The sequence below is a fragment of the Lissotriton helveticus genome, chromosome 4_1, assembly GCF_964261635.1.
Source record: "Lissotriton helveticus chromosome 4_1, aLisHel1.1, whole genome shotgun sequence".
Lineage (NCBI taxonomy): Eukaryota > Metazoa > Chordata > Amphibia > Caudata > Salamandridae > Lissotriton > Lissotriton helveticus.
The window spans coordinates 1,762,664,970-1,762,809,148 of record NC_136063.1 but is presented as its reverse complement, the minus strand read 5'-3'; the positions used below and the strand labels follow the sequence as shown (position 1 = coordinate 1,762,809,148).

Below are 144,179 nucleotides of genomic sequence, written 5' to 3'. Positions count from 1 at the left end.
TGCAGTGTACCTGATACATTCCACCTCTCTTATAGGCCCGCGTTCAAGAGGTGTCTGTACGGAAGTGCCTACTGTGTCAGATTTACAGTATGGACCAACAGGCCTTTAAAATGATTCAGAGATGTGATAGAATTAGGTGAGAGATCATTTCATTATGCAGGCCAATATTCTTTGGGGCTTATTTACAATCTAAGGAAATCAAGGGGGGGGAGTGAAGAGGTGATGCCGGTGGGCACCGAGGTGGGCACGTCCTCCTCTTGTCAGGGTTTAAGGTTAATCATAAAGAGCCACCTCAAAATGGGTGGATGTGTATCCAGATGTCATTGGAATACAACATCTTTGTTAAAATACCCCTCACACACCAAAAGGGCCCTTGGTGTCATGCTTCATCATCGGGGTCTTCCCGTCCCGCTGCGGGGCGGGGCAGTGCTGCGACAAGCGGATACGCCGGAGCACCTTTTAGATGGAGGTGCTATGTGTTGGGAGTGAGTGTCAGTGGGGTCAGGGGTGATGTCTGGTGTAAGTTAAAAAATACCTGGCCTAGTGGAAAAAAGAATTTTATTAAACACTGGCTGGTATTATTAAAAGAAAAAGTGAAGCGGAGAGATAGAGCAGGTTAATGGGCTCTCTCTCCTACGTGGGTCAACATGTTTCGAGGCACCGGGCCTCTTCGTCAGGACCTAGGGGAGATCCCCCTGTCACTCACTAATGTATTCTCCACAAAGGTAGAAAAATGTGTATGTACAAAAAAGTGAAAAAAACTATGTGAGTAACTACCAATTAATAATTACAACACATCTATACTATCACACTGATAATGTAGTATGCCTGCAAAATAAGAGTAAAAGATTAAAAAATGCGCCGATCCCAAAGTGCGCTTAACTCTAAATTACCTGTAAAGGAAAAAAGAGAAACACACACAACAATATTCTCAAAATAAGGGATCCAGTGTACACATTGAGGATTGTTGAAGGGTTCCTTCAGCACTCACACAGTCAGTCACACACCAAGTAGGTAAACTACATAGATTCTAAATAACCAGGGGTTGTAGATAAGGAAGTGCATACTTATCAAGAGAGGGATCAATGCCTCATGAGCCAGCATAAGACTGAAGGGTATGATGGGGTATCAACTGCAAAGAAAAAATGGATATACTGTGATCCTGCCTTAGAAGTGGTATAAGGTAACTCAACTAGGTTGAGTAGGAATAGAAATACAGGTATGGTCCTCCTCGAGACGGCTATGCCGTACTTACTGTGCCCCCAGCACGATTGTGCTTCCTCCTTCGTCCGCGGCTTCCGTGGATGTGAAGGGGGTTGTGGGCGGTGTGTTTATATACTCGATGGTAATTGGATAATTGATCTATTAACCTTGGCGGGAAGATCGCCAGGTAAGTATGGCCAGCAAGGGAGATGAGGGGGCGGCCATGTTAGGATGGTTAGGTGTAGCCACAAGATAATGGTTCCTTGGCTGTGGTGCTCGTAGAACACGGATCATGGGTACTTTCCTGGAGTTCGGATCTGATTCAGGGTGAGCAAATAGTCAGACTGAGAGAAAAACACCGCAGCGGCGCTCGGCGCTATGCGGGCTCTCTCTGCGCATGCGCCGGGGTTAGTGCAATAGCGCGCATGCGCGTGGGGCAGTCACTACACCCGGTGCGCATGCGCAGCCTGCTTGCCTGATAGGACAAATGATTTTCCCAGCGTTGGCTCAAATAGGACCACGAATGAAGGAAAAAACATGCTATTGTGAACACATATACTAATGGTTCTAATAACTATGTTTTAACAGTAAAAAGTGCGATGTATACGCAGCCTCAAGGGGTTGATTGAGGAGGACGTATCTAGGAAATGGAGGGGGGGATGTTGTCCAATAATTGTGACAGGGTCCCATATAAGTACACTATTTAACAACCTGGTTGGCTAGAAGGGGTTAGAATATATAAGGGGAGCATGTAATAAGTCAGTGTTGCAGTGGCCATTCTTTTGAACCAGGAGAAGTATTCATCTATATACACAGGACAGAACGGAGTCCATTACTTTGCTGATAGTAGTGTCTGCATTTACATAAGGCACAGCACGCCTTACGTGTGTAGTTGGGACCACGGGATATCATCGTTCAGGCCAGTGCGATGTGACCCCAAACGGAACACCCAACGTTGTTCTTTTGATAGAAGCTCTCTGTCATTGGGGAATTTTCACGGGTCTGCTGGTCATTCCTACATACTCCTTTTTACACGGACAGGTGATCAAATACACTACATTACGACTGTTGCAGTTCGTGAATGCACGTTGCTCCCATGTAGAGTGGTTAGAAAAGGTGATACTCCTACTCTTCTTCGTGTACTGGCAGGATACACAAGACCCACAGGGGTGGTGTCCACTAATTCCTGCCACTCTAGGGGGTTCAATTGCACCTGTTGATCTCGGTCTTGTGTGTACCAGAAGATCTTTTAAGTTCATTCCCCTCCTATGTGCAAACATCGGTTTAGGAAAGTTCAACTGGCCACACGAGGGTTTTATCGTGTGGCCAGACCGAACATCTAAAGTGGACTGTTATTGAGATCTTCCCCAATGACAGAGAGCTTCTATCAAAAGAACAACGTTGGGTGTTCCGTTTGGGGTCACATCGCACTGGCCTGAACGATGATATCCCGTGGTCCCAACTACACACGTAAGGCGTGCTGTGCCTTATGTAAATGCAGACACTACTATCAGCAAAGTAATGGACTCCGTTCTGTCCTGTGTATATAGATGAATACTTCTCCTGGTTCAAAAGAATGGCCACTGCAACACTGACTTATTACATGCTCCCCTTATATATTCTAACCCCTTCTAGCCAACCAGGTTGTTAAATAGTGTACTTATATGGGACCCTGTCACAATTATTGGACAACATCCCCCCCTCCATTTCCTAGATACGTCCTCCTCAATCAACCCCTTGAGGCTGCGTATACATCGCACTTTTTACTGTTAAAACATAGTTATTAGAACCATTAGTATATGTGTTCACAATAGCATGTTTTTTCCTTCATTCGTGGTCCTATTTGAGCCAACGCTGGGAAAATCATTTGTCCTATCAGGCAAGCACGCTGCGCATGCGCACCGGGTGTAGTGACTGCCCCACGCGCATGCGCGCTATTGCACTAACCCCGGCGCATGCGCAGAGAGAGCCCGCATAGCGCCGAGCGCCGCTGCGGTGTTTTTCTCTCAGTCTGACTATTTGCTCACCCTGAATCAGATCCGAACTCCAGGAAAGTACCCATGATCCGTGTTCTACGAGCACCACAGCCAAGGAACCATTATCTTGTGGCTACACCTAACCATCCTAACATGGCCGCCCCCTCATCTCCCTTGCTGGCCATACTTACCTGGCGATCTTCCCGCCAAGGTTAATAGATCAATTATCCAATTACCATCGAGTATATAAACACACCGCCCACAACCCCCTTCACATCCACGGAAGCCGCGGACGAAGGAGGAAGCACAATCGTGCTGGGGGCACAGTAAGTACGGCATAGCCGTCTCGAGGAGGACCATACCTGTATTTCTATTCCTACTCAACCTAGTTGAGTTACCTTATACCACTTCTAAGGCAGGATCACAGTATATCCATTTTTTCTTTGCAGTTGATACCCCATCATACCCTTCAGTCTTATGCTGGCTCATGAGGCATTGATCCCTCTCTTGATAAGTATGCACTTCCTTATCTACAACCCCTGGTTATTTAGAATCTATGTAGTTTACCTACTTGGTGTGTGACTGACTGTGTGAGTGCTGAAGGAACCCTTCAACAATCCTCAATGTGTACACTGGATCCCTTATTTTGAGAATATTGTTGTGTGTGTTTCTCTTTTTTCCTTTACAGGTAATTTAGAGTTAAGCGCACTTTGGGATCGGCGCATTTTTTAATCTTTTACTCTTATTTTGCAGGCATACTACATTATCAGTGTGATAGTATAGATGTGTTGTAATTATTAATTGGTAGTTACTCACATAGTTTTTTTCACTTTTTTGTACATACACATTTTTCTACCTTTGTGGAGAATACATTAGTGAGTGACAGGGGGATCTCCCCTAGGTCCTGACGAAGAGGCCCGGTGCCTCGAAACATGTTGACCCACGTAGGAGAGAGAGCCCATTAACCTGCTCTATCTCTCCGCTTCACTTTTTCTTTTAATAATACCAGCCAGTGTTTAATAAAATTCTTTTTTCCACTAGGCCAGGTATTTTTTAACTTACACCAGACATCACCCCTGACCCCACTGACACTCACTCCCAACACATAGCACCTCCATCTAAAAGGTGCTCCGGCGTATCCGCTTGTCGCAGCACTGCCCCGCCCCGCAGCGGGACGGGAAGACCCCGATGATGAAGCATGACACCAAGGGCCCTTTTGGTGTGTGAGGGGTATTTTAACAAAGATGTTGTATTCCAATGACATCTGGATACACATCCACCCATTTTGAGGTGGCTCTTTATGCTTATTTACAATCACCTTGCGGCACTTATACGTCACTTTTCCCATGTTAAAAGTGACACAAAAGTGGCGCAAGGGGCTTGTAAATAAGCCCCTTTATTTCTAATGCATTTAATCAGAGGCATTGTGTATCTAGGCCGCTCTGCTTGCCTTCTGTAAACACTATGGCGTACAGAGTTCACAACTTGAACTCAGCTTTGGTTGTACACTGCAGACTGTGTTACATTCAGCCTTGATTTATTTATCAGCAGAGTGGACAGCAGCGTCCATAACTTTAAAAGAGAAAGAGAAATGATGTGAGAGAAAGTGAGAGAGAGAAAGAGAGGAAAAACAACATTAAAACTGCGAGAGAAAGTTAAAGATGGAACAGTTAATACTGGAGAAAATCTTCGTTGCTCACCTTTTTGCCTCCGTTGTGTGTCCAAGCACGTGTCTGTTCATAGTGCACCCTCTAGTTTAGTGATCTGAAAAATAGTATAGAGTTAATAATAGCAGAGTATATACAATTGCAAAAGTATATTTTTACTTTATGTCTTTGTAAAGACAGGATACTGTATTTCATCAACTTTCACTATAAGGAGGTGTCTGTGTGCTGTTTTTCTTCCAACGTACTATGTCCCATGCACTCCCACTACATAGCGGTGAGTTCGCATTACTGCGTACCCAGACTGTGGCACCTCATTGACTCCCAGAGTCCGGAAGTGAGTGCTTTTTCTTGCGCACTCAGGGGCAGATTTACAAGCTCCTTGCACCACTTTCCCATGCTAAAAGTGACACAAAAGTGGTACAAGGGGCTTGTAAATCTGCTCCTCAGACTGTTGTAGCCTGTCTATTCTCACTGCTCCGAGGTAATTATACATTCCTACGCAGTGAAGCTGCTCCACACTACCTACTCTCTCCGTCCACAGATGATTTATTGTTGTTTTGGAAATAAGCTTCTTTGCTCACCTCGTGCCATTGGCGTGATTCAAAGAGGGTGCACCATGTGTCAAAGCAGCCTTCTTAGACGTTGTTGCTATGGCCACGCATCATCGCAGAATGCACGAACATTGAGCTTTGGATTTGTTTGGGGGGGACGTCAATTTGTGAAACACAACCTATAAGATAAAAAACAAGTTAACATTGTCTGTCATTTCTTTATCAAAGGAGAGAGGAAGTGAGAGAGTGACTGAAAAGAATATTTGCAGCTCACCTTTCTGTCACCGGTGTGTTTTTCACCACGTGCTGGGACATAATACACCCTGAAGCTCTACATCTACAAGATAGTAAAAGAAAGATGTTATGATTGGTAATTGTTACTTACTTAATGTGGAGTATAATTACATCGCCCTTTCACACACCTTCCCTCCCGCATTTAAAAACAACTATTTGTACATTTCCAACTTGTTTAATAGGCTTACATTTTTTAAAAATTACTGTAGTAGTAAAGTTTTTATCCAGTTGTGAAAGCAAGTGGTGCGAAGTGATACACGTGGTTTTGATCATCACGAGCATCGGACATTTGACGGATTTTAAAAACTTTCCTGCTATTGGAGAAAATATAAATCCAATAAGATACGGTATAAAGGACTGCGTACGCCTAAATCGCTGATGATAAGTGGTGCACAGAGTTAGGAGGAAAGGGTTTTTTCTGACAAACTTGTTCGGCTCAACGGGGCTGAAGTGCTTGTCGTGACAACAACTAGAGATGAAGCGCAGAGCCGTTGACGAGGGCTCTATTAATAGTCTTCCCTCGCGTGTCCCTGCGCAAGTAACATTCTAAACATACTCACGTGCAGAGTCAAGATCTCTGATTCATCCAACAAGCATTGTCAACAGCAATTAAATAATACTATAATACAGAGAACTGAATTGGCCCTTGGTTTACATATTTTCCAGTAAAGATCTTAAACTGTAAATTAACAATTTAGTTGATCATTGAGACCTACTGGAAACCTTAGCTGAGCCCTAGCACCACAGGACTACGTTGGGAGACCAATTGCGATGGAAACACCCCTAACAGGTAGGGTCACGTGTGTAGTGACGCATTTGCTGGATGGGTGCGGTGTGGGTGTATACCAGGCATGAGGGAGTGTGTGTGTGTGTGCCATTCTGACAACTAGACCTGGAACTAAGAAATCAGTACAAAAGAAATCTGGGCAATGTTGCATTTTTGTTTTTTCCTGGAAGCGTAAGCAGAGTGGGCTGGCCTGACGTATGCCAGGGCTGCGCAAGGCTCTGAGCCATGATTCCCGAGCTATGGCTGTGGTTCCGTCGTGAGCTATGTCAGAACTCAAGAGATTCGGGTGTCCATCTTGTAGTGCTGACGTCACCCGTGTCTTAAACGCAAATGTATCATTATATCTGTAAAGTTCCACAACATGGCCAACATGGAAGGTACTGGGTATCACTGACTCTATATTCATTCATAGTTGCATACGTAAAAGATGGTGGTCACCTCGCATTTCTGCGATTATGAATGTTTGTTGTACATTCAGTGGAGTGTTGTAGCTGTAGTAATACAGGGCTGTGAAAGGTTTAAGTTGCAGTTTTTGGCACATGAAAGGCAGATGACATATATTGTGTTCATTCAGGTATACTGTTAAATTTGGTGCTGGAAATCAGTGTTCGAGGCTCGGAGTTGCGTCCACATCCTGTCATTGTAGACATAATCTACGCGTACCTGAAAATGTACTGTAAATTATGTGCTCATGTAAATTGCTGATATAGTTTTGTGCTGATTTTGCGCTATATAAATATGGAAAAAAAAAAACGAGGAATAGCCACACTTACTGTCAGACGTATGATAATTGTATACCCTATTTATATCACAATATAATGTGGTAGGGCGGAGGAGCAGCATTTTACAAACATAATAAATACACATATACAAATAGATAGTTGAAGTGTGTACGGGCACGTGTGCTCGACTCCATTTTATTACATTGCTGTTGGTAACAAGTAGAATAATAATCATTATATCATACATAGATATTCAATTGTAAATGGTTTATGACTTCTGCTGTACAAAGGTAGGAGCACTACATGTGAAAAAATACATAGAAGAGTCTATCGTAAAGGGTTCATGAGTTGTGGTGCACTAAGGTAGGGTCGGTTTGTGTGACTGAAATGATGTGTGGTTCAGGCAGATCGCACTGCTAAGAATGTCTTTTGGCTACTGATTTTTGCCTTAATAAGGCTAACTGAGTTAGTGGTACGTCTGGTGCTCAGTGTGTTGCCTACTAGACTGCATAATCTGTAATCACGATTAAATATGAAAGATGAAACATGTATGAATACATTGTCGAAATATGTATGTTTCAGAGACATTATAGTTCAAGTTGTGACCTGTGGTGTGAGCAGTGTAGACTACGATTGAGTGTGCCTTTGCATTTGCAGCGTAAATTTTGTTTTTCAACTAAACCTAGAACTGATATAAAAGAAGTTTTTAAATGAAAGCTACTAAAGGGATATTGTGTATGTTTATGGGATGTTATACTTTGTTTGATACTGCGTTCTATAAATAATGAATGAAGAATCAGTTGAATTCTGCCTGAATATAGCCATGTGGCGATGAATTATGGTGCACTGAGTTGGTAGTATCTTTGGGACTGAGCGTGTACATAACTTGTGATAATGCGAGCTGCAGGCAGGCCACACTGGGGATGGGCAGGACATCTAACCTGGTCTTCTATTGGAATTCTATAACGCATATTAGCAAGCCCATTTTTGCCGTTTTAGCAGCAGTTTCCTGCCGCTAAAATGTCGATAATTTTAACAAGGTTCTTGCTAATATGCCCCAATGATTTTTGACTACTGAATTTTGCCGTAATAAAGCCTTCGTGGTGATTATTTATGGTGTACTGAGTTAGTGGTACATCTGGTGTTTAGTGTGTGCTCACCCTGCGATGATGGGTGGTCTGAACGGGCTGCACTCAAAGTATTAACTGTTGCATACTGGACTGCATGTACTTTGAGAGAAAAAAAAGTACCATGGATAGTTATCAATTCTTCAGCAACTAAATGATCGGAATCAGATGATTCTTCCAGTAGTGTAGCCATTTTAGTCTCCAAAAAAGAAATTCAGGTGAAGAAAAAGTGAGGTTCAAATTGTGACGTATGCTGTCTACAGTGCACACTGTCATTAAGTGTGCCTTAGCACTTGCAGCGTGAATTGTATTATTCAACGACATCTATAAGTGATATAAAAGAAGTTCTTTGAAGGAAGCATACTAAAGGGATATCGTATAGGGTTTGATAAATGTTATACTTAGTTTGGTATTGTACTCTGCAAGTAATTAATTAACAGTCTAATTAATTGTGAGCTCTGATGACCGCATTGTAGGCAGGAGGCAGCGGTTAGCAAGAGCCCACGGCCATGAGTAGAGCTGCACAGTAATGGTAATTTAGTGTGTGTGCAGCCAGCGATGATAAGTGGTGCACAGAGTTAGTGACACTTCAAGCAATGCGATGATGGAGCCTGCGAAGATGCGTGGTCCGAGCAGGACGCACTAGTAGCAAACTCTTTAAAATCAAGTTTTCTTATAACTACTGGTTGTCCTTTTACCGGAGTAAGTTGCAGTAGATCTCCAAATACTATGATATGTTTTTTTTAAAATAAGACATCTGACTCAATACAGTCACGTGGCGATGAATTATGGTGCATTGAGTTAGTAGTAGCTTTGGCACTGAGCGTGTACGTAACCTGCGATGACGCGTGGTCCGGGCAGGCTGCACTAGGAGCAATGTTTTTTGCTTAGTGAATTCTGCCTTAATAAGGTCAGCGGGAGATGACTTGTGGTGCAGTGAGTTAGTGGTACCTGAAGAACTAGGCGTGTGTGCACCCTGTGATGATTCATGGTTTGGGTGGGTCGCACTGGTACAATGTCTCTTGCCTACTGGAATGCGTCATGTGCAATCGCCATTCCTCCTGAATCATGAACCCTCACATTGTAGATCAAAGGCAGCAGTCATCACAAACATGAAGAAATTCTTTTTGTCATATCCTTTAACAAAATCTGAGGACATAAAGTACAATTATCTCTACCTTAAATACATCAAGGCTAAATTTCAAAGCTGAATTGAAGTTGTGAACCCTGCTGTCCGCACTGTAGATCGAAGGCAGTACTGAGCACAGATATGGATTAATGATTTTAGTCTCTGCTGAACACATACAGTACAATTGTCTCTGCATTAAATATATCAAGGGTGAATTCCCTACTGTTCGTAGTGTAGATGCAAAGTTGAATTCAAGTTGTGAACTCTGCTGTCCGCAGTGTAGATCGAAGGCAGTAATCGACACAAACATTGATGAATGCTTTTTGTCACAGTTAACAAAATCTGAGGACACAGTACAATAGTCTCTACCTTAAAGAAATCGAGAATGAATTTAATGTTTTCTGTAGTGCTGATGCGCTTCTGTTGTCAAGTAGTGATCGTAGTGTACATTTGAAAGCAGTACTCAGTACAGACATTGAGGAATGTTTTTTGTTGCATCATTTTACAAAATTGTCTCTGCCTTACATAAATCAATAACTTCAATGCTGTCCGTAGTGTAGATGCAAAGCTAATTCAAGTTGTGAACCCTGCTGTCCGCCATGTAGATCGAAGGCAGTTGTTGACACAGACATCAAGGAATGATTTTTTGTCACATACTTTAATAAAAACTGAGGACATACTATAATTGTCTGTACCTTAAATAAATCGAGACTGAATTCAATGTTGTCTGTAGAGCTTAATCGCAACTGGTATCAAGTTGTAAACTCTACTGACTGCACTGTAGATCAAAGGTAGTAGCACAGATATCAAGAAGAATTTTTGTCACTTAATTTAACAAAGTCTGAGGACATAGAGTACAATTATCTCTGCCTTACATAAATCAAGGCTAACTTCAATGCTGTCCATAGTGTAGATCCAAAGATTAATTTAAGTTGTGAACCCTGCTGCCGCACTGTAGATCGAATGCGGTAGTCGATACAAACATAAGTCTGTGGTGGTGTGGCGCTGAGTTCGCAATGGGCCTTTATCGAGGAGGCATGTGGTCCTGGCGGCAGCTCCGTGGCCGGGTGAGGACCTTCACTATGCTGGAGTCTCTTCTCTTTGCAGAATTGAACCATGCCCAAGGCGTAGCCTAATTGTTTATAGTCTGACGCTGACGTGGGCAGTTGTTGACACAGACATCAAGGAATGATTTTTTGTCACATACTTTAATAAAATCTGAGGACATACTATAATTGTCTGTACCTTAAATAAATCGAGACTGAATTCAATGTTGTCTGTAGAGCTTAATCGCAACTGGTATCAAGTTGTAAACTCTACTGACTGCACTGTAGATCAAAGGTAGTAGTTAGCACAGATATCAAGAAGAATTTCTGTCACTTAATTTAACAAAGTCTGAGGACATAGAGTACAATTATCTCTGCCTTACATAAATCAAGGCTAACTTCAATGCTGTCCGTAGTGTAGATCCAAAGATGAATTTAAGTTGTGAACCCTGCTGCCGCACTGTAGATCGAATGCGGTAGTCGATACAAACATAAGTCTGTGGTGGTGTGGCGCTGAGTTCGCAATTGGCCTTTATCGAGGAGGCATGTGGTCCTGGCGGCAGCTCCGTGGCCGGGTGAGGACCTTCACTATGCTGGAGTCTCTTCTCTTTGCAGAATTGAACCATGCCCAAGGCGTAGCCTAATTGTTTATAGTTTGACGCTGACGTTGCGTACATTGGACCAGCCCACTCCGCTTCTGCTTCAAAGGGAGGGGGAACACGGCTACATGACCAAAATATTCCCCAGTGTCCGGGATAATATGGTTGCGTCCACTATGCAGTACACTACACGTGTCAATGGTATATCTACACACGGAAACTTTTTTGGTCTGTATAGTGAATTGTTATAGCATTTCACCGGTAATCTTGGCGTTGTGTACATTATTGTTGATGTGCGAGTTCTTTCCCTTCTACACAGTTGGTTGCCACATCTCTGAACATTGAACTAGTGTGCTGATGAGGGGATATAATATTTTAGTAAGGTTTGTTGTCCTGTTTTGCGCTGGCTGTGAAGCAGTAGACGGGGAGGGGTTAGGAGGGGTGGTTGTAGTGGTGGTGGCGCTGGGTATTGTGATTTTGTTTGGTGTCGAAAGTGTATAATTAGAACCTCTATCACATATTGCTCTTTAAATATGGTTGTGAGTTGGATGTAATTCACACAGTACATAGTGGTCATCCTTACATTAGTTAAATGTTGAGGTTGATTTGTTAGTAGTAAATGGAACTGTTGCCTGTTTTTTTAGGTAGCATTGCAGATTTGGTTTCTTGTTGAAAATATGGGGAAGTGGTCAACATTATTATTAGGAATTGTCATTTAAAAAGACATTGACATTTACTGAAAAAAACATAGGTTTCAGGCAGTTTATAGTTAGGAATTATCTTATAAAAAACCTTTGAAATTCACTGAAAAAACCATAGGTTTCAGGTAGGTTATAGTTAGGAATTATCATTTAAAAAACCTTAGAAATTCATTGAAAAAAACACAGGTTTCAGGGGTGTTAAAGTTAGCTGGACATTTCACTCATACAAAACCATTGAACTTCTTCTGTTATATTTAGTTGTACTAACTGTAACTCCCGCGCCAGCAATCAACGGGTGATGATGTCACATATTACATCATTCATGACACGGTCAGTGGCATCACTGATAACATCACTGATGACATCTCAAATTGCATCACTGATGGCATCACTGATGACATCATCCAGTGAATGTGGTTTGGTTTGATATTTAAATATGTATTATTATATAAATAGCAATCTGCATTTAAGAATCAGTGAATATATTCCTATCTTGAGGGAGAATTTAGTAGCAGTGTGATTGGTCCAGAGCGCACTCTTTGGTTTAAATGGTGTACATTCGTTCAGTAGTTGCTGAGAAATTCATATATTAAAAAATATAGATATCTGATGACCGCGGTGGATCCGCAAACCCTCCTGATCAGGAGCGTGACTCTGATTGGCTGCCGACACTTCAAACCAGGAAGTGTCGGCAGCCATCTTGTGACTCGGTTCAACTGAGTAACTAGAAAACCATTAAAAAAACAAGAAATGGGGCAGAATAGAAACACCCCGACCCCCTGCTCTGGGGGTCCTACAGGGACACAGAGGGCCAAAAAAAAGCATTTTAAGAAAAAAACAAATTGCTGCCCCCTTGCATCCCTGGGCACTGTCACCTCTCGGGGGCTTCAGTTTTTTAATTGAATGCCCCCCCACACTTCCCCAGGGGCCACCTCCTCCCCAGGGCACTAATTATGTAAATGTGGGGTCTATTGCGGGCCACCGGCCCCGGGAACACCACCACCCCAGGCCTTTAAATTTGAAGCCCTCCTGTCATGTATTCCTATAGGTTCTGAATCGATCCCCCTATTCCTGACCCTATTCTAGTTAAACAAACCAACAAGTTAACTAGCAGTCAGCCCATGAGGCAGAAAACCCCCATGATGCAGATACCGTTATCTGACGCAGTCACACTACGGCACAGGAACGTGTTATCTGATTAAGTCATAACGCTTGCGATCTAATTAGACAAGCGATATTCCTCCAGCCCCTGATAAGGCATACGGAGTTCTCATAACAAATCAAACCTATGACAACCTGGGCAAAACCCTGCGGCCATTGTTTTGATTTCACCGAGAACTTCAGTAAAAGAATGTGCTAACGAGCAAGTCGTATGACATCTTTATTGACGTATCTATGTCCATCCTTACGTCAATCTCGGCACCTTAAAGGTATAAATATTACCGATCTTGCCCTATGCAAACACACGCGTGGTGACGAGACGGAGCAGCCATACTTGCCGAAGCCAAGAGCAGAGCAGACCCCGCTGGCAGCAGCCCCGCCTTCCTGACGCGCTGAGAGACGCGCTGCTTTCTCCTGCCGAGAATCCAGCACCGGCGTTTCTGGGTAGCCCTCGCAGGCAGCCTGGAATATCGAGACCAGAGAAAGAGATACCATTCCTCATTCATCCTAACTTCCAGGTACAGAACTGAATAACCCCTCACAGAGAATTCTTTAGTTATTCACTTGGCAAAAACAAACTTAACTTAAACTGTAACTTTCTATTCCCGCCCACCTATTAGGCTTAGGTCAGGTACAGGGGTAGGCGTATCTAGAAACACCAGTTGAGCAAGTTTAGTCAAATGTATATGTGTATGTAATATATTTTATTCATTTTAAAACATCTTATGGCTTAGAAACCATATCAATGTTTTTACAGTATTATTTTAAACTATTGCTTTTAATGTATGCACTTTACTTAGCTATAAGTATTGCAATAATATCGATCCATTTCTCTTGTATGAGAAAAGAGACTGATCAATAAATAACACCTTTTTATTGAACACGCCCGTCTCTTCCTTTTCTCTACATTCTGATGAGACTAAGAATGCACGTACTGACTGAGTAAAATAAATTGCCTTTTGTTCACACGACTCTCGAGATATACTCTTGATTAGGGGAGAGCAAAGTTGTCATGTTCTATGGTTGTCAGAAACTAAATCCCTTCTTGTCTAATCAGGGAAGTTAAGTCCTCCTTGAACATTCGAGAAAGTTTCTAGTGAACTCTGAGCTAAGCTGGCAAACCCAAAACTTTAAGTCTAGTATCGACAGTAGTAGACCTAGTTAACGTCTGGCCTAGGCCTTTACTGCTGTAGGTATTATTCCAATGCGCAGAGCCTATTGGGATGATAGGAGCTACACTACATGGCGCCCAACGCGTTTGGAAAGGGCGATAAAACTAACGTAAGACATTTAGAGTAACTCAGTCGTGCTTTCTCACTCAGACCCCTTTTCCCAAATACTCCAAAGACGTCTGGAGTGGGTGAAAGGTTATATCCGCCAGACCTCGCAGGAGGGAACTCCTATGTATGGTTCTTGGTATAGTCAACGTTGAAGGATACACTGTTCCAAAATATTGTGCATCTAATCTTTGTTTCCATAAGAAACCTGATCTGCAAACAAAAGAAATAAACTTCAGGACAGTAAAATGTCAGACAATGAAGAAGAAAGAGAGGCAGTTAGATTAGCAGCTGAACTCGCAGCGGCTGATGCTGCAGCACTAGATGCGACAGGGGATATAATACTCATCCCGGTCATCAAAAGGAGATCTATAACCCTGAAACTTATAGAAAATGGACTGACACCTAGAGGTGGCACAGTCATATTCGTAATTGAGGCACACGAATATCGGCAGACAGAGGTATACTATTCATGGATACATTTTCCAGCAGCAAATGCTGTAACAAAGTACTTCCACTATTACAAAATAGAGGAACCTCCTAATGAGTACACTCCTTTCGAGGAGGTGGAAGTACCACTCAAATTTCAAGAGCATTTGCTCTTATTTGATGGCGCCCTAAAAAATAATAATCACATCACCAGGCTCGGTCCTTTAGGTAGACCAGGAGAAACGTGGCCGGTCCTAGCCGGATACACACCACATCCAGACATCAATGGGATGTCTGCAGCAGAGCTGTTAACACAGCTAAAACAATTACTAAAAATTCATAGACAATTAGTTCAGTATGTGATGCGGACATCAACAATTCAGCCAGCGATTAAACTTCCACAGCTGACCCCTCACCAGGGGAACACAAATACAATTACACCACAGAACATCCAATCCTGCCTAGGTAAAGTACCGGCTAAACGGGAACAAATACCATTCTGGCTAGCGCAAAAAATCACCCAAATAGAGGCGGTGTTTCCTGACACCACCCCGCTAGAAAAGCACAGGATTCTGACTATCTGCCTTCCAATGGGAATCGCACCACACATTGAGGACTGTGACACTTGGGGTACAGTCTTTGCTTCCATCTACACAAAAACGCACGGTGTTCCATCCATTTCGGTAATACCAGATGTGCTAAAACAAATTCAAGATGAATATGGACCTGAACCCGCTTTAACTCTTGGTATGAAATTACTAAAAGACTTCAAGCAGGTCTCGGCTATATTATTAGCCAACATAAAGGGAGAAGCAGCAAACGTGGCGATCCGCCAGAGGTTAAAAGAGACAGATATAGCAGACCAACCAGCTGAAATTGCCAGAATCATAGAAAAATCCTATGAGGAACTAGGTAGAGATAGTTTAGGTGGAATACCAGTAAAACCACAACTGACTGAAAGTCCAGAAAAAATATTTTTTAATAATAATTCACCAAAAAAGAACTGGGATGGAAACAAACAATCCAATCCTAAAGAAAAGAAATTCCAGTCCAGAGGAAGGTCTCCTAGGCGAAGAGAAAAATCTCCGAACCAAAGACACAGGTCACCCCAGAGTGACCCCTCTGGGAAAAGATATAACCTTAGAAATAGGGATAATATAAAAAAGCCTGATAGATATCAAGACATTGATACACGTCCCTCTCAATCTTTTCAGACTTCCTCGCAGAAATCGGAAAGAAGAGGACGATCAGAACAAAGAGAAGAGCACACCAAGTCCAAAGACAAGGAACCTGCTCAGCTAAAAAAGAAATTACAATTTCCAAAAAAGAAGGTAGCCAGTATCAAGGTAGTTAACAATGCCGAGAATACTGAGGACACAACTGAAAAACGGAGAGTGGGCTCAGACAATGCTAGACAGCGCAGCAGAAGTGAGCATAGCTCGCAAAGTCCTTATGAATCATCTGGAGACAGTGGACACGAATGAATATCTTCAAGTGGAAACTGCTGACACCAGAGTTAGCAAACCTCACAAAATATACGAAATAACATTGCGTATAGAGGGAGATAAGACTAGGAAAATAAGGGGACTATTTTGGGATAATCTCTCCAAGGGCTATGATATCCTTCTAGCTGAAAAAGACTGGCCACCAGAGTTTGTAAGGGAGTGCCCTCATGGCGAAGAAGTAATTATGCCTGCCTTCTCGAATCATATCCCGATTCATAAAAAATACACACTTGCCAGAAAATGGGCAGTGGCTTTAGCTCCTGCCTTATATAAAAATCATGTAGGATGGGATGAGGACTCTCCTCCTCACAAAATCCAGTTAAAATCACAACCAACTGCACAAAGGCAGTACCCAATTAAGCAAGAAGCTAAAAAACAGGTAAATGAAATACTAGATCAGCTAGAATACCAGGGGGTGATTGAAACTTGCACCTCACAAATGAACAACCCTTTGTTTCCGGTCTCCAAACCAGACAATTCATATCGTCTAGTTTTGGATTACCGACACCTTAACACATGTTGCAAAACTTTTGCAGTGCAAAACTCACACAGTGCTGCACTAATGAATAACATAGTGCGCAAAAAATACAAAACAACATTAGACATCTCTAATGGATTCTTTTGTCAAAACATAGCACCAGAGAGCAGATATTTAACTGCATTCTCAATAAATGGCACTCAAAAACAATTCTGTCGGTTAGCCCAGGGGTACAAGAACAGCCCGGGGGTATTCTCAGCGAGAGTAACAGAATTACTACAACTATATGATGATGAAGCATTATCTTATGTCGATGACATTTACTTAACAGATGATGACTTGGAGACTCACTTGAAGAGAGTGAACACCATAATACTTGGGTTCGCAGCAGAGGGTTACAAATTCAACTTTAAAAAATCCAGAATTGCCCATCTGACAGTCCTATTCTTAGGATATGAGTTATCAAGTGAAGGCAAAAGCCTGGCTGACAATTTCCTAGAGAAATGTGCCGTAATCCAAGCACCTAGAACACTAAAAAACCTACAGTCGATTCTAGGCTTCCTAAATTTCGGAAGAACATACATTGCAAATTACGCAGAAAGGGTCAAACCCCTTTATGATCTGATAAAACCAGATTTTAAAAGATCCAATTGGACTCAAATACACACAGAAATTTTAAGATCCCTACAAACAGACATGCTAATTAAAACAAAATTAGAAACACGTGATAACACACGCAATCTTGTGATTCGAGTCATCCCAGGAAGATGCGGATTCACATACCTGACCTCTAATGAGGGAGAAAAGGTACCAATTGCATTCAAATCCCACTTGTACACAGAAGCTGAACAGAAATTCAGCAACAAAGAAAAAATTGTTCATGCAGTTCAAACCGCAATAGCTACAGAAAAAGATCAAGCTGACGGAAGACATATCACAGTCAGAACACCAGAATCAGCCTTTGAGGCACTAACAACACCGTGTAATTTACCAACAACAACATTGAATCCGGAATAGATACAATGGGTGAATTCAATCACAACGGACAAAGTGTACTACTACTTTGATCCAGAACTAGAAGAATTAAAAAATCTAGAATATGAAAAAACATACCCTCTGCCAATCGACATTCTGCCTTTACGACATTACACCTGTGTAATTTATACAGACGGACATGCTCAACCTCCCGTTTGGGGAGAACAAGCATACAACCCCACATGTGGGATTACAAAAGAAGTGTGGCGCGGAGGTAAACTAAAACCTCTATTAACAAAAACACACTCAGTAGAAACTAATTCTGAACAACAAACAGAAATAATAGCATTGAAAATGGCGCTAGATAATGCGGATCGCGAATTCCCGACACTTATAGTGTCAGATTCATATTACTGCGTCAAATCATATAACAAGGATTTGCAGACATGGATTCAAAACGGTTACAAAGATGACACAGATGCACCAATAAAGCAGAAACTGCTCTGGGAACAAATAGCTCTTTTACAAAAAGAACTACCAAAGACTCACGTGACACACTCACTGAGTCATCAGCGTGATGGCGTTCACGTTGCAGGGAATTCATTGGCTGAAACAGCCACAGCGGCAGCCACTAAAACGGCTCCCGTAGATCGAAAAAAGCGTACATTAAAATACATTGACGGTGAAACAGTGCTGGCAGTGAAAACGTCATCAAAAGGCGACTGCTCAGCGTTACCGATCAACTATCCACTCAATTATACATACATAATCGATGCAAACTCCGTCCCTTTTGCTCGAATCCCTGGAGTGGGGGATAGAGTGATCCGAAACATGGACAGGAGAAACTTGTTAATCGCAGACGCACATATGGGCGAGGGTCTCAGACACCTCAAACTAAAAGATTCTCTGGAAGAATTACAATCGCGGTACTGGTGGCCAGGCATGAGCCTGCGTCACACCATGTTTGTAAAATACTGCCCAAACTGCAACAGAGATCGCAGTGGGGAGAGAAACAGTTTAATACCTCGTCGGTTTACTCCAGGAAAAATCAGGAGTAAAAAGGAAGGGTTGCGATTAACTTATACAGGCTAGTTCCACTTATAATGTAGATCACCAGCACTCGGCTGACGTCCGGACTGTTATACAAAGATTTGCGAGTCTAAATGGCATATACGCTAAGAGCATGCTATGTTTGACCATTGTCTCCACTCTAGCCCTCAAGCATGGGGGGAAACATGGCCAAATGAGCATAGCCCAGCGGGAATCTTCTCACTTCCTTCCTGAGGGTACGGGATGGTGTAAAGAAAAAACCAAGGCATAAAGCAATCTATAACGGAAAGGATATTAGGTTCGGGAGCTGGGTGGGGCAAACATCTAATAAGTGTCCAACGTAGTCTCAATAACTTGCCAAGAAATTCTCTGAAGGGATTCAGTCCGTACGAATTATTATTCGGAACTAGGATGATTATCTCTGACCTTGACAGTCAGACTTCAGTGGTGAAAGAAAAAAGCTTTGATATCAAAGACCGTTTGGCTATTTTGCAGGACTTAAACAAAACAAGAAAAGACCTGAGCAACATAAAGTTGAAACAACAGCCAACAACCACTGAAGAACCACCACCTGTCCCAGCAAGACCTGTCTGGATTCCTAAAGTCGGGGATCTAGTCAGGGAGAAGATCGCGGTAAAGAAGGAATTTGGGCCTTCTTACAGAAAAGCAGTTCCTGTCTTGTCTGTCAACGGGACAAGATCAGTTGTACTACCGCCACTTGCTGGTAAAAAGGAGAACCGAGTTGTATCCATCGACCTGGTAAAACCACAACATGTACCCGATAACAAACAGTAGGCCAAGTGGACTCCCAATAAGTAGCAGAACACCAAGGTTTGCTACCAGTACAGAGGTCCTAACGAAGAGGCTCATCACATTCGAAACGCCTACAGAAGAACAACAAGGACTATGCAACAATGCAATAGAACTCAGACCTCTGAAAACCCAAATAAAAACATTTAGCAGAGACACACCAATCTATAATGAAGTACCAAACGAAAATGCAAGAAACAGAAATCCTGAAGCAATTGGAACAATTGACAGAACTGCATCCGGATACTTCATAAACTTCGATGATTCCTCTGAAGGCTTCAGTGAATCAAAGACACAGCCATCATCAAAAACCTTTAAAGATAAAGCTAAGGAACTTTTGAAACAACAGAAAGAAACATATCTGATTTCTCCATGGATTGAATTTTGGGTGGGTTTTGGTGCATTTATCCTCATACTTTGGCTCATCATGATACTAACATTGGGACGCTTTATTGAGGGAAAATATGCAAAAATGGACACAGCAAGTCAGAAAATCAACTTGATCCTCAAACCACACAAATCTTCACACGTCGAGAAAAGAGAACTTTCTTCAGCCAACTTCACAGCCAATCCGATACCTGGTGGGGTAGCCTGGGACAACACTGACTATGAAATTTATGGTCCGGTCGAGATCCTGAAATATCCACACCAAATTAAGATCTCCTTGAGTGACTTTGTAAAACCAAACTCATTTGCTGATGATTGGGACTTCGAAAGCATTAATAATATGATGTCTGATTTAGTAATGTCTGCTAAATTTACCAAACATGATTATTTGCAGGGTTCTTCAAATTATGATAGTATGTACTGTTATAACCACTATGGTAACCATTTTTTACATAGATCTGCACAAACTAGAAATGTTTTAAACTATAATCAATGGGAACATTGTGCAACACCTCCAAAAGGGAGCTCAAGAACCGTTTACGACAAATATTCATATTTTTCAGGTTTTAACACAAGTAACGCTGAAGCATTTTATTTTAAATTATCAAATAAGACAGGGACCAAGACCATGATAACCAACACAAAATTGATATATTCAGACTCATTCTTTGAACAAATGAATACTTTTGGTTTTGATTATTGGGACAAAAATGTTGAATTGAAAAGTGTTTGGGGTACAAAAGATTGGCAAGTACAGGGTATGGAAGCTTTGTTTAGAGCCTGCATGATCCCAGAACAAATGATATTTTTAAATGACACTGTTCAACAGACCACCTGTCTTGGCTTAGCCAAAATCAAAGATTTAAACAAACCGTCTATTCCAAAGCCAACAATGTTTAGCAATAACTCTGATACAGATGAAGAGATAGACGTAAACCATATATTAAACCAAAACAGAACACATCCTGATTGGAAACAGTGGTTGATCTGGCCCACAGATACTAATAACTGTCAAGACAGATTCCTGAACAAAACGCAGGGGTTAAAAATGACCAGGCCAGACCCTAGATATCCTCAAAGACATCACCCAGGGATAATAACCACCTACAGTGTGGGCAAATTATGCCTTCAATGGCTACAAACTTCCACACTGGCAGAAATTAAGCAACACCTAACTTTACTTACTGATGGTGCTGACTTGCGTGATTTCACTATGGGACCACGCAAACAGCGTCAAAAGCGTTTCATAGCAGCCTCTGTATATGCAGCATACAATGAGGCCTGGAAGGTTACTCAAATTGAAACAGCAGAGAGAATACGGGAAATTGACCGTATTAATTTGGAAAAATCACTTTCTGTAGTGGACAATGGGTTAATGACTCTGTCCTCCAGAATTTTTTCTTTGGACAGCATTGTGTCTTCAGCAATCGATATATTATCGCAAGACTTACTGTTATTACAACACGGTCAGTCACAATTGCGTTCTATTGTACAGCTTGGCTGGACGTTACAAAATCTGCGTTCAGGCTATGTGCCTTGGCGTCTAATCAACACAACGTCATTATTCCAAATCTTTAACCTTACTGATAGACAAATCAGTATGGCACAAAAGGGTGCTGATTATACAATCTTGAGCATTGAAAAACTCGAAAGATTACCAGTGACAATGTCAGAACGACCTGTCAGTGAATGGATAAAACATGGGATAATAAATATTCCAATCTCAACCTTCAGGTTTCAATACTGCCAAAAATATATACAGGCTGGCATGTACGAGAAATTGGGAAAGGGGTACCTTAAAACAACATGGAACCTGCCCTATTCACATGCATGTGTCAGTAATAAAGGACAGAAAGTGTTTCTTAGTGGCAACAATTGTGCGATGTCACTAAGTGGCACACTTCTGTGTAACGGAATTAGTTTGCATGGAGCCTGTGAAGGGAATTCATACAACCTTTCATGTCACCAGCAAGGCGCACCTGCAACAGAAATAGAACCATTCTTTCAAAGACTCTATAATGGGAGTTACATTCTTATTGTAGACCGCAGATGTTGTAGTCTTATGCCCGGGACTCCTTATCTAGTAACTACCACTGCGAAGGTCAAGTGCTGTGGACGCTCGTTGTTCCCCAGCTCATTCCCAGACAGGGAGGCAAGGGCATGGCCCGATTTGAAAATTACTTCTATTCGAATAGATACTTTAAGCAGAATGAAAACAGTGCTTCTTCAGACGCCTACCAGGCTCTCGTCATCAAAAGAGACGTATGATCTACAAGTCGCAAGGACGACTGCAGAGATACATACATTATTATCAACTAATTCCCCCGTACATTTCGCGGAAATCCTGAATGAAATCTTAAATATTTCTGATACCAATGGGGTCTCAAAGGTATTTAAGACAGTATTTTCGATGGCATTAACACCATTCAAAGCCATACTGGGTATTTTTCCAGATTTCGTCCATTCGATTTTTGGCGGACTTCCCCTGATCTTGGGACTAATTGCAGGAATCCTATTCTTAGTCCTTATTTTTCGTTATGGCAACCCATGTCACAGACAAAACTCTGGAGACAAGAGAAGAAACAATCCTAGCCATTGGATACCGGGACCGGATATCAAAAATCCTGGGACTCTCCCGGCTTAGAGACCTGAACATGACTTGGTTTCTATCATTTCGACCAATGTGGCAAAGATGTGTTTTACCTGTATTAAGGTGTCTGCTATGCGGAGAAGAATGCGTGTTAGACACATGTCTGACGCTACAATCGGATGCGCCGATGGATGCAGAAACATTGTTGAGCCCGATCAAGGTTCATGCTTTGTGCTGCCCTCAAAGGCTACCAATCCTGATGACGGCATTCGTGGAAGCTTCACCACTGCGATTGATGGGTAGTGAAGTTCAAGATGAAAGCAGCATCGAACAGGTACGACCTTCTGTCAGCAATGCGAATCAGAATGTCAATGGAGACAATCATGCACAAGAATGCATGATTACACCTATTTCCGAGTTAGTGGAACTTTCCCAGGAAGCTGTTGACAGTTTTTTCGAAAGCCTAAATGATATGATGTTCTCACCCAAACAGAAATAGAGACTTTTGAGCAAGCTCGCACACGGCGTTCCCTGAATTCGGCCTTCAAATTTAAATATTAAAGTCACATGAACTATTTTTCACTCCAGTTCACGGACAGCAACTCTTTCAGAAGCCCCAATTCATTTTTTCGGTTTTTCGGGACACTTATCTTCTGCTTAAAGTAAGAAACTATTCCTAAAGAACTAAGATTTCTATTTTTAGATACTTTATAGACTTTAGCTGCCCGCTGGTATGTTCACAAATATTTTATTCTGTGATGGAATGGTCTCGAAACTTTTTTCTGTATTTAAGAAACCATTTCATGTGTAATTCTCATATACCAAATAAGCAATAATGTATACAAATGCGTGATTACTTTAGCATTATTCCATAGCTTGAGTGCATACCATATATATGTCTGCAAATTTTCCGTATATTTGAAGAATTTCAAAATGCATTTATGTATTTTGGGGTGGTAAGGTATACACACTACTCTATAGTATGTTGTACTATGTTATACTATGCCTAGATTAGTAAATATGTCCATAGTTAGCGTGGAGTGGGTGTCATGTATTCCTATAGGTTCTGAATCGATCCCCCTATTCCTGACAATATTCTAGTTAAACAAACCAACAAGTTAACTAGCAGTCAGCCCATGAGGCAGAAAACCCCCATGATGCAGATACCGTTATCTGACGCAGTCACACTACGGCACAGGAACGTGTTATCTGATTAAGTCATAACGCTTGCGATCTAATTAGACAAGCGATATTCCTCCAGCCCCTGATAAGGCATTCGGAGTTCTCATAACAAATCAAACCTATGACAACCTGGGCAAAACCCTGCGGCCATTGTTTTGATTTCACCGAGAACTTCAGTAAAATAATGTGCTAACGAGCAAGTCGTATGACATCTTTATTGACGTATCTATGTCCATCCTTACGTCAATCTCGGCACCTTAAAGGTATAAATATTACCGATCTTGCCCTATGCAAACACACGCGTGGTGACGAGACGTAGCAGCCATACTTGCCGAAGCCAAGAGCAGAGCAGACCCCGCTGGCAGCAGCCCCGCCTTCCTGACGCGCTGAGATACGCACTGCTTTCTCCTGCCGAGAATCCAGCACCGGCGTTTCTGGGTAGCCCTCGCAGGCAGCCTGGAATATCGAGACCAGAGAAAGAGATACCATTCCTCATTCATCCTAACTTCCAGGTACAGAACTGAATAACCCCTCACAGAGAATTCTTTAGTTATTCACTTGGCAAAAACAAACTTAACTTAAACTGTAACTTTCTATTCCCGCCCACGTATTAGGCTTAGGTCAGGTACACGGGGTAGGCGTATCTAGAAACACCAGTTGAGCACGTTTAGTCAAATGTATATGTGTATGTAATATATTTTATTCATTTTAAAACATCTTATGGCTTAGAAACCATATCAATGTTTTTACAGTATTATTTTATACTATTGCTTTTAATGTATGCACTTTACTTAGCTATTAGTATTGCAATAATATCGATCCATTTCTCTTGTATGAGAAAAGAGACTGATCAATAAATAACACCTTTTTATTGAAAACGCCTGTCTCTTCCTTTTCTCTACATTCTGATGAGACTAAGAATGCACGTACTGACTGAGTAAAATAAATTGCCTTTTGTTCACACGACTCTCGAGATATACTCTTGATTAGGGGAGACCAAAGTTGTCATGTTCTATGGTTGTCAGAAACTAAATCCCTTCTTGTCTAATCAGGGAAGTTAAGTCCTCCTTGAACATTCGAGAAAGTTTCTAGTGAACTCTGAGCTAAGCTGGCAAACCCAAAACTTTAAGTCTAGTATCGACAGTAGTAGACCTAGTTAACGTCTGGCCTAGGCCTTTACTGCTGTAGGTATTATTCCAATGCGCAGAGCCTATTGGGATGATAGGAGCTACACTACACTCCATGGCTCTGGGGACCACCACCACCCAGGGCCAGCTCCAGCCTGCTATGGCAGAACGGGAGCACTGCTACAGCTCTGTCATAGCAAACATCTGCTGTACTTCAATGTAGTGAGAGCAGAATAACTGCTCTCACTTCCATGAAGCGAAGCAGTATTGCTTTTGAGTAAAGGGAGCTGCATGTCAGCATCTCCCTTTGCCCAAAAGTAATGCCGGTTCTCGCAGGAGGCTGGGAGCCAACAAGAACAGCAGGGGCATTGGGGCTCCCACCGCACTCCCCAGCAAATGGCCCCACTCCCTTTAAAAAAAAAAAAAATGTCTGGGTTCCGGGGAATGGGGTCCCTAGGGACGATATCGGATAATTTAACTAGGGGGCATTCTTTTTTTTTTTTTGTCATCATAGGAGTCGTGACCCAATTGCGGCTCTCAGCACGGCCTCCCAGTGCAAGGTTGCAGTGACTTCATGGTTGTACCTTAAATAAATAATGTAATAGTATATAATTTAGAAGGTAGTGTTGCATGTCTGAACTTTTTATAGAGTTAGTGAGATTGAAGTTAATAATCACATTAAAAATGATAGTGTTAGTAATAATATAAATAAAATTACAAGTTAAACTTGAATAGTGTATTGTGTTTTAGTACGTTGAATTTGTGCTTCTGTTTTGGAGATTAGCAAGGTATTTGTCAGTCCACAAAAAAGAGTATCTATGTTTAAAAATAAGAATCACTGTTGAGTTATATGTTGGATATAAAAAGAGCACTTTTTTCATTATGACTTTATTGGGGCTACATGTAATTGCGGACACTTAACTTAAGGTTGTTGTTGTGGAGAAATACTATGTTTCGTTCATCTGTGGCATAAATTAGAGTATACAAAAGCTAGTTTGAGGCAAAAGCAACATCAATTGTGCAAAGGTATTCTTCATTAGCATTTCCAGACCTACCCAATCACTGTTCTTAGGTCATTGCCACCACAGTGCACAATAATGAGGTCAGAGGGTAGGCAATGCAAAACGGTTATAACCAAAAGCATCAATTGGTGCCACTTTAATCCTCTCTGTGCAATCCAATTAATATCCACATTTTGCAAACCTATGTCTTTGTTAATACCTCTGTGTCCAGCATATTTTTTCCACCAGAAAACATAGCTGTGCCCTACAATCCATAATGTAAGCATCTTGTAGGGATGTCTGGAAGGTATGAAAAGATATCTGTACCTCAGGTAGTCAGTTGGTAGAATGAGAGGAATCTAAAATGGTAGAGAGGATATTGTTTTTGAAAAAGCCGATAAGTGATTGGCTGTTCATTAACATTGTGCACTCAAAAATAGAATGTATGTTTTTTTCTTGAAGAAGCATGTTTCTTATTGGTTATTAAAAAATGTTTGAACGGTACAGTAGATAGCATAAGGTAAGATTTTGCTAGAGTCAAACACACCTGCTACTTGCAATTGTAAGCTACTGTGCTGAACTTGAAAATATGGTGAACTTGTGACCTGCCAGTACAGTTGAATTTTGCAGAAGCTGTTACTATTGAAACCGGGATTAAGCAGAATCGAGGAAGGGTTGAAAGTTAACTGTGGATTTTAAAAATGAATTGGTAACATATATAAGTGATATGTTACTAAATTACGTTTTTCTGAGTCAGTAGTATGTGTGGAAGTAGTCTGTTGTTAAAAAAACAATACTAGTATTATTTGAAGTAGGTTTTTGAACTCCTGTATGGACTCGCAGCTCCATCGCGATGCTACACTGCAGCACAACGGGGCAGTTGCAGCTACAGAAAATTACAAAATCAGTTTGGGCTCTTTTAGAAGACAGTTAGAAAGGGTTAATCCATGCAACCAATAGAAATGGGTTTCACAATTTGAACTGATGTAGAAAGCAATTTGATTTATTATTTATAAATATTTCTGTGCAGAAAGAGATGGAGAGATTGCCATTACTGGTTTCACCTGGTTGAGAGTGGTGCATTACTTTTAATGTGTGTCAAAGAAAGTCTTTTAAGAGGTTCTGATATTTCATATTCTTTTATACTATTTGAAAGGTGAATTACAAATGTGTAAGTTGTGTTATATGTTATGAAGTAGTGCCTCACTCTTTGTAGTGATATTTTTAGATTTAAAGAGCGTTATTTTCAATGTTTTTAAATTATTTCAGAAGTGTGAGATTTGAAATATGTTACGAAATTTACAGATGTATATTGTACTTTGTTTTATTGTGCTAAAATGATGATTGAAATAGTTTGTGCATAGTAATATGTGTAAATTGGTAGATGGATTAGTGAGTATGGGAGTTTGTATGATTCTGCGGAAAGGTACAGTTGAAGTATGTCACATACATTTTGGTGCCTCTTTGAAATGGGAAGTGCAGTCTTTCAAATGTTTAGGTCTGCATGGACTTGTGACTGAGGTATGAATCTACTTGCACATATATAGTCGTATGTGTTATGCATCTGAAGATGCTGGATGTATAAAACACAGGAATATGGTGAGACGTACGACAGAGATATACAAAGGGATACTGCTTTATATTTGGCTAGGCCCAACACCTTGCTACTTGCAGAATAGTCAAGCTGAATTACAGAAGTGAGGTTTAAGACATGTTCAAAGAGGGATTAGTGATTAGGCTACTTTGTATGAGTCTGTGAAAAGGTACACTTGACATACGGCGCAACATTTTCGGTGTCTTGTTAAAATGGGAAGTGCAGTCTGTGACATTTTAAGGTCTGCATGGTCTTGTGAATGAGGTATTTATCTACTTGTACATATATTCTCATACGTGTTATGCATCTGAAGATGCTAGACGTATAAAATACAGGTATACGTCTATTTGTATATTTCTTTTATATATGATACCACTAGCAAAATGTACAAACTCTTGCATGTATGCTTACAGGAATATGGTGACATTTACAACAGAGACATGTGAAATATTGCTGCTTTATATTTGGCTAGGACCAACACCTTTAGTAGTAGTAGAATGTGAAGATGCAGCTCAAAAGTGAGTTTTAAGACATGTTGCCAGAGTGATTTGTGATGAGGTTACTTTGTATGAGTCTGTGGAAAGGTACACTTGAAATATGCTGCATAATTGTAGATGCCTGTTTGAAATGAGAAGTGCATTCTGTGAAGTTTGAAGGTTTGCATGGTCTTCTGACTGAGGTATGTCTCTACTTGCACATGTATTCTCATATGTATTATGCTTCTGAAGATGCTAGATGTATAAAACACAGGTATACGTATATTTGAATGTTTCTTTTATATATGATACCAATAGCAAAAGGTGGAGAAACATATATTTCAGGGATATGGTGATACTTAAAACAGACACGTGCAAAGGATTACTGATTTTTATTTGGCTAGTGCCAACACCACTAAGTAGTTGCAGAATGGTGATGCAGTCGCTCAAAACTGAGGTTTAAGACATGTTGGTAGAGGGATAACTGATTAGGCTACTTTGTATGAGTCTGTGGAAAGGGACACTTGAAATACGCTGCATAATTTCTATGTGTCTGCTTGAAATGGAAAGTGCAGTCTGTGAGGTTTTAAGGTCTGCATAGTCTTGTAACTGAGGTATGTCTGTACTTGCACATACATTCGCATACGAGTTGTGCATCTGAAGATGCTAGATGTGTGTAACACAGGTATAGAACTATTTATATGTTTCTCTTATGTGTGATGCCAGCAGCAAAAGGTAGAAATGCATGTATGCATATATTTAGGAACATGGTGAGACTAATACTAATATTGCGAAGATTGCTGTTTTGCATTTCTGGAGTTCTCTTGCTTCTTTCTGCACTTCTCTTGACTGTTTCTTCACCTCTGTTGCTTCTTTTTACATGTATATTGCATCTTTCTGCACCCGTCTTATCTTTGTTGCTTTTTTTCTGATCTTCTCTTGTTTTTTTCAGTACTTTAAAAAAATGTGTTATCACGAGTGTAGCAATGTAATTGTAATCAATTGTTTACTAGTTACTATTAATGTTGGCATGTAATTAATTAAAAATACCTAATTGATGTAAGAAAATATTGAAACTATTCTTTCTTTTTTTTTTAAATTATTTTGCTTGGATTAGAAATTGAAGATGGCAAGAAAACATGAAAAAAGAAGACAACAAAGAAAACAGAAGTACTTAAAACAAAGTAAAATGAGCGGACTGCAAAAAGACCAATATTTTACTCAGGATAAATTCTGTTCTGATAGGAGTACTAAACAATTTCTTAAAACAGTTGTAGAGCGATTAAAGAAAGATAATAGTATCAAAAAGAAAAATATTTTTTTTACAACAAAGCACAAGGAAACAAACAATTGTAATGGAAAAAACATTCATTCTTTGGAAAAACAACACATGTAACAAAAAGACAAAAAAAAATATTAAAGAGATACATGTACAAATGTTTCGAAATAAGGTGACTCAAAATGTATTCCAAGATTGTAAAAAGTATAAAAGAAGATCAGCCGCATATGAGAAGAAGCAACACATTGAAAGCGTAGTAGATATTGCTTTTGAATTGAAATGAAAATAATTTACATTAGTTTTGAAGAGAATGAAAAACATTAAAAAAAACAATGCGCTTTGTGAAAGAAAAATGAAAACGAAAAAGACTGGTTAATAGAAGCAACTTTTGTAAAACTTTTCCTGGTAAATAGAAGCACACTTCTAGTACTTAACCTTTCTTTAATGAAAAAGCTATTATCTAGGGTGGGTGGCAAATTCCACTTCGCTCACAAAATTTGCGAAATTGCAACAATTCTGCGTTCCGCGTGGAAAGTGTATTTGCCGAAAATTGTTATGTTATGTTATTTGTTATTATTTATTTATAGAGGGCACGTACACCCAAGGGTTTCTTGGCGCTGGTGTCTGGGTCCTTAGTCGATACCTAGTCATAGGCCTGTTTGAATAACAGGGTTTTCAGGGATTTTCTGAAGACCAGAAGACTGTCACATTTCCTGAGTGAGGTAGGCAGGGAGTTCCACAGTACAGCTGCTAGATGGGAGAAGCAGCTTCCTCCTTGATTCTTCCTTTTAAAGGAGGGGGTAGTCAGTAGGTTTAGGTGATCAGAACGTAAGTTACGTTGTGGTTTGTGAACCGTTAGTAACTGTCTGATGAATTTTGGGCCTTTACCCTGTAGAGCTTTAAAAACAGTGCACCCGGCTTTGAAAGTAATCCTTTGGGCCATTGGCAACCAATGGAATTTTCCAAAATTGGTCGGGCAGGCTGCCACTTGGGCTGTTTCCCTATCAGCCTCGCCGCCTGATTTTGGACCATCTGCAGCTGTTTCAGGGCGCCTGCTGGAAGCCCGAGATAAATGGTGTTTGAGAAGTCAAGACGCGAGAGCACCAAGGCGATTATTACCTGCACCAACACCGAGTGGGTGAGTAGATGTGCGATTTTCCTGATTTTCCGTTGATGGAAAAAACAGGATGAGACGGTGGCTCCCACTTGCCCTTTCCCTAATCAGTGGCATAGAGGAATGGTGAGCAGAGGTATTGCACAAAGCGGTGGCATCTTCTTGGATAAATATGCAGGACAGGATTCATTCTGGCATGATGCTCCTGTCAAAAAAATTAAACCTCAACAGAAAGCACTTACAGATATAAATAAAGCAGGTGCCTGGGTCGAATTGAAGCCTAAATTAAGTAATGCATTAATCAGCAAAAAAAAATTGTGAGCACGGTCGAGGCTAGGCAGGTGTGCTTTCTCCCCATATCTACCGTCAACAATTTTCTGTAATCCTTGATGGAGGTTCATGAGTTTCTCAAGCACAATCCTCGTGTAGTTCCTGTGACCAGGGGTTATTTCTCCACATCTGCTGCTCAGATAAGTCTCTGACCCTTTATAAACAAGAGGCATGTGAACTTGAATAGAAGCCCCACCCCACAAACACTAGTGGTATGCAACATCTTCCCGCCCTTTCCCCACTATGATGAACAGCTCACTCAAGAGACCCGGCATCTTTTGGTTCGGTGGCAAAGTTACAGACATACATGGCCACTGGACACAACTCTTCTGGCCCTTTACACAGCTGTAGTGTAGGAGAAGCACTATACATTTACCCAATGAGTTAGCATCTACTGCTTAGCCATTAGAAAGTACTACAGTAGAGTAGAGGTATTGCACACAACGGTGGCATCTTCTTAGATAAATATGCAGGGCAAGATTCATTCTGAACCGATGCTCCTCTCACAAAAATTAAACCTCAACACAAATCATTTACAGATATAAATAAAGAAGGTGACTGGCCGAGTTGAAGCTCAAATTCAATAACGCATTAATCAGCACAAAAATTGGTGAGCACAGTCGAGGCTAGGTAGATGTGCTTTCACCCCATATCTACCGTCAACATTTTGCTGTAATCCTTGATGGAGGTCTTTGCATCCATGAATTTCTTCATCGCAATTCCTGTGTAGTTCCTGTGACCACGAGGTTCTTTCTCCTCATCTGCTACTCTGATTGGTCTCTGACACTTTATAAACAAGATGCATGCAAACTCACATAGAAGCCCCACCCCACATACACTATCGCTATGCAACGTCTTACCACCCTTTTTTCCACTATGACGGACAGCTCACTCAAGGGACCCCGGCGCCTTTCGGCACAGTGGCAAAGTTACAGACACACATGGTCACTGGAGAAAACTGTTCTGGCCCGCATCTGTAGTGTGGGAAAGGCACTATACATTTACCCAACGAGGCAGCACTTACTGATAGTACTCCAGTTGAGTAGAGGTATTGCACAGAACGGTGGCATCTTCTTGGATAAATATATGCTGGGCAGGATTCTTCTGGCACGATGCTCCTGTCACAAAAATGTATTCCTCGTGGAATTCCGCGTGCTCGCTCAGTTTATTTTGCCATTTTGCTGAACTTTCGCGACTACGCAATTTCCACCCACTCCAACTATTTTCAATAGAACACATTAGTTCATGAAGTTGATAATAGTAGTCGATGCTATGAGATGATAGATGGTTGTCCCATTCCAAAAGAAAAAATGGTTGGTAGGAGTGTAGAAGAATTTATAGCTGAAAAAGTTCAGGGGAAGTGTACACAAGCTCCGGTATAGAAGTGGGAATGTCGTAGTATTTGCAGTATTCAACAGGAATCTATTGACATATTACACATTTATTTACAATGATATGTCAAAAAAAGTCTTAAACAGAACATTATGATGTTACAAGGATTAGATCAATGTAAAGTAAGAAAAAATACTAACTTGCAGGGTCATTCTCTGGCTTGTCTTTCAAGAAAAGTGTGTCAAACTACTTTTCATCATTTACGAATGTTAGCAGTACACCACTCAGAACTGAGGAAGTTAGTAATGAGACGCTACAATGTAAATAGTCTTGCATTTTGTGTAAGTGACATTAGCACAGCTCATTTGCACGGTTCAGTATCAGATGTACAAAAAGTTTGTGTAGCTATAGAGGTTTTTTTTTGGTTCACAAGAGGTTTGTAGAGAAAGTGAGAGCTTGATAAGTGTAGGTGTTGAAGAACAGGTAAACGAGATTAGTAATGATGATTTTACAGAAGAAATTGCAAAGTTTAAGACAGTTTCATTTGAAAAACCAAACTATGTTTGTATTGTTTTTATGTGCTCACTATACAAGTCAAACTAGGAATGCTATGTTTATATTTAAAAAGTGAAAAGGAAAACAGTGATAAGTGGCAGCAATTTGGTGCTTATTTGTTGATAGAAGGTCGGTTTAAGTTGGCTACTGATCAACGTATTTTTCAATATTGTTACAACAAATTTGAAGAGAACAAATTACCAGCTAGAGCAGTACATAACAACTTAGAGTTGTAGGTTTTCCTCCTGAACTGGCAGCTTTGAATACATACAAGTCCATTCTTATTCATTTGGTGCACCCATTTCAGGCTATAGTTCATATGGAGGCTAAAACAGGTAAGCTGCCCCAACAGATTTACAAAGAGGTCTGAAAGGAAGAGTTGTGTACTTACCTTTAGATTTTAAAAAAAATATTGAAACTGTTGGTGTAGACAGGGAGGAAAATGAGGCAGTAGCTATTCTAGTTAAGTGTGTGCCAAAGAGTCAAAAAATATGGCAAGTGTTTGTAGATGTTAATACACTTCAAAAGGCTACATTATATGTGGTACAGAATAATATTTACTAAAATATGTAAATGTTGATGGACAAGTAATATGCTTAGAAGATGAAAAAGAAATTTCAAGTGGCCCAATAGAACATGTGGAAAAGTCTAGTGACAGGAAACAACATTTGATTATTTCAAATAAGGAAGCCATGGGAACTTCCATGAGTGTATGGTAAACAAGTTTACAAGCTTGTTGTTTTCCACAGCTATCCCCACTTGATGAGTAAGCTGTACGGATTCCATTTTCAGAATACCGCTCAACAAGATTGTACTCTGAAGATCCGAGATTTTAGGTTTCAAGTTTCAAGTTTACTATTGGATGGAGCTAATATATATTATATATAATCATGTTTTTGGATATAAACCTAAATGATTGATTGTTTTATAACTTTTAACCTTGATGACATTTTAGCTATTTTTTGTACGATTTTAAATATTCAAACAAAAATAAATAAACTTGAAATTTGAAACTTGAAACGTTCATCCCTTCATTGCACTTGAAGCTTGAGATTTCGACAGTGCATTCCACAAATATTTCATCTTTTGTTTGTAATTGATTTTTCTGCACTTTAAGACGCAGTGAACCACATGCCAAAAACAGAAGTTCATCTTCCACATGTTTCTGCAAAAGAATTCATTGACATAGTTCAACACAAAGTTGAAAATTTAGAATCACAGTTAAATAATTTGATGGCATGTCCACGTGGTACCAATCAAAATTGGTTTCATCTTCACAGTGAACTTAAATGTATGTTAGAAACTTAGGTACAACTACACGGTTTGTAACACTTAGCTCAGCTGAATATTTGTTGAAATATTTACTTGAATTTCTACGAGAAGCAAATTAGGATATAAAAAATATTAAATTGAAGACAACTGGAGAACTGTGTTCCTTGGATTCTGTAAATGTCTGCAGGAATTTTAACCACATGTTTCAAAGTATGATGTCATTCATCTGTAATAAAAAATATTCCACCTCTTGGAGAAGTTACTGATTTCTTTTGGCAAAAAGAGTACCAAGCTGAGGTGCTAAAAAATTTGGAACTAATGCTAATGATACTTTTTTGTCTTTCATCGAACAGTATGTTGCCTGTGCCATCCCAAGAGAAGGAGGAGAAAAGAGCTTGAGACAACAAGTTTTTCAATTTCAAAGTCATCGATGTGGAAAAAACTGTCAACAAAAATACAAGTCTAAAGAGAAATGCTATACAAAATGTCGTTTTGGATTCCCATGACCAATAATTTCTAATGGAAGAGTACATAGTTTTTTGTCAACAGTAAGGCATACAATAACTCAAAAAAAAGATTGCCAATGTTCATCATTTAAACCTATTCTAACGTACATCAGTGGTCAAGATGGAACAGGAAAACGTTTCTTAATTAAAGTTTTGACCAGTTATCCATACAAAACTGCAGACTATCGTGTGTTGTAACAGCTTTAACTGGATTAGCAGCACACAACATTAAAGGGATCACTTTACATTGATTTCTTATGCTACCAGTTGAACCTGATAATACATTGGAATATCAGAAACTATCTCAAGAAGCTTGTTCAGAAGTTTAAATTGTTCTGAAGAAAATTGAACTTGTAATCATTAATGAGATGAGCATGGTCTCAAACTTAATCCTTGTCTTTGTACATTTAAGAATGAAACAGATTTCTAAAACAGATTACGATGTTCTATTTGGAGGAAAACATTTAATGGTATTCGTAGAGCTACTACAACTTATTCCTTTAAAAGGAGAACCTGTTTTGAAAACACTTGTCAAAGAAGCCACTAGGAAATCTTTGGGAAGCATTTAAAATGTGAACATGGTTTCATTTTGAATATAAAGAACTTGTTAAGAATATGTAACAACAAGTGATGAAGATTATAAAAATATTCTTCACGTCATAAGAATTGGTGTCTTAACAAAACATGGTAAACAAGCTTTCGAAAGTCGGCTATTAAGGAACTTGTTTACAGCTGAAAACACAGCACCTGAAGTCAAGTACAATATGCTTGGAGAAAAGCCGTCTGTAGTTTGCTTAATGCCTACACTGCTAGAGTGTTCTATATTTAATCAACAACTTCTCACGCTGGAAAAAGGAGAAATCATGGAAATAGTAGCTATTGATAAAATTGTACACCATGGAGTGATTATTCTTCTTACATAGAAAATACAGGTTGCTTTGTATTCTTTGGAAAAGTCTGTTTCTAAAACTGCAAGCTTAGAAAAGACTTTCCAAGTATGTATAAACTGTCGGATAATAGTATGGCTTAATTTTAATGTAGAAGAGGGTTTAGTAAATGGACAAATGGGAAAAGTTGATTGCGTAAAATTTCAGAACAGAGATGGGATAGAATGTTTGATTATAACATTTGATCAGATTAAAGAGGTAAGGCAGATTGAGCATTGTGTTGTCATTTTCTGCTTGTAAAAGATTTGCATGTTTGCAGAAAACAGTTACCTCTGTCTTTTTAAAATCACTTACCCTCTGACTCGAGTTCCCCGCGCAGCCGACTTAACGCTGCTGCGGTAGGACACCCTTCAATTTCACCTATTGACGCCATTACGGCGAGCGCCGAGGCCACGCCCCTTCACTGAGGCCACGCCCCCACCGCCGCGCATAAAAGGGCGCTGAATACAAGCCTCTGCCCAGACTACCTGACACCTCCTGAGGCGGAAGCCGGGAGCGCGTTTCTGCTGTTGTTTTTAATTTACTGATATTGTTCGTTTTCACTTGTATGCTCAGCCTATTTTAAAATTACTTACCCTCTGACTCGTGTTCCCCGCGCAGCCGACTTACCGCTGCTGCGGTAGGACACCCTTCAATTTCACCTATTGACGCCATTACGGCGGGCGCCGAGGCCACGCCCCTTCACTGAGGCCACGCCCCCACCGCCGCGCATAAAAGGGCGCTGAATACAAGCCTCTGCCCAGTGTACCTGACACCTCCTGAGGCGGAAGCCGGGAGCGCGTTTCTGCTGTTGTTTTTAATTTACTGATATTGTTCGTTTTCACTTGTATGCTCAGCCTATTTTAAAATCACTTACCCTCTGACTCGTGTTCCCCGCGCAGCCGACTTAACGCTGCTGCGGTAGGACACCCTTCAATTTCACCTTTTGACGCCATTACGGCGAGTGCTGAGGCCACGCCCCTTAACTGAGGCCACGCCCCCCACCGGCCTCTTGTCCACCATAAATCATGTGCCACTTCCGGTCGCGCAGCGGACGAGCGCAGCGGGCGCGACGATTGTGTGCCGAAGGCGCGCTTAAGGCAAGCCCGTCTGCGCCCGTCCGCGACCGACCGGGCCCGGGGCCACCCCACTATGCCCAGCTGCGACATTACTCATCGTCGCAACTGCACGGACTCCAAGGCCCCTGGCCGATTGATTCCTCCGTGACCAGTTATATTAATAGTTTGGGGCTGACCGCCTCAACCCCTTCCCCTTCTCCCCCCGCTCCCCTCCACCTTTCCCTTTCTACTCCTCGTTCCCATTCCCCTGCTGCACCCAAACCCACCTCTCTCTCCATTTATTATCTTAACACCGGTTCTGCAGTCAAGCATTATCATGCACTCTCTGTCCTTCTGGTACTACACAAACCTGATCTCTTATTCCTCACAGAGACCTGGTTCCGCGATTGCTCCCTTCCCTCTTTACTGGCATCCCTTCCTTCCAACTACTACGCTCTCCGCACAGACCGACCAGCCGGCAAATTAGGCGGGGGCCTCGCCCTGATCGCCCGCAAAGAACTTCCCTTCCAGCCTCTCAATTTCCCATCTATCGGTTCTTCAGACTTCCTAGTTGCCCGTTCACTTTCTTCTGCTATGCCTCTCACCTGTTTACTTATGTACCGTCCCCCGCAACCCTCTCAATCTTTCCTTGCTGGATTTCAAGAGCTCGTGGCCACCCTGGCGGTTAACAACTCCTCCACAATGGTGCTAGGTGACTTTAACTTCTGGCCCTTTGATCCAGCAGAATGCTCCACTTCTAAAGAATTCTCCGAATCCCTTCGATCCCTCAATTTCAATCCCATGTCACCACTCCCACTCACACTCATGGTCACATCCTCGACCAGATTTGGTCCCTCAATTGCCCCATTGGGTCCCTCTCCATTTCCCCCTGCTCCTGGTCTGATCACTCCCTGATTTCCTTTTCCCTACCACTCGGCCCTGCCACCAAGCCCTCGCTCCCCAAAAACATCTGGCCGCGCTCCTGGGGCCGGGTTGATGTGGCCTCACTGGCAACTTCTCTCTCTTCCTCCAGCCCAGTCCTTTTTGGTCTGTCTACCTTAAAACAATCAGATTCCATCAATTCCTGGCTTCTATCAGGTTGTGACTCTATTGCCCCTCTCAGGCGAGTTTCCTCCAGACGGACCAACGACTCCAACCGCTGGTTCAATGATGAACTGAAAGCTCTCAAACTCTCAGTCCGCCACGCCGAACGAGCCTGGCGACGACAGTACTGTCCCACTCTCAAAGCCCAGTTCACCTCTCTCCTGTCGTTTTATAAAAAAAACATTTTGACCACCAAAACGGACTATTTCTCCTTAAAAATCTTAGCGGCCGAGAACCAGTCCAGAGAAATTTTTTCTATTGCCCATAAGCTCGCTTACTCCGATAGAACCACCCTCAAACCCCTTCCGTCACAGTCCTTATGCGATTCCTTGAATACCTATTTCCTGGATAAAATCACAAACATTAAAGCCAACATCCCTCCCCCCTCTCCATCTTTCGTTAATCCCCCCTGTCCCCCCCATCGGCTCGGTTAGACTCACTCCCTCTCCTAACGGAAGAATCCTTCCTGCCACTTCTTCCTCTGGTCAAATCAGGGTCCCCGCTTGACCCATGTCCAGCTCACATCCTCAGGCACATTTTCATGACCTGTGCACTACCCCCGTTCACCTTTCTTAACAGCTCCCTCTCTCAGGGCGTTGTTACCCCTACTCTCAAAACAGCATTAATCCTTCCCATTCTTAAGAAACCTGGCGCCGACCCCTCAGCTCCCCTCAATTATCGCCCCATCTCTTTACTCCCCTTCCTAGGGAAAGTACTGGAGCGACACGTGGCCAGAGTATTAACCACCTTCGTGGAAAAAAAACGAGTATTAGCCCCTCGTCAGGCCGGCTTTCGCCCCTCTCACTCCACTGAGGCTGTTGTGTTGTCGGTCCTCGACAACCTCAGAGAAGGGTTGGACACCAACCTCCCCCAAGCCTTGGTCATCCTCGACCTCTCCGCCGCCTTTGACACGGTGGGCCATTCCATCTTACTTTCCCGTGTCGGGGCGGCTGGGGTCGGCGGTTCGGCCTTGGTCTGGTTGTCCTCCTTTCTAAGCGATCGCACCCAAGCGGTGCGCCTGGGCGACTTCTCGGCCGAACCACGGAAGGTCCTTTGCGGGGTCCCTCAGGGCTCTTCTCTTTCCCCACTACTTTTCAATCTGTATATAGCCCCCCTCATCTTTGCTCTGCATCAATTGGAGGTTTCCGTATATAATTATGCGGACGACCTCCAGCTCATCTTCCCCCTTTCACCATCTTCTGACTCTAAGTCCAATTTCCAATCCACCATGATCTTCATCCGGGACTGGATGAATTACAACCACCTGAAACTAAATCCAGACAAAACCAAACTGGTCTTGACAGGTGGTTGTACCAGTCCTTGGTCCCCCCTCTTTTGGCCCTCCTCCCTTGGTCCCCCCCTTACCCTCGTCCTCCGTTAAAACCCTTGGTATCAAGCTCAACGATCAACTCACTTTGCACTCCCAGGTGAGCTCAGTTGTGTCCTCATCCTTTCTCTCACTCCGCACTATCCGCAAGGTCTCCCGCTTCTTCTCCATCACTGCCCTAAAACTTATTGTATTAGCCATGGTCGTCTCCCACTTAGACTATGGAAATGCCCTATACTGTGGCATGCCTGCCTATAGCGTACGACGATTACAGCTGGTCCAGAACCAAGCTGCCCGCCTGGTTTTTAACTTAGCCAAATCACATCATGTCACCCCTCTTTTAAAATCATTGCATTGGCTCCCCATCCGTGAACGTTCCCAGTTCAAGATGGGCTGCATCACCTTCCAGGCCCAGCTAGGTTCCGCCCCTGCTTTTATCTCGTTGGAGATTAATGCCTACACCCTCGCTAGGGAACTGCGCTCTTCCTCTCAACACCTGTTGACAGTTCCCCGTTTTCGTCGCAAAAAATGGGGAGGCTCCAAATTTTCCACACTAGCCCCTACATTTTGGAACTCTCTTCCGGATCACCTCAGATCCTTAACCCAATATTCTCTCTTCAGAAAGGCACTAAAAACCTTCCTATTCCAACAAGCCTTCCCACAATAACTCCCCTCTGCCCCCCCTTCCCGCCCTCTGAGGTATCAGCAAACTGTAGCGCCATGAAACCGCCAGGTGTACGCGCGCTTTAGAAATAATTTAAAACTCAAATTCAAACTTTAGCATATGCAGTAATCATTCATAAATCTCAAGGTTTAATAATAGAAACAGTTTTTTTAAATATCAAAAGTACGGTGTTTAAAGAGGGAACAACATATGTTGTATTGTCTCGAGTAAGAACATTGTCTGGTTTGTATTTGATAGATTTCGATGACAAAAGGATTAGAGATGATGCCAGTTTTGTAGGAGAGTACAATCATTTAAGAAGACTTTATGCTCCTGATTTCAGTGAATATCACCTATATGAGAAATGTGTAGTGTGTCTAAAAAGAAAATATGTCATAGATGCAATTGCGGTTCAAAAAAAGAAAACAAATGAAGAGAAATTTGAAGGCGTAAAGGAAAAGAAAATAGAAACTGTTGATAACATTATAGGATACTAGTTGGAAAATATTTCAGGTATCAACTTTCTGCTAATGTGATTCTGAATGTTGTGTTTTATCTACAAGATCTTCATCATGAAATCATGAGAAATCATGAAAAAAGATTCTGTTCTTTAGTACATCATGTATTTCAACAGTTGGTAACTGACAGAAGTAAATTGCATTCTGCTCTGGCATTGGCATCTCTTCGATATCTGTACTGGTTCTTTGACATTTACTCTCAATATAGAACAAGATGCACAAGAATTTCGATGAAGTAATACTGATTAAAAACGTTTCTGGACTAAGTTACAGATGTGATCATAAATGTGAGGAGTATTCATTTACTTCTACCACTGAAATACAAACAGAACGATTCATATACTTGACAATACCCGACTGCAAATCAGTCCCTTTTAACACATTGATAAAAACAGATAATTAGGACACGAGATGTTCACATTGTAGATCAGATATGTTGTCCACATTACATATAGAAAGATTTGGAAAATATCTCATTTTAAAGCTACAATGTTGGAGGACAAATGGAAGAAAATTGTTAAATATCTATTTCAGGAAGAACTTTTACAGCAATGGCTAATATTTTCTTTGATGGACCTACTACAACATCTGGGGACTATACTGTCTATTTAAAGTGTAATAAAGGATGGACACACTTGGAATTCAAATGTAGATTACCTTATGTATTACCAAATTTATATTTCCTATTTTTGAAGCCAACGTTTTAAGTACATCATTCGGCCTATTGGGAAGAAGTGAAAAGAAAGTAGACAGGACTGCAAACTATTAGTATTTATAATTAGTGCTTGGAATATTATTTGCGCTAATTGATATTGCATTTAGAAAATTGTGTTTAAAAGGAAATATTTGATATATTTGTTGTCTATATTATACCAGATGTAAATAAGAGTCTACATTTCGGCAAATGTATTTGAAATAAATAATAGAGTTAATGTAGAGGAAGGAAGTAATTAACAAAGTGTAGATAAGAAAACACATAGCTACACATATGGTAAATGATGCTCTTTGCTGATTTGTTTTTTTCTACAATCAATTTTTTTTTCCCACTGTTCAATGATGATTCTACATTGAAATCACTTTGTATGGTGAAGTTAAGTGGAATCTGAGAACAGCAGAAAAGGGAATCTGAAAATGTTATGTCATTCTAAATTTATGTTGAGTTCTGACAAATATAATATTATCATTTCCGTAATATATTATCATTAAAAACCAGTATTGTTTTTTCTTCTTTATAGTATGTACTGTTGAAGTTTGAAAAGAATTGTAATGCTGTTTAGGAGAATACTACTTTAAAATACTTCTACGGAGTAATGTATCTAAATTACTTAAAAGGTAAGAACACATGATGTAATATGCATGATAACATGAAACAATGTTTAAAGTTTAATTATATGTTATTTGTTTCAAATATAAATAATGTTGATCCTTTAGACTACTTGAAAATGATCATTATGTTGCTCATGTAATCAGGCAGGCAGTCATCCTTTCTCATAGACACTATCCATGCACGTATCTATTCTCAGAATACAAGTCTTGTAATAATAGGAAAACACAGTCATTACCCTAGCATTCTTTCTTTTATACAGGCACTACCCATGCATTCATCCAATTACCTAAGTAGTACCCCTGCACCTATGCAATTACCCAGGCAGTGCCCATGCAGTCATCCAATCACCCAGGCCCTACTCTAAAATTCAAGCATTCACTCAGGCTCTACCCATGTACTCATACATTCACTCAGGTGCTACCTATGCCCTCATCCAATGACTTAGGCATTGCAATTTTTTTTCTTTTTTTAAGCGCGACAGCTACCCCAAACAGGGGCAGCAGGTAATTGCATCCAGAGAGGGTAACGGTATTAACAACCCCCATTAGTCTGCCCTAAAGTGACACATCTTCAAGGCCTTTCTAAAACAGGTTTCTGAATTGGCCTGCTGCAGGGGACCTGGTAGGGCATTCCACAGTACATTTGGACCCATTCTTCTACTTAAGTACTTCCCCTGCACTCTTCCAATCACCCATGCACTATTCCTGCACCCATGCATTCACCCAGGCACTACGCAAGGAGTTATTCAATCCCCTAGGCACTACTCATGCAATCAGGCCATCACTCAGGTACTACTTTTTTACTCAACCATTCACTCTGGTATTACCTCTTCACTCAGCCATTTATTCAGGCACTACTCCTGCACTCATGCGATCACCCAGGTACTACCCATGCATTTGTGCATTCATTTGGGCACTACCCATGCAGTTAAGCAATCACTTAGCCACTATTCTTGAAATCAACCATTCACTCAGGCACTACCTTTGCACTCAACCATTCACTCAGGCACAACCCATACATTCACCCGATAAGCCAGGTATTAACCTTGCACTCATACTTTCTCCCAGCTACTTCCCATGTACTAATACAATCACCAAGGCACTACCCCTGCACTCATTTAATGACCCAGGCACTAGCTTTGTACTTATGCAATAATTCAGGTACTACTCTCTCACTCAAGCATTCTCACAGGCACTACCTATGCAAGCATCCATTCCCTAAAGGACTACCAATCCACTCATCCAATGATGCAGGCATTGGCTTTGCATCCATACTTTCACGCAGGTACTTCCTATGCGCTCATCCAATCGGCCAGGCACTACCTCTGCAATCATGCAATCACTCTGGCATTTCCTATGCACTCATGCAATTACTTAAGAACTACTCTTGAACTCAACCATTTACTCAAGCACTACCCATGCACTCAACCATTCACTCAGGCACTACCTATGCACTCCTCCAATGACCCAGGCATTACCTTTGGACCGATGCTTCCACTCAAGTACTTCCTATGCACTCCAATCTGCCACACACTATTCCTGCACTCAACTATTTACTCAGGCACTTCCACTCAGCCATTCCATCAAGGACTGCCCATGCATTCATTCAATGACTCATGCACTACTCATGCACTCATCCAATGACCCAGGCATTAATTGTGCAGTCATCCGTTTACGCAAGCACTACCCACACACTAATCTAAGCACCCAGTTATTACTTTTGTACTCAGCCACTACCCATGTTCTTCTAATCACCCAGGCCGCACCCCTGCACTTATATAATCACCCAGGCACTGCCTATCCACTCACAAAATCACTCAGACACTACTCTTGCACCACTCAACCATTGACTCAGGCACTATTCATGCACTCACCCATTCACTCAGGCATTGCCTATGCACTCATCCAATGATTCAAGCAATACCCTTGCACGCACCCTTCCAGTCAGGCACTACAATACACTCATCAAATCTCAAAGGTACTACTTCTCCAGTTATATAATCACCCAGGCAGTACCCATGCAATGATGTCATCAGTGATGTCACTCACCATGTCATAAATGATGTAATATGGAACATCATCCGCAGTGTATTGTGGGGGCATGTGTTATAGTTAGCTAAACTAACTAAAATTGCCAAAATTCTCTGGTTTTGTATGAGTGAAATGTCCAACTAACTATAACATCCCTGAAACCTGCCTTTTTCAGTGAATTTCTAAGGTTTTTTAAATGCTAATTTCTAGCTGTAACGTCCCTGAAACCTATGGTTTGTTCAGTGAATTTCTAAGGTTTTTTAAATGCTAATTTCTAACTATGCCTACAGAGGTAGGACATGTGCAGAAATAGGAAGAAAGGTGCAGAGGAAGCAAAGGAGTAGCGGAAAATACCAACAGAGGTGCAGAAAGAGGCCTTGTTGCAAAGTTATCCTGTGCCCAGGGCACCCCCCAACTGTTTTCTGAGTGGTATGGGTGGTAATTGACTCTGACGGACCCAGGACTCTGCCTAACCAGGCCCGGAGCCAGTGCTATGCTGAAAGAATACAGTGAAAACACCGACATACACTAGAGTACACTATGGGTTGTGATACCCCTGTTTTCGCATGAACTCCCCACTAAGGCCCTAGTACATAATACAGCAGGGGGATTTAAAACTACTTGTAAGTCCCTAGCTTATAATAGGTCATGGCAGTTTAGAGGTCAGCAGCCCTTTTCGGCACAAGCATATGTGCACTGCTGAGTTTGAGGTCAGTTTAAAAGAAACTGTGTGTGCAAAAAGAGGCAAGAGGGGTGCAGAAAGAGGCACGAGAGTTGCAGAAAGAGGGAAGAAGGGTACAGAAAGAGGCAAGAGAGGTGCAGAAAGAAGCAAGAGAGGTGCAGAAAGAAGCAACAGAAGTGCTGAACGAAGCAACAGAGGTGTAGATAGACGGAAGAGAGGTGCAGAAAGAGGCAAGTGAAGTGCAGAAAGAAGCAACATAGGTACAGAAGGAGGCAAGAGAAGTTCATAAAGAGGCAGCAGAGGTGCAGAAACAGGTAAAAGAGGTGCAGAAAGAAGGAACAGGGGTGCAGAAAGATAGAAGAGGGGTGCCAAAAGAAGCAAGAAGGGTGTAGTTATTTGCAAGAGAGGTACAGAAAAAAGCAAGAGCAGTTCAGTAAGAAATAACAGAGGTGCTGAAGGAGGCAAGAGGGGTACATAAAGAGGCAAATGAAGAGCAGAAATAAGCAAAAGAGATGCAGAAAGAGGCCAGTCGGGTACAGAAAGAGGCAAGAGAGTTGTTATTGTTATTGTTATTGTTATTGTTATCTGGGTTTTATATAGCGCCAAATCACCGTCGGGTCTCTAGGCGCTTCTGACAGATATAGCAACAACGATTAATAAGTAAGCAAGGAATTCAGATTATATCAACCTAACTCACAGAGACCCAAAGGCGTCTCTGAATAAAAGTGTCTTCAAAGATTTCCTAAAAAGGAGGAGGTTGGTTTCTTTACGAAGGGCCTCAGGTAGTTTATTCCACATTTGTGGGGCTTGGATTGAAAAAGATCTCCCACCTTTGGTTGCCATTTTAAAGCGTGGGCATGACAGCAGTTGGGAATTGGAGGATCTTAAAGCTCGCTTGGGATTGTAAAGTTCAAGCCTCTCTTTTATATAGGCAGGTGCCTGCCCATAAATTGCCTTATGGGCAATGCACAGGCTCTTAAATTCCACCCTTTGCTTTATGGGGGGCCAATGTAGCCTGTGCAATAGTGGGGAAGCGTTGGTCTGTCTGGGTAATCAGAAGATTAACCGTGCTGCATCATTCAAGGTGACCTGCAGGCCGTTAGTCAGATTTTTTGGCAGACCTAAATATAGTGCATTCCCATAGTCGATCCTAGAGACTATAGTTGCCGAGACGATAGTTCGGAGCATGTTCAAGGAAAGTAGGGGGACTAACTTTCGCAACTGCCTAATCAAATTAGTGCAGGTTCCAACAACGGAGGATACTTGGCTGGTCATTGAGAGCTCCTGGACGATCTTAATACCAAGGCTCTTTACGCTAGGGCATGGCTTTGGGGTCGGTCGGAGCTCTTGGGGCCAAAACAGGTCATTCCAAGGGGAGGTGGCAGTTGAAACTACCAGGACCTCCATTTTATCTGGATTAATTTTTAGCAAATTCGTCGTCATCCAGCTCACCGTGAACCTTAATATATTCTGGGCCGTGGACTGAGCCGTTGTTGTATTCTCGATACTCAGCAACAGCTGAGTATCGTCGGCATAATTAAAAACTTTACAGCCCATGTTGGCCAGCGAGTCTATCAATGGCTGCAAATAGAGATTGAACAGGAGTGGTGAGAGTGCGGACCCTTGCGGGACTCCACACTCCAGGACACCCATCTCCGAGACACAGTCTGCTAGTTGAATCCTCTGAGTCCTCCCTAACAAAAAGGATTTTAACCATTGGAGGGCCCGATCTTTTATCCCAAACACAGCCAACCTGTCCAGGAGCAAGGCATGGCTGACAGTATCAAACGCCGCTGAAAGATCTAAAAGTATCAGGGCGCTTGGTTTTTTACTGTCAGCCATGCATCTAAGCTCATCCAGAACCGAGAGCATTACTAGCTCGGTGCTATGATGGGCACTAAACCCCGCTTGCCGCTCCTGGAGTAGATGATATGACTCCAGGGAAGATGACATCGATTTCAACACATGCTGTTCTAAAATCTTATTTACAACAAGGGGTGGTGATGGACAGAGTCTCTGAATTAAGCAGAGTACTCTCACCCAGTCAAGAGATCAGGGCTAGATCCAACACCGTTTTTTAGCTCATTACACCATCCCAGTTTCAGAAACTGGCTGTATGCAAATTAGTCTGTCCCTGGCCCAGTGCATCATGGGAACAGGGCAGACCAGACTACAAAAGCCAATTCTTACACTGGGAAGGAAACAAGCTTCCGGGGACCGGTTTCTGCCATTTCAGGCGTCTTCGGCCCGGCTTGCTTGAATCCTGATGGTGCAATGAGCAAGGGACTCACATCTGAGTATACCCTTCCACGCTTAGGGTGGACAAAATTATTTACAACAAGGGGTGGTGATGGACAGAGTCTCTGAATTAAGCAGAGTACTCTCACCCAGTCAAGAGATCAGGGCTAGATCCAACACCGTTTTTCGGCCAGGTCCGCCCCTGTTTTTTTTATCAAGGGTTTGACACAAGCCTCTTTAAAACTAGCTGGTAATAGGTCTGTGTCTAGTGAGTTGTTTAAGAGGCCTAAGATCTGGTCCTCCAGAACGGGGAGCGCCAACCGAAAGATTTCAGGGGGCAGGGGTCTGCGGGGGAGCCTGACTTAGTCGAAATGGCAAGCTGTCTTAAAGTTGTAGAGTCTATGCTTGGAAATCTAGAGATGGTGCAGTTCGGGGGAGTTTGGGGGGCCTGTGAAATAGTGGGCATATTAGGGATATCCTTCTTAATGTCTGACAGAATTGTTGCCACTTTCTCAAGGAAGTAGCCTTGAAAGGTGTTACAATCTATCACTGCATCTACCCTTTCATCCTTCTTACTTAGTTCTTTTAAAATTTTGAAAGTCTCTTTCTGGACATTAACTGCATTTTTTATGCAGGTTTCGTAATAATGCCCTTTAGTTGATGCAATAAGTTTTTTATATGCCTTCAAGGATGTTTTATAAAGTTCGCGGTCTGTATCGTTTTTTGCCTTCCTCCAGCATCTCTCAAGGTGGCGAAGCTTTCTTTTTTGATCCCTCAAAGTCGGGGTAAACCAAGGGGCCCCTTTTTCTGCGCCCTTTATTTTTTGTGTCTTTTCCGGGGCTATCTGGTTGATGGACTGTCTGAGACTCTCCACTATGTTGTTGTAATTTTGGTCTGGATCTAAATTGTCATGTGGGCTCGTTGTCTGTTGTAAATATTTAGAAAGGACATCAGTTAGGGTCTCCGAGTCAACTTTTTTCCATTGACGCACTTTTTTAGTTTTTAACGGGGGTTTGACCTGAGGACTATCCTGTGGAACATCATACAGGAGTAGATGGTGGTCAGACCAAATACATGGTACAATACTCGTGAGGGCCACCTCTGGGATGGAGGTCCAGATTAGATCGAGGGTGTGGCCCTTTATGTGAGTTGGGGCTTCCACTAGTTGTTCAAAGCCTAATGCGGTCATGGAGGTCTGTAACTGACGTGTTGGCAGATCTTTGTCTGCCCTGTCCCAATGGATGTTGAAATCACCTGTCACCAAAACTTTCTTGTATCGTGTACATATATCCGATACAATAGGGGAAAAGAGTTCATTGAGCACTGAAGTACATTGTGGTGGACAATAAACAGTAAGGACGATAAAGCAGGAATTATTGAGGGTGATTTTTACTCCAAGTAAGTCTACAGAGTTTATTGTTTCAGCTAGAATTTTGGCCACTGTTAACTGTTTTTTGAAAATGATTGCAACGCCTCCCCCTCGAACCTCACCGGGACGATTATGCCAGATCATATCGTATCCACTAGGGAGAGCAGCTATGATGTCGGGGGAGGAGTTTTCACCTAACCATGTTTCCGTAAGGGTCAGTATGTCGATGGTCTCATCCTGTAAGAGAGTGAATATTTCCAGGTGATGTTTCTGAAGTGATCTAGTATTTAGGCTGGCAAGCTTCAGAGGAGATAGTTGGAGAGTGTCCCTGCCACTAGGAAGACGTAGGATGTTAGATTCCGTTAGGGTGGACAGGGTTGTGGAATTTACAATGTGCCTGCCTGAGTCCAATAACAAAAGGTCACTTGCCGAGTAGGTCAAACGCCTATCAACGTGCCTGGTCCCTGATCCCGATCAAGCGCGGACGAGCGCAGACGGGCAGGACTCTGGCACGACTCCGGCGCAGGTCCGGCGCGTCCGCTGTACGCGTCCGCTGCACGGAGTCATCCCCGTCCGTTTTTGTAGTGCTGCCAGAGCGCGTCACCAGCCCAGACCAACCCAATATGGCCGCCAAAACCGGAGACCCTGCCCTCGGCGTCTACACTCGGCCGAGAGCCGGTCCGGAGGTAAAGGGAGGGGGGAGGAGGGACACAAAGCGCCAAGAAGCGCAGGGGAGTCTCTACACACTTTTTAAAATCAAGTGTGCAAAAACGCAATCAAGTATGCAACAGACGAATTTACACAATTAAAAATGCTAGTAGTTAAAAGTAAAGGTAGGAAACCTCCCGGCTTCCGCCTCAGGAGGGGAGAGTAGCTCTTGTCAGAAATCACTCGCTCCGGCAGCCAGAGCCCTTTTGTAGTGCTGCCAGAGCGCGTCACCAGCCCAGCCCAACCTAATATGGCCGCCGAAACCGGAGACCCTGCCCTCGGCGTCTACACTCGGCCGAGAGCCGGTCCGGAGGTAAAGGGAGGGGGGAGGAGGGACACAAATCACCAAGAAGCGCAGGGGAGTCTCTACACACTTTTTAAAATCAAGTGTGCAAAAACGCAATCAAGAATGCAACAGACGAATTTACACAATTAAAAATGCTAGTAGTTAAAAGTAAAAGTAGGAGACCTCCCGGCTTCCGCCTCAGGAGAGGAGAGTAGCTATTGTCAGAAATCACTCGCTCCGGCAGCCAGAGCCCTTTTGTAGTGCTGCCAGAGCGCGTCACCAGCCCAGCCCAACCCAATATGGCCGCCGAAACCGGAGACCCTGCCCTCGGCGTCTACACTCGGCCGAGAGCCGGTCTGGAGGTAAAGGGAGGGGGGAGGAGGGACACAAAGCGCCAAGAAGCACAGGGGAGTCTCTACACACTTTTTAAAATCAAGTGTGCAAAAACGCAATCAAGTATGCAACAGACGAATTTACACAATTAAAAATGCTAGTAGTTAAAAGTAAAGGTAGGAGACCTCCCGGCTTCCGCCTCAGGAGGGGAGAGTAGCTATTGTCAGAAATCACTCGCTCCGGCAGCCAGAGCCCTTTTGTAGTGCTGCCAGAGCGCGTCACCAGCCCAGCCCAACCCAATATGGCCGCCGAAACCGGAGACCCTGCCCTCGGCGTCTACACTCGGCCGAGAGCTGGTCCGGAGGTAAAGGGAGGGGGGAGGAGGGACACAAAGCGCCAAGAAGCGCAGGGGAGTCTCTACACACTTTTTAAAATCAAGTGTGCAAAAACGCAATCAAGTATGCAACAGACGAATTTACACAATTAAAAATGCTAGTAGTTAAAAGTAAAGGTAGGAGACCTCCCGGCTTCCGCCTCAGGAGGGGAGAGTAGATATTGTCAGAAATCACTTGCTCCGGCAGCCAGAGCCCTTTTGTAGTGCTGCCAGAGCGCGTCACCAGCCCAGCCCAACCCAATATGGCCGCCGAAACCGGAGACCCTGCCCTCGACGTCTACACTCGGCCGAGAGCCGGTCCGGAGGTAAAGGGATGGGGGAGGAGGGACACAAAGCGCCAAGAGGCGCAGGGGAGTCTCTACACACTTTTTAAAATCAAGTGTGCAAAAACGCAATCAAGTATGCAACAGACGAATTTACACAATTAAAAATGCTAGTAGTTAAAAGTAAAGGTAGGAGACCTCCCGGCTTCCGCCTCAGGAGGGGAGAGTAGCTATTGTCAGAAAAAAAAAGAAGAAATAAGGGTACAGAAAGAGGGAAGTGGGGTACATGAAGAAGCAAGAGAGGTATATGCAGAAGCCAGAGAAGTGCAGAAAGAAACTACAGATGTGCAGAAAGAAGCAAGAGCAGTGCAGAAAGAACCAACAGTGGTACAGAAAGAAGCAAAAGGGATGCACAAAGAGGTAAGAGAAGTACAGAGATATGAGGGGTGCAGAAAAAGCAAGAGAGGTGTAGAAAGAAACAAGAGAAGTGCAGAAAGAAGCAACAGAGGTGCAGAATGAGGCAAAATAGGTGCAGAAAGAGGCAATAGAAGTTCAGAAGGAAGCAACAGAGATGCAGAAAGAGGCAACAAAAGTGCCGAAACTGGCAAGAGAGTTACAGAAATAGGCAAAAGAGGTACAGAAAGAGGGAACAGAGGTACACACAGAGGCAAGAGGGGTAAAGAAAGGACCAACAGACGTGCAGAAAGAGGCAAGAGGTGTGCAGAAATGAGCAAGAGAGTAGCAGATAGTACCAAGAGCAGTGCAGAAAGAACCCACAGAGGTGCAGAAAGAGGAAAGAGAAGCATAGCAAAAAGCAAAAGAGATGCATAAAGAGGCAAGAGAGCAGCAGAGAGTTGCAGAAATAGGCAAAGCAGGTACAGAAAGAGGGAACAGGGGTATACACAGAGGCAAGAGGGGTAAAGAAAGAACCAACAGGAGTGCAGAAAGAGGCAAGAGGTGTGCAGAAATGAGGAAGAGAGTAGCAGATATAACCAAGAGCAGTGCAGAAAGAAGCAACAGAGGTACAAAAAGAGGCAAGAGAATTGCAGGAAGGGTGCAGAAAGAGGCACAAGGGGTACAGAGAGAAGTGAAGAAAGAAGCTAAAGAGGTGCTGAACAAGCCATTATGGGTGCAGAAAGATGCAAAAGAAGTGCATAAAGAAGCAACAGAGGTACAGAAAGAGCAAAGAGTGGTGCAGAAAGAGGGAAGAGAGGTGTAGACAGAGACAAGAGAGTTGTACAAAGATGGGAGAGGCATACAGAAAGAGGCAAAGCAAGAGAGTTGCTGAAAGAGGGAAGAAGGGTACAGAAAGAGGCAAGAGAGGTGCAGAAAGAAGCAAGAGAGGTACAGAAAGAAGCAACAGAAGTGCAGAACGAAGCAACAGAGGTGTACATAGAGGGAAGAGGGGTGCCGATAGAGGCAAGTGAAGTGCAGAAAGAAGCAACAGAGGTGCAGAAAGAGGCAGCAGAGGTGCAGAAACAGGCAGAAGAGGTGCAGAAAGAAGGAACAGGGGTGCAGAAAGAAAGAAGAGGGATGCCAAAAGAAGCAAGATCGGTGTAGTAATTTGCAAGAGCGGTGCAGAAAGAAGCAAGAGCAGTGCCGTAAGAAACAACAGAGGTGCAGAAGGAGGCACGAGGGGTACAGAAAGAGGCAAATGAAGAGCAGAAACAAGCAAAGGAGATGCAGAAAGAGGCTAGAGGGGCCCAGAAAGAGGCAAGAGAGGTGAAGAAATAGGCAAGAGAGGTGCACAAAGAAGAAAGAAGGGTGCAGAAAGAGCGAAGTGGGACACATAAAGAAGCAAGAGGGGTATATAAAGAAGCAAGAGAAGTGGAGAAAGAAACAACAGATGTGCAGACTGTCACTGGATGAAGAGTCTTAGTTTGAAGAGAATGTAAAAGAAACCGCACCAGAGTAGGAAAACCAAGGAGAATAGAACAAAGTTGTATTTTCAAAATACACCCCTGACTCACAGTAGTTTGTAGCATATGTATTGTGTATGTATGTTGAGATCAAGCACCTCCCTCTGACTCTGAAGCCCACTCCCTATCTATGTTAATTTTTCAGCCTGCCATGAGTGGCCTATCGGCTACATGTTTATTGTTTACACAATCAGTCAAAACAAAGTACCTCATGTCGTCCCATATATAAGCAATGATCATTTGGATCAGATATCATCTGCCTTTTTGTAGTAGTCAGGGCAGGGTGAAAGTGAAATTGAGCAGTTGATGTAACAGAATATGGCCAGTGCCACCCATAATAGAAATATATTATTTACTACTGTCTGCAGGTGGGAAAGCTGACTACACAATCATCGGATTGGTAGGTGAGTGTGAGTTATCTTTCTCTGTTTAGCACACCGTAAAGGCTGGCCTGTAAGTGTAGATTGAAAAACAAAAGTGATATTTAAAAATCAAGGAGAAAAAAAGGCTTAAATTATGGAGGAGTGCAAACACTTTCAGAGCGGCATAGCTAAATCATGTCTACACTGTTGTCTGCTTTCAGCATTGACCTACAACATCAACAGAACAGAGCAGGCCTTCAACGCCCCCCCCAACCTCCACTTAGCTTAGATTTTGACTGCCAGACAGAGCACACATGTCATATTTACAGAAACATAGCAGTTTCCAAAGTAAATAACTAAATCAATGGCATACACAGCTGTCACTCATACCACCACACTACACTACACTACACTCTTGACTCGATTTCACCACTACACAAACATGTAGGCCTGCTGTGGTTGTTGTTGACTTGTTTACCTTTTATGCCACTCATGAAATGCCCTGAGTTAATCCATCAATCATATTCTATCCTGCTGAATGACTGCGAAGACATTATGCCACTGTGGTCATCAGCATGGTGTTGTCTAACTTAGTCTGTAGCGTACCGAGTGTGTCCAGATTCCATATTCAAAAATGCAATGGATCAGCCTGCGGTAGAAGACCAATTTTGTTATTCAACAATAAGAACGAGGGAGACATTGACTTGAGTCTCTTTTAGTGTGTAGATTAAATATTAATATACAATGAATTCTTTTCATGCCCAACAAATAAGAACAATGCAAACACCAATCACTCAGAGTCAGCGTCCAATGCATGCCATCATTACCTGTTCCTTGTTCTCATTTAGGTTAAGGGTCAGTCTCTCTCAACTCGGAAAAGAGGATAGGTATAGTAGTCATCATGTTCTACTTCTTTTGGAGGGACTTGACAAAGCAACCTTTTCTTGTACTATTCTCCATCCAATCATCTTCTGGCTTGATGGAAATGGATTTAGGGCGAGTCAGGAGGATGGAGCAGGACTAGGAGGAGTGGTGATAGATTTGTTGTGATTTGAAGTTTTGAACCAGAAAGACAGAGACACACACAAATAAAAGTAAATAAGGAAGAAGAAAGTGAGAAGTTCAAAGCCTAGTTGTCATAGCTCATCCTCAAAATCTGGAGGTTCAACCAGATGTAGGTAATCATCTAACACACTACTTCCTTCACCTAAGTCGCTTTCCTCATCTTCCTGCGTTAATTCACGTATTTTGTAATTCAGTGGTATAAAGTGCTGATTCACTTTGATCATGGCTAACCTCTCCATATTTTTGGATGAGAGACTGGTGCTTTTCACTGTCACAATGGCACCAGCAGCACTGAAAACATGCTCGGAAGACACGCTTGCGACACGGCAAGCCAGATATTTTATTGCCACCCTGCTGAGCACTGGCCATTGGCTCTTTTTTCCGATACCAAAATAGCAATGAGTTGTGATCAATGTAAACCTCTGCTGGGTCATCCAGATAGGCCTGGATTATCCGCTCAAGTTCAGGGGTGCTCCACTTTGCTGTGCCTCCTTTGTCTTTGCATCAGCACTGGTTCTAGCAAGCCCTTGCTGGAAATAACAATCCCATGATAATTTTACTGGGGCTGATGATCCGGTTCTTAATGTTGTTGATAGTGTTGGTGACCGCTCTGAGCCAAACGCACTGCCCTCAGGCACTGAAGTTGAACTTGATGCCGGATGCCCTGCTGCAGTATTTGTGGGTTTGAGTAGTGGGCTTTAATTGCCAGGTGTTCATTTTCCAAGCCACTGGCTGCCTCAGCTGTTGATTGAAGTTTTGTACTAAGCAACATCCACTTCTGAAAAAGGAATTAATGTCTTAGTGTTCAGTACCGATTTGTACTGTGGATCTAGAATTGTGGCACATATGTAAAGTTTTTCTGAAACAATGCAAGCTTGCACCCTTGTATTTTCAGCTAAGCGACGGGATACGCTCTCCACCAACTCATATGCTTCATTTTCTTCCTCCACACCTGTGTACGTTTCAGACACCTTCTTCAGCTGTTGCTCTAGCATGTGCAATAATGGGATATCTTGGCCCATAGTACAGTCCTCCTTGCTGACTTCACGTGTGAAGTGCTCAAAAGGAAGTAGCATCTCTGTCAGGCATTTAACTAGGCCCCATTGGTCCATCTGTAGGGTCGCATCCCTTATTCTCTGCATGACATGGTCATTGATTGGTCTGTACTGATCAAACAGATGATCAAGCTTATAATAAGTGGAGTTCCAACGTGTTGACACCTCCTGGATGAGTGCTTTGACTGGCATTCTATGCTCACATTGAATGATCCCCAGCTTCTTCCGGGCTTTAAAAGAATGGCTGATATGTGTGTATATTCTTCTGCAGGTGGTCAGTAAGTTGCTGACTCCATCTTCTTTTTTCAGAAAGTCTTGAACAATAATGTTAATGCAGTGCGCCAAACACAGGACACTGAAATAGCCAACATGGCCCTAACTATATCATAAGGAGGAATTGTGTTCAGACCTGTGAGCTAATAATGTTAGAATAAATTGGAGATATTGCAATGTTTTTGTCTGTATAAAGCCAAGAAATAGATACGAGATAGATAAGAATGTGGTAAGCAAAACACAAGAATAGATCAAAAAGATTTTATGTTAGCTAAGCGATGGTTAATAGGTGTCAGCAACACATGTACTGAATAACAACACATGTATTCTTTACTGTCTAGAAAACTGTCCTGAAGAAGGTGAACTTTCGATCAAATATCACAGAAACGCTGCGTCGACTACTGTTTTCTGTAATGAAATGTATTTTAATTGTTCATGATTTTTATGTTTTTTAATTAGTAAATTGTTTTTTAATATGTATGTACAAATAAATGATCTGTAAATGTTGTTACATCAAACTTTTGGATACTTGTGTATTATTCAAGTGTTGGCTGACACAATGAATGTTTAGTTGTTCTCATTGTTAGTCTGTGGTTACATATACATGTCTTTTGCTAATATTATATTTACACATTTGTACGCGAAACATTGGGACATTCTTTTGCTTCCTAACTATATTACTGCCATTATTCGTGGCAAAAAAACTAATGTTAAGCCGTCTTGGGCTCAGCCATTAAAAGACCTTGCTGTTAAAATCTTCCAAAATGTTTGCAGAAGTATGAGATTTCTCCATGGCCAACATGGCTACAGTTGCATGATTCCGAGTAGCATTACAAGTCTCAGCAGTGTCAACAACATCTGCTTCAGATATCTTTTCTCTAACCCCCACAAAAGAGATCCAGTGTGCAGTGATGCACATGTAATCAGTGGCTTTGGAACTGGTCCGCATGACTGTTGTCAGGTGGATATTGTGAACAGCACCCTGCTGCAAAGCTTTTCCAAGCAATTCCAGCACATCATGATGTAGTGCTGAAATAGCAACTCTGGCAAAATAGGACTGGCTGGGAACCTTCCATTTTGGACAGATGGCTGGTACAAATTCAAGGAAAGCCACCCCTTCCACAAAAGAAAAAGGGAGAAGGTCCAACGCTTACATTTTAGCAAGCTTCTCAGTGTACAAACGTGCCATTGGGTAGTGGCATTCGTTCTGCCCCTCCAACCTAAGCATGCTGACATTGATAGGCTGGATTTTTTTTCCTTTCTGGTGCAGCTGATGCAGGTGACTTCTTGAACCCAGTTAGGCTCAACAATGCACTTTTCTTCATTTGCGATACTCTGTTGCCTTGGTGACTCTTACTACGGTGCCACTGAGATGTTGCTGAGGATATGGTTGGTATCACCACACTGCTGGGGACAGTGCAACTTCGTGTACCAGAGAAAATGTCTCCCTGTTGTTCACGTTCCACCACGATCATATCTTCTACTTCTTCATACCCACCAACAGCAACAGGTGCAGTTTTACTTTTTTTGTGCGCAATGTAGGTGCACCTCCGACTAGATCATGTGGTGTTTTTTCATATGGGTTGTTTGGCCTCCGGTTCCATATTTGTACCAAGTTTACCCCGACTATCACAGTGTCAACAAATTGAGCATATAGCAACGTTCTCCTCCTTACTGCTGGACGAAAAGAATCCCCAAACTGGGGAGGTGAACTTTCTTCTGCTGCTGGAGGTACCACCTGCAATGCCAAATGAACTGGAGGGTGTGCCTGGAATTTGACTCTGTGCAGTTACAGTGCCACTACCTACTGAGGTGGTGGTTGTGCTGGATGTAGGTCCCAGCCGGCCCTTTGCAAATGCACATATGGAAGCTGGAGCTTGTGTTGGTGTTACCTGTTTTGGTGGTATCCATGCCACATCCCTCACAGCAATTTGGGATTGGGTAATAATAATGTCGGTCTCCATCTCCACTGGGGCGGGAATGATCTTCATGATGACTGGCTCGTCATCATCCTCCTCTTCTACAACTTCCTCCATAACTCTAAGGCTTTCAGGAACCTTCCTTCTCCTTAGCCTTGTTGTGTGGCGTGCCTCAATCTCAGACTAAGCTGGTGGGTTCCAAGTGGTATCTAGAAGAACAGATGGGGGGCTTGAAGAAGAAGTTGATGGACTAACTCTATTTTTCCTTGCTGGGGATCTGGAAGACAATGGTTCTTCTGAAACAGTTGCTTGCTCTTCTTCCTCTGCAGGAAGATCGATTTCCTGCACTGCCTCTACTTCGGGAGGAAAAACTACTAATGTGGGCTGTTGTTCCGGCTGTTGTTGCAGCTGTTGTTGCTGCATTTGTTGCAGCTGTTGTTCCGGCTGTTGTTGTGGCGTTTGTTGCAGCTGTTGTTCCGGCTATTGTCGCCCACTTATCTGCTGAGTTTCACCTGCGTTGATTGGGTACTACTTTGTGATAATGACATTTCAACATCACTGCTAGTTGGTGTTTGCGCAAGTAAACTAGCTACATCTGCGACACTCATGGGCTCAAGGGAGGGGGGAGGAGGGACACAAATCACCAAGAAGCGCAGGGGAGTCTCTACACACTTTTTAAAATCAAGTGTGCAAAAACGCAATCAAGAATGCAACAGACGAATTTACACAATTAAAAATGCTAGTAGTTAAAAGTAAAGGTAGGAGACCTCCCGGCTTCCGCCTCAGGAGGGGAGAGTAGCTATTGTCAGAAATCACTCGCTCCGGCAGCCAGAGCCCTTTTGTAGTGCTGCCAGAGCGCGTCACCAGCCCAGCCCAACCCAATATGGCCGCCGAAACCGGAGACCCTGCCCTCGGCGTCTACACTCGGCCGAGAGCCGGTCTGGAGGTAAAGGGAGGGGGGAGGAGGGACACAAAGCGCCAAGAAGCGCAGGGGAGTCTCTACACACTTTTTAAAATCAAGTGTGCAAAAACGCAATCAAGTATGCAACAGACGAATTTACACAATTAAAAATGCTAGTAGTTAAAAGTAAAGGTAGGAGACCTCCCGGCTCCCGCCTCAGGAGGGGAGAGTAGCTATTGTCAGAAATCACTCGCTCCGGCAGCCAGAGCCCTTTTGTAGTGCTGCCAGAGCGCGTCACCAGCCCAGCCCAACCCAATATGGCCACCGAAACCGGAGACCCTGCCCTCGGCGTCTCCACTCGGCCGAGAGCCGGTCCGGAGGTAAAGGGAGGGGGGAGGAGGGACACAAAGCGCCAAGAAGCGCAGGGGAGTCTCTACACACTTTTTAAAATCAAGTGTGCAAAAACGCAATCAAGTATGCAACAGACGAATTTACACAATTAAAAATGCTAGTAGTTAAAAGTAAAGGTAGGAGACCTCCCGGCTTCCGCCTCAGGAGGGGAGAGTAGCTATTGTCAGAAATCACTCGCTCCGGCAGCCAGAGCCCTTTTGTAGTGCTGCCAGAGCGCGTCACCAGCCCAGCCCAACCCAATATGGCCGCCGAAACCGGAGACCCTGCCCTCGACGTCTACACTCGGCCGAGAGCCGGTCCGGAGGTAAAGGGAGGAGGGAGGAGGGACACAAAGCGTTAAGAGGCGCAGGGGAGTCTCTACACACTTTTTAAAATCAACTGTGCAAAAACGCAATCAAGTATGCAACAGACGAATTTACACAATTAAAAATGCTAGTAGTTAAAAGTAAAAGTAGGAGACCTCCCGGCTTCCGCCTCAGGAGGGGAGAGTAGCTATTGTCAGAAAACAAAAAAAAAGAAGAAATAAGGGTACAGAAAGAGGGAAGTGGGGTACATGAAGAAGCAAGAGAGGTATATGAAGAAGCCAGAGAAGTGCAGAAAGAACTACAGATGTGCAGAAAGAAGCAAGAGCAGTGCAGAAAGAACCAACAGTGGTACAGAAAGAAGCAAAAGGGATGCACAAAGAGGTAAGAGAAGTACAGAGATATGAGGGGTGCAGAAAAAGCAAGAGAGGTGTAGAAAGAAACAAGAGAAGTACAGAAAGAAGCAACAGAGGTGCAGAATGAGGCAAAATAGGTGCAGAAAGAGGCAATAGAAGTTCAGAAGGAAGCAACAGAGATGCAGAAAGAGGCAACAAAAGTGCCGAAACTGGCAAGAGAGTTACAGAAATAGGCAAAAGAGGTACAGAAAGAGGGAACAGGGGTACACACAGAGGCAAGAGGGGTAAAGAAAGGACCAACAGACGTGCAGAAAGAGGCAAGAGGTGTGCAGAAATGAGCAAGAGAGTAGCAGATAGTACCAAGAGCAGTGCAGAAAGAACCCACAGAGGTGCAGAAAGAGGCAAGAGAAGCATAGCAAAAAGCAAAAGAGATGCATAAAGAGGCAAGAGAGCAGCAGAGAGTTGCAGAAATAGGCAAAGCAGGTACAGAAAGAAGGAACAGGGGTATACACAGAGGCAAGAGGGGTAAAGAAAGAACCAACAGAAGTGCAGAAAGAGGCAAGAGGTGTGCAGAAATGAGGAAGAGAGTAGCAGATATAACCAAGAGCAGTGCAGAAAGAAGCAACAGAGGTACAGAAAGAGGCAAGAGAATTGCAGGAAGGGTGCAGAAAGAGGCACAAGGGGTGCAGAGAGAAGTGAAGAAAGAAGCTAAAGAGGTGCTGAAAAAGCCATTATGGGTGCAGAAAGATGCAAAAGAAGTGCATAAAGAAGCAACAGAGGTACAGAAAGAGCAAAGAGTGGTGCAGAAAGAGGGAAGAGAGGTATAGACAGAGACAAGAGAGTTGTACAAAGATGGGAGAGGCATACAGAAAGAGGCAAGGCAAGAGAGTTGCTGAAAGAGGGAAGAAGGGTACAGAAAGAGGCAAGAGAGGTGCAGAAAGAAGCAAGAGAGGTACAGAAAGAAGCAACAGAAGTGCAGAACGAAGCAACAGAGGTGTACATAGAGGGAAGAGGGGTGCAGATAGAGGCAAGTGAAGTGCAGAAAGAAGCAACAGAGGTGCAGAAAGAGGCAGCAGAGGTGCAGAAACAGGCAGAAGAGGTGCAGAAAGAAGGAACAGGGGTGCAGAAAGAAAGAAGAGGGATGCCAAAAGAAGCAAGAGCGGTGTAGTAATTTGCAAGAGCGGTGCAGAAAGAAGCAAGAGCAGTGCCGTAAGAAACAACAGAGGTGCAGAAGGAGGCATGAGGGGTACAGAAAGAGGCAAATGAAGAGCAGAAACAAGCAAAGGAGATGCAGAAAGAGGCTAGAGGGGCCCAGAAAGAGGCAAGAGAGGTGAAGAAATAGGCAAGAGAGGTGCACAAAGAAGAAAGAAGGGTGCAGAAAGAGCGAAGTGGGACACATAAAGAAGCAAGAGAGGTATATAAAGAAGCAAGAGAAGTGGAGAAAGAAACAACAGATGTGCAGACTGTCACTGGATGAAGAGTCTTAGTTTGAAGAGAATGTAAAAGAAACCGCACCAGAGTAGCAAAACCAAGGAGAATAGAACAAAGTTGTATTTTCAAAATACACCCCTGACTCACAGTAGTTTGTAGCATATGTATTGTGTATGTATGTTGAGATCAAGCGCCTCCCTCTGACTCTGAGGCCCACTCCCTATCTATGTTAATTTTTCAGCCTGCCATGAGTGGCCTATCGGCTACATGTTTATTGTTTACACAATCAGTCAAAACAAAGTACCTCATGTCGTCCCATATATAAGCAATGATCATTTGGATCAGATATCATCTGCCTTTTTGTAGTAGTCAGGGCAGGGTGAAAGTGAAATTGAGCAGTTGATGTAACAGAATATGGCCAGTGCCACCCATAATAGAAATATATTATTTATAGGCTTTCCTGTTTTCAGTTTCTATTTTGGGTAAATTCTGGTGGTGTTTTGTCAGTGTTTTCCAGTGATTTCAATACCTGAAAAAAACAGTGCTTTTCAGTGATTTCTAATTTTCGCGCCATAAAAAACAACTGAAACGGTGTTTTTCCGGTGTTTATGAAACGCTTTGCTTTTATTATTGCTGGCTTTCTTCATTGATGCATGGCATATAGACAGTGCATGTACGTGTATATGAAGTCCAAATACATTTTCACAAGTCAAATTTATTGTAGTACACCATACAATATTTCTTCAGAGATTCTTTAGTCATTCGTGCTCTCTCTTTCCTTCCCATGTACACTTTTATTTGTGAAAATGCCCTCTCAACATTGGCACTTGAGACTGGCAACGCCAAAACAGCCAGTACACAACTTGCCAACTCTGGCCACTGACGTAGCTTCCCATGCCAGTACTGGTGCACCTCAAGGTTGACATTCTCTGGGACAGGTTCTGCAACATACGCGTTGAACTGGGTGCACATGCCCTCAGAGGTATTAAAGCGGTCAAAAATGAAGCTGTACTTTGAAAAGTCCGGAGAAAATTCCCCTTTACGGAATGGATCTAACACTTGTGCAGTGTACCAAAGTGAGGCTTCATTGACTTCAAACGCCATGGTTGGTGAAGGGACATTTCTATGCATCATAGCTAGCCATTTCTCATGCATGGTAAAAAAAAATTGCCTGAATTGGTCTTCAACACTTCTTTGCTTCCCAAGTGGCAAGCATTCTAACAGGGAACATGTTGCCGTGCCAAAGTCACTAACAGTGTCGTCTAGCCTACTCTCGAGGAGATGTTTTGACATCAACACCAATTATACTGAACACTTGGTAGACAAGGGTGTTTTCTGACTCTAGTTTTTTTATTATGTCCACTACAGCAGTCATGTTTTCCTGTAAAAATCTAAGGATGCAGTACAGTGTACTTTTCTTGACATCACTATCAATATGCACCCGAAGATCCTCACATTTCTTGCCTTTTGCATCATCACTAAGCAAAAATTCAGTAAGGGGTCGCCACATAGATAATATTGCATTCACGGCCTCTAGTACTGAGAACCACCTACTAAATGACACAGTTGGGATGACTCTTTCTTTGCTGCCACACAAAACACAAAATGAGAAATATTTGCGTTTGAGTTCCCGCGCATAACGAAACAGTGCGCCTGAATGTACTACAAAATCAATAGCATTCTTCACCAGCTCAGAAGATTGTAATGCTGCTTTCAGCATACCATCTAGCAAGTGGCAAGGATCTCTCACAGGGAAACACTTCAGCTCAGGTATTGCTTTTGACAGGTCATCACATAACTTTTTCATATACATAGCTGAATCGCTGCAAATACAAACAATATCTCCCCAATCTTTGCTAAACTTGGTAAGAACTCTCTGCAGCAGCATTCCAAGTGACACTGCATTGCATGTTTCCAGTACATCCAGATCTGCCATGATGGTACGTCTGTGCCATCCATTTTTTGCATCACAAAATGTGATTAGCACTGCCACTGCTGGGTCGCCAGGCATCTCTGGGGTTTCATCAATGGTAACAGAGATCTTAACATCACCTTGCAGTAACTCTGAAATATGTTCAATATCTGCAAGGAACACCTCTGGTAGGTATTTCTCATACATTTGTGTTGGTTTTGGTAATGTTTTGAATGCTGGTGCACGCTTGCGGAATAGATTCCCAATCGGTCCATCAGCTTGGTGTAAGCTGGTTCCAGATTGCACTAGGGCACATACAAATTCATGTGCCACATCCTTTTCTTCCTCATGTTTTCTTTTGAAGCGGGTCATTGTCTCAGCAAGAGACATCTCGCAAAGGCTGTCGCTATTAGGTGGCTCTTTCAATTTCAAGTGGGTCTTGGTGACAAGATGTTCAGCAATTCGGCTTGCAGTTTTCCCACTTACTATTGGGACAGTCACTCTGCAAAACCTGCAAATTAACATCTTTTGCCCACGCACTTCTTCAACCATGAAATCTTTGTTTTCCAGCACATAATCTTCTGCCATCTTTATTCTGCGGGGCATTCTGTTCTGCGCAAAGTAGATTATAAAAAAAGACACTTAGAAACCGGTTGTGTACTGTTGAGAAAATGATGCCACTGAACAGGCTGCCAACCAATTGGTGAAATTGAAGAACACATATTTGAGGCCTAGCATAAGGATCCATTTTATCTTTAGCTTTTGATTTAAAACTTAAAAAATCTGTATCCTAGGTACCCTAAATGCTTATTAACCATCATGCTTTAAAAAAAGAATTAGTTTCTGGATGTATGCAAATTAGCTAACCTCCAGCTTGCCTAAAAGTGATTAATACTTGGTGGTCGAAAGCCCTCAGGCCAATTTCACGCTTTATAAAATTGCAAAGGAATGCAATGTATATACAGATGCAGGTCAGGTAACCTATTGTCAGGAGAATGTTCAGCTTAATGAAAGGGGAATGTTGAATCCATATGTGTCCAGTATGAAACATTCAAATACAGTTCAACAGTAATAACGACCAGTGGCGTAAATATACTTACATAGCTCCCAGACGCGCAACTACAGTCAAATTTCGGGGTGGAGGGGTAGATTCTTCCAGCAATTGGCAGAATGGAGATGCAGGGGTTCTAAGAAGGGGTGAAATCAAGAAAGCCTTGTTAAGTAAAATGTTCTTGTTCAGACCTGTGAAGTACTCAGGTGCGATTGCAGTAAGACAGACGCCAGAACACAATAGCTCCTCTCCCCCCCCCCATGTGAGTCAGGCAGGGGGCCTGGTGTTTCTCTGGCCTTTGGCCTTTCACAGCTAAGCTCCCCATTCTCTTGTCTGTCTTCACCCCCTGCACTCTGTGTTGCACTAAACAATGTCAGAAGAGGTTGTATCGCAAATGGTGCTCATGTAAAGCACTCTGATACCTCCGGGTTTTGTGTGCGCTATATAAAACCCTCCCCTCTGTGATTAGCAGTGCCACTGGAAAGGAGGCGTGAGACATACACAGTGCTGGGCAGGAGCACTGTCGAAGACTCACGGTGGGAGGAGACCTTCTGCACCCCACAGTTGGATAAGAGACCTGTTGGAGCGTGAGGGTGGGGGGGGGCTGCGGGCAGTGGGAGCGAGGCTGCCATGGACCCCAATGCGAGTAGAGGAAATAGAAGTCCAGAGTGCCCAGTTGGATATCAAAAGACTGTTCTGAGCAAATTTTTTTTTTTACTGCAAGGACATGGCACTGATATAAAAATAACAATGACGCCTCTACATATAGTTGCCAAGTCCCTGCAACAAACACTCGCTGGTGTGGCGCTGGTGACTGCTGCATCGGCGCGTGGGTTGTTATGCTCAGCACGGGGTGAGAGGGGTGGCAGGGCCCTGCTGAACCCATCAAATAACACATTTAAAATAAGGAGGTGAGCCTGCAGAGGCGCTGTAATTTACACCGAGGCACGTTTTAACAAAAGGCCAACCCTGTCCTCCCTCCGCTATTCTGCCACTGCTTGTAAGGTACAGGGGGCATCAAAGCTGACAATTCTGTAGCAATTTTAAAGTGCGACAAAACACACACTTTCACTTACCAGCTGGGCCTTAGAGCACTTGCAGTACTGGCGGTCGTCCTCTGGTCGTCTTCTTGTCGTCGTGCGGGACTGGAATGTGCTGCGGTGTGCTTCGGTGTGGGACCAGACAAATTGCGGACAGCATTTTCAATGGAACCTGGCCCCACCCACCAACCTTGCCAACCAATGTGTCTCCCCGAATTTAATGGGGGTGACACACATGCCAAACTGCTTTGTTCTCTGCCTAAATTGGAGCTTTTCTTCGAATGCTTTGGCTCCATCAAGTGGCCAAGTGCTGCAATAACAATGAAAATCGGTGACACTCGGGTTAAACCTTGGCAGCTGATTTTCACACCGGTAGTGTATTGTCGGGCAGATTCGGTTTTAACCGAATTCCGGACTGCCTAATTATTTACTACTGTCTGCAGGTGGGAAAGCTGACTACACAATCATCGGATTGGTAGGTGAGTGTGAGTTATCTTTCTCTGTTTAGCACACCGTAAAGGCTGGCCTGTAAGTGTAGATTGAAAAACAAAAGGGATATTTAAAAATCAAGGAGAAAACAAGGCTTAAATTATGGAGGAGTGCAAACACTTTCAGAGCGGCATAGCTAAATCATGTCTACACTGTTGTCTGCTTTCAGCATTGACCTACAACATCAACAGAACAGAGCAGGCCTTCAACGCCCCCCCCAACCTCCACTTAGCTTACATTTTGACTGCCAGACAGAGCACACATGTCACCTTTACAGAAACATAGCAGTTTCCAAAGTAAATAACTAAATCAATGGCATACACAGCTGTCACTCATACCACCACACTACACTACACTACACTACACTCTTGACTCGATTTCACCACTACACAAACATGTAGGCCTGCTGTGGTTGTTGTTGACTTGTTTACCTTTTATGCCAATCATGAAATGCCCTGAGTTAATCCATCAATCATATTCTATCCTGCTGAATGACTGCAAAGACATTATGCCACTGTGGTCATCAGCATGGTGTTGTCTAACTTAGTCTGTAGCGTACCGAGTGTGTCCAGATTCCATATTCAAAAATGCAATGGATCAGCCTGCGGTAGAAAAACAATTTTGTTATTCAACAATAAGAAGGAGGGAGACATTGACTTGAGTCTCTTTCAGTGTGTAGATTAAATATTAATATACAATGAATTCACTTCATGCCCAACAAATAAGAACAATGCAAACACCAATCACTCAGAGTCAGCGTCCAATGCATGCCATCATTACCTGTCTCTTGTTCTCATTTAGGTTAAGGGTCAGTCTCTCTCAGCTCGGAAAGGAGGATAGGTATTGTAGTCATCATGTTCTACTTCTTTTGGAGGGACTTGACAAAGCAACCTTTTCTTGTACTATTCTCCATCCAATCATCTTCTGGCTTGATGGAAATAGATTTAGGGTGAGTCAGGAGGATGGAGCAGGACTAGGAGGAGTGGTGATAGATTTGTTGTGATTTGAAGTTTTGAACCAGAAAGACAGAGACACACACAAATAAAAGTAAATAAGGAAGAAGAAAGTGAGAAGTTCAAAGCCTAGTTGTCATAGCTCATCCTCAAAATCTGGAGGTTCAACCAGATGTAGGTAATCATCTAACACACTACTTCCGTCACCTAAGTCGCTTTCCTCATCTTCCTGCGTTAATTCACGTATTTTGTAATTCAGTGGTATAAAGTGCTGATTCACTTTGATCATGGCTAACCTCTCCATATTTTTGGATGAGAGACTGGTGCTTTTCACTGTCACAATGGCACCAGCAGCACTGAAAACATGCTCGGAAGACACGCTTGCGACACGGCAAGCCAGATATTTTATTGCCACCCTGCTGAGCACTGGCCATTGGCTCTTTTTTCCGATACCAAAATAGCAATGAGTTGTGATCAATGTAGACCTCTGCTGGGTCATCCAGATAGGCCTGGATTAGCCGCTCAAGTTCAGGGGTGCTCCACTTTGCTGTGCCTCCTTTGTCTTTGCATCAGCACTGGTTCTAGCAAGCCCTTGCTGGAAATAACAATCCCATGATAATTTTACTGGGGCTGATGATCCGGTTCTTGCTGTTGTTGATAGTGTTGGTGACCGCTCTGAGCCAAACGCACTGCCCTCAGGCACTGAAGTTGAACTTGATGCCGGATGCCCTGCTGCAGTATTTGTGGGTTTGAGTAGTGGGCTTTAATTGCCAGGTGTTCATTTTCCAAGCCACTGGCTGCCTCAGCTGTTGATTGAAGTTTTGTACTAAGCAACATCCACTTCTGAAAAAGGAATTAATGTCTTAGTGTTCAGTACCAATTTGTACTGTGGATCTAGAATTGTGGCACATATGTAAAGTTTTTCTGAAACAATGCAAGCTTGCACCCTTGTATTTTCAGCTAAGCGACGGGATACGCTCTCCACCAACTCATATGCTTCATTTTCTTCCTCCACACCTGTGTACGTTTCAGACACCTTCTTCAGCTGTTGCTCTAGCATGTGCAATAATGGGATATCTTGGCCCATAGTACAGTCCTCCTTGCTGACTTCACGTGTGAAGTGCTCAAAAGGAAGTAGCATCTCTGTCAGGCATTTAACTAGGCCCCATTGGTCCATCTGTAGGGTCGCATCCCTTATTCTCTGCATGACATGGTCATTGATTGGTCTGTACTGATCAAACAGATGATCAAGCTTATAATAAGTGGAGTTCCAACGTGTTGACACCTCCTAGATGAGTGCTTTGACTGGCATTCTATGCTCACATTGAATGATCCCCAGCTTCTTCCGGGCTTTAAAAGAATGGCTGATATGTGTGCATATTCTTCTGCAGGTGGTCAGTAAGTTGCTGACTCCATCTTCTTTTTTCAGAAAGTCTTGAACAATAATGTTAATGCAGTGCGCCAAACACAGGACACTGAAATAGCCAACATGGCCCTAACTATATCATAAGGAGGAATTGTGTTCAGACCTGTGAGCTAATGATGTTAGAATAAATTGGAGATATTGCAATGTTTTTGTCTGTATAAAGCCAAGAAATAGATACGAGATAGATAAGAAGGTGGTAAGCAAAACACAAGAATAGATCAAAAAGATTTTATGTTAGCTAAGCGATGGTTAATAGGTGTCAGCAACACATGTACTGAATAACAACACATGTATTCTTTACTGTCTAGAAAACTGTCCTGAAGAAGGTGAACTTTCGATCAAATATCACAGAAACGCTGCGTCGACTACTGTTTTCTGTAATGAAATGTATTTTAATTTTTCATGATTTTTATGTTTTTTAATTAGTAAATTGTTTTTTAATATGTATGTACAAATAAATGATCTGTACATTTTGTTACATCAAACTTTTGGATACTTGTGTATTATTCAAGTGTTGGCTGACACAATGAATGTTTAGTTGTTCTCATTGGTAGTCTGTGGTTACATATACATGTCTTTTGCTAATATTATATTTACACATTTGTACGCGAAACATTGTGACATTCTTTTGCTTCCTAACTATATTACTGCCATTATCCGTTGCAAAAAAACTAATGTTAAGCCGTCTTGGGCTCAGCCATTAAAAGACCTTGCTGTTAAAATCTTCCAAAATGTTTGCAGAAGTATGAGATTTCTCCATGGCCAGCATGGCTACAGTTGCATGATTCCGAGTAGCATTACAAGTCTCAGCAGTGTCAACAACATCTGCTTCAGATATCTTTTCTCTAACCCCCACAAAAGAGATCCAGTGTGCAGTGATGCACATGTAATCAGTGGCTTGGGAACTGGTCCGCATGACTGTTGTCAGGTGGATATTGTGAACAGCACCCTGCTGCAAAGCTTTTCCAAGCAATTCCAGCACATCATGATGTAGTGCTAAAATAGCAACTCTGGCAAAATAGGACTGGCTGGGAACCTTCCATTTTGGACAGATGGCTGGTACAAATTCAAGGAAAGCCACCCCTTCCACAAAAGAAAAAGGGAGAAGGTCCAACGCTTACATTTTAGCAAGCTTCTCAGTGTACAAACGTGCCATTGGGTAGTTGCATTCGTTCTGCCCCTCCAACCTAAGCATGCTGACATTGAAAGGCTGGATTTTTTTTTCCTTTCTGGTGCAGCTGATGCAGGTGACTTCTTGAACCCAGTTAGGCTCAACAATGCACTTTTCTTCATTTGCGATACTCTGTTGCCTTGGTGACTCTTACTACGGTGCCACTGAGATGTTGCTGAGGATATGGTTGGTATCACCACACTGCTGGGGACAGTGCAACTTCGTGTACCAGAGAAAATGTCTCCCTGTTGTTCACGTTCCACCACGATCATATCTTCTACTTCTTCATACCCACCAACAGCAACAGGTGCAGTTTTACTTTTTTGTGCGCAATGTAGGTGCACCTCCCACTAGATCATGTGGTGTTTTTTCATATGGGTTGTTTGGCCTCCGGTTCCATATTTGTACCAAGTTTACCCCGACTATCACAGTGTCAACAAATTGAGCATATAGCAACGTTCTCCTCCTTACTGCTGGACGAAAAGAATCCCCAAACTGGGGAGGTGAACTTTCTTCTGCTGCTGGAGGTACCACCTGCAATGCCGAATGAACTGGAGGGTGTGCCTGGAATTTGACTCTGTGCAGTTACAGTACCACTACCTACTGAGGTGGTGGTTGTGCTGGATGTAGGTCCCAGCCGGCCCTTTGCAAATGCACATATGGAAGCTGGAGCTTGTGTTGGTGTTACCTGTTTTGGTGGTATCCATGCCACATCCCTCACAGCAATTTGGGATTGGGTAATAATAATGTCGGTCTCCATCTCCACTGGGGCGGGAATGATCTTCATGATGACTGGCTCGTCATCATCCTCCTCTTCTACAACTTCCTCTATAACTCTAAGGCTTTCAGGAACCTTCCTTCTCCTTAGCCTTGTTGTGTGGCGTGCCTCAATCTCAGACTAAGCTGGTGGGTTCCAAGTGGTATCTGGAAGAACAGATGGGGGGCTTGAAGAAGAAGTTGATGGACTAACTTTATATTTCCTTGCTGGGGATCTGGAAGACAATGGTTCTTCTGAACCAGTTGCTTGCTCTTCTTCCTCTGCAGGAAGATCGATTTCCTGCACTGCCTCTACTTCGGGAGGAAAAACTACTAATGTGGGCTGTTGTTCCGGCTGTTGTTGCAGCTGTTGTTGCTGCTGTTGTTGCAGCTGTTGTTCCGGCTGTTGTTGTGGCGTTTGTTGCAGCTGTTGTTCCGGCTATTGTTGCCCACTTATCTGCTGAGTTTCACCTGCGTTGATTGGGTACTACTTTGTGATAATGACATTTCAACATCACTGCCCGTTGGTGTTTGCGCAAGTAAACTAGCTACATCTGCGACACTCATGGGCTCAAGGGAGGGGGGAGGAGCGACACAAATCACCAAGAAGCGCAGGGGAGTCTCTACACACTTTTTAAAATCAAGTGTGCAAAAATGCAATCAAGAATGCAACAGACGAATTTACACAATTAAAAATGCTAGTAGTTAAAAGTAAAGGTAGGAGACCTCCCGGCTTCCGCCTCAGGAGGGGAGAGTAGCTATTGTCAGAAATCACTCGCACCGGCAGCCAGAGCCCTTTTGTAGTGCTGCCAGAGCGCGTCACCAGCCCAGCCCAACCTAATATGGCCGCCAAAACCGGAGACCCTGCCCTCGGCGTCTACACTCGGCCGAGAGCCGGTCTGGAGGTAAAGGGAGGGGGGAGGAGGGACACAAAGCGCCAAGAAGCGCAGGGGAGTATCTACACACTTTTTAAAATCAAGTGTGCAAAAACGCAATCATGTATGCAACAGACGAATTTACACAATTAAAAATGCTAGTAGTTAAAAGTAAAGGTAGGAGACCTCCCGGCTTCCGCCTCAGGAGGGGAGAGTAGCTATTGTCAGAAATCACTCGCTCCGGCAGCCAGAGCTCTTTTGTAGTGCTGCCAGAGCGCGTCACCAGCCCAGCCCAACCCAATATGGCCGCCGAAACCGGAGACCCTGCCCTCGGCGTCTACACTCGGCCGAGAGCCGGTCCGGAGGTAAAGGGAGGGGGGAGGAGGGACACAAAGCGCCAAGAAGCGCAGGGGAGTCTCTACACACTTTTTAAAATCAAGTGTGCAAAAACGCAATCAAGTATGCAACAGACGAATTTACACAATTAAAAATGCTAGTAGTTAAAAGTAAAGGTAGGAGACCTCCCGGCTTCCGCCTCAGGAGGGGAGAGTAGCTATTGGCAGAAAAAAAAAGAAGAAATAAGGGTACAGAAAGAGGGAAGTGGGGTACATGAAGAAGCAAGAGAGGTATATGAAGAAGCCAGAGAAGTGCAGAAAGAAACTACAGATGTGCAGAAAGAAGCAAGAGCAGTGCAGAAAGAACCAACAGTGGTACAGAAAGAAGCAAAAGGGATGCACAAAGAGGTAAGAGAAGTACAGAGATATGAGGGGTGCAGAAAAAGCAAGAGAGGTGTAGAAAGAAACAAGAGAAGTGCAGAAAGAAGCAACAGAGGTGCAGAATGAGGCAAAATAGGTGCAGAAAGAGGCAATAGAAGTTCAGAAGGAAGCAACAGAGATGCAGAAAGAGGCAACAAAAGTGCCGAAACTGGCAAGAGAGTTACAGAAATAGGCAAAAGAGGTACAGAAAGAGGGAACAGGGGTACACACAGAGGCAAGAGGGGTAAAGAAAGGACCAACAGACGTGCAGAAAGAGGCAAGAGGTGTGCAGAAATGAGCAAGAGAGTAGCAGATAGTACCAAGAGCAGTGCAGAAAGAACCCACAGAGGTGCAGAAAGAGGCAAGAGAAGCATAGCAAAAAGCAAAAGAGATGCATAAAGAGGCAAGAGAGCAGCAGAGAGTTGCAGAAAAAGGCAAAGCAGGTACAGAAAGAGGGAACAGGGGTATACACAGAGGCAAGAGGGGTAAAGAAAGAACCAACAGGAGTGCAGAAAGAGGCAAGAGGTGTGCAGAAATGAGGAAGAGAGTAGCAGATATAACCAAGAGCAGTGCAGAAAGAAGCAACAGAGGTACAGAAAGAGGCAAGAGAATTGCAGGAAGGGTGCAGAAAGAGGCACAAGGGGTGCAGAGACAAGTGAAGAAAGAAGCTAAAGAGGTGCTGAAAAAGCCATTATGGGTGCAGAAAGATGCAAAAGAAGTGCATAAAGATGCAACAGAGGTACAGAAAGAGCAAAGAGTGGTGCAGAAAGAGGGAAGAGAGGTGTAGACAGAGACAAGAGAGTTGTACAAAGATGGGAGAGGCATACAGAAAGAGGCAAGGCAAGAGAGTTGCTGAAAGAGGGAAGAAGGGTACAGAAAGAGGCAAGAGAGGTGCAGAAAGAAGCAAGAGAGGTGCAGAAAGAAGCAAGAGAGGTACAGAAAGAAGCAACAGAAGTGCAGAACGAAGCAACAGAGGTGTACATAGAGGGAAGAGGGGTGCAGATAGAGGCAAGTGAAGTGCAGAAAGAAGCAACAGAGGTGCAGAAAGAGGCAGCAGAGGTGCAGAAACAGGCAGAAGAGGTGCAGAAAGAAGGAACAGGGGTGCAGAAAGAAAGAAGAGGGGTGGCAAAAGAAGCAAGAGCGGTGTAGTAATTTGCAAGAGCGGTGCAGAAAGAAGCAAGAGCAGTGCCGTAAGAAACAACAGAGGTGCAGAAGGAGGCACAAGGGGTACAGAAAGAGGCAAATGAAGAGCAGAAACAAGCAAAGGAGATGCAGAAAGAGGCTAGAGGGGCCCAGAAAGAGGCAAGAGAGGTGAAGAAATAGGCAAGAGAGGTGCACAAAGAAGAAAGAAGGGTGCAGAAAGAGCGAAGTGGGACACATAAAGAAGCAAGAGAGGTATATAAAGAAGCAAGAGAAGTGGAGAAAGAAACAACAGATGTGCAGACTGTCACTGGATGAAGAGTCTTAGTTTGAAGAGAATGTAAAAGAAACCGCACCAGAGTAGCAAAACCAAGGAGAATAGAACAAAGTTGTATTTTCAAAATACACCCCTGACTCACAGTAGTTTGTAGCATATGTATTGTGTATGTATGTTGAGATCAAGCGCCTCCCTCTGACTCTGAGGCCCACTCCCTATCTATGTTAATTTTTCAGCCTGCCATGAGTGGCCTATCGGCTACATGTTTATTGTTTACACAATCAGTCAAAACAAAGTACCTCATGTCGTCCCATATATACGCAATGATCATTTGGATCAGATATCATCTGCCTTTTTGTAGTAGTCAGGGCAGGGTGAAAGTGAAATTGAGCAGTTGATGTAACAGAATATGGCCAGTGCCACCCATAATAGAAATATATTATTTACTACTGTCTGCAGGTGGGAAAGCTGACTACACAATCATCAGATTGGTAGGTGAGTGTGAGTTATATTTCTCTGTTTAGCACACCGTAAAGGCTGGCCTGTAAGTGTAGATTGAAAAACAAAAGGGATATTGAAAAATCAAGGAGAAAAAAAGGCTTAAATTATGGAGGAGTGCAAACACTTTCAGAGCGGCATAGCTAAATCATGTCTACACTGTTGTCTGCTTTCAGCATTGACCTACAACATCAACAGAACAGAGCAGGCCTTCAACGGCCCCCCAACCTCCACTTAGCTTAGATTTTGACTGCCAGACAGAGCACACATGTCACATTTACAGAAACATAGCAGTTTCCAAAGTAAATAACTAAATCAATGGCATACACAGCTGTCACTCATACCACCACACTACACTACACTACACTCTTGACTCAATGTCACCACTACACAAACATGTAGGCCTGCTGTGGTTGTTGTTGACTTGTTTACCTTTTATGCCACTCATGAAATGCCCTGAGTTAATCCATCAATCATATTCTATCCTGCTGAATGACTGCGAAGACATTATGCCACTGTGGTCATCAGCATGGTGTTGTCTAACTTAGTCTGTAGCGTACCGAGTGTGTCCAGATTCCATATTAAAAAATGCAATGGATCAGCCTGCGGTAGAAGAACAATTTTGTTATTCAACAATAAGAACGAGGGAGACATTGACTTGAGTCTCTTTTAGTGTGTAGATTAAATATTAATATACAATGAATTCACTTCATGCCCAACAAATAAGAACAATGCAAACACCAATCACTCAGAGTCAGCGTCCAATGCATGCCATCATTACCTGTTCCTTGTTCTCATTTAGGTTAAGGGTCAGTCTCTCTCAGCTCGGAAAGGAGGATAGGTATAGTAGTCATCATGTTCTACTTCTTTTGGAGGGACTTGACAAAGCAACCTTTTCTTGTACTATTCTCCATCCAATCATCTTCTGGCTTGATGGAAATGGATTTAGGGCGAGTCAGGAGGATGGAGCAGGACTAGGAGGAGTGGTGATAGATTTGTTGTGATTTGAAGTTTTGAACCAGAAAGACAGAGACACACACAAATAAAAGTAAATAAGGAAGAAGAAAGTGAGAAGTTCAAAGCCTAGTTGTCATAGCTCATCCTCAAAATCTGGAGGTTCAACCAGATGTAGGTAATCATCTAACACACTACTTCCTTCACCTAAGTCGCTTTCCTCATTTTCCTGCGTTAATTCACGTATTTTGTAATTCAGTGGTATAAAGTGCTGATTCACTTTGATCATGGCTAACCTCTCCATATTTTTGGATGAGAGACTGGTGCTTTTCACTGTCACAATGGCACCAGCAGCACTGAAAACATGCTCGGAAGACACGCTTGCGACACGGCAAGCCAGATATTTTATTGCCACCCTGCTGAGCACTGGCCATTGGCTCTTTTTTCCGATACCAAAATAGCAATGAGTTGTGATCAATGTAGACCTCTGCTGGGTCATCCAGATAGGCCTGGATTATCCGCTCAAGTTCAGGGGTGCTCCACTTTGCTGTGCCTCCTTTGTCTTTGCATCAGCACTGGTTCTAGCAAGCCCTTGCTGGAAATAACAATCCCATGATAATTTTACTGGGGCTGATGATCCGGTTCTTGCTGTTGTTGATAGTGTTGGTGACCGCTCTGAGCCAAACGCACTGCCCTCAGGCACTGAAGTTAAACTTGATGCCGGATGCCCTGCTGCAGTATTTGTGGGTTTGAGTAGTGGGCTTTAATTGCCAGGTGTTCATTTTCCAAGCCACTGGCTGCCTCAGCTGTTGATTGAAGTTTTGTACTAAGCAACATCCACTTCTGAAAAAGGAATTAATGTCTTAGTGTTCAGTACCGATTTGTACTGTGGATCTAGAATTGTGGCACATATGTAAAGTTTTTCTGAAACAATGCAAGCTTGCACCCTTGTATTTTCAGCTAAGCGACGGGATACGCTCTCCACCAACTCATATGCTTCATTTTCTTCCTCCACACCTGTGTACGTTTCAGACACCTTCTTCAGCTGTTGCTCTAGCATGTGCAATAATGGGATATCTTGGCCCATAGTACAGTCCTCCTTGCTGACTTCACGTGTGAAGTGCTCAAAAGGAAGTAGCATCTCTGTCAGGCATTTAACTAGGCCCCATTGGTCCATCTGTAGGGTCGCATCCCTTATTCTCTGCATGACATGGTCATTGATTGGTCTGTACTGATCAAACAGATGATCAAGCTTATAATAAGTGGAGTTCCAACGTGTTGACACCTCCTGGATGAGTGCTTTGACTGGCATTCTATGCTCACATTGAATGATCCCCAGCTTCTTTCGGGCTTTAAAAGAATGGCTGATATGTGTGCATATTCTTCTGCAGGTGGTCAGTAAGTTGCTGACTCCATCTTCTTTTTTCAGAAAGTCTTGAACAATAATGTTAATGCAGTGCGCCACACACAGGACACTGAAATAGCCAACATGGCCCTAACTATATCATAAGGAGGAATTGTGTTCAGACCTGTGAGCTAATAATGTTAGAATAAATTGGAGATATTGCAATGTTTTTGTCTGTATAAAGCCAAGAAATAGATACGAGATAGATAAGAATGTGGTAAGCAAAACACAAGAATAGATCAAAAAGATTTTATGTTAGCTAAGCGATGGTTAATAGGTGTCAGCAACACATGTACTGAATAACAACACATGTATTCTTTACTGTCTAGAAAACTGTCCTGAAGAAGGTGAACTTTCGATCAAATATCACAGAAACGCTGCGTCGACTACTGTTTTCTGTAATGAAATGTATTTTAATTGTTCATGATTTTTATGTTTTTTAATTAGTAAATTGTTTTTTAATATGTATGTACAAATAAATGATCTGTACATTTTGTTACATCAAACTTTTGGATACTTGTGTATTATTCAAGTGTTGGCTGACACAATGAATGTTTAGTTGTTCTCATTGTTAGTCTGTGGTTACATATACATGTCTTTTGCTAAAATTATATTTACACATTTGTACGCGAAACATTGGGACATTCTTTTGCTTCCTAACTATATTACTGCCATTATCCGTGGCAAAAAAACTAATGTTAAGCCGTCTTGGGCTCAGCCATTAAAAGACCTTGCTGTTAAAATCTTCCAAAATGTTTGCAGAAGTATGAGATTTCTCCATGGCCAACATGGCTACAGTTGCATGATTCCGAGTAGCATTACAAGTCTCAGCAGTGTCAACAACATCTGCTTCAGATATCTTTTCTCTAACCCCCACAAAAGAGATCCAGTGTGCAGTGATGCACATGTAATCAGTGGCTTGGGAACTGGTCCGCATGACTGTTGTCAGGTGGATATTGTGAACAGCACCCTGCTGCAAAGCTTTTCCAAGCAATTCCAGCACATCATGATGTAGTGCTAAAATAGCAACTCTGGCAAAATAGGACTGGCTGGGAACCTTCCATTTTGGACAGATGGCTGGTACAAATTCAAGGAAAGCCACCCCTTCCACAAAAGAAAAAGGGAGAAGGTCCAACGCTTACATTTTAGCAAGCTTCTCAGTGTACAAACGTGCCATTGGGTAGTTGCATTCGTTCTGCCCCTCCAACCTAAGCATGCTGACATTGATAGGCTGGATTTTTTTTCCTTTCTGGTGCAGCTGATGCAGGTGACTTCTTGAACCCAGTTAGGCTCAACAATGCACTTTTCTTCATTTGCGATACTCTGTTGCCTTGGTGACTCTTACTACGGTGCCACTGAGATGTTGCTGAGGATATGGTTGGTATCACCACACTGCTGGGGACAGTGCAACTTCGTGTACCAGAGAAAATGTCTCCCTGTTGTTCACGTTCCACCACGATCATATCTTCTACTTCTTCATACCCACCAACAGCAACAGGTGCAGTTTTACTTTTTTGTGCGCAATGTAGGTGCACCTCCCACTAGATCATGTGGTGTTTTTTCATATGGGTTGTTTGGCCTCCGGTTCCATATTTGTACCAAGTTTACCCCGACTATCACAGTGTCAACAAATTGAGCATATAGCAACGTTCTCCTCCTTACTGCTGGACGAAAAGAATCCCCAAACTGGGGAGGTGAACTTTCTTCTGCTGCTGGAGGTACCACCTGCAATGCCGAATGAACTGGAGGGTGTGCCTGGAATTTGACTCTGTGCAGTTACAGTACCACTACCTACTGAGGTGGTGGTTGTGCTGGATGTAGGTCCCAGCCGGCCCTTTGCAATGCACATATGGAAGCTGGAGCTTGTGTTGGTGTTACCTGTTTTGGTGGTATCCATGCCACATCCCTCACAGCAATTTGGGATTGGGTAATAATAATGTCGGTCTCCATCTCCACTGGGGCGGGAATGATCTTCATGATGACTGGCTCGTCATCATCCTCCTCTTCTACAACTTCCTCCATAACTGTAAGGCTTTCAGGAACCTTCCTTCTCCTTAGCCTTGTCGTGTGGCGTGCCTCAATCTCAGACTAAGCTGGTGGGTTCCAAGTGGCATCTAGAAGAACAGATGGGGGGCTTGAAGAAGAAGTTGATGGACTAACTCTATTTTTTCTTGCTGGTGATTTGGAAGACAATGGTTCTTCTGAAACAGTTGCTTGCTCTTCTTCCTCTGCAGGAAGATCGATTTCCTGCACTGTCTCTACTTCGGGAGGAAAAACTACTAATGTGGGCTGTTGTTCCGGCTGTTGTTGCAGCTGTTGTTGCTGCTGTTGTTGCAGCTGTTGTTCCGGCTGTTGTTGTGGCGTTTGTTGCAGCTGTTGTTCCGGCTATTGTTGCCCACTTATCTGCTGAGTTTCACCTGCGTTGATTGGGTACTACTTTGTGATAATGACATTTCAACATCACTGCTCGTTGGTGTTTGCGCAAGTAAACTAGCTACATCTGCGACACTCATGGGCTCTCACCTAGGTTGGTGGAGTTGGCCCACTGATGTGGAGGTGCTGCTCCCAGCTTTTTCCCCGGACACTGCTGATGCAGGCATCATGTTTTGTTTCCCAAAAAACATATTGGGTGGCACACCAGTTTTGGTAAGTGACAGTCACACTTCCTTCTTCTGTTCCTTCTTCTCACTGGCAACTTTCTTGGTACTGGAGAACCTGGTACCTTTCTTTGGGGTAATCTTCTTCAGGTGTCAGCAGGACACAGATACACAAGTTACAGAGATGTGTGTAGTCACATTTCACATGATGTGGTGGGCAACAGGACTTCTGTATGGCAGTACAACGGGTGATGATGACACCTCCTCCTCAGTCTTTTTCTGCACCTAAAAGCAAAGAAGCCAGAAGAACATCTGTGAAATGTTGCATTTGTTTTTGTGGTACAATTACAAATAGTACTAAAAAACAAATATAATATATAACTTAGTATGTGGTGATCACACTTGTTAGTGTTATATTATTATATTTTATTAACTCAGTTTAAGTTATAAAAAAACATAACAGTGAAGCCATTTGTGAGACTTTGACAACAAGGGCTTTCATGGTATACTGTGTACACTCAGGAAGGATAGGAAAGAATAAGAACAAAAACAAAAATACAAATGTAATGGAAGTGGAACCAGTTTGGTATTAATTTGCACATCACGTCATTCAGGGAGCTGCAGCTGGCAAAGGGGATGGAAGCAGTAAGCCAAGAGGAACAAAGGAAAGACATGCAGGCCTATATGGCAAAAGCATCACAGTACTAAACTACCACAACAAAATGGCCACCAGTTACATGGTCACTCACACTCACAACAAGCAGGAGGCCTGGAAAACAATGAACTGAAGCAGGCCTACATGGCCTCAAGTAGGCCTATATGGCCAGACAAAGGAGGCATGCTAAACAACACAGCTTTAATACAAAAATGCAAAAACAAAAATCCACTGGACTAAAAACGGTTCGAAAGTTAGGCAACAACCACACCTCACATCCAACAAAGGCATTTATTTAACGCACACAATAAAGTGAAATACCCCCCAAAAACACATTGTGCAATTCAATCCAATGCCATCCATGCCCTAAATGATGTTTAAATGCAACAGACGCCACATACACAGTTGTTTCATGCACCCATGAGTAGCTCTGGGCCTACTGGATGAAAGGTCTATTGGCAGACTAGGCCACAAGCTTGCAGGTCTATGGCAAAAGCACACTAACTAGCTTCACAAAATGGCCACCAGCCACATGACCAGGCCTCCCGCAACAATAAGAAATCGAAGACAGACAAGGCAGGCTTATGGCAAAAAGCACACTTCCTTGCTTCAATATGGCTGCCAGCCACATGCCCAGGCCCACATCAAGAAGAAAGGGTATACAGACAATGCAGGCCTATAGCAAATGCACACTGCCTTGCTTCAAAATGGCCGCCAGCCACATGGCCAGGCCCACCACAACAAGAAGCCTAGGCCAAAAGGAACAAAGGAAACACTTACAGGCCTATATGGCAATATCAGCACACTTCTAAACTACCACCACAAAATCGCCATGAGCCACATGGTCAGTTACAGTCGCAACAAGCAGGATGCCTGGAAAACTGTGAACTGAAACAGGCCTATAATGGCCAGGCAAGGGAGGCATGCTAAACAACACAGATTTAATGCAATACAATACAAAAACGAAAATTTACAGGGCTAAACAAGATGTGCAAGTTACACAACAACCATACCACACACACATAAATGAGGCATTTAACCACACACCAAAAAAGTGAAATACCAAACAAAATACCCATTTTGAAATTCAATCCAATGCCATTCATGCCCTAAACGATGTTTAAATTTAACAGACACCACATAAACGGTTGTTTCATGCACCCATGACTAGCTCTGGGCCTACTGGCCACCCACAATACATTTTAGAAAAATGATGAAAAGTCCACCAACTTACTTGTAAAATCTCAAATCCAAAAGTCCTCAAATATAAAAGTCCTCTTATCCAAAATCATCAAATCCAATGATATATGATGCAGCAGACACAAAGAGGGATCCTTCCAGCTCTAAATCCAAATGTAAAGTGAACAGGACATGGACAAAGCACTGGGAGGACCCTGCTGGACAGGAACAGGAAGTTGGACACTCTGAGGTACATCCTTCCTCTCCCAAAAAAGTTTTTAAAAAAGGACTCCTTGCACAAAAAAGCACTGCCAAATGTCAATCTGAGGAGTTTTTATCATCCAAATCATGATTTTCGAGAAGGTTTCATGGTGCTCAAGAGATATTCTTCTCCAGATTGCAAATGTTATATGTTCAGCATCGCAAGCTTCACCAAGCTTCTGCAGGATGCCCAATGGTGCGTCCGTATGAGGTGTTCACGATCGCACACTCTCGCTGGATCGCACTGCTGGCTTCCAAAATCTCGTGGCACCCGTGAAAGTATAGTGAACGCAGGGATCCCGGTAAGTCGCTACAGCGAGAACAAGGGAAAAACTTCACAACACCGTGGATTGCCGAGTTTTGGGTAACTCCACGTTCTAGGTGGAATGCAAAGTTGTGAAAAATTCACAAACTCCGCAAGCGGAGCGGATTTTACCGCCCAGGGTTAATATAGACACATTTTACACAAAGTTTGAGTCTAATCCTTTAGTAACATATTGGTTTATCTTCATTTTACCAACACATTTATAAAAATGAACAGCATCAAAAAATAACTCAACATCTGGACTCACAAATAGAACATAAACACCAAAAATCCATCTTCTACCCATTGTTACCCAAACTCATGGGGAATTAAAAACGGTTGCCGATCAAGTAGAAGGAAGCTGAAGGACCATCTACATCAGTGGCAGCAGCAATGATCCCAACCACGAAGTCCCTTTAGAGGGACAGACTACTATAAAAGATATGACTCTGGTATTTTCAGGAATGGTTGTTCTTGGAGATAGCTTTCTTCATTAATGAAGGGCTCTGTACAAGACATATGTTTCCATTCTCCACAAAAAATTGTACAACAGTTACTTATATTCACTAATCTTTCCTTCTGGTTTTGTATCCTCATGCATAACACTATTTTGTCATGAGTCTTCATTCTAATTAGAAACAAAATGAATAGCTTCCTCCTCAAATCAAAGGCCTTATTAACTACTCTCTCAACTTGTTCTTTCTGTTTCACTGCATTGCTCCTTCTTCTATTCTTTTTTCAATGTAAAATTAAGTTTAAAATGCTGTAACATTGCAATCATTGTAACATGTGTGCAGAACCTATGTAGCCATCTAAACATGCACATACAACCCACAGAGTCATTGAAATACTGCGGCACACACGTGCATTGATGAAACACTCAGGCTCTACGCATGCACTCATTGAATTTTGCAGAGAGTACCATTGTAGTAAACCTATCAGCCATACTGTCTAAGGCTACATATTCTTCAGTAAAACTAGTAAATACAAGGGTTTGTCATTAAACACATCAATACACCGAGGATGATTGAATGAGTGCATAGGTAGTGCCTAGGTAATTCCCACGAGCTTACAAGTAGTTCCTAGATTATTCCCTGACTATGCCCTAACTCCATGGGTCATTTCATATCTGCATACTTACTTCCTGCATATTTGCAAGAGTATACCACCAGTATCTGGGTGTTTGGACGAGTGCATGAGTAGAGCCTGAATGATTCAACAAGTGTGAGTCTAATGTTTCAGTAATTCAATATAAGCATAGATACTGGTAGTATGAATACATTAGTGCAACTCTAATGCCTGTATGATTGCAAAAGTACTCTGTAGGTGATATATGCAATGCATACATAGTGCATACATCATTTATAAGCTCATGCATAGCACTCAGCCTATTGGATGAGTGGATGAATAGTGTTTCAGCGATTGGATGCTTCCCATTTCTTTTTGGTTAACTGAGCAGGTAGTGCCTGGATGCTTACATACCTACATGGGTAGTGCCTTGAGATTTAAAAAAGAGCATCAGTAGTGCCTAGCTAGTTACATTAGTGCATGACTAGTTTCTGAGTGACTTCTTGATTCCATTGTTAAAGCTTGAGAGACTGGATGAACATAACTATACTGCTGGGGTGATTGTATTAGTGCTAGACTATTGGCTCCTTAATTAAATTACTGCATGGGTACTGGATGGGAGATAGGTCTACTACAATGGTACTCTCTACATAATTACATGAGTACATGAATACTGAGTGTTCAGCAGTGCATATGTGTATTTCTGTATTTCAATGACTGCATGGGTTGTAAGTAACCGTGGGTGGAGAGCTCCTCTCCGCCCTCAAAGTGTGCGGAGTTCTGCGTGCTCCGGGCTCTGCAACGTAGGCGGAGTAGGCAAAACTCTGCACACTGCACGGGCATTGTGGAGTTGGCCAGCCCCACCTTTTTTTGATCAAGAAGTCGCATGATGCCAGCCCCGCCTTTTTTTTATGAAGAAGTCGCATGAAGAAGGAAGAGGGAGTCCCAGGACACCGCAGCTAAGGTAAGCCATTTTCCTTACTTTTAAATTGGTTTTAACGCTTGTAATTTTTTGTTAATAGAGTGGGAGGGAGGCATGGGGTGAGTAGTGGGGCTACTCTGAGTGTGCGGAGTGAGCGGAGTTTGTTTTTCACTCCATGGCACTCCGCATAGCCCACTATGCACACTACGCCCACCCTGAGTTGTAAGTGGGTATTTAGATGGCTGCATAGGTTCTGTGCAAATGTTATAATAATTGCATAGTTACAGCCTTGTTATTTGCAAAAGTCAATAGTCAGTACCTATGTGATTAGATGAATGTTTAGGTATTGCCTCCATAATTCAATGACTACATAATATCTGCCTGCCTGATTTAAAGATTACAGATGTAGTGCCTTGGTACATGAAGAACTCCATGGATAGTGAATCACTCATTTGACGACTCCATTACTAGTGGCTGGGTGATTTCATGAGTGCCTTAACACTGCCTGACTGACTGAGAAAGTACCTTCATTGCTGTTAGAATCAGAACATTTGTCACTATATCTCCGACTCATTGGTTACCGCCTTCTGTGAGTATCAAACTACCTGGTTCACTGTAGACATGCTTTTCTTCTGAACTATGTGTGAGTGAAATCTAGGCATCACACTTGTTATATAATTGCATACATGGCACTTTAGAAACATACATTTCTTTGTTACTGAGCATGTACATGCATCAGTAAGTTTCTAAAACAGAAAACAACATTTTGGAATAAAAGCGGCGATAATGTCCAATTTAGTCACCTGTTATCAGGAGAGATCTCAGTGCTGCATCTTTCAGCCCACTACTGATCCTGAAAAGTAATTCTAGCAATACTTACAGTAACTTGAATGTCCTTCCATAGGCTAACATTGACTTGGACATTTTTTCAAGTGTGGAGTTTTGGAACTCAAAAAAATTCCTCTAAAATCAGCCGAACTCTGAATTCCGATTTACTCACCTGTCATCAGGAGAGACTCAGTGCTGAATCTTTCAGCCCAATACTGATCCTGAAAAGTAATTCTAATCGTAGTTACAGTAACTTGAATTTTCTTTCATAGGCTAACATTGACTGGTTTCACTTGGATGTTTTCCTAAGTGTGGAGTTTAGGAACTTTAAAAAATTCCTCAAAAATCAGCCGAACTATGAATTCCGATTTACTCACCTGTTATCAGGAGGGACCTCAGTGCTGCATCTTTCAGCCCACTACTGATCCTGAAAAGTAATTCTAACCATACTTACAGTAACTTGAATTTCCTTCCATAGTCTAACATTGACTGGTTTCACTTGGAAATTTTTCTAAGTGTGGAGTTTTGGAACCTAAAAAAATTCCTCAAAAATCAGCCGAACTGCGAATTCCGATTTACTCACCTGTTATCTGGAGAGACCTCGGTGCTGCATCTTTCAGCTCACTACTATTCCTAAAAAGTAAATTTAACTGTACTTACCAGTAACTTGAATTTCCTTCCATAGGATATCATTGCCTGTTATATAAAATATATGTAAATTAAAAAAATATAAAATAAAAAATGAAAATATTACAATTTCAACATTTAAAAAAAAAAATTCAATTTATATTACAAATATGAAATGTAATTTAAAAAATACAATATCTAAAAATGCTTACTTTAAAACAATGTAGTAAATTAGTATAAAAACATATAACAATTTATACATTTAAAAATTATCATTTAGAAAACCTTTGAAATTCACTGAAAAAACCGTTGGTTTTAGCCACGTTATAGTTAGTAATTATCATTTAAGAAACCTTAGAAATTCAATGAAAAAAACAAAGGTTTCCCCCACGGTATAGTTAGGAATTAGCATTTAAAAAACCTTAAAAATTCACTGAAAAAAACATAGGTTTCACACATGTTATAGTTAGCTGGACATTTCACTCATACAAAACCATTGAAATTCCCCTGTTATAGTTAGTTCAGCTAACTATAACTCACGCGCTCGCAATGCACTGCTGATGACGTCACATATTACATCACTCATGACATGGAACAAACCTCCTGAAACGCGTCTGGCATTATTGGTGTTATTAACTTCTTGAAGGATCCTCTGCTGACATGCTGCTAATAAAGATACACAGAGCTTCACTTTGTCTCCATGTGGCTCTTTCCGAATGTGGGTTCTGCGATGATGGATTTGTAACGGCCTGATCCAGGTCGTGGAAAGAGCCCACTGCTTCTCACAGCGGATCCCCGGCGTCGTCATTTGGTACCGTTTTTAGCGGGACAGATGCTAAGCGGGCCCCTTTTTGCAGAAAGGAGTCTGTTTCATAGCTCTTTATGGCTGCAACAAAGCGGGGCAGAGACGAGCAAGAAAGTGTGCCTTAATTTTAATAACATTGAGACTTGGGGGAAAGGCACCCACTGAGGTTACTAATGGCGCTTACTACAACTACCAGAATGCCGTGAGGCCACGTCCATTGGGGCGGGAGTAGGTCATTAAGAACAGTATGTGCTGGAAAAACGCCTCCCCTTGCCTCTTCAAAAGCCACTGATGAAAGGAACAAACCTCCTGAAACGCGTCTGGCATTATTGGTGTTATTAACTTCTTGAAGGATCCTCTGCTGGCATGCTGCTAATAAAGATACACAGAGCTTCACTTTGTCTCCGTGTGGCTCTTTCCGAATGTGGGTTCTGCGATAATGGATATATATATATATATATATATATAGATGCACACACCTCCATTTTAACTGCTTTTCATTTGGAAAATCTGCATCTTCATGACGATGTCGCGATTCCCACGGACACGTCACAAAAACAGAAACAAAAGCAGACATTCAATGACCACCAAAACATCCCAAAATATGTTAAGAAAATCCATTCTGAACATTGCACTGCAACTAATACTCTATACATACTATTTTGAAAGCATGTTTAAACTTATATTTTTGAACTAAGGTTCTTTAAAAATCATCCTTCAGAGCTATTTTCCATTTTTGCGGTTATTCAGGAGGTTGCCGTTAACCATGACAGTTATGCTTTTTCCATAAAGTGAAAACACATAAATGTACAAATATTAGAGTATTTTACACACTAGTAGTTTATTACTGTACACTTAAAACTCACGTATCTAGTGTATTTCTTAAACAAGCATCTCTAAAACAAATATATTTTCTGTTTTCGGGGTGAGGCCGGAAATCACAATGACGTCGGTCATCGCGAAAGTGGAAAGCAAAAGCATGAATCTAATAGCCACCACCACATTCCAAAAAGTATAACTATATGATTTGTTCTAACCATCACAGTAGATAGCTTTCTATATAAATAACTCTATAAAAACATTTATCAAAATCTCAGTATCCTATAACAATGCATAATAATGGTTCATGAATATCATGGATGATTAAAAAAATCTATTTTGGATACATAACTTGTGTCACAACACCCTCATTCCTTATGTTAGCTTTTTCAGAAATTATCAGCCCTGGAAACTGTTCCCGAGTAATTAAAATGGCAGCCACAACTTTCTGTTCAGGTTCCATCCAGCTAATGAGAGCATTCCCGTTGGCGCGTGAAATCGCAAGGAATTTGTGATTCCTTGCGAGACGTTTGCAAAATACCGGCAAACAGAGATATCACTTTAAATTGTGGCTAACACTTCTCAAAAACTACAGGACGAAATAAGCAAAAGGCACTTCCTTGCCAAATTTGGTGTAAGTCAGTTCAGCTGATCGGGCTGTAGCTGTGGCTGAAGCTTCCTATGGGAATTAACATTACAAAAGCACCCTTAAATCATGACCAGAATTCTCTTTCCCACTGCACTGATCACCCCCAAACTTTCTATAACATCCAGAACTATTGGTTCTGAAAATCTCATGAAGATTGGTTAAACAACAATAAAAATCTAGGCAAGTCAAAACATGCTTTTCATGTGGAAATTAGGGCCTAAATATACTGCCTCCTAAATACTCTCAAGTATATATTTGGCCATTTTCACCTTGGTGCTGGCATGTAAAAAAAATAAATTATAGCTTCCTGAAAATTTCCTCTTTGGCAGTGCCGTGACTTTCTGTGCATGTGGATGAAGTGAAATGAGCTCTGACTGCTGTCTGAAGGGACTTTTACATATATATCTATACTTGGGAGATAGATATGAACAACGCTCAAGATTTTGTTTCTTATTGACTGATTTCCTTGATCAATGCAGAATCAAAAATCGGGACTAGAAAAGTCTAATCATCTTGCAGCAGGTTTTTTCAGTTTGGTATGTCCCCTGCAACATGGAAGTCACAGGTGTGTTGGGAAGGCCAGCTGAAAAGATTGTGTTGGTTGCTGAAAATGGTTTTAATTGAGTCTCAAGAAAGTTCCTATATTCTATTATGATCCGTTTGGGATTTGGTTCTATGGGCCTGATTACAATCTTGGTGGATGCGATACTCCAACACAAACATGACCAATATCCCGTCCGCCGTATTACAAGTTACAAGTTCCATGGTATATAATGGAACTTGTATTATGGCAGACGGGATATGCATCATGTTTGTGATGAAGAATACCATCCACCAAGATTGTAAAGAGACCCTAGGGGGCAGATTTACAAGCCCCTTGCGCAGCTTTTGCGTCACCTTCCCATGTTAAAAATTACGCAAAAATGGCGCAAGAGACTTGTAAATCTGCCCCCAGGTTTTTAAGCCAAGTTTCGAAATAATACACCTCTTTGACTGTGGATTTTCTCAATGGGCAAATTACCTGGTATCATACTGAACAAGTGTGGAATAAGGCAATGTTGCCCCTTGTATTCATAGGTTTTTGCCCTTCACCTAGACCTATAGATTCAAGCTTTAAAAGCATCTTTCTTGCATTACAGCTACATAATTTAGGAATCAGAGTATTGGCATATGTTGCAAATATCTTCTTATTCTTTCCATCTAGAACTTCAGTTGCAATTGAGCATTAGGCTGGACAATTTAGTAGTGCCTCTGGCTATATTGTAAATATTGAAAAAACAAAATTAGTGACCAATGTATCTTCATAGGATCAGATTCTCGCTTTGCTAAATATTTGATATACTTCGGAGATCAAGTATCTATAAATATAGAAGTTACTATTTACCTCAGTTATCATGCATTAAATATAAAATACCTTGATAGCTTCAGAAAAAAGAATAGGCTTTGCCTGGAGCTAATTGGTAGGTATAATGCCATCAAAATGACTATACTGCCTCAATATCTTTTTCTGTTACGATCTATCAGTATCTGACTTCTTAAGCTTGTTTTTTTTTTATAAATTGAAGTTTTGCAGGCAAAGTTGTATTTGGCAGTATAAAAAGCAGTTCTATGCAATTCATTTTCTCCAATTTCCTCAATATTTGGGGAGAACATTGTTCCCATCGCTTTGACTTTATTATGTAGCTTTTTTTAATGTTAGACTTTTGTCTGTAATGGGTAAAGATGAATGACCTCTTTGGGACCTTTCTTCAGACTGTCAAGGCAGTGGTTATGCCACTAAGCCCCTGAAAGATTTCATTGACAACGACCATTTTAAGCACACCTTATTAAAAAAACTTATGGAATTTCATCAAATATGGCAGAACATAAGGATTCTATGTAACATTTCCTGTTTTACTCAGTATACATTGCTAGGCCATGATCCTAATATTCCGTCATCCATACATGCAAGCTATGAATTTGTTGGTGAGATGCGTACTTTTTTTTTTTTAAGTTTGAGTTTATTGAAGGAATTAAAGATCAGAAACGGAAAGTGAAGAAACAGAAAAAAGTATTTGCCAGTAGATTACTTGAAAAATAAGAAATGCGTTATAGTTATAAAATACAAGTAGGTAAAAAAAAATAGGCAGTCATGAACATTATAGAAGAGAAACAAAGCAAGCATAGTAATTACAAAACGGAATAAATTCAGCCATATATTAGGTAAACAACAAGTAACATTCTGGAATAAATATTAGGAAAAAGGCAATGAGAGAATCAAGGTGGTTTTCGTACTTCAACAGAACTAGGGTCAGGGGTGGTGATTGAGGGAGCAGAAGAGGAGAGATTAGTTACCAATGGAAGCCAAATTAGATCTCTCTTAATTGCCAGGGAAATGGGAGAAACATAATTAGTGTCTAAACGATGATGAAAACATACTGCATTCCACCAGGAGCGGAAAGTGACATTAGTGGCTTGTTTCCAATTTGAGGTAATAAGGTGAAAAGCAACAGCTATCAAAAGGTGAAGGAGCAAATAATGTTGATGAGATTGGGGAAGGTCAGGAGACAGGGAACCTAGAAAGATGTGAGAAGGAGAAAAGGGGACGTGAAAGTGAAATATCTTTTGGATCTGAAGCCAGACTAGGGTCCAAAATTGGGATATGGGAGGACAATCAAATAACATATGTTTTAGACCTGCAGAAGGACAAGGACATGACCAGCAAGTAGAGGGAGTGTATGGGGAAAAAGTTTATAACTTTCGTGGAGTAAATAAAATTCTATTATAGATAAAGTAAAGGGTTTGGGTGGTATTAGTAGCTCTAGAGGTTTTATGAATCTTAGACCAAATGTTATCCCATAGGTGAATCGGCCAATCCGGAGATAAATCAGTCTCCCAGGCAAGCTCAATTTTAGCTTTTGATCTAGCTGCAAGAGAACAAAAAGAGTTATAAAGAAAGGATGCAGAGGGAGAGGAATCTAGGACCGAGGATATGGATCTATGGGGTAGAGGAATGTCATTGGAGAGTGGTAACGATTCAAGATATTGGATGACAATAGGGTGCAACAAGTTATATTGTGATCGAGAACAGGAGGGTAGAGAGAATTGATATTGAAGGTCCGAGAAAGATAAGGGAGTGTTTTGGGAGAGAAGTTGAGAAAACCAGCGTAAGTCATGAGAATGCCAGGTCTTCCAGAAAAAGTTACGATCACCTATTTTAAGCCTAGGGTTATACCAGATAGGTTGTTCATGTGTCGAAGTAAGAGAAGGATAACATGAAGATAAAAAAGGAAGAAGAAGTTTATGAGAATAAGAAATTATAGGATTATAAAGACGAGTCAAATTAGACGTGAAAGCCAAAATTTCACAAAAGTCAAAAGGGGAAATATAAGAAGATTCTATTGTCAACCAAAGAGGAGAATGGAAAGGGAGATCAGTGGAGAGCCAACGAGAAGATTGTTTCAAAGAGAAAGCACGGTGATAAGATTTAAAGTCAGGAAAGCGAACACCAGCCTGATTTTTGTCCTTCCGTAAGGAGGCAATAGCGATACGAGAACGTTTACCGTTCCATAAAAATTTCAATTAAATCCAATCAACCTTTTTAAAATAATAATCTGGAATGCGTATTGGAATCATAGGAATGGTATATAATAGAAGAGGGGAAAGCATTATTTTTATAGAGTTCAAACGACCCCACCAGGACAAAAAGAGTGGGTTCCAACGTGTAATAGCCGCATCTAGCTTCTTAGAAATATAGTCAAAATTTATTTTAAGAGTGTCGGATAAGAGGGGAGCAAACCAAACACCTAAGTATTTTATCTTAATAGGCTGCCATGAGAAACCAGAATGGACAAAATGATGTTTTTGACATAGAGAATTTAAAGGGAGAATTTCGCACTTGTCAGCATTAAGACGATAACCAGACACCGCAGAGAAAGAGGAAACTTGTTGAAGAAAAGAAGGAAGAGAAGAGAGAGGATCAGAGCAGTAGAAAAGGAGATCATCAGCATACACCAAAAGTTTAACCTGTTGAGAACCGAAGTGGAAACCGGAAATGGTATCATCTTGACGGATTTTAGTGAGTAAGGGTTCTAAAGCTATAACAAACAATAAAGGAGAGTGTGGGCAGCCTTGTCGTATGCCTCGTTGGAGAGCAAAATAGTCCGAAACCATACCGTTAACAAAAATGGAAGCCTGGGGGTTAGAGTAAAGTAATGAAATAATAGAAATAAATTTGGGAGGGAAACCCGCCCAGGTGAGAACCCGAAACATAAAGTCCCAACTAATCCTATCGAATGCCTTCTCAGCATTCAGGGAGATAGCAGCCATAGGAAGATCTAGGGAGGATGCTTTACTAAGAATGTTAAAAAAGACTTGAGAATTATCGGAGGACAGACGGCCTTTTACAAAGCCCGATTGTTCAGGACCGATTTTGGCAAGAATTTTGTAATCTGTATTGACCAAAGAGATGGGGCGGTAATTCTTACAGAGGGAATGATCTTTATCGTCCTTAGGTATTAAGCATATTAAAGCATGTTGAAAGGAGCCGCTCGAAAGGCCAACATCAAGGAAGGATTGAAATAGAGATAAAAGTTTTGGTAAAAGGAGAGAAGCAAAATGACTGTAAAATTCGATAGTAAACCCGTCCGGGCCAGGGGCTTTACTGTGACGTAGTTTAGAGACAGCATGAGAAATTTCAGAAAGCGTGATATCAAGATCTAAACGGCAAAAGTCTACATGAGAGGAAGGAGGGGAAGGAATAGATTGAAAATAGGAAAGGAGAACAGCCGGAGCAGGAACATGTTCCGGGGTATAAAGAGTTTTGTAAAAATTAACAAATTCAGTGAGAATGTCTTTATCTTTAAACCGAGATGCGCCAGATGGAGTTTTAATTGAATCAATTTTGGTACGTTCTTTCCTAATTTTCAAATAATTAGCGAGTAGTCTCCCCATTTTATTTTGACCACCGTAATAACGAGAATTACATTTCAATAAAAGATTAGAGGCAGCGTCTGTGGTGAATTTACTAAAATACATTTTGGCTTCTATAAGTTCTTTAAGGGAGGATTCAGAGTTAGAGGAGTGATAAGCAAGTTCTAGTTGTTTGATAATAGCAAGTAGTTGAGTAGATTTGGCTTCTCTAATTTTTTTCCCTCACGAAACAAAATACATGATAAAACCCCTAGAAGCCGCTTTAAAAGAATCCCAAACCATAACAAAAGGGGAGTCAGGGGTCTGATTAAGGAGAAAAAATTCAGTGGCAAACTTAGTAAATTCAGTACAAAAAATGGGGTCGAGAAGAAGTGTGTTGTTAAATCTCCATCTGCCAGAATGAGGGGAAAAGGGAAGGAGATCAATCTCGACTAAGACGGGAGCATGGTCTGAAATTAAAATGGAACCAATTTCAGAGCGGATGGCATGTTGGGTTAGTGATTTACTAAGGAAGATGTAATCAATGCGGGACTGTGAATGGTAAGATGGGAAGTAAAAACTATCAGCTAGATTCATCAAAGTCCCGCTTTGCGAGTCTGTAGTAGGGATTCATTAGGAATCGCTATTAAAGACTCGCAAAACGGTATTCATGTAGGAATCGCAATTGAATTTGCGATTCCCACTGATTCCTTATTTGCGATTAGCTAATTGCTAATCGCAAATAAGGAAGAACTCCCCATTCATTCCTATGGGCCTAAAGGCCCATAGGAATGCATGGGGAGTCATTCCTTATTTGCGATTAGCAATTAGCTAATCGCAAATAAGATTGCGATTTCAAGGGTGCCAGGGTGTCCAAAGCACACACTGTAGCACCCCTGAAATGTAATCTACATTGGTGTTGCGCACACATATGTCCAAAGGACATGTGTGTGTGTAACATGCAACTTAGAAAAATGCATTTAAATGCATTTTTCTAAGTTTTCGCTATTTACCACGAGGTCTGACCTCGCGGTAAATAGCGGCCCAAAATTGCGATTTCGCAATTTTAAAATGGTACATGAATTGCATTTAAGGAATCTCAAACAGAGATTCCTTAAATGCAATTCCTCGCAAATGTGCGAATTCTTTAATAGCGAATTTTGCATTTGGGATGATGAATCCCAAATGCAAAAATTGCACTTGCAAAGGGCAAGATTCTAAGAATCTTGCCCTTTGCGAGTGCACTTTAGCTTGATGAATCTGGCTGAATATTCTCTGAGGTCAGGGTTACATAACCTCCATATATCCACTAAAGCATTGTTCTGAACAGTTTTGGTAAATTGGGAGTGCATCTTAGACGGTGAGAACTTAATTTTCGAGTGACGGTCAAGGAATGGGTCAGAAATTTGATTACAGACACCACAAAAATGATGTAGTCATCAGTAAGGGAGGCCAATTTATTAGAAATGGAGGGCCAGAAGGATCTATCAATACCAGTGGGAGCATAAACATTGAAAATCACAAGAGGAATATTATCTATAAGCAATTTAACAAGTACCCAGCGACCATTGGTATCATATTTATGAGAAACAGAAGAAACATTCAATTTTTTATGGAACAAAACCAAAACTCAATTTTTCTTGTCTACAGAAGGAGAAAAGAATACATGGCCCACCCAGCAACGTTTAAGCTTCAAAGCCTCTATCTCTGAGAGGTGGGATTCTTGTAAAAGGGCAACGTCAGTTTTCAGTCTGGCGAGATGGGATAACACCCGTTGAGTTTTAATCGGATTATTTAATCCTTTAACATTCCAGGAGGTAACACGGAAGGTAAAACCAAGAAAAGGTAACTAGCAATAATATGCTCGCTAAGTTTAAAAAGAGAAAGAAATAAAGAACATTGCAGCATCAATGATGAGAAAGAAGAAGAAACGAAAAGAAAGAAAGAAAGGAAAGGGGAGAGAAAGACAAAAGAAAAAGAGAGGGCAAAGAGAAAAGAAAGAAGGAAAGAGTTTGTGAGGAGAAAAAGAAAGAATAGAAATAGGCAAGAGAACAAGAAGACAGTGCATGCCCAAAAAAGACGACTGAAGAACATACTTACGAACACAAAAACGCAAAACGAGAACGAGGGTGGTGGCATCAAAAGACGATGGCGACAACAACAAGAGCGGACGTCAGGCCCCCGCTTTCAGAAATCCAAAAGGCAGCATACAGAAAACAATGTGACACATCGGGGTAATAAGAAAGAGGGAGTATCTATAAATTGAAGAGAAGTAAGATGATGAATATGGTGTGTATGAAAAAGAGAAAGAAACATGAAGTCACAGTAATACTAAACAGAGGATAAATATAAAGGGATGAGACAACATCAAAAGGTGAGACAATAAGATGAAAACAGAATCAGCACAACTAAAAAAGCATCAGGTCCAATTAAACATGTGTGGAGGTGTCCATAACGTCTGCTCCGTGATGACGAAGGAATTCTTGTAGAGCTGCAGGATCTTCAAACGTGGTAGTTTTATCTTTGTAAGTAACCTTGAAAAGACCCGGATGAAGCAGACCATATCTGGCATTAAGGGCTCTCAGTTGTGGACGTATGTCCAGAAATCTCTTCCGACGATCAGCTGTGGCCTTGGAAACATCCTGTGACCAGAAAAGACAATGACCTTCCCATGTAATTTGTTTCTTGACTTTGGCAGCAGAAAGAACCTGCAGGAGATTTGTATATTGAAGAAACAACATGATAACTCCTCTCGGTTTAGTCGAAACTTTAGGGCCAAGGCGGTGAGCTCGCTGTATATTGATGGAAGATAAAGCTGGTGCATCCAAGATTTTTGAAAGAAAAGATTGAAAAAAAGTAGTAGGGTTATACCCTTCCGTAAGTTCAGGAAGTCCGAAAAGGCGGAGGTTATTCCTACGATTCCTGTTTTCCAAATCCTCCGTCTGCCTTTTGAGCTGTAGTATTTCAGCCTCCATTGAGGGTATATGAGAGCAGGAGGTTTGAAGAGACTCCGTGGATTGTTCCAAGATTATAACCCGTGAATCCAAGGACGACCACTTGTCATGCATAGTCTGTAAAGTCTTAGTGGTTGCTTCCATAAAGGGTTTGAGAGCTCGCAATTTTTCCAAGATCAGATCCATAGAAGAAGACGATGAGGCAGTCTCAGGAGAAGGAGGATCTTTTTTGAGACGCTTAGAAGAGGCTGAAGTTGATGGTAATTTGCTACCATTGTGGGATTTGGGAATAGCCCCAGGAATTGTGTCAAATTTTGACAATGTGCTTTCTTCCATATCCTGAAGAGGAGAATCTGAATCGGAGAAAGCAGACACCTTAGTAGTTGTAGAGAGCTTCAAGTTACAAAGTTTCCCCATGAAAGAGCCCAATGAATTAATTGACATTAAAGCGTTTGCCACCGATGGTTATGTAATGTAATCAAGGGTAGCTTTATATGATAAGGATAAAAAAAAAATGAGGCTGAAGATGTATGAACAAAATGGCGGGAAGCCAATTATGACAGGGAGTAACATTGAAGAAAAAACTTAATACATTCATGAAAACCAATGAGGCAGAAGAGGAGAGCTCAAAAAACAAAGAAAAGGCTGCAGGAAAGTCATCCAAAGGTCAGGGAGATGAAATGAAGTAAAAGCGGCACCTTCACGCTATACTGAAAAAGCATCATGGTTTGAGGAAGACAAAATGGCGGCCAGAATAAACAGATCCAGGTCGCGGCAAAATTAAACAAAAAACAGCATCACTGAGTACGTTTTGCAAACGCTGGGCTCATCACATCACCAGGGAGCATGAGGGCGTTTATGAAGGAAGGTGCCCAGGTCTTTGTATGATGAGAGAAAGACGCTGAAGCTAATGCGCGATTTGAGCGCAAAATGGCAGGCCGGGGCTGAGGAGCCTGAGTCGCGGCAGCAAATCGCCAAAAAAGCAGAAAAAGCTGAAGATAATGAGGGCGCTGGGCTCACCTCATGTTCCGATTTCCATAGCGACGTTGGAATACAGGAAACTGCCAACAAATCCGCCAAAGAAAGAGAAAACGCGGAGGCCGATGTCGGAGCTCCAACGCTACGCCGCCATCCTGGCTGACGCGCAAGCCACCCCCCTTCAGATTCGTACTTTAAGACTTTAATACAAATTGTTAACAATGGAGTTCTGCTCTGTGCTGCAGAAGGAAAACGCAATGCCCAAACAAAGGGGTTTTTCTGATATTTGCAGCTTTGAAGTTTGAGCTTTTGTTTACTTTTTATTAGGTACTGCATCGGGGTTCATACATATTTTTTAGATTTTGAAAACTTAGTAACAGACATAACGATGTTCTACAGGCTTCCAAAAGGAGAAGGCACCTTGATACTGATGTCTCATTCAATGACACTAAATTAAGTAATATGTTTGCATAAACTTTCCTTTAATATCTCACATATTAGAGTACATATTTCAAAGTATTAAATGATCTATAGTATACCCCTTTTAGATTACACTAATGAGGTCTTCGAAGTGTCATCGTACTGAGGCAGACGTCACTCATTTATTTTATCATGTCCTTCATTATATTTTATTGGGACTCAGGTGTTTTGCAAACATAAGTGTTTAATGAAGACAGATATAGCTTGAAATTCTAAAATTATCAAATTAAATCATACAGAAAGGATTCCCTGTCCTTTGGGAGCATTTAATTTTTTGTCATCAATGTCAACCTAATTGAGATAAGATGGCTCAGGCTTCAAAAGGATTCTTCTGACCCCAGAGCATGGTGGCAGGAATTTATAATTCTTCGTGGAAGGAAATTGTCTATTATTAAAATGATCCACAACATACTAAGCTCATAAGAATGTGAGGTTCCATATTAGATTGCATTTTGAGACCCTTTCCATTTTATATACCTGAAATGCCTTGAGATGTTGTCCCGTACTATTTTTCTTTCATATATCAAGCCAGGTCGTGTTCTTAAAAACGAAAGCTGCACCATCTGCAATAGATTTCTAAGTGACATTACTGTAATTCTTTTTTCTTCCTTCCTAATTTTTCCAAAATCAATTTGTCCTCTTTCTGTGTTTCAGTCTTTCCGTAAAATTGCCTTATTTTCTTTAATTTCCTTTATGTGTATTGCTCTTTAAATGAATTGTTCACACTTTTGTTTTAGAAACAATGAAATGAGGCGTTAAGCATTGTATAAAAGCAAGCTGGAGTTTACTGTCTGGATGTTCTAATGTGTTTTACTTTTTTATATTATTTTCATTTGGAGGATCATGCTTTATTTCTTTTTTCCATTTTCACTCTTTATTTCCTACATTACACTCTCACAGCCATTCTCTTTCCTTCAATACTTTATTTATTGCTTGTACTACAATGTTCTTCCCTCTATCATCCTTTCCTTCCTTCCGACCTGCCTTCCCTTTTTAGTTTCTTCCTTAGCTCCTTCCTACCTTTCTTCTTTCCCTCCCACTTCCACCCTTGCACTCTCAACCTCTTTGTTTTCATATGCTGTTCTTCATGCCTACTTTATTCCGTCCTTTCTTACTCCTTTCCTTTGTTCCTTCTTTCTTATTTATTTCTCCTGTTCTTGTTTCTTCTGACTTCTTTACACTAATCATTTATTCAACCTCCATTCCTCCTTCTTCCATAGTCCTGACAAATTTGGGGCTATTCACAAAGGGAAACTTACACGTGATGAAACTGACATTGTTGGAACTGGCCCTTCTTGCAGGGTCATCCTCAAACTTTTTGCTTTTCCTCCCTTATTTTTCCTGACCCATGGCTGTTGGCAATAGGACTCTGCACACTTTACCACTGCTGATCAGTGCTAAAGTGCATATGCTCTCTTTGTAAATTGTTATTGTGATTGGATATACATGATTGCCATATTTGTATCGCCTAGAAGTCCCTAGTAAAGTGCACTGGATGTGCCAGGGCTGGTGATGACAAATGCTACTAGTGGGCCTGCAGCACTGATTGTGCCACCCACATGAGTAGCCCTAAAATGGTGTCTCAGGCCTGCCATCGCAGTGCATGCATGCAGTCTGTGAACTGCCATGTCCTCCTGGTCAGTGTCCCCACTGACCGGGCCTAACCCTTCCCTTTTTGTGCACATTAGTCACCCCTATGGAAGACCCAAGGTACCCCCCTGGGCAGGGTGCAGTGTATGTGAAAGGTAGAGCATGTACTGGTGCAGGTGACATGCTTTGGTAGTGAATGGCAGCCATTTTAGTTTTTCACTATTGTAAGGCTATCTTGCTCCATAGATTAACATGGGGGATGCTGGCTACAGTGGCTACCAGCATTTCTTCTCATAGGAACAAAATAGGACATAAGAGTCTAGTATCTCTGAACTCAGAATTTAATAACACATCTTTTAGAAAAAGTTGTTTTTAAATCCTGTGTTTGAGAACAGCACTTTTAGAAAGTTGCTGTTCTCTTGTCTGACCCTTCTGTGTGCCTTGGCCTGTTTGCGTATTGACTGTCTGGTTTGAGAGTGACGGGGGCTGGGGATTCCCCAGGAGGCTGGCTGAGTCAGCCCTAGGCTGCATGACTACATTGGCAACTTGAGTGGTGGGAGGAGTTAGCACCTGGGCCTGAACAGGACTGTGCCCGCCCCCCACAGTGCTGGCTCCACCCCCTGTGGTGCGTCTGATGTCTCTGCCCTGCACTGTGAAAGGAGAGAAGGAATCATGTCAACAAAGTGCTCCAGGGCTGTGCTTTCCCTCCACAATGCTAGCTCCACCTCCTGCTGGGGGGCTGACGACCCTGCCCCTCTCTCTGAAAGGAAAGGAGAAGTCAGGAAAACAAAGTACTCAAGAAACACCCAGAACTGGTTCAGACCGGGCTCAGGACCCACTTGCACAAAGAGAACAAAGACTTTTAGGGGTATAAGTACAGGACCCCTGACAACAGAAATTAGATCATCCTGGAATCAAGAAGGAACCTCTGCCAAGGAGAAAGCTGACAAGGAGAGGGGAAGGACTTTGCTAGTGTGCTGTGTCCCGTGTCTTGAAGGAATCTCCAAGGGCCTGAGAAGAGCTGGCTCCCTGTTCTGAAGTCCCAGGAACAAAAGGACTTCACCCCCAGCTTCCCTGAACTCTGCTGACAGAGTTATGTCCTTCCTAGAGTGCTTGATCCAGTTGTGGGGCCTCTGGAAATTGTACCTGTGCTGGGAAGCTTGAAACTAAGCTTGAGAGACTTTTGCCATTGAAAAGTGTTGCATTGCTCGCTTGCGGAGCGCATCCCCGACAGTGCGAGAAGTTTCCCGTCACTACGAAGGTCGAGATCGTCGCAGCGCCTGACGCTGCTGCCAGAGCCGTCGCATCCTTTGTTTGCGGGACACACCAGACTGGTGTGGGAAAGTCGAACATCGCTGAGAGTGTCGTTGCAGAGCCTGTCGTCACTGGGTGAGATCACCACACCGCTTGCTTGCGGACCGCATCACGTCGCTGCGAGCATCGTCGCAGAATCATCGCATCGAGGAGCTGCGAGAGAGAAGATAACCGCTGGTCCACGCATCGTCGCCCCGGAGATCGTCGCAACTCCAAAGATCGTCGCATCGTGCCTTTTGCGAGAACAAACTTCCTACGGAACCTCAGCACCGGAATCCATACAAGTGGCCTTCCTACCCATACAGACCGGATTCATCGCCACACGCCCGCTGCTGCAGCGGGGCTGTTGCTAATGCCTCCCCAGGGTCTCAGGAGCAACGCATCGCTTGTTTTACACAGCACCAGCTTCTGCTTTTGGAACTGTGTCGCAACTAAAAGGTACTGTGAGTAAACGTGACGCAACTGTGAACTTTTCACGCATCTGTGGATTCTTTTATCGCAACCTGAAGAATTTTATCGCAAACCTTAAGAACTCTTTTGAAACCATATTCTTGAACTGTGTACGTTGGATTTTTGACGTTTTGGTCTTGTGTACCTTTATTTTTCTAAACTGTTCTGGAGTCAGTTTGTGGTGTTTTCACTATGTTACTGTGAGTGTTGGTACAAATACTTTACGCATTGCCTCTGGTTAGCCTAGACTGCTCGTGCCAAGCTACCTAGAGGGTGAGCAGGGGTTATCTCAGAGGGTTATCTCCTTGCCCCTACTAGAAGCAAGGGTCCCTATTTGGACAGTGGTACCTATCTCTGCCAACTAGAGACCCCCAGTTCTAACAGACATGTTTAAGTATACTTTCATACTTTTGAGTAACTTTATTACTTTTGACTGTTCGCCATTTTCAAGTGCAAATTATTCAAAAGTGTGGATTTATTGCCCCGAGACCCTGAAAGAGTGTGTGGCATAATTCAAAAGATCACATACATCTCTAAAGTTACTACTAGTAGTGGAGCACAAACCTCTCTATTGTAAAATGTATAGTGAAGTTAAAAATATAGATTTTTCATATCAAATATTTCTGTGAATTACATTTGCAAATTTAATTTAAAAGTATGAACATATTTACAAATGCTACAAAACTATTAACAATCTTTGTAATCATGTTTTAAAATAATTTTAATGAATTAGATAACATTAAAAGCCATTTTAATATGCATTCAAAAAACACTAAAACTAAAATATTCATATTTATTTCTTAGGTTTTAAAAGTTACTAAACGTCAGGCATAGAATTAATGTTAATTAAATTATTTATTTTATAAAAAAAGGCAATTAAAATATTTAACAAATAAGATCTTTTTAACATTAAACTAAATTTCGATATGTATTTTGAAAAGGTAAAATAAATGTACTTGTTTTACCAATATTTCCTATTGGGGTTTATTACAAGCATCTATCCCCCTTTGGGTAGAAGGGTATTGCAACACTAGTTCTTGGTCATGTGTGATGCTTGATTACTCCATCTCTGAGCTAATGTGTATTTATGACCGTTTGTGTCTTCTTTGGCTGTGGTAAATATAGAAGTGGGTTTCGAGGATAGGGATGGGCTTATTCTTTTTTTGTGGATGCATATTCCTCCATAAACCCTGCCTTATCCCTCCCTCAGACGCTTCTTGCTCCACTCTTCCCTAAACCCCTTTTAAGCATATGCCTAAATGAGTGGAGATCTCAGCAGGTGGGGCAGAGATTTCCATACATACAGGATAGAAGAGGTGGAGGAATAAACCTCCACATGTAGGGCAGTGAATAGCATTTGTACATTTGTATATCTATTGTAGTATCACTAAACGTACTACAAAATGCAGTTTGTTAATAGGCCCCAGTGTCTTGACTTCCTTAAGATTTCCTAATTAGACTAGTTTCATCATCTCTTACACCTTTCACTCAATATCTCCCTTCATCTGTTATTTCTACTTCTTTACTTCTATTTATTTCCTTTCTTACGTCTTGTCTTTCCTTTTTGTCTTTCCTCATGCTTTCCTTTGTCCTTTCTCCTTTCCCTTCTTCCTTTCTTTTAAACGCCACCCATTCCTCCCTGCCATCCATTTCTCCTTCCATCCTCCCATCTTTCTTTGTTCTGTTCATTTCTTTGTACCTTCCTTCTTATGGCTTCTTTTCACTATCCGTTTTATAAGTCTTCCTTTCCTTCCTCCCTTCTCTTGCTCCTCTCTATTCTTCTCGATTTTTTTCCTTCCCATTTTGCTTGTTTTCTCGCATTTCACTCACTACTTAATTACTCACTTTCTCTCTTGTTTCCTCACTAATTTCACGCTTTTCTTACCTTGATAAATTTGCTGTTTTATTCATTAAAACATGTAGTACTGTTTCGACCATTCTATGTGAATTACAGTCATTGTCACAGTACTGAAGATTTAATTGGAGTTATCACTGAAAATAATTGACATTCAAAAGTGCAGTCAATTTTTCATGTCAATAGAATATAAATCAAGATTAAAAAAAAAGCAAAATGAAGACATGCAGTGCAAATTACCCTGATGCACTTTAAACTGATCTAAAAAGGCAACATGATGCTAAAAGTCGTATTGCAGCCATCGTGACATAAAAAGAGTTACATTATTACGTACGAAAATAGAAATATCTACACACCAATGTCGTTAACAGTAACGTAAGTTTTAAAAAAGAGAGTCAAAGTAAAAGTTGGAGGTAGAAAGGAACAGTACATGATTCATATTCCTGCCAATTGTCACTGGGATAGCTGATCAATTTTCAGGGTAGAATCATTTTCATGATGATACTGCTGTGAAATGTTGATGAATTTTCAGGTTTGGAAAGGCCTATGAGGTACCACTTATATTATAAAGAGATGAGCTCTGGATAGCTTTGAAATAGCCTGTGAATCTTAAAGAGAACAGCTATATGATCACAGCTTTTCAAAGATTAATACGAAATGCGCTTAACATGAGAAAAGTATCAGGTGTCCCGTGGGCCTCAAAGTCTGAAGAGCGTTTTAATGATAAAAGTTAGGAAGTGTTCAATTATTTAAAATTCTTATCATGTTTCCCCAGAGCTACAAATTGGAAAGCCATATTTTGCGAGCACTGGTAAAGTTATAAAATATATTCATCATGAAATCTTTATTTCAGTTAATTAATACCACAAAAGACATAATGTCAAGACAGATGAAAAGTAAAATAGTTACATAATACAACATAAAATTATACCCCAACTGGCAATTATTTACAATGTTAGGTACCATACCTTCAGCTCTCTATTTGGGCCCCTGTAAGACTAACGTTACAAGTGGTATTGAAACGAAAGCAGACTGGAAGTAGTGTAAAACTATACAGATAATCTCAAACAGAGAACAACATATATCTAAAGTGCCGGTGCAACTAATTTGTCAATATTTTTCTACCTCATGCAACAGACAAAGTATAAATCCTTAGCGAAACTATGGACCAGTTCCTATAGTGGTATTAGAACTTAGTATCCTCAGCGCAGCTGCATATTCTGTTGCGCCTACTGAAAGACAAATCGGCATTATCCACTTCCTCTGTGGAGTTACTTAGGGGCATATTTCTGAGGAAGGTTGCATCACTCTTGCACCATGCAAGGTACAAGGCCCAGAGTGGCTCCATAAATCTGGATTTAAGCAATGCAGCACAAATCGCTGCGTTGCCTTGCTCTGTGCAAGGGAAGACTTCCAACAGCATTATGTTGATGTTCCCATGCAACTCCCAAGGTTTTTGAAGCCATCCCAGATTCACCAGAATTGGTAAACTTGGGAATGCACCAAAAAGATACGCCTTCCCAGGGAGGAGTACTGAGGAAAAATGTATTGATTTCTCCTCTTTATTTCATCTATGTGTACTGCATTCTGCAGCACACACAGAAAAAGGCATGTACCTCTCAGGATTGATTTTGTGCAGGGAGGTGCATTTCTGCCCTTTTTCTATCAAGCAGAGCAGCGCAGCAGGGTGACTTGCTTCTCCGCACTGTGTGACAATTTCGTAAGTAGGCCCCTTAGGCTTTACAGAGAACAGTAGATGGCCACAGATTCCTTTACTTCATAACAAAGTCATGCACTTACCAGTGGTGTTGCTGCAGTTATTCCACACAAGGCAAAAACTTCTGAATGGGAGAATTCCGTGTCTACATTTAATATTCAATGATTTTGCCTCAGGAGGCATAATCGTATCCGAAAATGTTTCAAACAAGGGTATAGATTTAAAGTCTAGAAATATATGCTTTAAAAGACCAATTCCTCGTATTATGATATTCTCTTTTGAGTAAACATTGCCAGTATATCTCTTTTCTCAGTTTTTTTGTCACTGCAAGATGATTCACTTGGTTAGTCCACAGCTCTACCAGACAAGATCCGATCAACATACAATGTTCATTGGTGATCCACTGGATTTTGTGATGACTATCAAGAGTAATATTTTATTGAAGGGCAACTCAATATTAATATTGTGCTAATTCTGCAATGCAACAAAGCCTTCACCAAACTTATAACGGTCTAATCAAAGCCCTTTGGAAGAACAATTCTAAACCAATGCATGGGGCGTTCAGGGTCAAATTGACAAGAGATCTCAGAAATGTTCTTTCCGTGGTTGCATGATTATTCATCTGGAAGTTACCTCACAATTCTGTGGTATAGCGTGCACTGCCTAAATCTTTTGCATTATATATATTTCTCGTACTGGAGAGATAGACCTGGTAGAGGTACTTATCCCTAAATCATTCTATTGTAGGTTTAGGGTATTATTGAGTTGCATGGATTCCGACATATTAGTTGTCCGTTTTTCTCCAAAGTATTCATAATCCAATACTTTTTTCCAGGACTGCTCAATATATTGTCATAGAGACCGGTTATGGTTTTTGAGGGTCAGGCTCATTTATTTGGTTTTGTTTCGATTTATCTCTAGACTGTTTGCAAAGCTCCACTAACTGATTCAATATGTTTTAAGCCTATAAGTGTCTTTGAAATCAGCGCGTGCAATCCACAAAGAGCAGGGCAGGTGCCTTATAACCTGTTATTTTTGAGGAATCATTTGTGCAAGGGTCAGGATGGATAATGACATTGTTGCAATATAATGAAAGTAATGCTGTTGCGAGTACACTTCCCCGCTGTCGACAGGATCTGGTCTGTCAAGTCCCCAGACTCCCCCACCTTACCTGTGTGAAATTCTGACTATTTAGTCTAATGAATAAGGATACAATGTCAATTGGTACCCCAATTATTCCCAGCAGTACCCAGAGTTTTTTTCATCATCAAGATTGAACACAGACTTCAGAATCATGTAAACAACTTAAATGTTGTCCTTAATTATCACAATAATTTTCCAGTACATTGCTCGAAATCTTAAAACCTGGTTGAAGGTGCTAATGTTGTTTATAAAGTCAGCCTGCCATGCGGAGAGTACGGGGTTCTCCTCTACTGAACTCAACTGAAGTTTTTCAAGGACTTGGAGGCAAAACCCTTTTTGCAGGCTATCCAGTAAACATACGAGTCTGTAATTAGACAGCTTATTTCTTTCTCCTATTTAGGTCGATCTTAGGCAGTGCCTGTGCTGTTTGTAAGACAAGTAGCAATCAGTCTATGGGCTCTAAGCACACCTATGTTTTTCCATTCGTGCTTCGTTAAGCTTGTCTTTGAATGCTTTCTTTTTATTGGTGCATTTTTGTAAATGCCCCTCCTTTGTGTGCTTAGTTCCCTCCCTGGCGATTTAACTAAGAGAACATGTTTGTTGGCCATAATACTTGAAATGCCTTCATGCTTCCTCCTGTTACAGCGTGTGATGGCCCCTCCTCCCTTCTCATGTCTGGCTTCTAGTTTATACCAGCATTGACCTCTTAGAAAACATGTTGTGAAACTATACAAGTCAAGTCTTTCACAGTGCCACAGACTCCTTGTTTTCAAAAACTGCTAAGATTATATGAATACTACCCCAAAGGCAGTGTTTGCAAACAGAACTGTGTTTTTATCCAATGACTCTGAGTTGTTGTCTTGGATCAGAAAGGCCCAACAACATACCGTAAAATCCACCAAGCACCAGGCCTAGGGTTGGGCCCCAGTACAATACCCTCAGATATCATTCATACGCCCCTAAAGAAGTAAATAACGCCGCCTCAAAAGCGTTGTTAACCTTTAGATTAAGGGTGTAATACCGGAGACCTTGTGAGTAAAAGACCCCGTTACATTGTGGTCGTGATTGCTTTGAGTTCTAGTCCAAAATAGGCTGCTGGTCGCGCTATGTGATCTTTGGCAGATCACTGTCTGTGCAGCATTTAACTCGTGTGTCAGCCTGGAGCACGTAAAATTATTCGGAGAAAAGTGCGTGTAATACAAGGATACTTCTCTATCTATTCAAATTATTTGTGACCTGCAAAAATGTTTCCCATTAGCCATACAGTGAATGCATCAGCTTACTGCCCTCGGGCGCTGAGCCTGGAGCTGGACACATCCTGATAAATAGGTCACAAAGGGGACGCAGAGAGCAAGTGAGTCTTCAGTGCACGTAGAATCTAGTAAGTAAATAGACGCTGTCTATGTTTGCACCCTCGGCTATGAACGAAGGCCTTGTGGGCAGCTGTGATGCATTTCCCACACGCGTACATAATGCACACGTCCGAGTAGTGGTGGCATCTGCTTCCATGAGTAGCCAAGCCATGTGGGGACAAGTAGTGGGGTGGGATAGCCTCTGCCCTTACTTCTCCTAAGGTAAGAGCACTCATCCAACCTGTCCAAGTGAACCAGAAGCTGCTTCGTTGGCACTCAGTGCACTTCCTCTGGTCGCTGCGCAAGCTGCGGTGGGCAGAGATGCTGAGGTAACCACTGATGGCATCGTGTATTTTTAAGTCCTGTGCAACCTCTTTAATCAAGACTGACACTTGATGAACGATGAGTTCCAGGAGAGGTAAACACAGGTCATTGGTGCCAGAGGAGCGGCTCACCAGCCCAACAGCAAGAGATCTCGTTGTGGCACAGGATAGAAAAGGACTGCTCACCGTGGCACAGCTATCTAATCAGGTCCTGCCAAGCCCCTTATTAAAAGGTAGCCAAAGTTAGGGGTTCGCTGGGCCTCTCATGCAGACCTTGAGCCTTTGGAGCCTCTGCATCCCCATTGTGTCTATAGTAGAATACCGACCTGCCGGGCAAGAACAGCCATTTTCCTTAGTTGTTTAGGACCCGTGACACCTTAGGTACATCATCTTTTCTGCCCTTCGGAGTGCATTACTTGAAAACAAGTACTTTACAGATGATATAGTATCAATACAATTATTAAAGATCAGGGTTGTGGAGAAGCGTGGATCAATGGTTAGAGAGGCAGACCCTGATGCAAAGGTCTGGCCCGGGACCAGGGTTCAATTCGGCTCTTGGACTCAATTTCCCTGTACCTGATAATTCTCACCTCGGTGCCTAGTCTAATCATGGGTCCCACTCTGTGACTCTGGGCAATAGCTTACTTAATCTCCACAATGGCCCCATCAGCGTTCGGATGCCTGGCTTCACCGTGGGGGTGCCCAGGAGTGGACATTTCGCAGGAAAGCCAGGATGGGTTCCACAGCGGTATGAATACAGCGCTGCGAGGCTTCTGGGTAGAAGTGCACTATATAAATACAATACATTTACATTTAAAAGCAGCGACTAGTAGAGCCACTTAGTGGGAAAATATTCCTCAAACCGTTTCCTGCCATTCTAAAACATTTGTTTACAGTCACAGAAAATCTTCAATAGAGTAGAAGCTTGCAAATGCACATATTTCTACCAGAGCATTGATTTAAATACATACCTTTGGTTGATCTACTGAAAGCGCTTAGGTAGCTGGATGGAATTCAAATGCCACAAATCCTGGTGCTGACCCAAGCATTAGTCCACTCATTCAGCATAATGTTTTGAAATATGAGCAGTGTCTGTTGAGGAGCCAAACGCTGGACCCTCAAATGTAGATGAATGCGGCCAGATTGTTTAGTATTGGGGTAAAAGACTGCAAAATAGGGGTTTTGTGGAGTTCTGTTGCAATTGGCGTAAATGTGGGAACTGCTATGCCATAAAAAGATACAGGGGCATACTGGAGAATTCCAATAGAAGTCCATGTTCTGATGTGAACATGGGCCTCTATTGGAATTCTTCAGGGCATATTATCAAGCCCATTATCGCCGCTTTAGCTGCAGTTTTTTGCCGTTAAACCGGCTATAATTTCAACGCCGTCCTCGATAATATGCCCCACAGTTCTCACTCAAAATCAGAATCTGGGAAAATTATAAGGGAACTAAACTCCTTGAAAGAGTAATACTCTGTGAAGTTGTGGGAAGTAATCTAGTACGATCTGATTTCTGGTTCATGGGTCCAGTCCTAAGGCAGCATCCCTCATGCGGTGCTTCCCAAAGCATGGAAAGAACAATCCACTATCTGGGCCAAGCTGTAGGTTTGGAATAGAATTGAGCTAATGATAATTGTGGGCGTCAAATCGCTGGACAGCAAAGTGGGTATTCTACCAGAATTCTCTGTTTCATATTCATCTTGTCGCAATGGAAACACATTAAGTTAGCGCTTAAGAAAAGATGTTGGAAAGAACTTTCCATGCTGCTGCTGCTGAGACAGAGTAACAAGCCTGTCACTTTTGAAGTGCAACCCCATTAGAGTGTCAATTTTGATGCTCCGCCTTTGTCTGGTTGGAGGTTGAGATGACTGACGTGTCTGGTTATGGGAAGTACAGGTTTGATGGTGGAGCTGTACGAAGAGGAGAGCACTTCATCCCTTTTCCTATTCTAATCTCCCTTCGAGCCTCCCTCTAGCCAGCAATCAAGGGTCTGGCCACCGACCATGACACATTACAATGGGGTAAATATATTTCCATGCAATCTTTGTCATTGCTTCTCCTTCTATGAGTTCTCCTTCAGTCTTGGCTCTGCCAACTGCTGGCCCTCTTAACTTAGAAAGGATCAGAGAGGTTCTGGCAATCACCTTAGTTCTCTGTAGAGTGGGCAGTGAGTGGTAGGTGATACTACTTATGCCATGTATGCCGAGCCACACTAACAGGTCAGTCTGTAGCCCACCTGACAAGGGGCTGACTTCAAGGCTTCTGTAAAATTTGGCTGAAGGTACTATCCACTCTCAGCTCAGCACAATTTGTAGATGTTTGACTAAGGATCCTGCTCCTTGAGGCCTGTGATTTGAGCTCTCTGGCTGGCCTCAAGGGATACACCAGCAATATAATTCAGCTCCTCACATGAACCAAATACTGTGCTCTGCCCCACAATGGTGTCCTTCTTCCAAATGTATTTACTCCCGCCACCATTTCCAAATAAAATAGGAATGATAAAGCTAATTGGCCTGGACTTGACACAAGTTTCTTTTCCATTTTTTTAATTGCAAGCATATGTCATAAAATTGAAAGAAAACAGATGGCACATGAATCTGGCTACCATATGCTTGAAATAAAACTTTGAAAAAAAAAAAGAAAACATTCACTGATATCGTTTTTTCAAACGATATTTGAGAAAACAAGCCTTTCTGTGGGGATATGCATTTTATTATTACTTGATACGAAGGCAACAATAGCAATTTATCCTCGATTAAGCACTCAGATTGCAGGCAGGTACATTGTCACAAAAAAACTCCAAAACGCTACTTTGAAAAGGAGACAGGACATAAATCACCATCTAACTGGGCACCTGATTTGCAAGCAAAATAAATAGCTAGTTATTAAAGACAATATACAAAAATAATAGCAGACTTGGAAAGAGCTTTGAGAATGAAAGACAAAGAAACTGTTTTGAAGCAGATGTGAACAATTAACATACGCTTTGTGCAGAAGCTCAATGTGAATGGAGTCAATTGGAAAAGTGAGCTGACCCATTGCCTCATCCTGTATGCGGTGGTGGACTGGAGTCAAATGTGAACTGCAACTCAACAGATAAATGGATGAAGCCAACTGACCAAAAGCACATCTAATTATGTTTGGTTTGTTTATAAAAACAACTGTCTGGTACGAAAATCTGTGCCAAGAACCTGATCTAAAAAAGAAAAACAGAAACAAAGGCTTCTCTTCAGAACGCTAGGGAGCATGTTCATGTTATGTGTCTACTATGTGCTGCAGCTCCATCTACCGCTACCTCTTGGCGTTTGGGCTCTGGTTGTCTGCCACCGCGGCTGATGATGGAGCGGTTCCGTCATCAGCGTCAAAGAGGTTAAAGCCATCAATGAGACATACGAGCCAATTAAAAAAGGCAAGCAACGCAGATAATTCCATTCAAATCACATACATCCACGACATAACACAAGAGTAAAAGACGTTGCAATATACAATGCCAATAACACTTACTTCAACAAATGTGAGACCTATTGCATTTCTAATCCTTGTTTTAATATTGGCATTATTTCAGGCCCATGCCATGTGCTTGGGATAAAGCTTCCTCCCAGTGTATCATTTGTTATGAATTGGGCCCAGATTTCTGTTTCTTCTAGGTAGATATTGCCGGGCATCACTCCGGATATCCCGTCAGGCATGGTATCCATAAGGTCAATCTCTAGTGGTTGTTTATTCATCAACAGAGAGTTTGTTATCGTTTTACCTCCCCCACCATCATTATCACAATGTGTGTATGCAGGGTGGAAAAATGTTTCATCCCTTCAAAAGTCTGGATATGTCTCAGATCATTGGAACCCTCATTATCCATGATGTGCCAAAATATTTTACTATCCCGAGTGAGTAGATCCATCTAAATCTGCTCTACCTATTTCTCCTCAAAATAACTTTTATATTTCTTGTAATTTTCCATTTTCCGTTTATTTTATTTATTTAACACATATAGGACACGATTACAATGTCGTTCAGAAAGGCTCCAAATGAGATTCGGTATTGCAGAATCTGATTCGGAAACCTTGTTTCTGAATTAATTGTAGGCATTTTTTAATTGCTGATTAGGATGCCCGGAAACAGTCCGAATTGGTTCCAAAAGGCATCCGGACAGCCTTAGTCTTTCGGAGCTGATTTGTACAGCTCTATTGACATGGTTTCCAGACGAGAAATTACAATGACCAAATCAGACAGCTGTTCGGATTCAGTATGCCTGACATGAAATGGCTGTCAGAATCTGTTTTTGCAGGCCCGGTGGCCCCTCTTTACACAGAGGCCTCCAAATGGAGCCTGTATGGGGTACACAAAGGACCCCTCTTCCCTACCATGCATATTGTGGCTGGCACCATGGGGTTGCCGGCACAGGGTGCAAGGTTTTCCTCACCGATCCCTTTTTTCAATGGGAGCCTGTGTTCTCGTTTGGAACCCAGCCTTCTATTAAAGTCAATGCGAGTCTGACCGAACTATTTTGGGAAGCATTGTAGTTGGTCATCCGAACTCGCAGGACCCAATTTGTTTGGAAACAAGTGCAAGACCGATTCATTTAGAACAGTTTCCGAAAAACATTGTGGGTATCCACAAAAACACTACTTTATCTAAAAAAAAAATCATAGTAAGAGTGTTCAATGATAGTACAAAAATATATTCCAAAATACAATTAAACCATGCAAAATGTCATCACAAAGCCACATATCTATTATGAAAGTATCTAGTTATGAATTTTGCATTAAAAAGGCCATTGAGATATATATTACAAATAAAAGTATTCGGGCATATTATCAAGAACGGCGTTAAAAATTATCGCTGGTTTACCGGCAGAAAACTGCAGTTAAAGTGGTGATAATGGATGTGATAATATGCCCTTGAGAATTCCAATAGAAGTCCATGTTCTGGTGTGAAAATGGGCTTCTATTGGAATTCTCCACGGCATATTATCATGCCCATTATTGCCGCTTTAGCGGCAGTTTTCTATAGCTGAACTGGCGATAATTTAAACACCGTCCTTGATAATATGCCCCAAAATCGAATAAAACATTAGTATAAAAACAGTACGAGAACCATTATTAACTGCCAGATACATTATGAAAATACTGCAAACCTTCACTAATGTCAATTAAAAGTCTTCATGTCTCCGCTCCTAAAAACGTATGATATTTTGGAAAGTGTCAGGGCGCATTTTGACATACAGTACATATCAGTAATAAAAATAAATATTTCTTGTTGATAACTCACATGGTGACTTTTATTCATACTAAAAGCCTACCACGGTATATGATGCCCTCATATCGCCTTGCATCAAACAATTTACATTTTTGACAAAATGTCAGTGAGCAATCCTGATCCGTTATTTAAATAATTCCCATATTACCTTATTTATAGCTTAAAAAATGATGTGAAAAAATAGCTTTTAGCATACATTTACAGATGGGGGATTCATTATAAGGAGTACAGCCAGTACAGTCTCCTTAGCCATATCCGCTTAACATGAGTCGTCCAAGTTAGATTATTGGAGAGATTCATCCCTAGATATTCATAGGCCTTTACAAATTCAAATTTGGATCCATTGAAGAACTACTAATTTCAATATTTCAAGTCTATGTCCCTTTAATAATATTGTTTGTGTTTCCTTTGTTCACTGTTAACGTTATGGACTTCTGAATAGCTCACTAAAGCCTCTAGCTGCTTTTGGACGCCAATCGAGATGAGTTGCCTCAGAATTAAATCATCACCATCCATCAACAGTGAGATTGGTTTGAGCCCAGCTTCTGAGGATGGCAATTAACCTTCTTGATAAATTCAAGAATATCAGCCAAATATGAGGAAATTAACAGGGAAGATGAAATGCAACCATGTTTCAAACCACTTAAAACTGTAATATTGGAGGTATATTCGAATCCCAAGCCTTAGAAGACTCTTAGCCAAATTAATCAGTGGAAACAATAAAAAACTAGGGATTGCACAATTTAATCATTTTTGCCAATGATATATGCCAATTGCCAATTTAATTTATTTACCTTCAAATAATTTTCAGCAATAAATGTTCAGGCTAAGATATTATCCACCATTGAGCAACCCTTCCGAAAACCACACTGTTCAAAAGATGATTTATATTTACCCAGTTGAAAAGTCTTGCTAAAAGGCATTTTGCAAAGAATTTGTATATTAATCCAGGATGGCCTTTGGACGATAACTAGTAGGGTCATTCCCATCACATTATAGATATCCACTTCCAAGAATTAGGTATTAAATCGAATTTTAAGCAACCATCAAATAAGTGTTTAGGATATGTTGTCAAGGAACTGGGAAAGAATTTTTAAATGTACACATCAATTTTATCTGGACCTGCTGCCCTTGATATTTATAGCTTCCTAATCACTTTATTGATTTGTTCTATTGATAAATTTCCCCAAACAAAAGTTGCTGGATACAATGCTTCTAACAAAGGGTAATATTCGCCAGCAGCTGCATACAATTTCTCCATATGTGCCCGCCAGTGCTTTTCATCAATTGGATTAGATTTTTGAAATGATCTTTACTCATGCATTTTACAGTAATGCACCATAATTTACTGGTGTTTCTAGATTTAAGGGTACTCTGTATGGACCACCAACATTTTGCAGTATTATCCTAGTTTTTGTTTAATACTTTTAGAAAGAGGTGTTACCTTACTCTGCATATTACTGAGTGTAAAAAAATTATGGTATAAACTTTGTTAGTAATTTATGACTATGGGAAACTAGGATTTTGTAAGAAGATATATGTATGCTACCTGAAGAGGAATATCAAGCAAGTTGTATTTGTACTCTTGTTATTTCATCCAAGCCTTCCCCCTTCTAGAGATCACCTTGAAGTAGATCTTATAATTCCATTAAAATTGGAAGCTACTTTCAATAACTCATCTGATGAAAGAAGGACAATGATTATCTGATGACGAGCATTCTATAGATTCTTACTTAGTGTAAAATAGGATGCTGACTCAGAGTCGGAATGGAGTATAAAAGCATAATCCAGTAACAACTTCAAAAATTACAGTGCCATGGAAAAAGTTGTAAAGGATGGTCATTAAACTCACCATTTATTATTGCCAGGTTAGTTTCCAGTAAGCATTTTATTAATGGTGGTTGTTAGAACTGGGAGTCTCTAGTTGGCAGAGGTAGGTACCACTGTCCAAATAGGGACCTTTGCTTCTAGTCAGGGTAAGAAGGATGCACTCTTTAGATAAACCCTGCTCACCCCCTTGGTAGCTTGGCACGAGCAGTCAGGCTTATCAAAGGCAATGTGCTCAGTATTTGTACTAACACTCACAGTAACACAGTGAAAACATCACAAACTGACTCCACAACAGTTTAGAAAAATAAAGGTATTTAATCTAAACTACACAACACCAAAATGACAAAAATCCAACATACACAGTTCAAGATATGTTTTTTAAAGCATTCTTAGTGGTTGCGTCAAAATAATCCACATTTGCGTTAGAATAATTCACAATTGCGTCACGTTTAGCCAACAGTACCTTTAGATGCAACAAAGTTTCAAAACAGAAGCTGGTGCGGTGGAAAACAAGCGATGCGTCACTCCTGAGATGCTGGGGAGGCGATGCGACAGCCCCGTTGGACGCAGCGGGCGTGTTGCGACGAATCTGGTCTGTATGGGGTGGGAGGAAATACCTTGTATGGATTACGGTGCGCAGGTTCCATTGGGAGCGTCTCGCAAAGGCACGATGCGACGATCTTCGGGACAGCGATGATCTCAGGTGCGGCGGCAATGCGCGGCGCAGCATCGATCTTCTCCTCTCGCGGCCCCTCGATGCGATGGCTCTGCGACGATACTCACAGCGACGTGATACAGTCCGCAAGCAAGAAGTACGGCGATCTCACCCAGCGATGACAGGCTCTGTGACACTACTCGCAGCGATGGTACTTTTCCCGCACTGGAGCGCTGCGTTCCGCAAGCGAAGGATGCATCGGTTCTTGCAGCGGCAACAGGCGCTGCGACAATCTAGATCTTTGTGGTGGCGGGAATTTCCTTGCACTGGCGGGGATGCGTTCTGCAAGCGAGCGATTCATGAAAATTTGCAGATAGTCTTAGTTTCTTGTTTTCCAGCTTTCCAAACAGCAGGCCACCATTTCCAGATGCCACTCAGTCGGATTCAGCACTCAGGAAGGGCAGAACTCTCTCAGCAGAGTTCAGGGAAAGCTAGGGGTGAAGTCCTTTTGTTCCTGGGACTTTTTAACAGGAGGACCAGCTCAAAACAGGCCCTTGGAGATCTCTTTAAGCAAGTGGACAAAGCAACAACAAAGTCCTTCCCCTCTCCTTGGCAGCAAAGCAACTGTAGGTCAGTCCAGCAAAGCAACAGCAGACAGTCTTCCTTCTTCAGTCTTCCAGCTTTTTCCTTGGCAGAGGTTCCTTCTTGATTCCAGGATGATCTAACATTCAGTGGTCTGGGGTCCTGTACTCATACCCCAAAAAGTATTTGTTCCCTTGGTGCAGGAGGGCTCAGAGCCCGGTCCAAACCAGTTCTTGAGCACTCTGTTTACATGACTCCATCTTTCCTTTCACAGAGCAGAGGATAAACATCAGACACCCCACAGGAGGTGGATCCAACATTGTGGAGGGAAAGCACAGCCCTGGAGCACTTTGTTGACATGATTCCTTCTCTCCTTTCACAGTGGAGGGCAGAGACATCAGATGCACCACAAAGGGTCGAGCCAGCACTGTGGGGGCCTGGCACAGTCCTATTCAGGTCCCAGGTCCAACTCATCCCTTATGTTATTTTATGGACAGTTTCAAAATGTAATTTTCCTTGACGGTTTCTTTTCTTTTCCAAGTAGTTCCTAATGCCTTTTTCGATTCGATTGCAGAACTTTGCTTTTTCTTTCGACTGACTTAAGTTCCTTTCCTCACTGTCATTTTGTATTTGTCATTGAAGTATTTGAATCAGAAGTTTCAATTATTTGATGAATGTGGGCCTTTCTTAATACTTTCACTGTGCCCATCACTGTGTCATCCTCCAGCTGTGGTTTGGGCACAACATTCAGACCATGCTTTCCCTTTTGAGAGTTTGGAAAATGTACCTGTCCACTGCAACTTGTTATTAAATTCATACTTTCCACAATCAATATTACTTACTGATAATTACCATCACCCACATCTGCTGTAAGTGCATTTATTACAGTGGAATGTCTTAATAATGATTGCTCATGTATCATAAGTTACTTGTTGTTTAATTTTAGAATTGAGGACATAACTGAGTCAAAGAAGACATCATTGCAGAAATAGGAACATCATTTGTCTGTGGCTGTGGTGTCCTTTCTGCTGCTATGTGTGATAGTGAGGCCCTACATTCCATTACAGAGTCATGCGTTAATGGTAATTGATATGTCATCATTGAGTCATCCACTGCATTCTTCATTTGAACTTCTGACCACAGAGTCATCTAAAGACTGTGAGGCATTAGAAAACAGCTGATATCCTGTTACCTGAGTTGTGTGCCTTTACGCTTTCCTGTCAACTCACCTTAATTAAAGCCTTCTTTCTGGAGAAGATGACCTTAGGCAATGAATGATACCAGAACCTAAGCATTAGTTTTGAGTAGATGTAGAGTCCTTCTGAGATTATTTTTCCCAATTGATCTTCTCTCTCCGTCTAAGGTAGGAAACTGTCCGGAATACTCCATTTAATTGGTGTAGAAATCTACCTATTTACCAGCTCTGGGAAACTGGGCTGTACCTTCACTGATGCGTCAGATTTTTTGGCAAGGTACGGAGGCCAATATCATGCACTTTTTCCTTTACTACCCTCAAAGGAGTAAGTTAGCAATTCTAATCGCGACTACAAAAACAAACGTACTGTTTAAGTTTCCTTCTTTAACCCCTTGGAAAAATAAACACGCTTCACTAGTATGTGCCTCAGGCACTTGAAAATGTCCCACCCTCAGGAAAAGGGAACACTCCCACTACTTGGCAAACAAAGATTAACAATCCGTCATAAATATTGAAGCCTGTGACCATCAATCCCAAAAATACCAATCCAGCCCTAGCAAACACTACAATACCAAACGTGAAATAGAACCGGGAAACAGAAGGTCCATAGCTCTACACTGTCAAGGCCCTTAAAATTAAACCAGTTGAGCCGTCATGCATTCAGATACCAACAAAAATCATCATAAGCTTTAATAAACCACTTTCATCATCACAAAAAAACAGTTTCTCCTTAATTTTAAACAAACCAGAGCCCCTGACAAATCTTCTCTCTCACTTTCTCATACTTTACCTTAAGTATCATAAAAAAATACTTATCTTTGGATGAGCGGAGACAAAAGAAGGAGGGTGGCTGAAGGTTCTAGGACCATATGCATGTTCAAAAGAGTTCTGGAATGTTTTAAACTGTACTTTCGAATTCCATGTACTTTGTTGCAGCTGTGTATGAGAGCAATAAAGAAGATAGTGCACAATATTAGCCTCAATGCCATTCAATAAATCCTGATTTTATTCCCATTAACATTTTGGAAAATCTGCATTTACCAGTAACCTACAAAGTTTAATAGATGATGATTTGATTACAAAGCACCTTTGATAAAAGATTCAACCTAATTTAGTAGATGAAATTATGTGGTCTACACAATTGTTGTACCAACTTCAGGCAATATTCTCCCACCAATATCAAATGCACTATGGTCGCCTTCACAGAGGGTTGAGTTTACAGGGTAATACAGACCTCCAACCACACAACCAAGCAACAAAAAACCCAGTTTAGAGCACCCTGTACAGCTATGTGGCTACACAGACTTAAGGAATAGGGTGAAACTATTCATCCAAATGTATGCAGGATGATGGTCACCACATTCCGAGGCACACGCACCCCTGCCACTGCTATAGCATTATTCCATAATTTACAAAATATTTCAGGCCTTCTATTGTATTATATATATATAACAAGGGGGGAGAGAGAGACTATAGTGGATTCATTCTCCCTAGGCAATCTAAATAAACAAAGTGGAATCCACTGGGGATTAGAAAAGTGGTCCCAACTGAAGTGGGGAGCACTCCGTGTTGTTAAAATACCCCTCACACACCAAAAGGGCCCTTGGTGTCATTCTACCATCATTGGGGTCTTCGCACCCCTCTACGGGATGCGGCGTGCTGCGACCAAACGATTGCGCGGGAGCACTTAATCGTGTTGACTATGTGTGGTGGTGTGTGGGGTACTTAATGTGAGTAGTGAGGTGAGGGTGATGTTAAAAAATACCTGGCCCAGGGTAGAGATCATTTTTAATTTAAGCCCTGGCTGGTATTATTAAAAACGTGCTAGGCGAGGTAGTGGCTGTTAGATTATGTACAGTTACCTCTTAAGTGCGTCGACATGGACATGTTTCGGAGTATCCAACTCCTTCTTCAGGACGGGAAAGCACTATAATTCCCTCCTTACTCACATGAAATGTTTATTTGAAAGTGTATTATACAAAAAATATATATAAATTAGGTGTATGTGTGCCTAATATGTATATAGGTGAAAAAGTCCTATCGCCCAATTGGCGAAGAAATTCAGACCTGGAGGAGAAACAAAGTGTTGAATCAGTATCTACAATTGTAGGAGGCGTAGATATCCAGGTCAGTAGCAATAACCTAGATAGGAAAATATGCTAACACATATTAAAACAAGGAGGGATAAATATGAGCCTCCATTCCTGTAAAAAAATCGAAAATGACATACAAAACACACACAACACTAATGTGACAATGGACATTGAGATGGTGATGGTAAACATAACCTGAATGTAAAAGGGTTATCTTACTTATTGTTATAGGTTACTTTGCCTCATGTGCTTTTGCGCATAAAAATATATATTGGGGCGTCCCATCTGGCTAAGAATCAGCAATCTGTAGGTATGAGGAGAGTCAGGTTTTAGTATCCATTCCATACCTTCAGACAGATTTTGGTCATCTACTGCCCCCATAGTAAAACTCACGGTCTCTGGAGAAACTGTTCACCTCCTGCCCCTCAGCGCTGCTCCGACGATAGTGAGGGCCCTTGAGGTGCTCGCGCTTATATACCAATCCTAATTGGTTAAAAGCGCAGAAAACGATCAATTACCGGTCGGAAAAGCCCAAATATGGGTGTGCCGATCTGGTGAGTCGTAAGTGGTATTATCTCTCTCTTAGCGCATGCTCATTAGTGCAGATAGGCAATGCGCATGCGCGAAAGAGATGTGTTCCGCTCGCGCCTGCGCAGTGAATGGGAGGAAAGACACTGCGCTCTATATGGAGCGATGTCGAGCTAATGATGAAGTACAGGTGTCTTAGTCTGCCTGGACACCCTGTAAACCACAAGTTAGCGATTGTAACTGGGAGATCAGGGGTTATTAAAGGTAGTTTGTACAGGGATTAAGGTTTAACAGTAATTTCAATGAAACTCAGGCATGGTGCTAGTACATTTATGTACCAGACCACTATGTAAACACAAAGTTTCGACATCTCACATTACTTTTATGTTCATTTATCCTCACCTTTATTGGTCTGGTGGTCATGCCCACGTACTCTAAACCACAGGGGCACGTGATCAGATATATCACGTTCTTGCTATTACAATTCGTGAATTTTCTTTGTTCCCACACGCTCCCGTTCCTGAAAGTTAGTGACAGACTCTTTTTGGTCAAATGGCAACTGCTACAGTTGCCGCAGGGGTAATGCCCATGTATCCCCTGTAGTCTTGGTTCTGAATGATCAACCAACGAATTGAACATAACATAAAAGTAATGTGAGATGTCGAAAAGCCACTACGAAGATGGCAGCCCACTTTCTTGAAAGACAACACTGCGTCAATGAATTGGCCTGGACGGTCATTGAGCAACTAACATCTGAGGCTGGTTTATTTGAAAAAGAGCAACGTTGGGTGTTCCGTCTGGGTACCCATGTGGTCGGACTCAATGATGCTATACCATGGTCGCAATTAACATGATACATCCACTCTTTTGTCTGGCAGGCTTGATTCCTTGAGGCTTTTATTTACGCTTGATTTTCATTGAAAAATACATTATGCCTAAGTCTCCTTGAAAACTCCTGATCCCCTAGTAAAAATCATCAACTTTGTGTTTACATAGTGGTCTGGTAGATAAATGTACTAGCACCATGCCTGAGTTTCATTGAAATTACTGTTAAACCATAATCCCTGTACAAACTACCTTTAATAACCCCTGATCTCCCAGTTACAATCGCTAACTTGTGGTTTACAGGGTGTCCAGGCAGACTAAGACACCTGTACTTCATCATTGGCTCGACATCGCTCCATATAGAGCGCAGTGTCTTTCCTCCCATTCACTGCGCAGGCGCGAGCGGAACACATCTCTTTCGCGCATGCGCATTGCCTATCTGCACTAATGAGCATGCGCTAAGAGAGAGATAATACCACTTACGACTCACCAGATCGGCACACCCATATTTGGGCTTTTCCGACCGGTAATTGATCGTTTTCTGCGCTTTTAACCAATTAGGATTGGTATATAAGCGCGAGCACCTCAAGGGCTCTCACTATCGTCGGAGCAGCGCTGAGGGGCAGGAGGTGAACAGTTTCTCCAGAGACCGTGAGTTTTACTATGGGGGCAGTAGATGACCAAAATCTGTCTGAAGGTATGGAATGGATACTAAAACCTGACTCTCCTCATACCTACAGATTGCTGATTCTTAGCCAGATGGGACGCCCCAATATATATTTTTATGCGCAAAAGCTCATGAGGCAAAGTAACCTATAACAATAAGTAAGATAACCCTTTTACATTCAGGTTATGTTTACCATCACCATCTCAATGTCCATTGTCACATTAGTGTTGTGTGTGTTTTGTATGTCATTTTCGATTTTTTTACAGGAATGGAGGCTCATATTTATCCCTCCTTGTTTTAATATGTGTTAGCATATTTTCCTATCTAGGTTATTGCTACTGACCTGGATATCTACGCCTCCTACAATTGTAGATACTGATTCAACACTTTGTTTCTCCTCCAGGTCTGAATTTCTTCGCCAATTGGGCGATAGGACTTTTTCACCTATATACATATTAGGCACACATACACCTAATTTATATATATTTTTTGTATAATACACTTTCAAATAAACATTTCATGTGAGAAAGGAGGGAATTAGAGTGCTTTCCCGTCCTGAAGAAGGAGTTGGATACTCCGAAACATGTCTATGTCGACGCACTTAAGAGGTAACTGTACATAATCTAACAGCCACTACCTCGCCTAGCACGTTTTTAATAATACCAGCCAGGGCTTAAATTAAAAATTGTCTCTACCCTGGGCCAGGTATTTTTTAACATCACCCTCACCTCACTACTCACATTAAGTACCCCACACACCACCACACATAGTCAACACGATTAAGTGCTCCCGCGCAATCGTTTGGTCGCAGCACGCAGCATCCCGTAGAGGGGTGCGAAGACCCCAATGATGGTAGAATGACACCAAGGGCCCTTTTGGTGTGTGAGGGGTATTTTAACAACACGGAGTGCTCCCCACCTCAGTTGGGACCACTTTTCTAATCCCCAGTGGATTCCACTTTGTTTACTTTTATTGTATTAGACATCATTAGGGAGTTTCCTTGAAATAGCATTTACTGTGGCAATAAAACAACAGACCAGTCTACTGGGTTTCTGATAGTTCCTCAAGGTAAAACAGGAGGTACCATTGTGTTGCACATTAGGCAGCAGGTACCTTCATATTTCAGTTACTCCAGAAAAATAAATAAGAAAATGAAGACAAGACACTCTTACCTCCTTCCACCATGCTGTGCTGCCTCTACTGCCATCAAACTGCAGGATCAGCAAGTCATACCCTAATGGCATGACCCAACTCTAATCCAGGGCTAACACAGCACACCTCACCGCTCTCACCACCCTACCTCAAAACCCTTTGAGGCTGACTCACAGGCTGTGACACACAGAAAAATAATTTAAATTCAGCTCCCTAGACTCTCCAGAAACCAATATTATCCTTCAAAAGAGATACATTTATATGAGGGTTACTAGTGCACACAACACCAAAGCCTCTGGTCCCCATAAAAACGGCTGACTGGACACTTTGGATCTTACCTCCAGTGGTACGTGGCTATCCTTGTGGTCACTGCAATTTTTGCCCTCTAAAAAAAACAGCGAAGTAACTTGATTTGGGCCTCAGGACTCCATGGTCCCTAAGACAGCACACTAATGTTGTCTACATGTTAGTTGCCAGTGCGGCCTCAAATACATTAACAGGTTAGGCAGGGATATCTAACAAAGTATTATGAACAACAACACAGTTTAATATGTTTCACAAATAGTGGCATGCACTGCTGTACAAATCAATGTGAACTTGTGTAATTCTATACACACTTCAATCAGGGTCCAGTCCAACTACATTTCCCAGCTTTCCTATGACAGGTGCTCTGACACAGAAGAGGCCAATTCATCATCATTACTCGTGGTCTATTAACCGATCGGTATACCTCTTTGTTTAACAACTAGACCGAAACACTCAAATACTCATTGTTCGGCAGCGGTCTTGTGGAACTTGATAGGAAATATCCTCAGGAGAAGTAAGTGATCGACATGTAGCACACTCATTTGGGAAGTGCACACATGTATATTGGTTGACACAACCCTAAATAAGCAGCGCTTCACTAATTGGTAAATACATGGGGGCTGGCTCACTTTACATGCCCTCAAATAACAGTGTTCCTGCATTTTGATGTAACGCCTCTCGGTGGAACAATCGCACTTTGGTGTTTCTATTGGTGGGCACCCAAGGGCTAAAATCGATCTATCTGAAAACCTGTACCACCAATAACAGCATCAACCCACGGACATACTGCTCCATAAAGTCCCCATTAGCACACATAATACACGGTTAAACCACTCTTACCGTAGTACTTTCCATCCTTTTTTCTTAACAGCCCTTGATAATTAACATAACCTCACAGCCCTAGCACTCTAAAGGTTAACTTGTTAATGCACTCCCCGGTTCTCCTGGGTTCCACCACTGCCTGAACACATTTCAGATTCATGGTGTCTAACAGTGGAGGTCCCCAAATGTATCTGCGAAAAAAATCATCTGTTATTCTCTGGCATTAGGTAAGCTCATCTAAACATATAAGAACTATACTTCACTAAGTGGCCGATTATGATCTCAATCGGAAAGCTTCTGACCTTAGGTCTGAGGCTTTCCAACGGAACTGGTTGGTTTCACTTCTGACCGCCTAATTACAATTGAGGCGGTCGGAAGTGAGACCAGCCAGTCATTCCAGCTGACTTCCAACAGGCTCAAGGAGCCCGTCGGGCAGTCGGAACCGGCACATAATCCATATGGATGGCGTTTCACATCGCCCAGATTACGATATTCAGTTTCCAGCAGGCTTTCCATGTAGGGCTTTCCGATATAGAAAGCCTGTCAGAAAGTGACTTTGGGGGCCCTAGCAGTGGCCTATTATTGGTGGCCGAGATCCCTGCACCGTGTGGCAGGAACCTTGAGGTGCCTGCCAATACGGTGCACGGATGAACACAACCTCCCATTATCCTATGGGAGCTTGTGCTACGGCTGGTCTACGGCAATAGCACATACTCCCATAGAGAAATGTGAGTATGCGACTGCACCATGCACGGTCCAATTGTAATTAGGTCGTTGAGACTGCCGATTGGAAGTCGGTTGGTCCCAGACATAGTATTAAGCCCCATATGTAGGTAAATGGCATTTACCGAATCGTAAATACCGAATTTTACCGATTCGGTATTTACAAATCGGTAAATGCCATGTATGTAATTATTCGATAACAATTACCGAATCGGTAAGATTCGGTAATTACTGAATCGATATTTACCAATTCGGTAATTGCCATTGGTTCCTATGGGCCTCAAGGCACATAGGAACCAATGGCAATTACCGAATCGGTAAATACCGATTCGGTAAAATTACCGATTTTACAAGGGGGACCTCCCATATTACCGATTCTGTAAATTTACTGATTCAGTAATTTACAGAATCGGTAAATTTACCGATTCGGTAAATTTACAGAATCGGTACTATTTTGGCCCCCTACATCTGAAAACCCAAATACCGGTCGAAATCGGCCGTTACCGACCGGTATTTGGCCACCTACATATGGCCCTTAGTGTTTAACGCTCAGGACACACACCCTAATTGACAAAATATCACTATTTTTGTTTAACCTTTATCATAAGTGTGTGACTACAGGAGCGTGCCTCCCACCAGATGTGCATGATTCCTGAACAATCCATAATCAAGGTAAGAAGTATGCCTGCATGTATAAAAGTGTCTTTACTGATAAAATGTACATGTTCACATATGCTCTGTTTCATTCTCCTGTTTAAATGTTTTCCTGTGCTTCACTTGACTGCGGAGTTAAAGACATGCATGGAAAATGCATATAGGGGAACCCGATACATATGCTATTCGGAGATATCTGAGATGTTAAGTGAAAGCAAGAGGGTGTTCAACCATTAATATGGATAAGCAGCTGGGGACAAATTTACCAATATTTCACACAAGAATGCATAGCAAGAGAACTTACTGCGCTATGTGGTCTGAAAGCGAAAGAGCAGAAATGGTCCGTATTTACTAATATATGGGTGCACATTTGCTAAAAGTATTTCAAGATTTGCAAACTCACGCAAAACACGATTTACATTACTTTGTTGAAAAAAAAGTTAAAATGGTCCACCTATGTAATGCCATCCTAACGCAAAAAAATGCAAGGCTGTACTATGCATTACTTTGTATTGACTAAACTATGCAATGCCACATAAATTGGGTTTTTGTGTGACTCAGTAAATTCTAAAAATATTTTGCATCAGTGCTGCTGTTCAAAAGTGATGCTACTCTGATGCAGTACCATAGTACATCTGGACCCAAGAGAGCCTAATTTTCTTTGTTCTACTTGATGCTCCCACTGCCTGCACATCATCATTATATACTTGAGTATCTCATTGCTCACCCTGCCCTAGGAACAAACCTCATTGTGATAGAAGTTGGTAAAAAGTCACCCTTTTGGCCAGTACACCCCCACTTTTTGTGTGCTGACTGGTACTGATTGTAGCTGACTCTGACTGTCCCCTAAGTCCTGCTAGTCAGGCCCAGGGTCAGTGATATGCTAAATACACACACATGCAATGAGGCACGCTTATAATTGGCATGACCTACCCTATAAGTGCTTAGTAGATAATAGGGCGAGGGGATGAAATACTACCTATAGGTCCCTAGTATATAATAGGGCCTTGCAGTTTAGAGGCAAGCAGCCTTTTTTTGCACATGCATGCAAGCACTGATGAGAGCCTGAGGTCATTTTAAAAGCAGCTACAACACAGCTTTTAAAAAAGAAATTGACTACAAACTCAATTTTTGTGGTAGGGGACTATAAAAGTGATAATCGACATTATTGTTACATATCATGTAACCCAAGGTCTCCCCTAGGTGTTCCAGTGGTCGGGGGATAAGTAACTATAAGCAGGGTCCCTATAAAAGATGTTTTATGAATCCTGGTGAGGGAAAATGTCTGATTCTATTTTTCCCCAGTGTCGGAAATCCCCAGCAAAGTCAACGTTGGTGCAGTGGGCACCGCAAATTATTAGTAGACATAAATTCTAGGTGTCTCAGGGGTGGGGGGTATGTAATTATGAGCAAGGGCCTTATAAATGATGTCTTATAAAATTTGGGGAGGGACGATTGGCACATTTAATTTTGCCCATTGTAGATACTTGGCGTCTTAGGCTAACATGGCAATATTTTATGGATGCATACATATTGCTAGCAAAGTATGGAAATATCATTCAAAGACTTAACATAATGGTACCAATAAATCCAACAGATTGGTCTTGTTGATTGTATCCTAACTGATACAGAAAAAAGTCATAACACTTCCAGTCTGTAAGACAAAATCCAGCTTTTCTGCAGTCTTTCTGATTGGTAAGTGCTAACAGGCTGCCTTGATTAGGTGATGAGTGGCTATCCAGGAGAGAGGCTATCTGCTGGTGAGAACTCTGGAAATACAGAGGAAAGCCAGGACAGTGGTCGTAAAGTGTGATGCTTTAAAGGAGGATAGGACATGCAGGGATTGTCAGGCCTACCTACCCTCAGTATCCTGTGTCCCAGCCTGATAGCAGGCTTAAGGAAGTCATTTGTAGATTCTAGGGGGAAGGAAGCTATGGAAATTGCTCTACTGAGATTTCATGCTGTGATGTATTTAAGGGGTTAACGCAGTGCATTGTAGGAAGTGAAGTCCAGGCCTGCCAAGGACCATCTATGAGATTTAAAACCCTTGGATTTGTGTTTTCGACACTTGGAACCCACCAGGTGACCTTCTTGAAGGACCTCTAAATGTTTGGGAAACTTTTTGGAAAAAGCTCCGTAAGGTGACTGACCCGACCTTGAGAGCCAAGTCAGACACCTTCAACCGAGACTTTTTGCTTAGTGTCAGCTAGCAAGAGTTGAGCAAGGGACACATTTATAGGAGACCCTATTTAGGACCCAACACTGTGTTTGTGGCCTTGTTTCTGTTGTTAGGTGCCTACCACCTACTACTAAATAAAGCACCTTCCAACAAAAGTGCTAAGAAAAACGCCCACTGAAAGCTGTCTTACCAAGGTCTAAAATGGAAAGACATTGTGTGATTAGAGAGAGATGTCTCACCTGACAACATCTACTTCCAGAAAGAATAAAAAGGAAGAGCTGCAGTGTGTTTGTTACTTTTTTCACCCACACTGTTATAGTATGTTATAATGTATAGGTATCACTGTAGCACAGCATATTTATATGTTGTTAAGAAGGAACGGTCATACACATGCGCAAACATATGAACAAACACCCACGCGCACCCACAGAAAAATGTATGCTCACATTCTCTTATATGTACTCAAACATTCACAGGAATAAAAACACACATATTACACACATTACTCACAGGGACACCGGATACATAGCTCACAAAAATGCCACACATAGACACTCAAATGCACATGCACAAACTCAGAAATAAATATGTTGTCACTTCTCAAGACATTTTTTTTAAAATATTGCATTGATCTAATAATAACACACAAGGTAACATACCTTTCAATATTCCTCCACCATTTACCTCTCACACACAGACAACCACACAGGCATTACAGACCTTCGCAATTACGATCTAAATACATTGAATGGAACTAACACTGCACTGCATGCTTACCCTGGTACGCCATCCAGCCAATAAATACCGTAGAAATGTACAAAGACTTCACATCATCATAATACATTTCAATATTTTCACAGAGTTACATGCAAAATAACTCATTTCCTTCGCAATTCAAGCTCTCTAATACTTAGAATTCTACACTCCAGCACACACATAAGACTACGGACTTTTTAAAATGCCAATTGCAAATTATTTATATATAAATAATATGTAGTAGTAGTAGAAAAGCTTTATTCGATTTCACAAAAATATAAAATCATAAAAGCAACAATTCATTCATTAAATCATACAATCCCATGAATTACAGATGAGAACAATAAATAAATCCATAACATTTTTTAAGAACAGATTAAACTTTTTCTTTACCTCAAGATACTTTTTAAAAACCCTGTCATTATTCCAGCACTGTATACATCATTTAAGGATTGTAGGAACAATAGAGCCGGGCGACATTGATGCCATGAACCTCGTTTTTTTAACAATGGTTTAATCCATCTGTTCCTTTCTGCTGAATAAAATTTACAAAAACATATTACATGCAGTGTGGATTGGTCTGATAGGTTGTCACACGGGCATTTACAGAGCATTCTGGACCAATTGTTTACTTTAGGGAATGTGATTAGGCAAACAAAATAGTCAAATCTAAATCTTGTCAGGATGTACCTATCATACCCCTCCTGACACCAGACCAAATAGTAACAAATACCCTGATTATCAATCCCTTTTCCCACTCGGTGTCTCACCACCTTTCTCTCTCACTGTCTCTATCTATCGCTCTCTGTCTCCGCCTCTTCCTCTATTACTCTCTCTCTCTCTCTCGTGTGTGCACACACAGACACACACACGCAACCACGCACATACACACACACCAATACTCAGGGAACTGTTGCACATTTTGATGTTTTACTAGTTGTTTCAAGTTTAAATCAAAATACAGCATTTCTTCCTAAAAGTAGAATCGTCTGTCACTCAATATCATATTTTACATTATTCTCCTATTTATATGTGTTTATATGTGTATTTATGTTCACTGGCGTGCGCACATTCACACATATGGACCACAGAGGTTACTTAAGTGTTTCTATTTCTTTGGATTTTAAAGTCACAATAAGGGCTGGAGACATTATACTATGGTAAGAAGTATTCAAATGATGCTAAAAACATTCTGAAGTAAAAAAAAAATATTTAAAAAATCTGACCAATTTAGCAAAATACAGTGGGATTTAATGAATACAATTAAACCAAAATGTCATAAATCCAATAAGAATTTCTAAAGTTTAAGGTACCAAATAGAGCCAAAGATCGTTAAGCGCCAACATAGGGCATATGATTACGCTTGATCCGGACAAGGATAATGTTTAAGGTGTACAGCGATTGGTACATCCTAGTGCAAAGTTTCACCTTCAAACTTAGGGCCCGATTACGATTGCGGTGAATCCGCATCCTCCGGGCTGGCGGAAGCCACCGCCGGCCCGGAGAATGCGGATTCACCGCTGCGGTGAGAGAATTGACCTCCCGCCAGATTAGGATGGCGGGGGGTCATCTGCCGACGGCAAGACCGTCTGCTGCTTTTCCGCCGCGAGACCGCGGCGGAAAAGCTCTAATATGGTGGCGGTGTCTATCAGACACCGCCAGCCATATTAGGATGCATGGGGAAACATGCTTTTCCACGGTGGGTTTTCCGCCATGGAAAAGCATGTGGAATTTGGTGTTTGGGGGCCCGTTGCGGGCCCCCAGGGTGTTCGGCGGTGGGGGGTGCACATGGGGGGTACCTATGATAACCCCCAGCATTTACATGCACAAAGCGGCAGGCACTACGTGGTGCATGTAAATGTTAAACATGCAATGTTAAAAATACAGGATGTGACCGCCAGGGTGGCGGTCACATCCTAATTTGCACGGAGGGACCGCCGCTGCCCCTGCGGACGGTCCCTCCACCTCTGGGCCATCTTAATTGGCCCCATAGTTTCTGGAATAGGGGTCACAAATCCTCAATGGTTCAAGACAGCAGGCTGTGGCCTAACTGGGCTGCACTTCGTTAGATAAGCACTCAACAAGGTCTCGGTGAAGATGTTGACTTTTGTCAGGAAAGCTTGGAGTAGGGCGTATTTAAATGCTCAGAGAAGGCCCCTTGCTGGCCGAATACTTTAAGCACTTTTGCCAGCTAAAGATTTCTACCTTCAGACTTTGCTATTTTTGAGCTCGGATTCTACTAGTGGGCAAGTTTGGAGGTTGTAGCTAAAGAGGGATTTAGTAGACTGGACACCTTGAACATCCTAAATCTTTAGCCCAGTTGCAGTGCACCTTTGTTAGATAGGCTTGGCAGACTGGTCCCGGTACACCAGGTTCTCAGAGCAAATTTTGCAAAAGTTTCTAAGTATTGGGTTTCAGGAAACTTCAGGAGCAGTATAATTCAACAACAGCTAAGAGTTCAGGACACTAACGACAGCAATTGGGGATCATGACTCAGTTGAGCAGAGGACAGCAGCAAGTTATTGGGCCCAGTCAGTTAGAACTGGTTAGCTGGATTGGTAAGAAAAGGCATCTTAAAGCTGTTGCATCCCTGTATCCCAAACATGAGGTCAGGCCAATGACCCTTGGAGTCAACCTATTTGTCCCTGGTACAGGAGATAAAGCAGATCCACTCTTCAACACTTTTTCAAGTCAGAAACAGCAGGTCCAGTTCCCTTCTGTTCTTCCGCAGATAAAGAAGTGATCTGAGGAGGGTATTGGTGATGCCACATGAATGCTCAGTGCCAACCTCTATGTGGGTTAAATTCCTGGCTACTCCCTAACCAATGGAGTAATTATTCCCAGGGCGACCCTATCCATGTTTAAAGTACTTCATGTGTATTTTACTGTAAACTATTCCATAAATGCCCTTGTCTACCTAAATCCAAAATGGCATAACCCTTATTCCCTTGGTCAGAGCTCTCTGTGCGCACCCAGAGGAATGGTATGACAATGGACAAACCACCTGTGTGGTCACTCCAAACCAGTTCTGAGACAGTTCCCCCCTCCCACTAGGTTCGAATGCAAGCTAATTAGCAAGCCAGATTAGAGTGTGGAATACATCTGCAAGTGAAGGTGTAGGCTCTCTTTCGAGCTCAGAAGGGGCCTGAGAACAGCCCCTAAGCAATCTTGCTCATGGAAGAAAAACACCTATCTATACAAGCCCTTCATCCACTTTCTGGGAAGGGCCGCCTCCCTGCACAAAAACAATACTCACATTCATTTTCCTATGTCATAGAAAGAGAAAATATTTAGGAAAAATGATTATAATTCTCCTCATATGCCTCTTTTAGGAAGACATTCCATTTTGAGGAACAACTTCCCAATGCAAAGTAATGCTAGGCAGCGACTTTTGCTGCCTTGCCTTACTCTACATTTACTAATTCACGCACAGCCATGCGAGGTGTCTTTGTGGATGGCTTAGTAAATCTGACTTGGTGATAAGGATGCATGTTAAAAGGATGTTGACCAGACTGTGTATGATAGCATGATATGAGGAAGAATATTCAATAGAGGAATGGCATGCCATGTCCAGTTAGAGCTCCCTCTACAATATAATGAGGCCCAGATGTACATAGAAGTCATGCAAGGCAGGGCAACAAGTAAAGTTGCTGCATTGTGTTGTATGGAGGGATGGAAACAGAACAGTGCCATATCTGCTAAGATATTTAGATGTTTCCTTCTGTGGTGCACTTTTGACTGTTATGCTCGAGCACAAACATAGTGCCATAGTGCAAGGGTGTCAGCATTGTTACTTTTGCCTTGAGGAGGTGCAGCATTTTTGTGGAAATCCCTAGCTACAATTCGTCTTAGATGGGGATTTGCCTCAAAACCCATGGGTGGTTACATGGAAATTACCATGCACGAACAATGGAATTACCCCTTGATCGACAGTAATGCAAGGCAGCATATGACATAGTTTTGCGTAACTTTATGTTACAATCCAATGCAAAGCACAGTTTGCATTGGATTGTAAATCCTATTACAACATTTTGCATTGGGTATCCTTTGAAGAAGCAAACGGAACCCGAAGATGAGTTTTAATTGAGATTTGTTAGTAAAGGGGCAACTGATTTAGTCATTAAGGGGTTAGTGGCTATTAGAAATGGGGGTTTCTAGTTGGCAGAGGTAGGTACCTTTGACCAACTAGGGATCCTTGCTTCTAGTCAGGGTAAGGGGGAAACACACTGTAGATAACCCCTGCTCACCCCCTTGGTAGTTTGCCACGAGCAGACATGCTTATCCCCAAGGCAATGTGTAAAGTATTTGCACCAACACCCAAAGTAACATAGGGAAACACCACAAATGGACACCACACAGGTTATTATGAAAATATAGATCTCTTTATCGGAATTTAAGGCAAGACCAAAATGATAACCGATTCCCACAAACTCACACCCCCGCCCCAGGCAGCGACACATTCACTTTCTATCCATGCGTTTACCTGGGGGGGTGTTTTCTCTCTCTTGCTTCTTCTCACAGACAACAGCTGTTCTTTGGTACGAGGTCGGGTAGCTAGGCTAAGCCTCACCCTTCCTGGACTTCAGCGAGGTTCCTCTTTGTGACAAGCCCCTCGTTGCCAGGCAACACACCGGACTGGTGCTGATCCCGGCGGCTATCCCCTGACATCAGCTGACTTGGGCTGGCGGGGGTAAAATACAGGCACTCAGCACTTCCCTCCGGTCACGGGCTGGCAGCGCTTTCGGGGCTCACGGGCCAGCGGCGGTGAAGCACAGCTTGGAAATGATGATCCTGGGCAAAAGACCAGAAGGCAATGCGTGTCTCACGAAGGGCACCAGCGGCATCCTGGGACACACAGCTATATTTGGAGGCAGTATAAAAAGCGAAGCACTGTTCAGAAAGTGCGAGTCTCAAGATCTTTGGAAACTTTTTTATATCCCTGTGTTTCAGCAGCAGGAGGCCAGCTCTCCTCAGGCCGTGGGAGACTTGATCCTTCGGGGCACAGCACACAACAAAGTCCTTAGCAAGCAGGGGGGGACAGCACACAGCAAAGTCCCTTGTCCTCTCCTCAGTTAAATCAGCGAACTGCAGGCCAGCCCCAGAGTATTCACCAAGGGCAGTACTGCTCATCAGTCTTCTTAATCTGATCTTCTTTGGAAGAGGTTCCTCTTGATCACAAAGTAGTCTAATTTTACAGGGGTGTCAGCTCTTTCTTTTATACCCCAAAAGTCTCTGTTCTCTATGTGTTTAGGGGTCCTGGACCCAGTTCAAACCAGTTCCGGGTGCACTCTGCCAGGGCACAACTTCTTCCTTTGTGAATGTGGGACAGGGTCTTCAGATGCACCACAGGAGGTGGAGCCAGCATTGTGGAAGGCAGGCACAGCCCTATTCAGGCCCATGTGCTACTCCTCCCACCACTCAAAATGCAGATAGGTCTATTCAGCCTAGTGTTGACTCACGCAGCCTGCTGGAGCAACCCCAGCCCCTGTCACTCTCAAGCCAGAGAGTCAATCCACAAACAGGCAGAGGCACACAGAAAGGTCGAACAAGAAAATAACAACTTTCTAAAAGTGCTATTATCAAACACAGAATTAAAAAAACATCTTTACTAAAAGATGTGTTACTAAATTCTGAGTTCAGGGATACCAGACTCAAATTTCCTATCTCACTCCTATGGGAAGATATGCAGGTAGACATGTTACACAGCATCCCCTATTCTTCCCTATGGGCAAGATGGCTTCTCAATAGTGAAAATCGAATTTGGCAGTATTTCACTATCAGGACATGGTACACACATGAGAACATGTCCTACTTTTCACATAACTGCACCCTGCCCAGGGGGGTACCTTGGGCCTGCTATAGGGGTGCCCTATGTACACAGAAAGGGAGAGATATGGCCTGGCAAGAGGGTGCATTTGTCAGGTCAAGATGGCAGTTAACAACTGCACGCAGGCACTGCGGTGGCAGGCCTGAGACATCTCTTTGGGGCTACTCTTGTGGGTGGCACAATCAGTGCTGAAGGCCCACTAGTAGCCTTTGACTTACCAGCCCTGGCACACTTAGTGCGCTTTACTAGGGACCTACTGGTAAGACAAAAATGTCAATCATGGATAACCAATCACCATAACAATTTATACAGGGAGCACTTGCACTTTGACACTGATCAGCAGTGGCAAAGTGCCCAAAGCATCTAAACCAGCAAAAACGAAATCCAGCATAGCATCAAAAACACAGGTAGTAGAGGCCAAACAGCCAGGGAAACAACACCAAGGATGCCAGGTCTAACAGTGGCATAAAGGCCCAATTGTCCAATCTTAATAAAGGATAGCATCGGATAGCGATGTGCTGCTGTGTCACCTACACCAAGTGTACTACCTGTCAAAAAAATGCTGATTTTGCCAAGCCATACCATCAACCTACCCCCCAAAAATCTTTACAGCTCATAAATAGTGATATGATGAAGATTACATTCAGTTTTTAGACGGTTACATTGCCATCTATAATTTATGCAAATTCGGGACTCGACATATGCAACTGCAGGAAAACATTCACAAGTATTTTCACACAAACTACTTCTTATCATTTGGAGACTTGTAATGTACATAGGGGGACACACATTAAACACATGGCTTTATTCTATAATAAAATCAATCCTAATGAGGTTAAGTGCAGATTCTGGGGGGAAAATGTCGTTATGGTAGTAGTCAGAGTCTGGGAATTTTAAATGCAGTCTAACCTACTGTATGATGTTGAATTGCGAGTTCTAAAGCTCAAAACAATAGATTGTGAATTATAATGACAAGAAAATTAATAACGATTAAATAAAATGGCAAGTACATTTTCCATGTTTACAAATCTTCCCGAAGAAATGCTCCTTTGTTAACCACATCGCTCTGATTTGCAAGATACATGTATTTGAGCATAGCTCTGTTTTACCGGGAGAGGTTTCAATAATATGGCTTTGCATTCATTTAGAGCAGCTATTTGCACGCAAATAAACAGAAGCAAGCAGCAATATTGTAGATTTACTTGCTTATAGCAAATACTTATTAAAGATATATGCTGTTGATATGAAGCACGAACAAGTTTAGATTTTAAAAAAAATGTGCCTGAGAGAGTGAGCGGGACTGAAAGAGAGAGACAGAGAGTACAAGAGAGTAGTTTAATGGCTTTTCATATTTTTCCTACAGGGATTTACAGTACATTTCTCACCTAGAACTGACAAAAACTGTTTTCTGTCATATGTGGAGAAGGTTCCCCCAGAGGAGTTCGTGCATTCCTTTGTGATGCTTTTATTCTGATTTCTAGGACTAACTTTTAAAAAGAAAGGAGAGAAGTTTGATAGGTTCAGGCATGTATTGCTCTGTGGAAGAATAAGAAAACACACCAGGGGCCTGCCTTCCCAATGCATTAAGATGCAGTGCAGACATATTTCGATGTTCCATTTCTCCATAAAACTATTTGCTGATGCCCAGGAATGGAATTAAATACTTATGAGTGATGAAATATTTAAGGATCAGACACAAAAGTATTAATAAATAGAAGCGTTGAACATTGGGCCCGATGTACAAAGATCCTATTGAGAAATCATAAATTGCATTTGCAATTTCTTATTAGGAAAATAAAAAAATGAATAATTTTACAATCATTTATTTCTTGGACCACTGCCTGCTCTTAAACATGTTTTGTCAACATTTACAAAGGGGAGAGGTGACAATCTAAAATCCTAATATCAAACAGCCCTGGACATGCCTACATACAACATTCATGCACACATGTGTTCCCTATTTCTACATTAACTGGCAGGATTGGGCATGAGTGCCACAAGAGTTAGAGATTTCACAAGACCTGAGATCCTCTAAATCTTGGTGGTCGGAGCACACCTGAGTATCCTCATGAGGAGTTAAAAAAAATCCTTTTATAACATTTTTTGCAAAACAGAGCATGCAGGGCACCACATAGCTATCGGCAGACATATAATTGCCAGTTATGTACATATTTGCATACACTTAATCAGCAATAGGTTAAACAGACCGCTCTGGGACATTTTCTCAGAGTGTCTCTGCAGATAGGCAAAGATCTGGCACAACTTACAATGGTCATTTAAGCCGTGAATATTCCTGGTTAATGCTGTAATAAATGCAATAGTGTTTTTTCACTTGGATGTGAACGGTAAGCAGTGTCTGCTGAAAGAAGGAGCTTGGAAGCGTGAATGTGTCAGCTGAGAGACATAAACAAGAGAACAATAGAAACAAATATTAGTCAGAAGGCTGCACATGACCCTATAATCAGAAAATAACCCACCACCCACTTCAGCCCCCCAATTGAGCCAAATGTCCCATCCCTACCCTAACAAACAAACCCGGATAACATTGAGAGTGGACAAATCTGGTAAACAACCTATTAGGGCGGACTAGGAGACCAGCTCACTGCTCAACTACAATGAAATGGGTGGCTGGAGAGGTCACAAGTAAAGGCACTGTAGCACAATACATCAATATGTTGTCCACTGGGCGAGAGCCATGGCCAGGGCTAATATTCCACAGCATGGCTCAGGGAGAAAGCCATATGTAGAAACTGCATGCAATCCAGTGTCAAGTTTTTCATCTTGATATAGGAAGAGGGTTCCCATAAACAGTGATAAATCAGTAATCAAATTTGCAGGAAAACCTTCTGCGGCACTCTCACATGCTATACAGTCTACTATAAATCAGTTTCGCTGAGCTGTGATCCGTCTTGTGCATCATTTCTTGTGGATGACCGATCTGCTTTTAATGGAGGGGTTTTGGTTTACTTGGCTGCCTTCTTGGGGTCCATACAATGTAGGGTTTTGCCTGCATGTTCTAGTCACAGTTTAGCAGGATATAGGAGCAAAGATTTGGCCTCAGTTATCTGTATAGCGTGCTTAACCCTTCGCATGCTGGTGACGAACCCCAGCCGTCACGCTCCACGGTGCTCGTGTAATGATGGCGGCTGGGGTTCGTCATGGCCCCGCCCTGTTCGTTTGTTTACCGCACAGTAGCGGAAACGGGTCAGCAGCGAAGGAGTTAATGGGCAGCAAGTTTCTGCGCACAGCTTGCACTGAGACCATGAAGTCAGGAAACATGGAGACTTCAGATCCTTTATAGTGAAAAGGTATTTGCTTCTTGGTAAGGCTCAGGATGGCATCATGGCTGCAATAGTTGATTAGTCATACAATAAAGGGGCAAGCTAGAGCGCCCAGCTGTGACAGAGGGCCGAGAGACCTATGACCTCTTTCAACCATAAACATGGGGGATAAGTCCGAGCCGAAGAGTGGATGTAACATGTCCTACACAAAATCTGTTATTCTACTCATTTCTGTTGATTCCGACACACCAATAATACATAAATTGTTCCAGCGCGAACAAGCTTCTAAATCTTCATTTTCATTACCTCAAGTACTTTTTCCATTAGGAGGAGCATTTCCCAATCTGTAGCGCCATCATCCTCAGCATCTGATGCGCAGCGTTCGAGTTGATCAAGTCGGTCATCATGTTTATCAACCTTTTCTTTTAGTCTATAACATCTATCTGCGAGGAAATCAATTGTATTATCTAATGCTGCCAAGCTCTGTTTCAGATATAGAAACATGGTACATATATCGAGGTCAAAGGCCATTATTTCCCCCTTTAATGGCATCTCAATTGGTGCATCAGTGACCCGCGTCTGGCGATGGCCATTAAAAGATAGTTTAGACTGTTTAATATTGCCTCTCCTCATACTTCAAATGGGTCGCTAAGGATATAGCAAGGTTCACTCCACCTAATGGGTGCAAAACAGTTCTGAATGTGTCCGAGTAGAATGAAGGTGAGTGGTCACCTCACTGTAGTGACTGACAGAGTGTGGTTAAGCAACGGACCTCACAAGGTGTTATATAATGGGCGGTGCGTCTCCTACAAAATGGCTCTCATGCAAGAACAGACAACAGCAGTTCCAAAACAGTTGCCAGACCCGTCCACTCAACAGGGATAACCAGGGAGCATGAGGAGGACCGTAGAAGATGTTGTTGAAGTGCTGCAGAGTGAGTCAACCCCGATGGGGTAGACACATGGCAATATGGATGTGTCACAGTTTCACAACCATGGAAAGCATGCAGGGCTCCATTAATCCAGACCTGGCCAGACCCCCGATGTCAGGGGGGCACAAGCAGGTTCACAGCACCTTTGCCAGCTATGGGCCAGGGCAGCAACTGGTAGATCACACATGATTACATAGGTAACAGTCAATCAGATGGTGGTGAAGGAGATTGAGGGGATGAAGGCACATCAAGCAGCATATATGACGTTCAGCGGAGTATCAAGAGGGCCAATGTTGTGTGGATTGTCACCTCTTCTTTGTCATGGAGTGAATTGCAAGTGTTTCCTTAATGCACCCAACTCACACCTCTGGAGCTCCTGCTTCATTTGTGGTGAGCTGGCATTAGAGTGGAACACTCCAGTTGCACACTTTGGATTCTCTACTTCATCTCGGTGATAGTTGCAGACTCTACAAAGCCAGGAGCAGCACCCACCCGCCCAGTGATACCAATGAGTGTTCCTGCCATAGGAATCTTGCAAATGTCAGTGGCGGGCAAGGTCTATATGACGGCCACCAGCTATCCTATCAGCATGGCGAGGCAGCGTTCCGTATGGCCTCCCCACACTGCAGTTCAATCAATGACCTCACACATGTGGCATGTCCGCACAGTAGCAGGCCACTGCTTTACTTGGGTGCTTCTCACCTCATGTGGGGGCCACACCAAAGTCATCATCATTTGTTTGATATTGGGCACGAGCAACATGTCATGACAACCGCACATAGTGTTGATGCCCCTCTATCCACTCACATAAGGAGCCATATGTCAGAGCTGAGCACCACCCCTCGGGAGGTCAAGCATTGAGATCACAGCACCGAGCACTGACACTGTCAGGTACCCCCCTGTCCTCCTGCACTGACTGACACCAAAGTAAGGCAGCAGAGCCAAGGACAGTCTTTGCCTCAGGCTTGTTTCTCAACCAATATTGATGCCAAAACTGCAAGCGGCCCGAAGACGTATAATTCTCAATGTAGACAATATTACAACTATGATTTGCATATTAATATTTCACACTATCCCTGAAATCTGCTGCTGAACATAGCTTTTATCGGTCACTGCAACTTTTCAGGCTTCATGACATTCTATTTTAAATGTGGATAAAAATGTCCTGTTCCACAATTTCAAATGTGGCCCAGTTTCTAAGGAAGGGTGGGAGGATGCCATTCAGCTTTACTGTGTCTTTAAAATAGACTAGATGTTTTATTATGTTCCTTTGTCAGTCAGTGATAGACAGCCAGGCCTTTGCGGCCGTAGTCCAGGCTACACTTAAAGAACAAGGTAAATAATTCAGGTGGTCAGGGTGAAAGCTACCTGTCACACAGCAGAGGTTGTACATCCAATATGAAAGTAAATTAGCAGGAAGCACTCTAAGCAATAACATGTACTTCATGTGCTGTATTCCCATATAATGTTCATTCGTTGTAGAGAAATCATTAACAGTTTTGGATTTCCCCATCACATAATTGTGTTTGAATGCTAAAGTGAGTAATGAACCAGAAGGGAGGACTAGTAGATTTCTGACTTCATTCTTTCCTGGAGAGTTATTTGAGTGTCTAAAGTACCCCAGGTCTGTAAAAACGTTATGGTAGAAACCAGTATGTCGTGATTTGCAAAAGCTTCTCAACTTCCCAAACTTCTTTAAAAATATTTTCAACTGAATAAAAAGTATTTAAAAAATATGTATAAACTGAAAATACACACAGTACATCAAAATGAAACTGGATAACACACATATTTTACATATATAATTCAATTGTTCACAAAAGTAATTGTAAGTAGTTTTATGTATAAGATTCAGGAAAAGTCAGTACATATTAAATTAAGATAATTTGGCTCATTAAGACGTCGGGGGGAATTGCTTGTGCCCAAAGCCTACTCGTTCCTGGGACTGACCATCATTTGGTTGGCTATTCTGACCACCTCATTAGGATGCGACCAAACACTGTTCAATCACATTCCTATATTTGAATATGGGAGCATGCATTACAGCAGTAAACCAGCTGTAATGCATGCTCCTATAGTAAAATGGGAGGTGCGGTTCATCTCTTCACCTCGTGGCAGGCACCTCAAGGTACCTGCCACAAGGTGCAGGGATCATCAGGGGTGTACCATAGGGGCTCCCTTGGCCTCCAACTGGGGGCCGTGCACCAAAGGTTCCCTGGCTGGTGGCACCCAAACACGCTTTCCAACATTGGCTCCATGTTTTACTGACGGCATGGAAACTATGTCGGACACTGTGATTGTAATCTCAAGGTGGAAAGACCTGCCATTGAGATTACTTGCAGGCTTCCGACTGGCGAATGGGATCTCTGATCCCATCAGAAGCCAGCCAGAATGACAGGCCGGTTTCTTTTCCGACCATCTCCAACATAATTAGGTGGTCAGAAAGGAAACAGAGTGGCCCATTACGAAGCAGCCCATATCTTAATCGGCCCCTACGTGTTTTAATGTAGATGGGTTTTTTAATTTATATTTTTTAAATATTATCTATAAATTAAGAATATTTTTGTATTACTTACCTGTTTAATGCACATTTAAATTAACGTGCTGCAGCAATTCATTTTTATTAGTTATTTGTTTACAACAAAGATTTACATTTTTTGCATTAATATTTTACATTAAAATATTTTAACGAACATTTAAAACGTTCCCTATACTTTCAAATAGGGAGCCCTTCACCACCCTGGCAGAGGTCTCTGCACACATGTGAAAAGTTATGAATAAGTATAAATACACTTATAGATCTTTGTGGAGAAGGCTCCACCTGGCGGATGAGATCTGCTAAATTTACACCTAGTAACTTTACACTCAGAAATGGGTTATAGCAAAGAATTTTAAAATTACTACTAAGTGCAATAGTATATACAGATGAGTAAATCTAGACATGCAGATTTGCCTTTGTGAATAGGGAACTTATATTATCACATTTCCAGATTATCTAAATGTCCTTAATTCTCACATCTACAAATGTGGCCTTTTTAACAGTGTAAGCCAAATATGAGCTGCTTCTGAATTTCTGTAGAATGGGCCCATTTTAATTAGTAATTTACAACCAGTATTTTTGGACCAGTGTGGTATTTTGTGAAACAACCTATGCACTAATAGGTCAGTTTGCAAAATACTGAATTGCAGTTGGTCGCAACTCGACCTAGCTCATGAAGGTTGGTTGCAAATTGTGACCAACTATGATTTGCTGGAATCACAAGGATACTGCCCTCCTGTAATTGCTTTAAAACAAAAAGAATGTTTTTTTTAAATGCACCCTGTTTATTTCTTCAAGGAAAATGGAAAGCGTTAAAAAAAATAAATGTAAAAGTTTTACAAATACTTTTTTAGGAGTAGGCAGTGGTTCAATGGACCAGATTTTGGTCTCAAAACAGTAATATATCCAATTCCAATTCGCTAATTGGTCAACGATGCTCTAAACATGACCCTTTTGAACAGCAATTACTAGTTACTGTATTGCAATATGTATCTGGTGCATACAAATTTTCCATTGTCCAATTCTGCAAATATTTGTGACCTCTAAAAGCCATAGCACATCTAACCCCTAATTCTATAATGTATTAAATGTAGCAGGTGCCTTACTACCTCTCACTAGGCCAACAATGTAATTTTCAATAGAGATCTCTATGTCTACATTGCTGATTTCAAATATGTGTTTATATGCCCCACTATTCATACATCCCTACTTCCTGTAATCCTCCATTACTTCTTTATCAACATTTTATATTTCATAATTCAACATTAGGTCTAGATTGAAAATGTACCTGTTCTCACAGCATGAACACATTTTTGTCTCCAAAGTTCCCTGAAGGAGTTTTTCATATTTGCAGTATGTTGTAAGTAGATTAGGTAGGTAGCAGGACACGTCTTCATGTTATTAAGATAGATTTATTAAGTTAGCACAGCAGAGCAGTACACCTCACAGCTGATCAGACCAGCAACTGCCAAGGCTGGAACTTCCACATACCAGATAGAACACTCATAGCTACTATGGGAGGTTGGGAATGTGGGAACACAAAGAAAGGGCTACTGACACCAAGTAGCAATATTGAAAGAAACACAAATATACAACATATCTTCTTCCTTTACAGATAAAACAAAAATGAAAAACTCAAACACACAGTAAGAGGTTAAGGCATGGAAAACAAGAAGAAAGAAAACATATAACATGTTGGATGTCAGAGACCTCTTGGACTTCCAGATCTTGATGGCAAAGGGACTGAATCTTTACGAGAATCATGATGAGGATCATGATGACCACCTTCTCCCCTTCGATTGACAAAAACAAGAAGAAACAGTCTACTTTCTACAATCCATCTTTGTGTCCAGCAAAAAACGGGAAGAGACAGTTTACTTTCTCCGATCAGTCTTTGTCCGCCGCGACTTCCCCCTCATTGTTGAAGATAGAACAGTTCAACAAGTGCCTCCAAGGCCAAAATATTGTAAGTAGATTAGGTAGGTAGCAGGGCATGTCTTCAGGTTATTAAGATAGATTTATTAAGTTAGCATAGCAGAGCAGTACACCTCACAGCTGACCAGACCATCCACTGCCAAGGCTGGAACTTCCACATACCAGATAGAACACTCATAGGTACTATGGGAGGTTGGGAAGTTGGGAACACAAAGAAAGGGCTACTGACACCAAGTAGCCATATTGAAAGAAGCACAAGTATACAACACTGTACTCAGCAGTGAACCAGGCTTCAAATTTCATTGGATGCAATTAATAGCCCCAGCTAGGAGTCGCACACTAAAGTGGTGTATAGCATGCACATGTTAGTGCTTTCCACAATAAAATCCATGCATTCCAGTAGTAGCTGTTGAATATGATGGCTGGTTGATTCCGGCCTGGGGAGCTCGGGATGATTGCTCTAAAATTTGGGGCACAAAGTGAGCGTACAAGAAAGATAATGGATTCAACCTAGATTTGTGACTGGGGGTGTAGTGTAGTTCCTATATTCCCAATAGGCTCTGCGCATTGGAATAATATATGCTATAAATTTGACATAGGACTGAGGTCTACTAGGTCTCTATCAAATATATTAGACTTAATTGTGAGTGCCAGATAGCTCAGAGGTCACTAGAAACTTTCTCGAATGAACAAGAAGTGATTAGTTTCTGACAACCGCATAAACATGACAACTTTGTTTCCCAAGAATAAGAAATGTATCTCTAGAGTCGCGGAAACAATAGATAGTTATTTCACTCAGTCAATCGTGCATGCTTTGTTTCACCAGAGTTGCAGAGAAATAGAGACCGGCGTTTTTAATAAAAAGGTATTTATTGAACAGTCTTCTTTCTCATGCAGAGGAAATGAACTGCTACAATCATAATACTGGTTGCAAAGTACAATGCGTACAGTATGAAGAGTATTATAAAATAATACTGTAAAAGCATGATATGGTTTCTAAGCCATAAAATATATATAATACATACATTAATAAATAAAGACTAAAAAGTACTCAACTGGTGCTTCTAAAATACGCCTACCCCAGTGTACCTAACCTAGGTCTAGTACAAGGGAAGAAGTAAGTGAGGTGTAGCTTAGTTTCAGTATTCTTTTGCCAAGAACCTATCCAAGAATTCTCTAAGGGTCTGATCAGCTCCGTACCTTGGTTTTAGAATGAAGGAGGTCTGGTGTCTCTCTCTCAGGACTCGATTTCCCAACAACCCGCAAGGGCAGTTTGGAAACACTGGATCTGGATTTCTCGGCAAGAGAAAAGACAGGGTCTCTGTCAGTGCGTCTGCTGGAGGGTCGTCACTTGCTGCGGTGAGCTGTGTCGTGTAGGTAGATAGTCGAACTGTTCCAAACCATTGTGTGTTTGCCTGGGCAAGTGTGGGCATATTTATACCTTGAAGGTGCCTAGTTTGACGTAAGGTTGGACATAATAACATCATCAAAGACTCAGTTCTTTGAAAACTCCATGAGTTCTTAGATAAATCAATATTCAAGCAAGGGGAAGTCCCTGACTGCTGAAGGCGGGTTTTTCCAAGAAATCGTGGTGGATTTTTAGAACTAGTGGAAGTAGCCATGCCGTATTTGGACTGCATAGGCTAAGTCTAAATATGATGATGATTTCTATGCCTATATAAGATAAGGTGATTTATACCTATATATGGGCATGAATCGGGAAAATTACACCAGGGTCCTAAATTCATATACAACAGGGGTGAGTTTCTGAACTGTTTTAGCGCTTTGAGGAAAATTGAATTTTGCCTTGTCATGTGTGCCTACGTGTTCCCCATCCTATGTAATATGTGCATGATTAATATGCATAGATCCCCCTATGATCGATTAAAGACGCAATTATAGTTGTGTCCAACGTTAGTATGCCAGTTTCCAGTCCTCGTGAAAGCAACGAGTATTAGGCCTATGTTGCCAACGTTTTACATTATGCACGTTAATACGTCGAATTGTCCCCGTTTCTAGGCCTCAAAGGGCCTGAACACCAGATTCAAGCTCCGGTCTCCTGAAACCACTCCGAGGAGCGATGCAGCCCCTCCCGCATCCCTGACCCTTCGCTTACTTTCTGCCAAGCAGCGCGGTGCCCGGCCTGGCCTGTCTGCCTGTCTTCCAAGAATATGTTATGCCTCTAGTTATCAGTCCAGCTCTCCGTCTTCACATTCCTAAGCTAACGAACCGCATAAACATCTTCAGCTATAGTCTAGTCTTCCTGTCTCCATGTAAGAGAATTACTGAATTAATATCCATAGAAGATTCATAGCACACGCAATACACGTAGAATATATGCATGCACCAGCCTTAGTGTCAAGTAGCTTTTGCCCTGATAGCTTCTAGATTCTATCAACATGTACTCCAAACACCAGATACCAGATATGCTATAGGTACATGTCGTCCTGACATCGCAGACTTTAGTCTCCTCTTCTAGTGCAGAAGTCAGAGCCCCCAGCTCTCCCCAGTTACACATCATGGTCCGTTTGCGCGCACCACTAGGTTAAAGGTTCCAGCTGCCCAGGTAGCCCCCTCCATGTATCCACCCATTTATGACACTTCTGTGACGTTTTCATCACATGTCTCCATGCACGCCTTCTTTGTACGCCCATGTGTTCTTATCTTACGTTTGTCACTTGTTACGCCTACTGTATGCAATGTAATTGTACTGTTTTACTATATATATCATGTACTGTTAATGAGACGTTGCAGCTGCCATTCCATGCCATTCTATTTCAGGCTGTTCCGATCCTGTCCCTTCCCTTGTGTCTGATTAAAGCCTGTTCAACTCAGATACCCCGGATCCTGCCTCTTATTTATTGAGCTATCTGTTTTATTTAATGCATAGAAAAATAGTACCGGTAATTAATTATTTATTTACCACATAATGGCGCCCGAATACGGACTTACCTCTCCCCCACGTGCCGGCGATGTAACGCAGGCCCCCTGACCCTTCTACAGCCGTGACGGAACCTCTACCGTGCACGTGCAGATATTTCTGCTTCAAGTCTCCCTCAGGCCCACGGAGGAGACGGAGACTGCGGTCCGGCATCCAGACGAGGCGGTGAGGAAGGCGGTTCGTCCCGACCAGAGCCCAAGCCGAGAGAGCAAGGTCCGAGGTATCCGGAGGCCCACCTGTAACCGAAGCTCGAAGCCCGAAGCGCATGCGTAGTGCGTAGTAGTAACCAGACGTCGTAGCAGTCCAGTCCAGTCCGAGGCCTTCAGTTCTGCTTCCCGGTGAGTACCGTTGCTGGGGGAGTATCTAGACGGGGTCATTAGTTTGTCTCCGGTCCGATGGGTTTGGGTACGCAGATCCAGTCCGACGTGTCCATCTAGGTGGATACGGTATGACGTGTCTCTTTATGAGACCGGTATGTTCTGTACTGTTTTAGCAGTGCATCCAGTAATTCTAGTAAGTCTGTTCTCGAGAAATGTAAGCGTTATGTTTTCAGTGTATTAGGTAGTATTCTGTTCGAACTGTTATTAATGTATTTCTATGTCGTGGTATGAGTGATTTGTTTGCCATTTCATTACTGTGATTATCGTGTATTGTGTTTAAGTTTAAGTTCAAGTACGGCTCAAATATGCCGCTGTTTTCGAAATTACGTCAGATAAAAACCAGAAAAGGGTTACTCGAAGAATCAGTTCCTGTCCCTCCTAGGGACAGTCCTGGACATTTCATGTATCACAAGCATGGCTTAGATGCCATACTGTATCTAGATTTATGGGCTGATTATACTCAGCATCTTGAAGAGAAATATAGATGGCCTGTATCAGGTACATGGGATGCCGAGTGCATCATGCGAGTAGAAGAAGCATTATGGAAAAAGAAAGCCAGACAGTCCCAGAAAGATGCCATAGAGTTATGGCGTAAAGAATCTCATAAAAGAACAGAAAAAGAATTCAGAAAAGCAGAATTAAGTAGAGAATCCTCAGAAAAAGCCCAAGAAAGGGAATTAATAGAAGAAGGTGAACGAGTTAGAGCAGAACAGTCAGACAGACAGAGAAATGCCCTTATTAAAGGTATGTATCCTCTTCTTGCCGAGGGTTTGCCGAAGGCGACCCCGGAAGCACTCCATAATTTACCGCCACCCTTGGTTCCGACTAAGCTGCGTCATAAACCGACTGCAGCCAAAAAATTTTCTTTCTTCCTATTTAGACGACACTGTTCCCGAATATGCTAATACTAATCCTATCCCGCCAGTCCAAGTCCAAGTCCAGCCTCCTGTTAATAATGTAATTCCTGTGCCTCCAGTCGTTGGTCCTGTCCATGCGCCAGTACCCCCGGACCAGCCCACATTACGTGTGCCCGTTTTACCAGTCACGTTACCAGCAGCCGCACATCCAGTATTAGTTGACGATTCCAGTTCAGGAGGGGCAGGGGGAGGTGCTCCTACCACCCCGCCTCAAACAAAGCGACTGACGCTGAGAGAAGCAGCGTTACAGCGTACGCCAAAAGTGGCTACGTATGAAGCCCTCAGGAAGTTCCTTACAGACTGCATATATGATTCAGTACCAGGCGAAGATCACATGATATTATATTCAGTACGTTTAAGACGAGTTGCCAACTTTTTGGCCACCCTGCCAGATATGAAAGAACATTTAGACAGAATATATCATTTTATCCGAACAGGGGAGAACCCAGGAAGTATTCACGAAGCTATGGCACACAGAAAGGTCGAGATTCAAAGTATGATTTTACAGTTCTTGATTAACTGTTTAATAAGAGAACAGGATTATCCTGATAAAGACAAAGACGAGATGAAAGCACTGACAAGATGGAGTGACAATATAGCAGACGGAAAACACAAGACACAAAATAGTATAGAAACCATGTACAGAAAGATCCGGAAAGAAATTATAGGTATACACGAGAGAGAGAAAGCAAGAATAGTAGCAGACAAAGAAAATGATTCTTTAGACGAAGATGTAGACACCGAAAATCCCAGCAGAATAGCGTATGTAGGTAGAACGAGACTTCCCGATAGACATTCACGCCTAGATTACAAGAAAGTTTTTTCTCCTCCCGTACCAGAACAGTGTTCTCTTGAACAGGTATTCCAGGCTACAGATAAAGTTCTGAAATTACGAATAGGTTATAGTGAGCTTAGTACCATGCATGAACAAGAACTAGCCCGATCAGCAGTCCGATGGACTAGTGATTCTACCACGTTTTCAGATGAAATAGTGGCCCAAACGTTTCTGAAGCTGCCCCCAGCCGAGCAGCGTCTGGTGGGTATGTATATGATCCAGCACCTCATTACACTGTATAAGGATCAGCAGTCTGATCCAGGTCCTCTGTATGATGTACTGAATGAGTTACTCCTAAACAGATGGAAAGGTCTAGGTACCGATTTAATTAGTGTCATATTAGAACAGCGCCACAAATACAGAACGTTCCTGAATCCACATTTTGTTCCTGTTCCACCCCCAGTAAGAAAATCATTCTACATAGACAGACAGAATCCGTTGCGAGAAGTA

The 144,179-nt window shown here is 42.1% G+C and overlaps 1 pseudogene; it reads right to left on the bottom strand.

The window, feature by feature from the left end:
- Positions 1–60,155: 60,155 nt before the first annotated feature.
- On the bottom strand, positions 60,156–61,971 carry LOC144827678 (uncharacterized; annotated as a pseudogene).
- Positions 61,972–144,179: the final 82,208 nt, after the last annotated feature.